The following is a 144,179-nucleotide window of genomic DNA, read 5'->3' as shown; positions in this document are numbered from 1 at the left end:
CACTCATCAGCTCTCTCTTTTTTCTTTGTGAAGAATTTTTTGGTAGGATTCCATGCTTTCTTCTTTGCTCCTTTTCCATATCCCTTGTATTTTTGCTGACCTTGTTATGTTTATTGGTTGATCTGATCATCTACTTTGTCTTCTTCTGACTTATCATGAACCTTCTTTTAATCCGGGTGTATAACTCTGCATTCCTCTTCACTATGATCTTGCAGCTTGCACTTTTTACAATACAAGGGGATAAAATCATATTGAATCTTCACCTTTATAACTCTTTGTGTATTATTCATTTCATCTTCAATTATCATCTGAACAAATTATGGTTTCTCTTTTAACAGGTTTAGTTGAACTTTAACCCTAGCAAGCTCAGACGAGTTTTGATAACAATAGCAAGATCCAAATGCAGCATTTGCCTACTGCAAAGGCCAATAAAAAAGAGCTTCTTTGACATAAAAAGTGGGTAGAAGATCCAAAACGAAAATTCAAGTTGTTGCTGATGAAGTTTCTTCTCCTACTTTAAAATTAGCATCATAGATTAAAGGGCGCATTTGATATGAAAATCTTTTTTTATCTACAGCGTAATAGGTAGATTTAGACATAATATTAAAAAAGTCCTGAACTAGTTCAAACCACATTAAAATATGTCTATTTCTCAAGAAATCAATCTTGCAATCTCCTTTGATGCCACATTGTTTGGGAATAATCTCACGTAATTCTGTTAGTTCAGGCCAACCATATGAAATTTACCAACTATAACATATTGCAAATTTTCAATTATGTTCATCCCGTGAACCTCTTGTTCAGTCTATTTTACCATTGAAATTCAATCCATAAAATTTTCTTTTTTTACTGGAATAGAATCCACTTCTACTTTTATATTCAAAGCTTTTTGTCTAGAGACATTGGGGTTCAAAGCGATGGCATAATTACCAATATGATTAGGGGTTAATATAGGATTCTGTTGCTATATCGATGGATTACCCAAGGGGTTTAAAGGAGGGAATTGTGAAGTAGTATCGAGAGGAAGTACTTGACCAGCCACTAGTGGTGGCTGGCTGGTGGCCGACATCATCTAAAGGGTAAATATTTTAGGGTTTAGGTCGTATATAAAAGAGAGGAGAACTTTTTTCTATCTATGCTCACCTCAACTTAATTTATTTCCCATAATTATTTTAATTAAACTACACATTAACACATTGGTGAATATGCTCTTCATCTTCTCATGTATTCTACCGAAAGGTCATGCCTTACGGTCTCTTAATTAGACTATATTCTCTTAACTCATTCTCTTTTTTATATATTTCTAAAATATAGTTTTACCTGATTAACATTCATTTTCAATATTTAATAGCAAAGTAAGGAACCTTATAGAGGATTAAGAGACATCCAAATAATGCATATTAATTCTATTTATATGTTTTACCTGATTAACATTAATTCTATTTATATGTTTCATGGTATATATGTATACTTGACGAAATACCTTTTCAATTTTCACCAATTATCATATTTTAGTAATTTGTACATTGATTTCTCAATTCTAATCGAAAATAATTATAGGATTTGTGTACATATTATTTTTTTTTATTAGAGATATTGTTTTTCTTTTGTTAACTAGAATTGTTATGAATGGGGTGAATAATTTAGTTGTAGTATTCTAATTATTCTAATTAATTCTCCTGTTATCCCCATTTAGCTATATATCATCAGAACATTTTTATCAGGTATGCAACTAACATCGAATGAATGACAACATCTTTTACTCTTTTTTGTTATGCATATATCCTTTGACCTCTATATATGCTTTCTATTTTATGGATTTTTTTCCTCTACTCTGCATTGGTGCTACAGGTGAGACTAGAGAAGTTATGAATTATTAAGAGTATGTTTGGAAAGTCATACGATAATAAAAATTGATCTAATTACTAAGATAATAATCACAAAACCTACTAAATTAATGTTCAAAACTCAAAATTAGGGGAATGGGTCTGTAGAAAAAAAAAACTATCAAAATGATGTAACATCTCCCTTTGATAAAAAAAAAAATTATTTATTTTTTCTCTTTTTTTGGTTTTACTCTTCAAATTTTCAACTTTTTCTCTTTATTTAGGTGCAAAACTCATTAAATCCACCAAAGTGACTTAAGAATTTAGAAAAGGCGATGAGGGCATCGAGGAAATTTCAGTTATGGAATATTTGCAGAGAGTAATTATTACTAAGTCAGTTACGGAATATATAAAAATATTACTCCCTCCGTCTCAAATTATGTGTCATCATTTTCTTTTTAGTCCGCCTCAAAATAAGTATCTTCTTTCCTTATTAATCAACTTTTTTAAAACACAATTACCCTTTTACCTTTATTGGTTCCACTTAATTTAAAAAAAAGATATTGACACCTTTTTTGATAAAGGATAATTTGGTAAACTTTACCAAGTCTTTTCTTTTTTCTTAAATTTCGTGCCCGGTCAAATGGCGACACATAAAATGGGACCGAGGGAGTAATTGATAATTGAGTAAGGAATCACATTGACAAAAAAACTAATCAGCGTGATGAGTATAAGTGATAAGGGCAATAATTGTTTTGTGATTTACGTAAGGAAACTCGTGTCTTTTTTGCAAGATTTCACCCTCTTATGATAAACAATTCAATATTGTTTCTTCTGTTGATTTTTGTGCTGAACTGTATCAACAAAGGTTGTGTAATTTGTATCTGAGAAAGATAAGATTTTTCCAATTCAATACATTTTATTTGTGATGTATATATTCTATTTTGGTATTTAATTCACACAGTATAAAGATTAGCTCTCACCTACAAATAACAAGATATTCAGTTCATATAACTTTTGCTTGCAGTAAAAGAATTTTTATACTAGATTAACCAAAAATTAAAAGTTGCTTATCCTATTTTTTAAGAATATTCATTTACATTATCGCACAAGAGGTTATAAAGATCTCATAGGAATAAATGATGCTCTCAAAGGGATATAGTCACAGATATGAAGAGATCATTGTAATACTACCATTATATGAAAATTCTATTGCAAACAGATCACAAATTTGAAAGAAAAAAATCAATATTAAGTTAGCACAATTGGATAAGAGTTTGTACTTTTCTAATGTGTGGCCGATTTAATTCGATTTGAACGAGTAAAAATTCATATTAAACAAAAAATGTAAATCAATTAAAATTATTTGAGAGACTGGCCTTGCAGGCAAAGGAGATGGATAGTTGAAAAATAGATATGGATCAAGAAATTTGATAACGTCCCATTCCAATTTCTACGACACATTTTTCTTTTTAGTCAGACTCAAGAAGAATGACATATTTTTATATTTAGTAACAATTTAACTTTAAAATATTTATTTTACCCTTAATGAAATGATTTCATTTTACCCTTAATGAAAAGTCTTAAAATATTTTGAAAAGTCTTTTTTTCTTAAACTCCGTACCGAGTCAAATTACATTACATAAATTGAGACAAAGGAAGTAATTATTCTCTATTTTTTTTCACTAGTGAATTTACTCGCACATCGCGCGATTATAAAATATAAGAAGATTATCAAAAAAAATTATTTTAAATTTACTAATTAAATAAATAACATAAAGGATTAATACATTAAAGACGTATGAGAATTTTTTGGTATTTAGAAATTGAATATTATATACAACAATAATTTAGCAACTTCTAATCTGCAACACGATTCTTTTATTTACATGCTAAAGATTTATATAAACAAAGTCAAGAATGCACCCTTCATATTTTTCGCTTCTTATAGATAAGTCCCCATAATGATAATTCTCCTTCTCACAATAGATAGGGATAGTATATGTTGATCTTCAATCTTTTTTGTTTTGTTTTGCCTCTTTTTATTCTTCAAAATTTTGAATATCTAAATTGCAAATCAAATATCATATTAATATAATACATTAATATTAGATATGTCTACATACAAATATTTAATTGATCACCAATAAATATTTTTTAATGTCTCAACATCAATATAGAGGTAAAATAATTAAATAAATGTGTTATTAAAACTAAAAAGCACACTGATAAACGTTCCATTGTCCTTCATCCATGATTATTCAACTTTAGCTTATTAGCTTAAAATTTAATTGTTTGAATCAAAATTTTAATAATTTTTTTTAATGATGTATCTCTTAAGTGAAGTTATGATCATGAATATAACTTAAGCTTTTACAAATAAAATTAAAAATTAAAAATAAGATAAATACCACCTCAATACTAAGACATAAGCTAGTGTAATTGTTTGTTGCTACATTTTCTCCACGTCCGTACCCATTATTTATTGTAGAAGACATGAACTTTCATTTTTCTTAATACTAGTATGCCCGCGCACGAACACGGACAAAAATACTATATAAGAGCATTTGTTATTACAAAAAGTGTTGTTGATTGATTGTAGAACTGTAAACTTCTTCTCACCTATATTGTTGTTTTATCTTATTATCTTTTAATAAAATTATAGTGTCAGGACCAGCGTGTACTATCTACTAATAAATGTCAAGTCTTTTGTTGTTGGCTTATATATAAAGGAAATATGTATGCTTGTCACGCCATGTTATGGAGCATCATGAAGTAATGGGTAACGAAGCACAAAAATGCTATATTTAAGGCGACATACATACATACATATATTAAACAATATTTACAATAACTATAGGTGTGGCATTCAGTCAAATTGGTCTTCTAGTAGTAATTACAATACAACCCAAAAAAATTACAGTTCTAAAAAATTACAGTTCTTGCATTTTCAGCTACCACACGATCATATTTCAAACGTACAGCGGTAGGATGGGAGAGCTAAGAATCCAGCCATGGTTTTGCATTCCAAAAAACAGTTATGACATGGCTAAATGTGAAGAGGTAAATATTAGTAGTCTGAGGAAAATGAACACCAAACCGTAATAAATTTTAGGGCAAAAGCTATACTGTAATACATGATTAAACTTCCTTTTCATTACTGAGCTGGAAAGGCTGTTAACATACCAACAATGCTTTTACCACAAATCAATTACCGAGAATAACAATAATTTCTAAGAATAATTATGGATGAACAAGTTCAACAGTAAGGAAAAGCTTTGAAGTTTCCACATGGTACGCTTCAAGTTTCAACTACCTTTTCTCCCAACTTTTTTATTTCAAGTTTGAACCTTTCCTTCCACATGGTACATTTGAGATCAGAGGATTAAAAAAATATTTTGGAATATTCTTCCTGTCTTTAGTTTTACTGTGTCAAATCAAAATAAAAAAAAAAAGACAAATTGAACACTTCCTTAAAAGTCCTTGTGAAGACAAAACCAAAACCAGGCAAACTAAAACACTTTCTTGAACTCCATACCATATGACAAATATTACCAGTGGATAACTAATTATCTTTTCACCATGGCATTCATATCACCCACAGATGAACACTGGCACAAAGCACAACAGATACAGAAAGAATAGTCACACAATAGATACAGAGAACAGGCACGACGATGCTAAATTTCTCCAGATGTAGCAGATTTTATGAAAGAATTGGTTCTCAAGAAAATTAGTCGCTACATTGCTACAATAGATATCTTAACCTCAACTCCAACTTAACAATCATGATTTCAAAAGTAATGTGGTGAAACTTAACTGGAAGTAGCACTTTTTGTTCGCGATAAATCTGTAGGAGTGTGATGGCTTCTAAAGCTGCTGAACGTGCTTCATAATGAGTCAAAACATAGCGATTTGGAGCCCAAAAATAAATCCCATCCTTTTCTAGTACGCAAAAGTTACCAAAAAAGAGGACAATAGTTTCTGCGAGCATACCAAAAAGAATTATATTCTTATCCGCATCATCTTCAGTTGTTTGATAGGTTATTAACTTCTATAAACTTATCAATGAAGAACCAAATTAGCTGTTAGTTGGGAGGATTGAAATCAAAGTTGAATAAGGTTGTGAGATTACAATCACCTAGGACTATGATGCAAGCATATAAGTTGACAAGATTGCAGGAAGATGTGTTTGAAGCCCAGGCAAAATCTTGGGGTCTAGGAAGTGGAGGAAGGTTGCAGAGGCCTAAATTACCTACTCCCTCATATGCTAAACCACCAGTGCCAGATTCTATATTTAAAAGAAGTAATGTTTAACCTAACAGGAATTTGTTCAGTGGTAACATCAATGGAAGAAGATTGACATCTGCTGAGATGGATGAGAAGAGAGTAAAGGGCTTATGCTTCTTTTGTGATGAAAAATATATGATGGGATATAAGTGGGATATTCCAATGTCGTACTAAGATCAAAAGGTCACAAGAATCTTAGGGATGGAAGACTATACGATGGGCTAAACCAATCCCAAAGAACAATATAATGAAACTTTCATGCTGATATACTCGCTAAAGAAAATCCTGGGTCACTAAGTAAAGAGCAACAAAATTTGGAGCAAAACATATAGAAAACGTCCTTTAGGAAGGAGTTATCAAATAGGATGTGAAACTTTCCTTTTAAGCTCCAGGAAGCTTGAGTTAGAAACAGATTTCAGTTATTTTGAACAAACTTGTATCTTTAGTTAACAGTTACGGACACAGATGAATTAAAGTTTATAGCTGACTGATTTAAGCATAAAGTTTATACTTGGAGACAAGTATTCAAGGAAAATTAGCTAAAAAGCAGACACATTCATTTCCATGTTAACTAATGACTAAAGAACAAGAAGCCAAGCATCACAGAGGTAGGTGACAGGAAACCCAACACAAAAGGAAATTAATGAATTTTATACCTTATGTAATCAGACCTCAATACTCTAATAATTAACCAATTCATGCCTTAATTCAGCATAACAAAAAACACTACACACACAAGCTATAAATAAGTTAACATGAAGAAATCTATTGAATTGTGTTGCTAACAAAAAGAATAGAGAAGCACCAGATATTCTTAGACAGTCCTAATAGATTATAGAGTAGTAGTTACATGATGTATCCAATATAAAAAGTTGTAGAGAAGAAGTACAAATCATGTCCTAAATAACTGCATGCTATAAAGTTCCCTTGGAGAAAGGAATCTTCCACATTTTTCTAATCTCCATTCTTCACAAGCTAAGCTGTAAATCAAAAAACTGAGCAACAGCTTTGAGAATGCTGACAATCGTGACGTATCATTACCCTATGCAGAGATTCAAGCCTAATTAAGTCACCCATAGAATTAGTCGAGGTGCGTGCAAGGTAGCCCAGAAACGAAGGTTAAAAAAAATGATCCAAGTGTCCATGTTATACTAACAAAGGGAAAAAAAAAAACTCCACTTACATGCAAAATATAGCAAGTGGAAACTCTTGTAAATGGATTACTTCAACTTCTTGCGATTGAGAATATCAACTTAACATACCGCGTAGTTTAGCTATAAAACACCATATCGGGCTACTTCTCAGAAAATCAATGAACCAAACACATGCACACATTTAAACTGTCCGTCGTGCAGGAAATCAATCAAATGAATCACTCAAAATATCTATTATTACTGTGTTTCGCGGAACAAGAAGTTGTATTGGATCCTGATGAATTGATGACCATTTCCATACAACCTTTCACTGGAATCACTAAATATCAAACCATCGGAGTAACTGGTTATCATGAGAAGATGCCTTTACAAGTGCAAAAAGACACTGGGAGTGCACACAACTTCATAGATCAAGAAGTTGCCAAGAGGTCGGGATGCCAAGCTAATAGCATAGATGAGCAGTTTATAAGTTTGGTTGATAAAAAGTGTCACACTTGATTTATATTCACATTTGGTGTTTACGTCAAGTCAATACATGCATGTCCTGCATTTTGAAGTTTCTAGCAAAATAAATGCAATTTTTTTACTGAAAATTTAAGTTCGCTAACCTTTTAGTTTTTTTTGCTGGCGTGAGCGGTTCATGTGCTAGTGCTACACTTGAAGATCCAGATTCAACCATCGTTGGTTCCATTTCCTGCTCGCTCGTGGCAAGTGGCCTGACCTTCTTAGCAATTCTCTGGTCAATAGTCAGTGGCAGCATCTACTCTTTTTCTATGAATGATACAATTGTTAGGCTTGTACAAGTAACATTAGCGCTTACCCGGGATGACTTCTTCAGCTGAATGTTAATAATTTGTTGGACAACATTTGATGGATATGGTCAAGACAAAGGAGTTGTAGCTGTAAACGGGGTAAAAGTAAAATGGTTTAATGTATGGCTGGAAATGGTGGCAGGTGGAAGCGTCTAAAATTAAAGCTAAAAAAATAAACAAATGAGCAATTTATTTTACCTAAAATTCATGGTACTTCAAAGGGGAAATGGTGGTATTCAGCAGAATGAAGATAAGCACTTCTGCTAGTACCCTTGACACCAACATGTTGTTACTTGAATGAAAGATGACACAGGGAAAAGAATAAAATAACTTGAACAAAAATTATAAGAATACTTCATAAGTTGTGAAGTAACTACAAGAAAAAAGCCAAGAAAACAAAGGGTGGCCAACGTAAGTATTTGATTCCTACTCCCTTGTACTAAATTCACCATTCAGAGGCTCTTGAAGGATTTAATTCATCATCAAAATTTTATTTCACCCAATTAAATCCAGCAAGAACGGATGCAAAGAACTGAAAAGAACAACAATTAAAATCGAAAAATATATACATGCAACAGGATTGAATTAAAATTCAAAAATAAATACACGCAATAGGATTAAACCCACATAGAATGAAAAACAACAAGAATTAACAGAAACAACAAAACCAATCAAACAAAAAGTAAACCCAAAAGACAGCCCAAAATAGCATAATCAAAAGAAAAACTAAAATGAAAATTAAACTTACCTCACCGGAAAGCCAAGAGATTGTGGAGCTTCTATTTTAGGCGTGGAGATATTTTTTTTGAGAGGAATAAGTAAAATGGGGAAGGTGAAGTCAATTTGGGAAAGTGAAATGGTTTAATGTATGGCTGAAAATGGTAGCAAGTGAAAGTGTCTAGACCCCATAAATTGTGAATGACAAAAATGCCCTCCTGTGAAATTACGAAATTGACCTTCGTAGTCAGGTAAAACCTAAAAATTAAAAGATCCAAGAATTAACATACAATAAGATGAAAATCTTCATTGTAGACTAAGAATATTCTAAACTTTGTTAAATGTATATACATCAGAAACAAATTACTAAAATCAACAAATATCTTACCTTTTTCAAACCAAAATGCAATGTTGTCTGTCAAGAATTGTTGGATCAATCAATGAGGCACATAAATAAAATATTGAATTGTTACTGAAGAAGTAAAAGTAAAAGTAAATCCTGCAAGTTGCTGCAACACTATATGGTATCTTTATATAGTTATTCCAACAAAACATTGACTTTTGGTTTTTTTTTCTTTTTGGTTTCTCAAGTATCCCAGTCCGATAGGTCAAGGACTAATCCTCAGTGGATCTGAGCTTCATTTAAGAGTTTACCGCTGATCAATTGATTGCTGTATGCATAAAGCGGAAATCGAACCCCAACATTTGCTTAAGCGATTTTATGAGCTAACCACTAAGTCAACCAAACTTGGTTGACTTTTGGTGTTCTTTCATAATCTAAACAATACATGAGTCTCTTGTTCTCCTCTGATATGTGTTCTAAAATATACATTTATTTTCACTTCATGATTATTGCCACTAAATGTCATAATTGCAGCTAAAGAAAATTACATCAAAAGGTTACTTCCCTTTTATCTTCATTTTAGTATTATTTTTTTAAGCATAAAATAAAAAAGAAATGTTCAAAAAAAAAGATTAAAGCGAATGGAGGCGATAGAAAGATGCACCTCACCTTGTCTATGGCTCTCCCTCTCTATATAGAGAGAGAGATTTGTTATCACTTTGAATTTATAAAAAACTATGATGGGTACTTGAGAAGGTAAAATGATCATTGATGGAAATTAAAGGAATCATCGAAATCTAATTTTCATATACATAAAGATCTTTATATATAATAACATTATTTGGTGAAGTCTAAAGATTCTAAATGATGAAAAGAAAATAATAAAATTTAAATCAAGGCTGTTTGGATTTGAAAACTAAAACCTCTTTTATATGTACTTAAAAACAAGAGTGGAAAATTAGTGTTAACTATTTTTCTTTCTGATTGAAAGTACACATAAACTTTGGGTACATAGAAATATGTAAGATTGATGTCTTCAGCATATAAGGAGTATGAAGGGTGTTGAAGCACAAAAATAAAATATTTGTTTTAATGATTTATTCAATTTATAAAATTAATTTTTTTTATGCTTCTATATAAAAATTTATCTTCTATTGAATTAAATTTCATAAAGATTCCTCTTATTTTTTAATGAATTACGATTGCACGACGTGGGGATAAGTTTACTTGTTTATACAATTAAGCAAGGTTATTCACATAATTCAAGATTAAGTTTGACTCTTTTTACTTATAAAAATAAATTACGTAAAACTGCACCTTAAGTTCTTAATATACTTAAAATTCCACCTCTATAAAGTAATTATAAAAATCTCAACTTTCACTTTCTCTCTCCAAAAAGACCAATATATAACATTACTCTTCCATTATCACCTAAATGTCCTAAAAGTGCAACCGAAACACCTCCATCGATGATCAAAAAATTACTCTCTTCCAGCCAATCACCACCTACCGACCAAACACCTCTATCGTCACCCCTCCATCACCATTGAACTCAATTTCTCCTCTCCCAACTTCATTAAAAATGAATTGAAACAGACTCAACACCATTATATCATTACTGTCTAGCCATTGTTACGGTGTCACCACTATCTTTATTGCTCCAACCTATTTTTGATGAAGTTACGTTAAATTCATCGAAAAGTCATTGTCAAATATTTATCAGAATAAAGATACATCACGGGCTCGGCTAAAAAAAGTACAAATAGAGGGAGTTCGGAGATTCATCAATGGAGATTAAAGATGATAATGACACATCTCGAATTTCTACCATCAGATCTCGAATCTATGGCGTCCTCCACTATCACATGTCAAATGCTCCATGAATTACAAGACACTTTAAGCCATGAGAAATATGAAGTTCAAAGATTCGTCAATTGAGGTTGAAGATGACAATGTTAATGAAGATATATAAGAATGATGTGTTTGTTACAAAAGTTCAAAGATATATAATAATAATAATAATAATAATAATAATAATAATAATAATAATAATATATCTGATAGAAAAGGACAAGAAGATATATCACGCGATCCTCCACCAAATATACAAAAGCTATGTATCTTACTAAATAGTAGGTTTCAGATACATAAGAAAGATGTGTTTGATTGAAAATCTACAAATCATGTATGGAAATATTTTTTTGGGTTACTGATACATAAGACATATGTATCTGAATGTATCTCTGTGATTTAAATACGTAAGTGTTATGTATCAACACTTATGTATTGGATGGTGATGTATCGTGAGTCTAGCTATGTATTGCGACACTGAATGAAAAATCAAAATTTTACATAAATCTGAAAACAGTTGAAATTTTTTGTGATTAGGTACTAAACTATTGAAATTTACGAAAATTTTCCCAAAAAATGCTCACAGGTCGATATTATTACATCAAGGGTAACACTGACCCAATGGTTATTAAAGAAAACCTTGGACCATTAGCATAATTTTGAACCTTTTCTCGAATTAAAATACCAAAAAAATAATATTAAGGGCGAATATAAACCTTTTTTTAAAACCGAAAGAATAAACCTTTTATTTTATATTGCACTTTAAAAAAAAAACAATGAGTTTCTTTAGTTTAAAGAGAGACGTATCAACTACCCTCCTGAAGTTGTCTCGTTTTATTTACGATACACCTGAATTTTAAGTCGTCTTAAATACTCCTCCCCCTCCCCCCTCCCCCCCCCTTGAATTTGTTGCTTTAGTAAATTGCGTGCCCCTTTTTGGTCTAAAGATCACAACATGTAAAACACACGCTTACACGTGGAAAAAACTGCTTGTGTTTGTTCACGTGGATAAATATTATTCACTTCCCTCATATTTGTGGTATATCAAAAAATAACCCACTTCTACCCTTAATTCTCCAATTTCTCTCTAAGAAAATTATGCTTTCTGAGGTTTCCTCTGCTCCAAAATAGTGAAAGGTTGAATTTTCGTCGATTAAGTAAGCTATTATCTAAAAAAATTATATTTTTTTTGTGCTAAAAATATGAAATTATTTTTTTCGGTTAGTGGTTCATAGTAGTTTTCAATTACTATTTCAATTAGTATTTTGAGGAGATTCACATGCACAAATATGTTTTCTATTATAATTAATGGAGTAAAAAATTACAATTTAAGCTAGAGGTGTACAAAAATTGAACCGATAATCAATTCAATAAAATTTTTTCTCTCCGTGGCTCTCGGCGCATGTTAGCATAACCTGTGTCGCCGATGGAAACCATAGTTAAAGGAAAAGGTAGAGGTCACGGACAAGGATGGGGACAACCGAAAATGATCTCTATCACCCCTATAACCAAAGAGATTCATTCAAATATAAGCTCGGCATGTTCAGATAAAAAAGCTATACCGAATTTACCTTCTGGACCTGGGCGATCGAAAGCTACTGGCAGCTCTCTGGGGGTCGTAAAATAGCTCCAAATGTTGCAGCAAGTAGTGAATAAGGAGAGTAACGATGTAAAATCCAGTGATTTAGGGACACAGCAAAAGCCTCAAATGAAACCAGACCCACCAACTGGATTAGTGTTTATTGAAGGAATTGATGCGCAACCTCAGGAGAAGGTATGGTAGAGTTTATTTTCTGGTAATCGAGATGCAATGAATGGCTTGAACTTAAATTTTGTGCCTCTGAAAATGATTAACAATAATGTCGTGGTGCAACTGGATAAGAGAGAGGTTGAGCTTGAAGCTGAAAAGTGAAAAAGCTCCCTTATTGCATATGTGATTGAAAACTCACCAGGTTATAGCTATATGAAGAAATTTTGTGCTTAACAATGGTCTTATGTCGCTGCACCAGAGTTATTCTTACATGGGGATGGGTATTTTGTGTTTAAGTTTAAAACAGTAAAAGAAATGAATGAAATCCTATGTGTTAGTCCTTACACAGTCAATAATAGACCAATGGTTTTGAAAATATGGACACCAGATTTTGACTATCAAAAGAAAATACTTCATGAAATTCCCTTATGGGTTAAATTCCCCAAACTCCCTGTAACCTGTTGGAGTGGAGACTCATTATGTCACATTGCCAGTGCTCTAGGGAATCCTTTATTTGCGGATGCTTGTACTGCTAATCGAAGTAGGATCTCTTATGCTAGATTACTTATTGAGATTAATATTACTAAACCACTCCCAAGTACAATTATTGTTAAAGATCCTTTGGAGGAGAATTTTCACAGAAGGTAGATTATGAATGGGCTCCAGAATTTTATGCAAAATATTTACTAGTCGGGCATGACTATAATAAACAGCGGAGAGACATGATGACTCAGGAGCCTAAACACCTAAAGAAACCCCCAAGGATTGTGCAGAAATGGTTCTAAAAGGAAGGGGATCACCCGATAGAGGGAGCCACTAAAGAAGATGGTGTAGTTTCAATCTGTAGAGAAGAGAAACTGAAGAATCCCCAGCCTGTTATAGACTCTGGGAGTGAGATAGTCTTCTTTTAGAAGGATATAACTGAGGATAATTGGATAGTTGCCAGTAAAACAGACACTAAAGGGAAGAAAGTGCAAACAACTAGTCTTATGCTTGATCCAGATGAATTTCTTGAATTGAAAACCACATCGCTTAAGAATTCATTTTGACCTTTGAGAATTGGAGATAACACAGGTGAGTTGCTTCCCTTTGATAGAGGTGGCACCCCTTTGTTTGTATGAAGTGGATAATATGGAACATGAGGGGCCTAAATAAGAGGTATAAGCAACGTGAACTAAAGAACTACCTCAAAATAAATCATGTTAAGCTAGCAGGGCTCCTAGAAACTCGAGTGAAACAACACAAGGTTGCTAGTGTACTAGATAATATTGCTCAAGGATGGTCAATGATTAATAATTATCAATATATTGTTAATGGTCAAATTTGGTTGATCTGGGATGATTCTCTATATAAGGTTACAGTTAGACAAGTTGATGCCCAGCTGATACATTGTCAAATTCAAGGAAGATACAGTGACTTTGATTGCTCCATTACAGTCATTTATGGGTATAACACAGTCGAATTGAGAAAATCGTTATGGAGGGCGCTTCATTAACTAGCTTTATTGACTGCATAACCATGGATTTTAATTGGTGACTTTAATGCGATATTGTATAGTCATGACAGATTATATGGTAATCCAATAACTCTTGCTGAAACCAAAGACTTTGCGACATGTATTCAAAATCACCACCTAACTGAGATACCTTAGAAGGGAAAATACTATACTTAGATAAATAGACAACAAGAGAGTGCTAGAGTTTGTAGTAGGCTTGATAGGGTATTTGGTAATGATGATTAGATGATAAAATAGGGTGTTATTTCGGTGGAATATGGACTACCAGCTTTCTCTAATCACTTACCTATGAAGCTATGTTTCAATCAACTTACTTTGACTACACAGCCGCCATTTAGATACTTTAATATTTGGGCTAGTTACAGTTCTTTCATGGAGATAGTAGCTTCAGTTTAGGGACAAAAGTTCCATCATAAGCCAATGCAGAATTTGTGGAGCAAGCTTAAGCATGTGAGACCAAAATTCAAGATACTTAATAATGAGGAGTTTAAGAGTATTGCTGACAAAGTTGCTAAAGCCAGAAATGAGTTGACTATAGTTCAAAAACAGCTGTAAGTTCAGTATTCAGACTCTCTAAGGGAATTAGAAAGCACAACGCTCCAAAACTTAGAAAAATGGTCTTTGATTGAAGAGAGTGTTATGAGGCAAAAGTCCAGGAGTACATGGTTGAAATTGGGGGACTCAAATAAAAAATATTTTAATGCCGTAATCAAATAAAGAACTCAGCGGAAACAGATCACTCAGCTTAAAGCTCTTAGTGGACAGAGGCTAAGTGATTCGGAAGAAATTAAGTAGGAGATTATTCAATTTTATCAATCTCTAATGGGATCATCTGCTCAATCTCTCCCAACAATTAATAGAATTGTGATGAGACAAGAAAATAGATTGAAACATCAACAACAACTTCTGCTAATAAACACAGTTACAAAAAAGAAAATCAAAGATAGCTTATGAAGCATAGCTGAGGATAAGGCACCAGGTGTGGATGGGTACAATGCCCATTTTTTTAAGCAAGCCTGGACTATAGTTCAAAAAGATATATATGAAGTTGTGTTGAACTTGTTTACTACAGGTAAGCTCTTGAAATCAGTAAACTGTATAATAATTACCTTAATCCCCAAAGTTCCAAACCTTGAAACAGTGAAAGACTTCAGGCCCATTGCCTACTGTACATTCATATATAAGGTCATTTCTAAGACATTAACAACGATATTACAACAAGTAATAGCTAGTTACATTTGTAAGGCTTAGGCAGGTTTTATTCTAGGTAGAAAAATTGCAGATAATGTTACTCTGGCACAAGAATTGGTTAGAGCCTATGGCAGAAAACATTTGTCCCCCAGATGTATGCTTAAATTTGATCTCCGGAAGGCCTATGACATAGTGGAGTGGATGTTTTTATGGCAAACAATAGAGGGGATGGACTTTCCTCAATAATTCATCTTGTGGGTTATGGAGTGCGTCCAAACTGTGAATTACACAATCTTGATAAATGGAGAGCCTACAGTACTATTTAGTGCAGCTAAAGGGTAGAGGCAAGGTGACCCTTTATCTCCTTTTCTCTTTGCTATAGCTATGGAGTACTTGAGTCAAAATTTGAATAGGATGCAATCTAACCTAGGATTTCAGTTCCACCCGAGATATACATGGTTGAATATCACTTATCTTTGTTTTGCGGATGACTTGTTACTTTTTGCTAGAGAGGACCTTGAATCTGTTACTGCAATGCATAGTTGTTTTGAGCACTTCTCAGCAGCTTCAGGACTGCAAGCTAATTTAAAGAAAATCTCATTGTATTTTGGTGGTGTGGCTCAGAGAACTCAAGATCTGATCCTACAAATACTAGGATTTTTACTTGGTAGCCTTTCTTTCAAATACTTAGGGATCCCTCTATCTACTAAGAAAATCAAAATAGCCTAATGTTAACCTCTCTTTGATAAGATAGTGACACGAATCTCCTCTTGGATGGCTAAAAAACTTTTCTATGCAGGAAGATCAGAGTTGGTACAGTCAGTGTTATTGGAATTCATTCTTATTGGTCCTAGCTTTTTTCGTTACTAGTGAAAGTGTTGAAAGTCATTGAGGCCTATTGCAGGAGTTATATCTGGTCAGGGACTAACATAGTCACTAAGAAAACCTTAGTATCATGGGAAAGAATGTGCTTGCCAAGGGCATCTGGTGGACTTAATATGATCAATATACAAATTTGGAATAAAGCTGCCCTGGCTAAGACATGTTGGGACCTTATGCATAAGCAGGCAGACTTTGGATTAGATGGATCCATAGCTACTACATAAAGAACCAGGCTCTTGACACTCTTATAATTCCAGCACAAGCTTGCTGGATGACTAAGAAAATCATAGGAGCTAACACTATTTCAGAGAATTTATGCCAACTAATCCAAGAAACTAAGAAAATCATTAGACAGATCTATCTTCAGTTGATTGACCATGCTCCCAGGGTTAGGTGGAAGTGTCTTATGTTTGATAATCATACCAGACCAAAAGCAAGATTCATAATGTGGTTGCATTTCCAGAACAAGCTGCTCACTATGGACAAGCTAGCTAAATGGAGTGTGAAGGTAAATCCTACCTGTATACTATGTCAAAAGTTTCCTGGAACTAGGGACCAATTGTTCCTATATTGTAAGGCTCATAGTGGTTGTGGAAAAGAATCATATACTGGTTGAATGGCAAATTTATCAAGTCAACAAGTTGGGATCAGTACATGAAATGGAGTATTCTCAATGCAAAAGGCAAATCCAGTAGAGCTCAAGTATTTAAAATGGTATATGCTGAGGGGGTTTATGCCTTATGGATAAAGAGAAATCAGAGAATCTTTGAGAAGATCCACAGAGATTGGGAGGTTGTAGCAAAAGGCATTGCTATCATATGCAATGTAAAAGCAACAAGTACAATCACATGTTACCTGCAACAGTTTAAATTCTAAGATTAGTGCATGATTTTGATTTGAGATTCTGATTAGTTGGTTGTGTCGGTTAGGATTGGAGTTAACCCTTTCTACTTTAGATAGCAAGGTGTGATGCCTATATGCTGTGGCTTTGTCATTGTGCACACTTATGGTGATAAATACAAAATGTTTATTTACCAAGAAAAAAATTGAATCGATAAAAATGTTATTGATTTATCGTTAACGGGTTAACGTTTTTTTAATGATTTTATATATAAAAAAAATTATTGGGTTATTGGTTCGGTTTCAATTCTTTTTATTGGGTTATTGGGTAAACCGATAATCCAATAAGATTATACTAAATTGTTATTTTACACCATATATATATATATATATATATAGTAGGATCTTGGTTGCAACTAAGATTCAATTTTTTTCATGTTAGTGACTACTTTTTTTATTTTATGAGTATTTTCTTATCGGTTAAATCGAAAATCGATTCTTAAGGACTAAAAATCGATAACCAAACATCGATAAGAAAATATCATATTGGTTTGAATATTGATTTAGCGCATTTAAAAATAAAAAACTCATAAACTGAATCGACAAATATAAAAATCAAATCAAATCGATCGATGCACACCCTAATTTAAGTAGGTAAAATAAAAGTAGTTGAATTTTTTTTTTTACACATTTTGAAAGTGAAGGAGGAAGAGGGATAATAAATTGGAAGAGAAGAGAGAGGAGGCTTCGAAGTTTTTGAAAAAATTAAAGAAAAATATTTGTTTTTCATGTTTGACCATTGAGAAATGCTGATTTGGCAAAAGAATTACTCCATCACACGCCTCATGAAGTTTGAAATCACACATCATGCTACGTGGGTCAAAAAGGGGCACGCGACTTACTAAATCAACAAGTTCGGGGGGAGGGGGGAGGATACTTAAGACGACTTAAAATTCACGTGTACTATGAATGAAATGAGACAATTCAGGGGGTGATTGATACTTCTCTCTAGTTTAAGATAAGTAAATTTTTGAGTTATTTTTTAATGTTCAAAATAAATGAATTGTTCATTTTTCAAGAGATACATTGAAAATTTCTTCCCATTTTACTCTTCATGTATTCTGTTTTATGAGTTGCAAATGACTTAATTGACTTTATTTAATGTGAATGAAATTTTAAGAGTAGTTTGATATTATCTAAAAGGATAAAAATAAAACTAAAGTACAATTTATATCTTAATTTTTTTCCTTAATAGTATGCAATGAAACAAACATTCACTTATTTTGAACAAGAGAGAGTGTAAGCTAAGTAGTGTGATGGTTTTTAATACCATCATTAGAATTTAATATGTTATAATGAATTATTTACCATTATGTTAAATTATCAAGCTAGATATTAAATCGAATTATATACGTAGTACATAACATTTGAAGTGATTTAATTGTGTATATCGGCTTTATGTAATTACTTACTAATAAGGAGTAAAGCAGGTAGCAGAGCGTCAACATGCGTCAACAAACCTGCTTTTGTTGTCTACTTAAGCTGTTTGCTTCGTAATTTTATTATATCATCCCTAATTAATTATATGTTTCTTTTGCTTGCTTCTTTGGAATGGATAATGTTGGAATTAAATATTTCATTATGATAGTTGACTTAAAATCCGTGGAAGCAGGGTTGTATATGGGTACGAGAGTGTTCATTTGAATTCGCTCGACGAAAAATTATAAAATATAAGATAATTTTTTTAAATTTTTGTACGTATATAGAGTATAAGTTATTTATGTATTAAAATTAATAATATTTAATATAAAAAGTAAAATATACATTTATGACATGTCTTCTTCAGCTGCTTCAATCATAATTGTACTAAATATCACTCCTAATTAATTATTATAAGTCATCTAAATATTAAAAAATTAATAATATTTAATAAAAAAGTTAAAATAAATATAAAAATGATAAATTAATTTTTGATGTTTTAAATTAACTTGAAGTCTTATATGAGACCCACTTAAATTTTTTTTCACAAGTATTTTTTATAATATTTTGCTATATCACTTCTAATTAGTTGCTGTGAGTCATTTAAGACATGTTTGCTTTGCAGCTTCAATCGTGATTTACTATATCACCCCTAATTAATTATTATGGTCATCTAAGCATTATGTCATTTAAATTGAAATAGAAGAAAAAATATTGGAAGTCACAATAATTAAAAACTTAAATTATTTTAAAAAATGTAATTGATTATCAATGCAACAAAAGTTTGGACAAGAAGAGTAACATATATTATTTGAAAATTACATAAAATATATCATAAATTATAATAGTTAACAAATTATAATATCTAAAAAAATTTATCTGTTATATATCTCAAAAAAATACATAAAAAATATGATAAATTATAATAATTAACAACTTAAAAAATTTAAAATATATAAAATATTTGATTGACTCTCGAAATTGTATCAATGTCACTTAAATTACAGCAGAAGAAAGGTATTATAAATAACAATAATTAAAAATTTAAATTATTATAATTTAAAAATATAATTGGCTATCAACGCTACAAAAATTTGGACAGGAAAAGTAACGTATATTATTTCAAAACTACATAAAAATATTATAAATTACAGTAGTTAACAACTTAAAATATCTAAAAACATATTAAAAGTATGATTGATTATCTAAATTCTATTTGCGTCACATAAATTGAGACCAAAAAAATCATATACTGAGCTCGTGTTATCGAAAAAATAACAATATAGACCTATCAAACTTTGCTTTTCACACTCGTTATTAATCTATATATTTATAGAGTTTAATTTTGATCGTGAACTAAATTTTTGAAAAAAAATTATATATTTAAATAATAAATCACAATAATTGATAATATAAAATATTTTATGAATATAGAGAAAAATTACTTTCAAAAATAAATTATTTAACTTTGAAAATTCAAAAGATATCACATTAATTGATATGATTATTATTATAACATTAATTTCAGATAGATATTGGCCTCACAAGCTTCTCGTAATTAAATAATATATAAAATTTAAACTCTAAAAATAAATAACATATTTTCATATGTTTAATTTCTTTTTAAGTTTAAACTTCTTATTTATAAATATAAGAACATTATAAAATATTTAAAATCACAGAATTTAAATATTTTTAATATGTCAAGAAAATTATACTCTAATTTTCTCAACAATTTCATATTCAATCAACTGCGTATAAATAAAAGGAAATTGAGAAGCTCTTTGTTGGAAGTCCGACAATTCAGTGCTAATTCGATCATCGAAGGCATAGAGCGCTCTTCGTACATTTCATACGTCGTTGGCTACATTTTCTTTCTATTGCTCAACTTATGTTCAAATCCTGGTAATTTTTTCTTTCTCATTTACCAATGTTTCATTTCCATGTTCCATTATAAATCCAATAATCGATTTTCATTGTTGAATATTCATTTTATTTAAAGTTTCACATGTTATTATATATATATATATCTGTATATCTGTATTGTGGTTCTAAAGGTGATTTGTTAAATATTAATCTTGATATTTGAGTGTTATCTGTTCTAACAACAAATGGTTTAGGTAATAAAAATGTAGAAAACTTTCTATTCCTTTTACTACTGCTAGTAATTCTTTTTCGTTAGTTGAGTAGTTTATATATATATATATATATATATCCGTCCTATTTTATTTGTTGTTTTTTAATTATGGGACGGAGAAAGTATATATATATAAGCTATGTCCTCTTTTAATTTTTTCGGTATATATAGATATCAGCATTTTGTTTTTCATTTTTCTTATTATTGTTACTTATATGTGCTAGTTTATGGTTAATTGTGAAGAATCTGAGTTATATTCACACCTAAAATGGATATATTTAGGCAAACTATTACTCATGTTTTCGGGATTTTAGTCAGGAATTGAAGCTCGTGGTTTGGGATTTTAGTCCTTTTGAGTTACTGGATTCTAAATCAATTAATGGTATATTTTACTTTTAGCTCTGTCTTAGGTGGATCCAGGATTGAATGCGGTCAGTAACAGAACTAAAATTTTCACTAAAGGAGTTTAAGGTATGAGGAAATAAACACTCGAAGAAGCCAAGGGAGCTCAATATTAATTATATATATATAAAATATAATTTTAATCATATATATACACAGTGTACTTTCCTGCCAAAGGTGGTTTGGATGAGCCCCTTGAACCCAAGTGGCTCCGCCCATGGACGTGGTTGTTTGAGTAGAGAGTAGGTTCTGTTTTTTTTTCCCAACTCTATTGTACTTGTTTTTCACACACACATGTATATATAGTTGAACCCCAAAGTACTGTGTTCTATCGAACCATTTGTTAGATTCGCCACTGAGATCTATGTAATTTCATTTGGCAGTGTGATTAGCATAGCTTGTTTATATGAAAATGCTATTGTGGTATGATGTACTGTAAAGTAGAATATACAAAATTAACTCCTAATCTGAATTATCTTTAAGACTTTGGCAAACATATCTCAATCAATCAGTAATGCCCCTCAATCACAAATTACTTGGTGTCAGCTACATGAGTCATATACCTATGCTACTTTATGTTTTACATACTTATTTCCTTGAACTTGTCTTTCCTACAGGCGTGCCAAAGAGCAACAGGCTCAGTCAAGTTCTCAAGAAGCTAATAATGCTTCATGGCATTCACAGTATTCACCTTCCGTAATCAGCACACCAAGCTCTTCCCGTCCTGCTACCCCTAGTTCAAGCTCTTCCAGCAGCTTTAATGCGCAGAGTCCAACAAACAGGCCAAGCTCCGTGTCCCATGATTCCCCCGCAGAGACTGCTGGCATCATTGCTGCTTTAAGAAATAAGAGGTAAATTTTAGTTGATATATCCCTGCAGTTATGGTAGTCTTTGTTTCTACCAGAATTAGATTCTGAACTCGCTGGAATTTGTAACAGATTTTTCCTCTTCTTTTTCCTATCTGGTTATGAAGGGTGGTTTCATGTCACCATCATGAACTTTTAACATAGATTTATCATTTTGATAAATTATGTACATAAAACTCCTGAAAAGTCTATACTCTATACTAGTGATACAATTACGTGATAGGAATTAACCTTTTCGAATATTGATGAATTCTGCTTTCTCATCTTATGGACATTACGAAACACCATATAGTGTAATGAACTGAAGTGCATACAGTAGTACAGGTTTTGTTGTTTGAAAGCAGAAACCGTGCAATAGAAGCAGACAGGGGGCTTGTTGGATACAACCAATGAATTTTTTTTTTTTTTTCTTTTTTTGATAATTGTGGTGTCCGGGCCAGCTTTCATGCACCTTGACGAATTCCACGGAACACCTGCCTGCTCCCACCAGCAACAAATACCAGATAACTCTGTCCACCAATGCTAGGACAGATGTGAAGAATCACCTAGTGTTCTTTTGTCTTTACTGGGATTTGAACGTGAGACCTCAGGTCTTCAACCCACTTCATTGACAACCAGGCATAATCACAATATAAGTTTTATATCTGAAATAGATCCTCGTGGTTCGATTCATAATCAGAGGTATCTTTTTGGTACATGATAGAGCTTATATAATTTCTTTTTGATTATTAGTATCCAAGGAAGCATTTAACACCCTTTAAGGTACCATTCGTGCATGTTTTGAGTATGACAACTAAGTCATATCTAAACTATGATTTTGGCTTTATGAAGTATCTTCTGGCAGCAAATGTGTCATGGCTCATGACTTGATGATCTTTTTTTTTTTTTGTGCTTGGGATTGGAAAAAAGAAATAAAAAGAGGCACTTTTTCTGTTGATTAAACAATCAAATGAAGAGCTTAGCCTTTTGAGTCATTCTTCTTTTTGCAATTTTATGTTTCTGATTTTCAATATGCTTTCTTGTTAATTTGTTCAGTGTTAATGAGCTAAAGAAACTTGTTACTGGCAAGGATGTGTATCACAACTTCTTAATTTCACTTGAGGCTGTCAAGACTCAGGATAGTGTAAGTAATAAAATTACTTGTCTTGTTCTGTTCGGCCGGTCTTTCTATACCCTGATTCATTTTATAATCAAGCATACACTATGGATCTGATTATCCTCGTTTTGTTCAAATATGATATTATGCTCCACCAAATTATACATGTTCCAAATTGAATGGAGGATCAAGTGAGATTCTGTTTCTGGTAGTAAGGAATCAAATTATACATGGGGGATGACTGAATTTAGTTGTTCTGTCCGTGTGAGGTTCTGCATTCATGATGGCATAATGTATTGAATCCATTCAAGTGGCTTACAATCTCATGAGACTTCTGCATAACAATGTGCGTCATTGATTTTTGGTGATCTTGTCTCATACAATTCAAAGTTAATAATATTTGCATGTTTGGAGTTGGGTAACCTTGTTCTTACTTCCTTTATTCCTTGCTGAAATGAACTTGAATAATCTTTCTACCTTCTGTATGCTCTGCTCTTCTTCTTACACAATGCATGTAATGAGTTGTGTATCCTCATGTCTTATGCATGTTAGCAAGGCATTTCAACATGAGAGCACAACTTTGATCAGTTATAGTCACCTTGATGTTATCTTTTGTTGTAACAGGTGCACTGTTCTATGTTAATTTCTATGATAGCATCTTACTCTTGCTGTTTTCCCCATATTGATCAGGTCAGGGATGAGCTTTGGAACGAAACTCTGCTGCTTGTTAGTAAGTTTTAGGTTGCTTATTGCCTTATTATAGGTTATGATATGTCAACTAGTATCTACAGATAGATTTGAACAAAATCCTTATGCAGGGGAGAATTTAGAAAAAGAACCCTGGATAATGGAGCTTAGGAATCAGGTCAGCTGGGGCATTTACTTATATGTAAAAGCATTTGTAACATTTTAGCATTGAAGCATTGACTTTGGAAAAAAATTTCTGTGCACCCTCTTTTATTGTTCACAGTGTAGAATCATCTGCACAACTGAATTGGCTGCTGCTCAAGAAAAGATGCATGAGCTGGAAAGGAGGAAAGAAGAGCTTCTGAAGTTGTACTCTCCTGTATCACTTCTCCATCAGCTACAAGGTAAATAGTGGAAGCACATAAAGCTTGTATACTTTTTCCTCTCCCTTTGATTGTTTGTTATTCTTCTTACATCGGATAAAATTATTTGAAGTACAATTACAGATCAATATGATAATAGGAGACTTCCAGGGTACTTGCATCACGACGTTCTAACTTGAACAAGTTGAACTAAGGGTCCAGTAGGAGTTGAGTCAGCACTTAAAGGATATGTCAAAAGAAACTTTTCAGTTCCTAGACATGTAGAGCTTGACACGGATTGCCTTGTTGTCTCGGTCGTGGTGCATGATGGATCTGACATCTGAGTAGTCCAGTGTCTATGTCAAACTCTTGCTATGTTGCCAATGCACAATTACAGCTTTGCATAATGCTCAACTTCCTTTTATAGAGCAATCTTCACTGGTGTCCACTTTGATATACTTTGACAAATATGATTATTTTCCTCAAACTTGCTGAAAAACATTAGTTTCTTTCCATTCTGCTTCACTATTTAATTTCCTTTTTGGGTTAGTACACCCTACCATTTTTGATTATGTCCCAATGAAAAAGTTCCATCCATATGAATGTTTTCATCAGATTGTGTACAAGTCTTCTTCTGATTGTTTTTCAAGCGTGAATTTAATTCTATCCACTTTTAATCAAGGAGCTCAGTGCAGAAACTCTATGTAATGAGGCAACTACATGTAATAGGAAATTTTAACTTTAATTGTTTGTGCTCAATTTTGTATCATATTGCTACTCTCTTTGTGATGTTGTTATGTTGGGAATGGAGGGTGGGGAATATGGGGATTGGTTTGTAAATCAAGAATAATTTTCCAATTTGAAGTGTTAACCATATGCTGCTTTCTACCACAGAAGTTCCTAAATGATTATTCGATAAATCTGGAACTCTAGTTGCTTAGTGATCATAACTTTTATTTTTCCCCGTTTTTGGTAGATGTTGTGATTAATACAATTTTGAGATACCAAATTGAAATGCCCTTAGAATATTGAACGGATGGTTAAAGCATTGATTTTGTTCTTGCTGATGGGATTGGATAACCGAAATGATTATACTTGCCAGCAAAAGAATGTCAGTTTACTGATGTAATGTTGCTATGATACAGATGCCATGAAGAAAACGGAGGAGGAATCTGAAGCCTTGCTCGGCCAGCTCCTTGATCGAGAAATTGATCTTACAACATTCGTGCAGAAGTCCAAAAAACTGGGATGCAGTTACCACAAACGTGCCCTCACACATCTTGCTGCTAAGGCATATTTAGCAGCTTGATCAATGTATGAATGCTGTAATTTTGGCTGCTTGTTACTGAAAGCATCTGTATAAATATTTCCAGGTGTGATTAAGATCATATTCAGGCTGACGACAACTTCCTGAGGGACTTATCGAATTAAATGTTGTAGAAATATCAGTCACTTACCATCCTTCCACTGTAACTTAGACATGCTTTCATACGCACAATGCCTCATCTGGTTTTAGTGTTTGCTACTCAGTTTAGATGCATGGCATTCTTTCTTAGAATTGCACTTCACTATAACTTTTCGACCATTGTTGACTTCTCGTCACACATCTCAAAACTAATAATGGAACATTTCCTGTAGACACTGGGTGTAATTGTACCATATCATGAACTATTTTAATCGCAGTTGCTTCTGATCATGCATATATGGTTCCTTTATGTTTATTTCCTAATGTTCTTGGCAAAAAAAAAATTACATAGGTCTTGGAATATTGTAGATCTTTTGAGGCAACTTATTCCATTTGATTTTATGTTGATCTTATCTTACCTTGCTGCACACGCGTATATACCCTGAATTTATAAGCTTATGTAAAGCTTGACCAAAACATCTCCAAGTGATTTCTCATTTTATTACACCTTCCGACTGATTGATCGTTTCTATGATCCCTTAACTTTATTATGGCCACGAATTTGTTTTATCTTTGGTAAATCTATCTTTACCATTTCGATATTGGCATATTCTGACATTACCAACCACTCCAAGATTGAGGGGAAGACACTTTATTAGGTTTGATCACTGTGCAACTATTTGGTATTTCATGATGCAGTCTTTCTGGTATCCCTCAATATCAAGTATCCCAGATTTCAACGCTGGACCTCTTCAAATGATTATCCACTAATTATAAAGATTTTGATCTTCAACAACAACAACAAACCCAGTATATTCCCCCATAGTGAGGTCTGGGGAGGGTAAGATGTACGCAGTCCATACCTCTACCTCTAAAGAAGTAGAAAGACTGTTTCCGATAGACCCCGGCTCAAGACACGAAATTTTGATCTTCTATACAAGTAAATAATAAACTTTGAGTCAAACTTTTAAGCCAGAGACTTTACATTGGCTGTATAGTAGAGAGGCAACAGATTCAGAAACACAAATTCCCCAAATACTGAGTAGGAAGGAACGTAGAAAACAAGAAGCAAGAATACAAGAAACTAACTAGCTTAATATATCGAAGTTTCTACTTTCAGGGGATAAACTACAACAACAACAAAACCTTGGTCCTAAATATTTGTAACTGACCATTTATCACTTGGTGGAGGAATATATAGTATTTCATTGCTACAAGTATGAGTTATTGAAAACAATACATGGATACGGACATTTCCCTCAACTATTCATGTCAACTAAATGGGGGGATGGAAGGGAATTAGTAACGAGAAAATAGATTACGGGAGTATGTGACTTGAACTATCAATTGGTTTGTGTAGATATATGTGTGCACATGGGAATTCACAGCCAAATGTGTCTTTGTTCCAATCGCTGCACTGTAATGTTCAGCTTCCAGTACTTTCTTCTTTCAGTCGGTCCATTTCCTTCTCCCACTTGAGTCCCAAAATTTGGCGGCCAAAGGGCACAATAAGGTTGTACCGGAAAACCTGAAGCCAAAGCACACATTTTAGCTCTTGCAAGTATCGTGACTTTAATTAACTTTTGCCAATTGTCAACAATTCTAAAATGTGCCAGCCAAACATGTTTCCAGACCAATTTGAAAAACATGTTTCCCAAAACCAACATCAGAATCAAAACCACGAACAAAGAACAGCCAAAAGTCCAGCTTTTGGCTAAGCCACTGTCGGAAGTTGCCAAACAAATGTTTTTGCCTTTATACTGTTTCCATTTTTCCCATTCTTATGAAAATGTTTAGTAGCAAGTAGACAGTTTTGATCTATTAAAGTAGCAAGTAGACAAGTAAACCATTTAGTAGCAAGTAGACAGTTTTGATCTATTAAAGTTTCTCCCATAAGAAAGCGACTAATAAAGTTTTAGCGTTTCAGTGATATTTCCACACTAACTGATTTGCAAGCGTAATTCTTCCCAGCTAAATCCAAATTAGTACGTTGTTCTTAGAAATTAAACCAAATACTTTTTAGAAATCACTAAACCAAAAGTCGCATTGTTTCCCTACCAACCATTTAGAAATATATAGCAGCAGAAAGTTATTTTCGAAATGAAGACATGGCTGTTATGAATCTTTCAAGCGCTTAGTCAGCCAAAGTTCGACAAATTCTTGTCAATAGTCTCCTAGTTCAGCCATCTCTTAGCAGAGCATAAATACTGATATAACATCAAATATGGAAAATCCAGATGCATGTATATGCTCGCAGGAATAGGTAAATTGAAAAGCAAATCAGTTCCTCGCGTTGCTCACCTTGTTATTAATGTCATGAATCTGGAGCTTTAGAGACCCAGATGCCTCGATCCATTTAGAATCATCAACAGAGCCTCTGTGCATCCATGCCTTTTTAAGTGCTGATCTCCACTCAGCTACTTTGGTTCTTATCTCTTTGTTCAATTCAACCCACTCAGGTGCACATTTATTTTTGGAGAGAATCCTATACAAGGTATCTTCAGCTGGATCAGCATGAGGATTAGTATTGAGGTCCAACGGCTTTCCTTTCCCTGGCAAGTTCTCAAATTGCCCTTCTTCCATGGAATGCCATATCCGTTGTTCAACAACATTGATAATGTCAGTTTCTGACCTGAACAATATTCCATGCAAGATTCAAACTAGCATTCCATTAAGAAATTTGCAAAACAACACTGCAACATTGTCAACATCAATCAGAATCCTACCATTCGCAATTAATCGAGAGAAACACACAATAATAACTAAGTGATAGCTAGAGAATCATGCAACACATTTTTCATGAATTTAAAGAACATTCTTCTGACTCTTTACCATTACAATTTCATTTACATGCTAAGAGCATCCTGACTTCTTGGAAAAAAACAAGGACTCTGCTCAATTCATTTGCGGCAAACACCAATGATGGCATTATGACAAGTTGACAACCTAATACAAACTTCCTCCTCTAACAATTAGAGGTGGAAAAGTTTTCTGCAGAGGTACTTACTGTACGAAAAATAAGATGCCTATCACGAAACATCAAATTCTATCTCAAATCACTGAATCAAAAGTAACATTAGTTTTAACTTCAATGTTCCTCCAGTAATTCATACGAATATCCTTGATGACATTTCAAACAGAGCATTGGTCAGAAATATATCAAAGAGATTCAAGTGACTTGGACTAAGAGAAGATTACAGTTAGACACCAGAAGATATACTGCTGGTAGCTCTTCCACACCTAATGCGTTAATAGAATACCGCAATTGGAGCCTAAACTACAGCGAACCTACTACTATATAACCCCAAAATACAGTGAAAACACTTCCAGATTTATAACTATCTGGATTCACGTCAGAACCTACGTTTTTGTTACTCGGAAACACCAAGCTAACTGCCCAGTAGGAGCAATGTGTATCAGTACAACAATTACAAGTTGATGCATGTTGTACTTATTCAAATGCAGAATCCAATAGTTAGTCTTTTTGGGTGTGGAAGACATGCAATATATTTCTAGGACACGTGTTATATTAGCAGATCACAATCAGAAAGCCGCCTTAGCAATCTCATTTTATATAGATTGCTTCAATGGAACAAGTTCACAACTCATTATCCATAAAGAATGCAGTTTGCTAGAGATGGGTCTTTTAACCATACTGTCTATCAGGGGCAGAGCTAGCTCATTGATTGTGAGTTTGGCCAAACCCAAATAGCTTTGGTCCAAACTTTGCATTTGTATTAAAAAATTATTGAATATGTACGAAATTGTAAATTTCTGAGGAAGTGGTATGGACTGTGTACACTTTCCCCTCCCCAGACCCCACTTTGTGGGAATACATTGGGTATGTTGTTGTTGTACAAATTGTAAATTTAGAACCCCGGAACTACAAAGAACTAGAATCCAAAACCAATAAACTCTAAATCTTGGCTTTGCCTCTATTCTGAACCAAACCGACTATGTACAAGCCTATGAGATAGAAGTGGTGAATGAGGCTGGTTCAATTGGGATTGTTGGGCCGAGTAAAAATGAATAGTTTTATTTGGGATCCAGGCCCAGTTAACAGATGGTTTAAAAGGACTAGCATTTAGCAGGAAGAAGTTTATGCATATTGTGAATAAACTATATGTTCATCTCATCTTCTTTCTACAGTATAAGCTTCTCGTCCCATTCTTATATCTATCCTCCTTTTTTTTTTAAAGATAACCGTGGTGTCTGGGCCAGCTTTCCCGCACCTCGACTAAATCCACGAGAGATATGCCACTCCCACCACAGATAACTCTATCCACCAAGGCTAGGACAGATGAGAAGAATTACCTAATGCTTTTTTTAATCTCTATCCTTAGTTACTCCCTCCATTTAAAAAAGAATGACCTATTTTGACTTGACACAAAGTTTAAGAAAATAAAGAAGACTTTTGAATCTTGTGGCCTTAAATTAAAGTTGTGTCAAATATACCAAAATGTCCTTTAATCTTGTGGTCCTAAACGTGTCACGTGAAAAGTTGAAATTAAAGTATTGCCAAAAAAAGAATTTAAACGGACTAAAAAGAAAAGTAGGTCATTCTTTTTAAAACGGAGGGAGTACTTGTTATTTCAATATTTTCCATTGTAATTCAATAGTTTAAACATTGTTATTGTAATTATTTTTTTGATAGCTGTGATGTCCGGGCTAGTTTGCAAGCACCTCTACTAATTCCATGGGATACTTGCCACCTTCCACCAGCAACAGGTAGTAGGTAACTTTGTCCACCAAGGTTAGAATAAATGGGAAGAAATCACCTAGTGTTGTCACTGTAAAGAATTGAACCTGAGACCTCATGGTGCTCAACCTAACTTCATTGAACCACTAGGCCACACCTGGTCATCAGTGATTATATAATACTTGAGTATTTGTGTTGAGAATTCAGGTTTGTTTCAGCCTCTGTCGTCTATCAAACGAAAATACAAGTATTCCTCTCAAATCATGGATAAAGTGGAATTTTCAATAGCGTGAAATATTAATAAAAGACTATTGGCATCACATTTTCATTAAGGTGAAATGAATTAGGAGCCTAAATAAATCATGAATACACTGTGAACTAAGCATTGCTACTATCTACTGAACCAAGTTACCCAATCACAGCAAATTTTTGTACTAATTTAAGCAATTTGTATGCAAACAATAACACATTATCCCAGCAGCTGAATCAACAAATTGTTTCCATTTTTCTCAAATAATAGGTGGAGGAGGATATTAACTATATACGTAAATTCTATATCTAACACTCGCCCATTAACTAATACAAGGAGCTAATAGAAGGGAATTCACTAATTGACTGTGATGACGTCAGAAATTACCTAACGGCGTCACGTTGTCCGCGAAGTTCAGGCGGAAGCTTACGGTCATTCACCACATCGATAACACCAGAAAGACGATCATTCATTTTCTTATTAGTCTTCGGAAATTGACCTTCAGTAAAAGAAGAAGATGACCATCTAGGCTTAAATACGCCATGGCTAACAGTTTCAATCCCCGCGGCCGATTTATGCGTAGCGGAGGACGATAAAGCTCCGATCAATCTCGCGAAACGAGCTGCCATGGCGGTTTGGGATTGTGTGGGCTACTGGACTTCGCCTAATGGGTCCTATTCATTTTCACAATAAGTTCAGCAAATGGGCAGGCATAGAAACTAGAAAAATCAACATAAATCCCACCACTTTACGAGTTAATTACTCCTTATTTTAATTCTTTTTAATATTATTAAAAATTTAAAAATAATTCACCCAAATGCATTAATGTCATCCAAATGCATTATGACTCTGATATAGAGTTAATACATAAAAAAAAAAATCCTAAACTTGATACTAAATTATAATTTTGACCTTAAACTTTGATAGTGCACAAATATGACCTTTAACTATTCAAAATCTGAATAAATATAACCTCCGATTTTGCAACCCCATGTGTGAGTCTCACTCGCGTTTACGTGGAAAGATAATCCAATCATACGGTGCTACGTCGTTAAAAGGGATGACTTGGAGAGAAGTCATATTTGTGCAGTTTTGAATGATTAAAGGTCATATTTGTGCACTGTCAAAGTTTTGCTTTTTTGTGTTAAAACGACGTCGTATTTATTATTATTATTATTATTATTATTATTATTGTTATTATTAGTATTAATAATAATAATAATAATAATAATAATAATTTTTTTATTTATTTCTATAGTAGCAGCACCTAACTTTCTTTTAATTTTAAAAAATTATAATTATTATTATTATTTTATTTATTTCTATAGCAGCAACACCTAAACTTTTTTTTAATTAAAAAAAATCAGCTACTAGCAGGGATCGAACCCGCACAGTAGGCTGAAGGAAGCGCCCAAGAAGAGCAAATAACATCGCTGGGCTATCTAAGTGCCTTGTTTCATGTGGTTCAACATTAATATACGTACATAAATATACATTTTCTATATTATATATATACAACGTAATTTTTTTACCAAGGGGGTTCGGGTGAACCATATGGAAATCGCGTAGTTCCGCCCCTCATTAATTTAATAACGTTTTAATAATGTTAATTTAATAACATTTTAATTACGTTAATTTGATAACGTTAATTTAATATACTACTACTACTATCCTTAATAACATTAATTTAATAACGTTTTATTAAAACTATAATTTTTTTATTATTAGTATAGTTTTATCTTTAATTTAATATTTAAATAAATAATATTTAGATATATTATATAACTTAAATTCGTCCTCTGTTTTATAATATATATACATATCCGCTCGATTTTTTCACATGAGGCTGACCCGCCTAATTAATAAATCTTCAATATTGCTCTTTTTCCGCAATGACAAAAGAAATTAGATGCCATTTTCATCTTTGAGCCGAAAATAATGAAAAATAATAGTGAAGAGTCATTTAAATGTCATATTTGTGCAGTTTTGAATAGTTAAAGGTCATATTTGTGCACTGTCAAAGTTTAAGGTCATAGTTATGTATTATGCCCTTAGATTTTAAGCTGGACGCGCCCAGTTTTGCGTGTTGAACACACGTTTTGCCACGTAAGATTGGAGGTCATATTTGTGCAGTTTTGAATAGTGAAAGGTCATATTTGTGCACTGTCAAAGTTTAAGGTCAAAGTTATAATTTAGTGTCAAGTTTAGGGTCATTTTTATGTATTAACTCTCCGATATATTATCATACTCTAATATATATCATATCTTATTTCACATACAACATGTAATAATAGATAATTTTTTAATTTATCATGACACTAATTAAACCATGATACATAAGTTATTAGTTTGATTGTTTTATATCGTGCTACAAATATATACAAGTAATATAAAATTTCATTACAATATATCATAATCAAATCATCTCTCGCATAATGTATCATGAACAAAATTTATTTGTGTATCAGTAACATTAATATCACAAGTAGATCTACGCCAGGAGAATTAGTTATGTGTCAAGAGAAATTAGTACAAGAAGCCGTGGATACACTTCTTGATGATGGAATCCGGGGACAACCAATGAGGGACGGTCATAATAAAGTTTACAAGTCGTTTTCTGATGTAATTGAAGGCAAAGAGGGAAGATTTTGTGAGACTCTGCATGGCAAACGAGTTGATTATTCAAACCCTAGCTCATTCCCATTTTGGGCGGAACAGACCTACTAATTCTTTGATTCCAGTTAGTAAGAGGGATCTTGAACTAAGAAATAGATCCTAGAAGCTAAAAAAGGCTATCTTGAGCAATTGCAATAATCAGGTTCATTGATATTCCTGGTATAGTAGATGCAATCACACATACAATCATACTTAATTCGATATAATTGTTTGATCTTAAAGGGGATCTTCCATAATTTCGCACGTGAGGGGTTATTTCTTGGTTTCATCCAGTCATTAATAACTTGATTATTTTTAACATAACTTTAGTTAGATATTTAGTTAGATACATTATTTTATGTATCAACAACATGAAAATCCGTCAGATACATAGATTTCATAAAATTCTCTAAATAGAAAAAACAAACGTTTTCGATCAAATCTAGCCGGATCTGTACCTGTATTATCAAAATTCTTCGACATTTGTCGAAAAAGATGATGCTTTGTGAGTTTTTTTTATGGTAGTTCATTAATGATTTTTTTATGGGAGATGATCAGAGATGGGGAAACGTGGAGGTAGAAAGAAAGAGGTGAGTGTGGAGTTAAGGAAAGGGACTAAAGGGATAGGGTGACGGGTTTGCTAGTGGCTGGACAGTGGGTGTCGCAAAGATGAAAGTTTTTTGCTGTCATTGATGGTGATTTTCTGACAAGAGAAAGTGAGAGAAAAAGAGAAGTTGAGAGAAAAATGGAGATGCAATGAAAAAGTGGTAGAGATTTGAGAATAATGAGGTCCGGGGAGATAAAAATAAAAATATATGTATCAAGTACAATAGAGAGAGAAAATTTAAAATATTGGATGGATGTAATGACACGATTCGAGCCCAGGTCCTGATCGTGATGGACATCCCAGATCAACGAAGATCCGAGAAGACCCCTTAACATATCATCATAAGCATAGTTATAATAGAGTGTGGAATTGACCCATAAAATATGATTTTCAACTAAAATAATAATTCAAAACCCAAGTCTTGAGATACGACATAAAAATATTTATTCAAACTCAGTCTACAAAACCTCTAACATTAAGAATGAAATCTCTTAAACCGGAACATGGTCCCAATTATACCATAAAACAAGAGAAAAATCAAAATATGAATGAAAATACCAAATGCCTTCTGAAGGATGAAGGACTCACCACTTGTTACCAACTATCCAAGAGAGAGAATGTGAGAGTCCTAATGCTACACAAAATCATAAAAAAATATCTCTGAACCTACATCATTAAACAGTGTAGCGTCTAGAGACGGTCAATACGACGAGTACTAACATGCAACCTAGGAAAGAAGGACAAAGCAATCTATAAAGTAAATCATAAAATACGTAATACAAATCTCAAAAAAGAAGTCATGAATAGGGAGCTTAAGATATGAATACATAATCACCATTTAATTTTATTCATGGACTAAATAGTTTCATCGGTCTTAGGAAACCTATAGGCTATATGGGTCCGGTATCCACCCAACCAACAGGGTTTCAATCCATATTTGCCGTATGAACTATGATGAATGTCATTTGACCATCATATCATACTGTTCTCATATAGGAAACATGAATAAGGTTGTCCTATTAGGGGGCGAATCACTCCTATGTCGACAAAACATAGGTTTTAGGTGTTTTGGTCACTAGGACTTACAGTGTAACGACCTAAACAAATTTGATAAAATATGTGAAATTTGTGATTTTGTGTGATTTAATTGTTTTACCCCTCTCCGTAGTTGCATTTTGATATTTCTGAGGTGTGGGAGTGATTGGCATGATTTTCGATGTATTTTAGTATCATTTATGCAATATTGTGATTTTTGATGGCTTCGAGAGCCTTATTTTGGACTTATGTGGATATATTTTGATCCGTATAATGAATGACCGAACGAACTATGCCAGCAGCTCTAGAATATCGATTTTAGGTAGACCTTTGGTTCAAGTTCTGGTGAATCGGAGCTCATTTTGACCTATTGGCCGGAAAGTTGAAAAATTAGAAATATGGGTGTGGAACCCACATTTGATCAAAACGACCTCGGATGGAAAATCTGACTCCGCCAGCAGATCCAGAATATCGATTTTAGGGTGTTAGCATGTTTGTTATGATTTTACGTCTTTTAAATCTCATTTTGACCCCCGATTTAGAAAATTATAATTTCGGGTTTCGGAGGTCAAATTTGTGAAAATAGTTTTTTTTTTTTTTTAAATTTGATATCTCCATCGCATTCGAAACGTCGAATTTAGTGTGGTTGCATAGTTCGTTTGCATAAATCGGACTTCAAATGAATTCCGGGCACCCCATCGAAATCCATTTCGACTTGAGAAAAAAAATCTGCACAACTATTGCATAAAATCTGCAATAAATAGCATATTTTTCACTCTTTTTGGCCCATTTTACTCATTTTCATCTTCACTCCTCGGAGTTAAACCTTAAAATAGTGTGAGAACTTAAAAGTATAGTTTGTGAGAGCTTGAGAAGCTAGATTAACACCCTTTTCTTGGTTTTATTACGGATTAAAGGTAAGAATTCATCCTTTTCTTAATAATTTCTTGATTAATTTCTCAAAACCACAAAATTTTAGAGCATGATTTTAAACTCAAATTTCATTCCTTTCACTTGAATAATATTTTTATCTTATAATTACTACTTTTACATCAATTTAACCGTCAAAACAACTCTGATTCTTGATTTTAACCCGGATTTCAAATATTTTATCCGATAAAGCTCAAAATAGCTTTTCTTCGATTTGAACCCTGTTTTTAACTCGATTTAACTTGAGTTTTCAACTGTAGGTTCCTAAAAATATGGGGAACATGTTTTTGAAGTAAAGTTTTGATTTTGCCCTTCTTTTTAGGAAACCCATTTTGGGGTTCCGTTTTGACCCCGAACCAAAAGTAGTCAATATGGGGTCTTTGATTTTTTATTGATGCATAGATTTCATATTTAATGTTTTTAGTAGATTTCGGAATTGTTCGTGAAAAGTAAGGTGGCGGGTTCAAGTGTAGAGGACCAGTTTCGGCTTTCGAGGTTGGTTATGGCTTAACTCTTTCAGACTGGGATGGATAGTAAATGATGGTACAAAATGCATGCTAAGGGTGGGAACTAATCATGAAAAATGTCTATCTATATGTTGTGCCCGTGTGGGGGCTTATATGTGATGTAATTGTCAAAACTGAGATATTATGTGATATGCTTGACCGTGTGGGGTCCTATGTGATATTGATAGCCTTGAATACATATGAATAATTGTATTGTGTTGTTAAAATGCTTAATGTAGTACCATTAGTGTATTGTGATTATATTCATACTTTATTAAAAAATGAGACATGTAAAAATTCATGGACGATATGAAAATAATGAGTGCATATTGGCTCATGTGGTTGTGAAAAAGTATCATTGTGGTTGGTTATGGAAATATATAATGTGGTTTTTTGTGTAAACACTCATTGTAATTGGTTGTGAGCATTACATCTTTATATCATACTGATTCATAAAACATTGGTACCACCGTAGCAACATCTGAGAAACACTGGCAACACCTTTTTAAAAGATTTACACCTTATAAAAACCTTTTCAAGGAATGTGCCAAAAAGGACATATGAGATATGTGGATTGTATATGGGTTGACGAACCCTCATGGATTCTGTGTTGGGAGGCTTACCTCCGTAGGTGTATACGGGGATTGTGTGATGATCCCAAAGGTTGTGCGATGACCTTGTGCATTATTATCATCATCATCATTATCACCATTGCACTTACTTTATTGTGTTTATTTATGTTGTATTGCCTTGTTGACTTGTCATCTATGTATTTGTGTTACCTTCCTTTGCTTGTATTTAATGATCTTGTATCTATATGTTCTCTTTTGTTCTATTTATATGTGACATAATGTATACTTATGTTCTATATCTTGCTGTGTTGTTGTAATATATGTGAGATATATTAGAACTGTTAGTGCAAGCTGTGTGGGCTACCATTGTGGGATATTTTCTGATTGTAGGTGACGTGCCCTTAGTGTATATTTTGTATGCTTTATTTACTACTTTGCTTGGTCGGACTATGATACCTACTGAGTACAAGTGGACTGTACTCATGCCTACTGCGCCCTTTTGGTGCAGGTCCTAGCTCGAGTGCACCTCAACTTGCTTGACTTGGGCGATTGTTGGAGCTTCCAAGGTAGCGGTTGGACATTCATGCATCCAAAGTTCACCTCTATCTTTCTATAGTAGTTATGTCTTTATTAGTATTCGGAGACAGTTATTCCTTTGTGGTTATTTTTCTGATGTATTTGACTATTGGATTGTATTAGTAGTTCTTACACTATTTACACCTAGTTTTGGGCATGATTGGTATTTTGGATAAGTTCTTTCCGCATTGTTATGATTACTTATATGGTTCAGATTCATTCTAGAAGCCTTACCTTGACATATTTCTGTCTTTTCCTCTTTTCATATCAGTTTGGGTGATAGGCTTACTTGTCAAGGTATGCCGCGACAAATACCATCATGACCCTCATTTTTGGGTCATGACAAATTGGTATTAGAGTAGTCAGGTTTCATTGGTGTCAATGGTGTAAGAACGGGATGTCTAATAGAGTCTTGCAGATCGATACGTAGACGTCCGTATCTATCTTCGAGAGGCTATAGGATATCTTTAGAAAACTTCCCTCATTTTATTCTTTATCGTGTGAAGTTCTTGCATACCTTGTGTTCCGAGTTGTGTTTCACTCTTTCTACGTGAAAGGAGTTGCTTATACCTCATAACAGTTGATAGATATTGTGAGAAATTAGTGGATATCATTTGTCGATTATAGGCTTGTTGATGCTCTTGAGTTGTCGTGGGATTAGTTTGTTGGTGCCTTTCTGTAGAGATTTGTGCCTTTCAGTTTGAGAGATCCTATGCGGGACGAGTTTGATCGTTTGGAGCAGGGCTCCATGACAGTTTTTTTTTAGTATAAGGCATGTTTCCATGCCTTGTCCAAATATTCCAATGATAGCATTTTCACCGAGTTTGAGAAGATTTAAAAGTTTGTGAAGGATTTGGTTGTCTCTCTTTAGTTGGCTACGTGTCAGATGGTTGTGCTTGGAGCTACTCTTTAGAATATTGTGGATCACGCTAAGATGACAGAGGGTATTATTCGTGTATCTCATGGAGACGCCAAGTAGGTGTGTCATTTTGGTGAGTTCAAGAGTCTGATATATCGAGGCACAAATTTTAGAGGTTCTCGTAGATATCATGGTTGGCCAGTGCAGGTGATTTTATTGAGTTCATCTGGTGGATCTTCTCTGTCTGCAGTTCAGGGTGGCCGTTTGGGCTCAACTGTACTTTGTCTTATTGAGACTGGTCGTAGAGGTTGTTATGTGTGTAATGAGATTGGCCATGTGGCCAAGGACTGTTCTCACCATATGTTTAGAGCTACTCCTATTTCAGTTGTGAGAGGTAGGGGTTCTACCAAAGGTGCGAGAGATAGAAATAGTAGAGCCCGTATTGGTGGTCGTGGGGCAACTCAGCTAGTTGGTAGTTGTGGATAGTGTTATGCTATACCATCTAGACCTGAGGAAGAGGCTTATGATGTTGTGATCATAGGTATCGTCCCTGTTTGTTTCAGTCCTGTACCTATATTATTTGATCTTAAATTGACTTTCTCCTATGTGTCTGTGTATTTTACTTTGGGTTTTGATTCTGTTAGTGAGCCTTCTGCCATACCTATTTATGTATCTACCCCGGTAGGTGATTCTTTAGTGGTGGATAAGTGTACCGATATTGTGTTGTGACTTTTCTGGGGAATGAGACTTTGGTAGACTTATTTATGTTAGATATGGTCAATTTTGATGTTATTTTGGGTATGGATTGGTTGGCTCCTTATCATGTTGTCTTAGGTTATTTTGCTAAGACTGTGACTTTAGCTTAAGCTGGTGTGACAAGTATAGCTTAGAAGGTTGCACTTCATTCGGGTCCTAAAAGGGTTATATCTTATGTTCAAGCTTGTAAATTGGTTAAGAAGGGATGTTTATCTTACTTGGCCCATATTCGTGACACAAGTGTTATTTTGCCTCCTTCCTTGGATTCTGTTTTTGTTGTTCGTGAGTTTATTGAGGTATTCCCTACGGACTTCCTTAGTATGCCTTCGGATTGAGATATTGATTTTTCCATTGATGTTGAGCCGACCACTAAGTCCATTTCTATTCATCCTTATAGGATGGCCCCAGCAGAGTTGAAAGAACTAAAGAATCAGTTGCAGGAGTTGTTGGATAAAGGATTTATCTGACCTAGTGTTTCACTTTGGGATGCACCTGTCTTGTTGTCAAGAAAAAAGATGGGTCTATACAGACGTGTATTGATTATTGGCAAGTGAATAAGGTGATGATTAAGAATAAGTATCCTCTTCCTCGCATCGATGATTTATTTGATCAGCTTCAGGGTGCTGCGGTATTTTTAAAGATTAATTTGAGGTTCGGTTATCACCACTTGAGGATTAGAGCTTTGAATATTCTGAAGAAAGCTTTTCAAACTCGGTATAGTCATTATGAGTTCTTGGTCATGTCCTTTAGGTTGACCAATGCCCCTGCCGCGTTCAAGGAGTTGATGAATCGGGTGTTTCGATCGTATCTTGACTCCTTTGTTATTGTATTTATAGATGATATCTTGGTGTATTCCAAGAGTGAGGTTGAGCATGGGGACCATTTGCGGATTATGCTTCAGAGATTGAGGGATAAGGAGTTGTATGCTAAGTTCTCTAAGTGCGAGTTTTGTTGGAGTTTATTTTTTTCTTGGGTCATGTGGTGACTATGGAAGGTATTATGGTTGATCCAGCCAAGGTTGCAGTGGTTCGTGATTGGGCTAGACCTACTTCGCCACTGAGATTTAGAGATTTATTGTCTTAGCAAGTTATTACGGTGTTTTATCGAGGGTTTTTCATCCATTGAAGCTACATTGACTAAGTTGACTCATAAGAAGATTTCTTTCCAGTGGTATGATGTTTGTGAGGCGAGTTTTCAAAAGCTCAAGGATCTGTTGACTTCAGCTCCTATATTGGCTTTGCCCATGGAGGACGTGGGCTTTATTGTCTTTTGTGATGCTTCAGATGTTGGGTTAGGTGCCGCGTTGATGCAGGAGGACAAGGTAATTATGTATTTGTCTCGTCAAGATTGGAGCCTCATGAGAGAAATTATCCTACCCATGATTTAGAGTTGCGTGCAGTTGTGTTTGCTTTAAATTTGAGGAGGCACTACTTGTATGGAGTCCGTTGTGAGATATTCTCAGATAGCCTTCAGTACTTCTTTACTAGTGAGATTTCCTATGAGGCAACACCACTGGCTTGAGTTGCTTAAGAATTATGACTTGATTATTATCTACCATCCGGGTAAGACTAATATGGTTGCGGATGCCTTAAGCCGAAAGTCGACTAACATGGGTAGCTTGGTACATTTTTTGACTTAGGAAAGGCTGTTGGCCTTAGAGGTTTAGTATTTGGCTAACCTGATAGTTAGGGTTGATATTTCGTTATCGGGGCGTGTTTTGGCATTTATGGAGGCTAGATCTTCTTTGATAGAGCAGATTTGAGATCATCAGTTTAATGATGTTGGATTGAGGTTAATTCAAGATAAGGTGTTGAGTGGGGGGGCTAAGGAAGCCTTACTTGATTTAGATGGAGTTTTGAGGATTGGGGGCTGAGTTTGTGTGTCAAGAGTGGTGATTGGATTTGGTTGATCTTGGATGACGCCCATTGTTCCAGATATTCCATCCATTCAGGTGTGACTAAGATGTATCGTGATTTGAGACAGCACTACTGGTAGGGTGGTATGAGGCGAGATATAGCAAATTTTATGGCTCGTTGTCGATGTTGTCAACGGGTGAAGGTCGAGCATATGAGACTTGGTGGTTTGCTTTAGAAATTACCCATTCTCGAGTGAAAGTGGGAACAAATCACTATGAACTTCGTGACTGGGTTACCTCGTACTTCTCTTAGTCCTGACAGTGTTTGGATCATCATGGATTGATTGACCAAATCAGTTCATTTTATTCTGGTTCAGGTCTCATTCAGTGCTGAGAGGTTAGCCCATATCTTCATTCGTGAGATTATGCATCGACATAGTGCGTCGGTGTCCATTATTTCAGATCGAGGTTTTGTGTTCATATCTCACTTTTGGAAGACTTTTCAGGATGAGTTGGGTACTCAGGTTAATCTTAGCATAACGTTTCACCCCAGACTGATGGCCAGTCAAAGCGAACTATCTAAGTTTTGGAGGATATGCTTCACGCGTGCACGATGGATTTTGGTGGCCAGTAGGAGCATCATTTGGCTTTAGCAGAGTTTGCATATAGTAATAGCTACCACTCTAGTATTGATATGAATCCTTTTGAGGCGTTATATGGTAGGCATTGTCACTCCCTAGTAGGTTGGTTCGATGTTTCAGAGGTGAGACCTTGAGGTGTGTACTTGCTTCGTGAGTCATTGGATAAAGTTCAGGTCATTCAAGATAGACTTAGAGCGGTTCAGAGTAGGAAGAAGTGTTATGCTGATCGTAGACTTCGTGCCTTGAGATTTGGTATAGGTGATCATATTTTCTTTGAGTTTCACTCATGAAGGGTGTGATGAGGTTTGTGAAGAGGGGCAAGCTTAGCCCCAGGTATATTGGTCCATTAGAGATTCTTTGAACTGTTGGTGATGTGGATTATGAGTTGGCTTTGCCCCTTGATCTATTAGTTGTTCATCCAGTTTTCATATTTCTATGCTTCGTTGCTATATTCTTGATAAGTCTCATGTCATTCGTTAGGAGTCAGTTCAGTTAGATGAGCGGTTGTCCTTTGTTGATGAGTCAGTTTCCATTTTGGCTAGGGATGTTAGGCAGTTGCGCTCTAGAGTGATCCTTGTGGTTTAGATCCAGTGGCAACATCGACCTGTAGATGAGGCTACTCTAGAGGTTGAGTCTGATATGCGTAGTTCCTATCCCCAGCTTTTCATTGATTCTGGTATTTCCTTGCCTTAGTTCGAGGACGAACTAGATTTTTAGTGGTGGATAATGTAACGACCTAAAAAAATTGATGAAATACGTGAAATTTATGATTTTATGTGATTTGACTGTTTTACCCCTCCTCGTAGTTGCATTATAATATTTTCTGGGGTGTGGGAGCGATTGACATGATTTTTGAGGCATTTTGGTATCATTTATGTAATATTGTGGTTTTTGATGGCTTCGAGAGTCTTATTTTTGACTTACATAAATATCTTTTGATCCATGTGATGGATGGCCGAATGGACTGCGCCAGCAACTCCAAAATATCGATTTTAGGCTAGGTAGACCTTTGGTTCGGGTCCTGTGCATTCGAGCTCATTTTGACCTATTGGTCAGAAAGTTGAATAATTGGAAATATGGGTGTGGAACCCACATTTGATCGAAACGACCTCGTATGGAAAATTCGACTTCTCCAGCAGATCTGAAATATCGATATTTGGTATGATTTTACGCCTTTAAATCACATTTCGACCCCCGGTTTAGAAAATTATAATTTCGGATTTAGGGGGTCAACTTTATGAAAACGATATTTTTTTAAAAATCTGATATCGCCATCGCGTTCGAAACGTTGAATTTAGTGTTATTGCATAGTTCGTTTGCATAAATCAGACTCCGAATGAATCCCGAACACCCCGTCGAAATCCATTCCGACTTAATGAAACAAATCTGCATAGCTATTGCAGAAAATCTGCAATAAATTACAGATTTTTCACCCTTTTTGGCCCATTTTACTCATTTTCATCTTGGTTCTTGGGAGTTAAACCTTAAAATAGTCTGAGAGCTTAAAAGTAAAGTTTGTGAGAGCTTGAGAAGCTAGATTAACACTTTTTTCTTGGTTTTACGGATTAAAGGTAAGAATTCACCATTTTCTTAATAATTTCTTGACTAATTTCTCAAAACCCCAAAATCTTAGAGCATGATTTTAAATCCAAATTTCATTCCTTTCACTTGAATAATATTTTTATCTTATAATTACTAGTTTTTCATCAATACCTTCAAAACAACTCTGATTCTTGATTTTAACCCGGATTTCAAATATTTTACCCGGTAAAGCTCAAAAATGGTTTTTCTTCGATTTGAACCCCATTTTTTACTCGATTTAACTTGAATTTTCAGCTGTAGTTTTCTAAAAATATGGGAAATATATTTTTGAAGTAAAGTTTTGATTTTGCCTTTCTTTTTTGAAAACTCATTTTGGGGTTCCGTTTTGACCCCGAACCAAAAGTAGTCAATATGGGTGTCGTTAGTTTTGTATTGATGTATAGATTTCATAGTTGATGTTTTTAGTGGAGTTTGGAATTATTCATGAAAAGTAAGATTGCGGGTTCAAGTATAGCGGATCTATTTCGGCTTTCGAGGTAGGTTATGGATTAACTCTTTCAGATTGGCTTGGGTAGTAAACGATGGTACAAAATGCATGCTAAGGGTGAGAACTAATCATGAAAAATGGCCATCTATGTGTTGTGCCCGTGTGGGGGCTTATATGTGATGTAATTGTCGAAACTGAGATGTTATGTGAAATGTGTGACTCTATGGGGTCCTATGTGATATTGATAGCCTTGAATATACATGAATAATTGTATTGTATTGTTTAAATTCTTAATGTGATACCATTGGTGTATTCTGATTATATTCATACTTTATTGGCAAATGAGACATGTAAAAATTCATGGACGCTATGAAAATAATGAGTGGATATTAGCTCATGTGGTTGTGGAAAAGTATCATTGTGGTTGGTTGTGGAAATATATCATGTGGTTGTTTGTGGAAATACTTATTGTGATTGGTTATGAGCATTACATCTTCTTATCATACTCATTCATGAAATATTGGTACCACAGTAGCAACATCTGAGACACACTGACAATACCTTTTTAAAAGATATTGTAACACCTTATAAAACTCTTTTCGAGGGATGTGCCGGAAAAGAGATATGAGATATATGGATTATATACGGGTTGACGAACCCCCCATGGGTCCTGTGTTGTGAGGCTTGCCTCCGTAGGTGTATACGGGGATTGTACGACGATCCCGGAGGTTTTGCGACGACCTCATGCATCATTATCATCATCATATCACCATTGCACTTACTTTATTGCGTTTATGTTGTGTTGTATTGCCTTTTTGACTTGTCATCTATGAATTTGGGTTACCTTCCTTTGCTTGTATCTGATGATCTTGCATCTACTTGTTCTCTTTTGTTCTATTCATATGTGACATAATGTATACTTGTGTTCTATATCTTGCTGTGTTGTTGTAATATATGTGAGATATATTAGAACTGTTAGTGCGAGCCGTGTGGGCTACCATTGTGGGACATTTTCTTATTACAGGTGACGTGCCCTTAGTGTATATTTTGTATGCTTTATTTACTAATTTTCCTGGTCAGCCTATGATACCTACTGAGTACAAGTGGACCGTACTCATGCCTACTGCGCCCTTTCGGTGCAGGTCCTAGCTCGAGTGCACCTCAACTTGCTTGACTCGGTCGATTGTTGGAGATTCCAAGGTAGTGGTTGGACATTCATACGTCCGAAGTTCACCTCTATCTTTCTATAGTAGTTATGTATTTATTAGTATTCGAAGACAGTTATTATTCCTTTGTGGTTATTTTTTTGATGTATTTGACCCTTAGATTGTATTAGTAGTTCTTACACTATTGACACCTGGTTTTGGGCATGATTGGTATTTTGGATAAGTTCTTTCCGCATTGTTATGATTACTTATATGGTTCAGCTTCGTTCTAGAAGCCTTACCTTGAGATATTTTTGTATTTTCCTCTTTTCGTATCAGTTTGGGTGATAGGCTTACTTGTCAAGGTACGCCGCGACAAGCGCCATCATGACCCTCATTTTTGGGTCGTGACATATACTTTCTCGGCGAACTGAATAATCCTCTTAGCCCAATTAAAGCATTTTTCATTAACATTTATCCATAGTCTTTCGCTAAACTATTCAGATTTAGGTAATGTCATACCAAGACTTGTAAGTCATCCATATCATGGTAAATCATTATCATAAAACATTATAGACTCTTAATCCCGTCTTCAAAATTATAACATAATCATAGTTGAGTTTTTCATAACAGTTTCAAAACATTCTCATAATACCTTACGTTTAATGATACAAAGGATGACAAAAATATTTATATTTCTTATTCAACTCAAAGCTTTCAAGAGACTTCATAACCATGACTTAAATATTTATACATTTAACATTCAAAATTAAGACGTGAAGACTCATCATTTTCAAATACCCATGAAAGAGTTAAAAATCATTCATAAAGAAAAGAAATTTTATATCAAGCTTTTCAAATTAAAATCCCCAACCCTAACTTCAAATCATCTACAAAATATACATAAATAATAATTAAAAATTTACACTTTATAAAAGTAGTTGAAGTAGGGAGTGTTCAACAACAACAACAACAAAAACATACCTAGTATATTCCGACCAAGTGGGGTCTGGTGAGGGTAAGTGTACGTAGTCCATACCACTACCTAAAATATGAGATAGAGAGGTTGTTTCCAGTAGACCCCCAGCTCAGAATAAAATAGTCTACGATAAAGAATAGGAGTATTAGAAATAGTAAAAAAACAAGATACAAGATACAAGATACAAGATAGGGTATAGTAATAGTAGGAACAGGAAAAGAACAAGATACAATAGAAATTAGCATATCCAATAATATCATATGCAAGATACTCCAAGAAACACACCAAAATACATAATATCCTAAACTCGAACTAAACTTCTACCCTAATCCGCCTCCTCCACAATTTTCTATCCAGGGTCATGTCCTCGGTAAGCTGGAGCCGCTCCATATCATGTCTAATCACCCCCTAATATTTCTTCGATCTATCTCTACCTAGCTTAAAACCATCCCTATCCTACCTCTCACACCTCCACACTGGAGCATCAGTGCTCCTCCTCTTTATATGATCGAAATATCTCAACCTCGCTTCCCTCATCTTGTCTTCCACTGAAGTCACTCCCATTTTATCTAGAATAACCTCATTTCTAATCCTATCTTTCTAGTACTCCCACAAATCCACCTAAGCATTCTTATTTCCGCCACCTTCATCTTCTGGATGTGGGCCTTCTTAATAGGCCAACACTCTTCCCCATACAAAAAAGTCGGTCGAACCACCAATCTGTTGAACTTGCCTTTAAGTTTGAGAGGTACCTTTTTATCGCACAATATTCCTGAGGCGAGCCTCCATTTCATCCACCCTACCCTAATCCGATGAGTGACATGTTCGTCAATCTTTCCATTTTCCTGAATCATAGATCCCAGATACTTAAAACTATCTATCTTACTAATAGAATGAGTGTCAAGCTTAACTAACACATCGAACTCATGAGACACCTTGCTGAACTTACACTCCAAATACTCCATCTTGGACCTACTCAACCTAAACCCTTTAGACTCCAGAGTTTGCCTCCAAACCTCTAATTCATCATTAAATCCACTACGAGTCTCATCAATCAATACCACATCATTCGCAAAAAGAAAACAATAAGGTACCCGCCTTAAATATGCCGCGTCAAAACATCCAACACCAAGGCAAAAAGAAATGGACTAAGCATCAAACCTTGATGTAACCCCATCAAGATGGGAAAGTGCTTCGAGTCCCCTCCTCCCATCCTAACCTGCATCTTGGCTCCATCGTACATATCCTTAATCGCCCCTAACATACACAATAAGCACCCCTTTATCCTTCAAACACCTCCCAAGAATCTCCCTAGGAACTCTATCATAGGCTTTCTCTAAGTCGATAAACACCATATGCAAATCCTTTTTCCTATCCCTATACTGCTCCACCAGTCTCCTGACGAGATAAATGGCTTCAGTAGTCGAGCACCCAGGCATAAATCCAAACTAATTATCAGAAATAGTAACAATTCTTTGCAACCTCAACTCTACCACCCTCTCCCAAACTTTCATAGTGTGACTCGACAACTTGATACCCCTATAATTATTGTAATCCTGAATGTCACCCTTATTCTTATACAAAGGAATCATCGTACTCCACCTCCAAGCTTCAGGAATCCTTACCGTCTTGAAAATTATATTAAATAACCGTGTTAACCACTCTATACCAGCCTCTCTTGTACACTTCCAAAAATCTACCAGAATCTTATCTGGCCCCGTCGCTCTACCACTACGCATCCTACGAATAACCCCCTTAACCTCCTCAGCCTTAAAGTGCCTACAATAACCATAATCACGGAACCTCTCAGAATGCTCTAAATCCCCTAACATAATGCTAGTATCCCTTCCTTCATTCAGGAGCTTATAAAAGTAAGACTGCCATCTCTTTTTGATACGACCCTCGTCTATCAGGACTTCATCATCCACATATTTAATACACTTTACCTGATCTAGGTCCTAATCCATCCTCTCACTAACCTTGGCGAGCTTGTACAACTTTTTATTCCCACCTTTACTATCCAATGATGTGTATAAAATCTCGAAGGTAGCATCTTTAGATCTCATGACCGCTAACTTTACTTCTCACCTAGAAATCTTATACTCCTCCTTATTCTTCCATTTATCTTCTTCATCCTTACTCTCAGTCAACTTAGCTTATGCTCTCTTCTTAGTCTCCACCTTCCCCTTCACCTCCTCGTTCCATCACCAATCCCCTTGGTGCTTGCCCGAGCGGCCTCTCGAGATCCCCAATATCTCTCTAACTGTATCCTTGATGAAATTAACAGTCTCATCCCACATACTATCAATATACCCTCCACTCCTCCAAGCCTCTCTTTCCATTAACTTATACCCTATTTTTAATGTACGGGCCAAAGTCAGACTGCCCCATCTAATCCTTGATCGATCCTCCACTTCTTTCATCCTTCTCTCCTTCCTGATCTCCATGTCCATCACCAAAAGCCTATGTTGGGTCAAAAAATTCTCACTCGGTAAGACCTTACAATCCTTACAAATACCTCTATCTCTCTTCCCGAGGAACAAAAAGTCAATCTGAATCTTGGATACCGAACTACAGAAGGTATCCAAATAAACCTCCTTCTTGGGAAAATTTGAATTAACTACCACTAATCCAAAAGTCCACACAAAATCCAGAAGTGCTGCTCCTTCCACATTCCTTATCCCGAACTCATATCCTCTATGTACATCATCATAACCTTTCGAAGAAGATTCTATGTGCCCGTTGAAATCGCCTCATATGAAAAGCTTCTCATTACTGGGTACACCCCTCACCATCTCGTCCAAATCCTCACAAAATATCTTCTTCTCTTCATCATCCAGGCCCACATGCGGTGCATACACACTAATGATATTCCAAGAAGACCCTTCAATAACTAGCTTAATTGACATCATCCTAACATTAGTCGTCTTAACCTCTACCACTTGCTTTCTAAGCTCATCATCAACTAGAATACCTACACGATTTCTGTTCCTCATATTTCTTGAAGGAATTTGAGAAAAATTTGAATCCTTAGCCTTGAAGCTTGAATCCTAATTGCCTTTTTGAAGGAAGAAATTGAGAAAAACTTAAATCCTTAGCCTTAAAGCTTGAATCCTAATTGAAATCGATATGAAGAATTACTTGACTTAGATTCGTCCCACATACCCTTGATGACGAATTAGGTGAGAAAACGTTGAGAAGGACTTTAATCTTTGATCCTTATTAAAACTTTAGGATTGAGAGTTTGGGATTTCGGAAAGAGGAGGAATTAGGGATTTGAGAATGATTCTCATAGTTTAGGATGATTTTGTGGATTAAAAATGAATTGGAAAAGTTACTTGAGGTGAAAGAACTAGTTTGACTTTGTTTTAATAAGAGAAAAACATATTTATAAGTCGGGGAGGAGGCTTTGCTCTGCACATCCCAACACGGAGGCTTTCCAGTGATTTTTCACTCACCAGCTCCGCCCCTCGCTTTCCAATATACACCTCGGCTAGTGCCTCACTAAAATACCCATAACATTTTACTCTGAACTTGGATTGACAAACAATTGATTACATTGAAAAGAAGACTCTAAAACCTTTAAGCTACAAACTTCTAGAAGTAATGCTTGTTTAAAGTTGACCCTGATAGAAACGTTTATGAGGACTTAATCGGTAGCAGGACGTTCAACTCCTCTTTGTTCTTAGGGTTTTCTATATACACTACAACAAAATTGATATATAGCTACAAAATTATTATCTACGAGATGTAATTCGTCACTAATTATTTACTTTTTGTGACAAAAATTATATTTCGTATCTAAATACAGTGATGAAACATAAAATTTCATAGCAATGTTTTGTCCTCTAAAGTTTTCCACCAAAACATATTTTTGCACCATTTATTACGTACCATTAGTGACAAATTTTAAGTATCTAGTGACACTCTTTTTTGTCGCTAATATGTATTCAATTTGTGACAAACTATTATTTGTCTTAAATTAATTATAATTTTTGACACAAAAAAATTTTGTCATAAAAAATAAGTTGTTGCAATGGCGATAAATTAGAGTTCGTAGTTAAATATTGTAAGTTTTAGCTACAAAATTTGATATTTGATTGTGATCTTAATTTTGGTCACTAATACTATTAATAATTAGTGACACTCATTTTATTATCTCTAATCAACCTGTGATTCAATGACAACATAATTTTGTCACAAAATATGTCATCATTAAGTAGTGATGATTTGAGATTTGTAGCTGAATAATTTAATTATTTTCTACATAAATTTTTTTGTAGCTAAATATAAATTAATGTTTGGCTATTTTTATTTATGATTATAAGTTATTGTCATTTAATTAGGATGTAACGGATTTAAGTGTTGAAACAGCTTCTTGCAGAAATATATATATATGTATATATGTATAAAGGAGGGTCATAAAAAAGGTGATGTGGCACTCAATGGCCTCAATTCCTGTTTTTTTTTTTTTTTTTTAAGTTTTTTCCTTTTTTTATTTTTAACCTTTTTTTAATGTGGTAATAATAAATGACTTTATAATTAATACTTCATATACTAATGAAATAGTTTTATTGTTTCAACCACTCAGATTTCTTATTTATGGAGGAAAAATAATTGAAAAAGTCTTTGACAATTTGAAGAATAATAAAACCACAAATAGTTATACACCACTTAATTAAGAGGGATGCAAAATGTTAATCCAATTTCAGCAATTCGTTCACTCCCAAAATATAACGTGCAAATCTTAAACCCATTTACCAACTACAATTAAATCTTTTTAATTTATATTAATCATTCTCATCACATATCAAGTATATGCATATTCTTCGTAAAAACATTCTCATATTCTCAATAAACTAATATCAAAGAAATCCTCCTTCAAACTCATGTCATTTATCAGCACTTGAGTAAGTTTTAGAGTAAATTCACGGAATGGTCATCCATGTTTGAAAAATTACCTATAAATATCACTTTTATTTTATTTAGGACAAAAATAAAAATATCACCCAAATCTTCTTATTTTCCTTAAAATATACTTAGTAACACCTCAAAAATCTTCTCTCTCCTACTTAAAATGCCATGTAATTAAAATTTCTTTTTTTATAAATAGATTTATTTAACTTATCAAACTTATTTAACTAAAGTTTTATCCTAATTTTTTTAAAAAAATAAAAATAATATATTGATCACTATAAATTAATTTAATTACACCAAAAGCTTAAATTATTTTATTTGGTATGTACTTTTCAAAATTTCTTTTACTTACTTATTTATTTCACCACTTAATAATATTTAAAACTCAAGTACTTATATGAATTGGTACTCTTTTAATTTTGTTTGTCATTTATTTTATATACTAAAGATTCTTAAAATGTAAGAAAATAAAAACAACGGATTTTATATTTTAGACATTAAATTTGTTATTTATATGAGAATAAAAGAATAAAATTCACTTTTTTGAAGGAAAGAAAAATTATTTAGTCTTGAAACAAATTAATTTTTGTAAGAAATATTAACAAGATGATCTCTTCTTCAGTACTAGTACAAATGAATTTTTGAATTATGACTCAATCAATTATTATTTGATTTTGAAGTACGAATATAAATTGATGTTTTAGTTAATAATAAAATAAAATATAAATATAATGGTCACAAAAAGTGAAGAAACCAAATTAAAAATAATGATATTTTTTTAAATTTTTTTTGTGTTACCCTACAAGTTTACTTGATTTATTTATAGGCAATTACTTGTGAAAAAAATGCAAGAAAAAATTCATATTTTCACTATACATTTATCAAAAACTATCTTGCATAAAAATTTGCAAGTAATTTACGTCCAAATTAAAACTTTCAGGTAATAATACATATTTTTAAAGTTTTCTCATTGAATTTTGTTTGGCAGCAAAAAAGACCATAGGTTCGCCATCCATTTTTTTGGTAAAATTTTTATAGGAAACTAGATTACCTAAAAATTCTTTTGTTTAATTTTCAGATAAATTTTCACGTTATTTACATTTTTTTGTACTTTATAAGGCATAAGTTTGAATAAATAAAATTGAAGAGCTAAATAGGTCTATTATTAATAAAATAAAATTTAGTGACATGGCATGCCAACTAGGAGTGAAGAATGTTTTGAAGTGTTAAGTATTTTTAAAGAAAATTGGGATAGTTAGGTGATATTCTTGTCTTAAATAAAATAAAAATGATATTTGGAGGCAGTTTCTAAAATCTGGATGACTATTCATGGAAATAACTCATAAGTTTTATCATGTTTTTCATCTTTCTTACTTGGGGGTTTGGGCCACAGGTGACAAAAGAGTTTTAAAATGAGGTGTAGGTGACATAAGTCTTAATTATTAGGTGGAGGTGACAATTATTTTACTATGGATTAAGAAAGTTGGAAAAGTTTGAAAATAAACCACAAGTTTTTAAATTTACAGTTTGATCTAAATGTTAGCCTATATAACGAAAAACGGAGGAAAAAAGGCGTCTTTCTCTCTCTTCTCACCCATTGTTGTTTTCTCTCTCTTAGTGATTTTTATTGTTCATTGTTTCTGTTGCTTCATTCATCATCTTCTGCTTCATTATCATTATTTTCTACTTCGTTATTATCTTCATCTTGTTCTTGTTGACCATTTGTTATTGTTGTTACCTCTACTGTTGCGATTTGACCAATTGTTTACGTCAAATTTTGTTTCGAACATCACTTTCCACTTTGGCATTACTCCATAGGAGACGATGGTAAGTCAAATTATAATTTTTAGTTGAATTTGTCATCTGGGTAACTGCTATTGTGTTGTTATTTTCTAACAATGGATAGAACCCAATTATGAATCCAACATAAAATCCATCTGTTTAAACAGATAAATCATCTGTTATGATAGATGAGATATCTGTTTCAATAAAAGACTGATATGTTGGATTCATATTTAAACAAATGGGTCATCTGTTGCAACATTTGACATATATGTTGCAACAGATTAGTTACCTATTGCAACAGAACCTGAACACGATTCCAACATAGGTTACAATAGATTAATAACCTGTTGCAACAGGTAAGCCATCTGTCGCAATAGGTTAATTATCTGTTGCAACTGTCACTCATCTGTTGGAATCAGCTTCAAAGGTGATTTAGTTATAACATCAATTCCAACAGGCGATTCATCTATTGCAATAGATATTCATACCCGTAACATGAATCCCAATAGGTAAGAATCTGTTGTGACTCATCACTTACCTGTTGCAACAGATAACACATCTGTTGGGATTTATTCACGACACTATGAAATCACTATCAACTTTTTTTAACAAATAACTTTATTTAGGTACCACTAATAGAGGGATTAATAACAATAGGGGTGGATTGTCATGGTCAATGGGTCGAGAAGAGCAATTGATATGTATGGCATTGGAAGGAGGGTGAAATGCTAGAGACGATAGCTATAACAGTCTAAAGTGATGTTTTATATGATGATTTTGTGAACTTAATCATCAGCTTTTGTGGACTGAATTGTCAACCGAAAGAATTCACCATCAGCTACATGCATTGCTCCTTTGAAAATCCGAGGGTACTGCCTTTCAAGATAACTGATCAGGTTCGGTTGCATTCTTATCTAAGTGATTCAACTAGGTCGGTGTTAAGGGTGTACATGGTTGAAAAGACGAGAGAGAATGATAACCAAAACGTAGAAGAAAAAGAAGAAAAATAAGACTTCTTGGATGATAGGTTGGATGATCTAGACATGAATATTTCAGATGATGATCAAACACCTACGCCCATTGATACGACCAATACGATGTACAGTTCTTCTCAATCGACACAATCCGGAAATCTTCATGATGACGAAAACGACTTTTTTTATTGAAATGTCATTCAAGGACAAGAATAAACTATCTAACACTTTGTTTATTTCTTGCTTGAAAAAAGATTTCAGAATAAAGAAGGTGATTAATTCGAGCAGTGTCTTTTGCTTCAAATGTGCTAATTCGAACTGCAAGTGGTGGTTGAGAGTGGTGAAGTACGCAAGTTCTGATAAATTCATCATTCATAAACATGAAAAGCATCACACATGTGGTTCGGAGCACATCTCGGGCCAAAATCCTTACGTCACGACAAAGGTCTTCGGTGAATATTTCAGGAGTAGTTTCCCCGATGGCAAAGGCCCTTCAACAAGGCTTATGGACAATCAACTCCTTATGGATTTGGGTGTCTTGGTCAGTTATTGGAAGGTATATGCATCCATGGGGATTGCCAAGGACCTGGTTCGGGGGACACTCGAGCATGGGTATGAAGTCTTGGGTGCTTACCGTTACATGATTGAGTCCACAAATCCTGAAAGTAAGACGGGATTGCATCTGGATAAAAATGAAAGGTTCAAGTACTTTTTTGTATCCTATGGTGCTTGGATTCAAGGTTTTCGACTTTTGAGAAAAGTCATAGCCGTCGATGGTACCTCTTGAGGAGTAGGTATAATGGAGTTCTGCTAGCGGCGGTGGCGCAGGATATGGAGAATCACATCTTTCCTATCATTTTTTGTGTAGCGGACAAGGAATGTGATGCCTCTTATGATTTTTTTTGAACAACTGTGACGCTGCATCGAAGATATTGAAGAGTTGTGTTTTGTATCGGATAGACATCCAAGTATTCCAAAGATGGGTTCACTTTTCTTCACTTTAGCTTACTTTGGTTGTTGCATCAGGCATTTTGTAGAGAGCATTCGAAACAACTATCACAACGAAAGGGTCGTCACCTTTTTTTATAGAGCAGCTAAAGCATATAGTAGAGAGGAGTTTTTAGACCATTTCAATCAAATCACGGATGTGAATCCAAAGGTAGCAAGATTTCCTGCACGTGTCGGTTTTGAGAGATGGAGTCGGGTATTCTGTCCAGCAAATAGGTACATTTTTATGAATTTAATATCTTGTTAGATTTATAAGTTTAGTTTGATGTCGTACTAAGTGATTCTTTTCTATAGGTACAATATTATGACATCAAACATAGCTGAATCGGTGAATGCATTGTTTGGTGATGAAAGAGAATTTCTCATCAAGGCTATGTTTGAAAAAATAAGCGAGAAATATAGCGATTTTTTTAACGAAAGGCATGTCCAGTTCAAGTGCCCAGAAAAAAGAACTCGATTTGTTCTAGAAATCGAAAAGAAAATATCAATGAACATCAGTTTGAGGAATAGGTATTCTCTCATAAATAGCAGATTACAAATTCTATATCACCGGTCATGGTGATGCTGCCACGGTCGATCTTTAAATAAGATCTTGTACGTGTAAAATTTTTTACTTGGACAAAATACCTTGTCCACATGCTATGGCAGCCCTTCGAGCTCAATACGGCCATAAATATGGACTTGAAGTTTACGAGCACTCCTCTCAATATTATTCGGTGGAAAAATATAAAATGACATATAGTGGGCATATTACTCCGGTGCCTCCCAAAGAATCTTGGGTTGTTCCAGTAGAGCTTATGGGGAGATTAATACCTCCTCCATATATTGACCCGAGTACTATCAAGCTGGGAAGAAAGTCATATAAAAGGAGGTGTGGAGTTGGAGAATCATTTTCATCAAGAACAACTAAGTGCTCCATATGTAAGTGCGCTGGCCACAAAAGAACTACATGCCTGAATCATAATCCACCATAATCCACCATGATCGTTGTGAACCTAATGTTATCATTTATTATATATAAAGTGTATTTTTTAAAATAACTTGTGCATCAATAAAATGAGGCAAAACATGAACTAAATAATACAGCAGACCACAATTATTCTCAACAGTTGCACAAACAACTGGAATGCTGTCCTCCAACAGATGAAAATCTGTTGAAACTGATGGATAATCTGTTGAAACCCAACAAATGATCAATCAGTTCCAACGCATGGTCCATCTGTTGAAACAACTCAAAAGCCATAATTGCTAGTGCTACTGGATTCAACATTGCCTCCAACCGTCGACATGTTAACATGTATTAGATTAGAAGAAATAGACAAAATGTTAATTGAATAAGAATTAAAACGCCAAAGTCTGACTAAAAGTAAATTTTTCATTAAATGAAAAATAAAATACATTAGATATAGATCCGATATAGAAAAATTAAAAAACATACGCTAAAAGAAAAAACACATTCTAATTATTATTATCATATCAGCATCATTAATGACAACCGTCCAATCAAATCGCAGCAGCAGGGCTCTCATCAGCCTCTGCATCTCTCTGAACATTGTCGGTCTCACAATGATCAACTCGCTTTGCAGGTCATTAACCTGCCTTTGAAGTTTTCGCACTGTGTCGCGTAGAATAGCAATGTCCGAAAAAGGATCAGCCATATCTAGAACACGCATGAATTGACAAATATAAATAAAAATATTCACAATGTAATATAACATATACGACCAACTAGTAAATTTACACCAGAAAAAAACTTACCTCAACGAGAAAGGAATATGCTCTTTGAAGAGAAGTGGTTGAAGATGTCACACGAAAGGAAAAAATGCAAGAAATAAATAGAGTTGAATGAAGATTAAGGAGGGACCTATAATATAATCTGGACGTGTCAGACCAAAAGGTAGGACTGTTCAGCTCCATTGTATTAATTACATTCAAACTGGTGGCATTTTATTTTTTGTGAAAAGTCGCGACTTTTTCTTTTATACTAATTACTTCTTACCTTTTCATAGAGGTTTGAGACTCGATAAAAGCCATTATTATTGAGCTGTTGCAACAGATCATCCAACATTTTTAACAGCTTTAGCATCTGTTACAACAGATAGATGGATTGAATGTGCAATAGACTGCTGTCAAAACAGATTTACCATCTGTTGCAAGAGATGGTTTGTATTTGCAATAAATAAGACATCTGATGCAACTTATGTATTATCTGTTGCAACAGATGGACAGTATATGTAAGTTGGAGGAGATATTTTGATATCTTTTGATAGCTGATTCATCAGTTTCAGTTTTAACAGATGGAGTATTCGGTTCATTAGCTATTTTGAATGTGTTAGATAAAAAGTCTCCACCTCTTTTTAATAGTTCCTCCGTTATGTATTAGTTGGGCCCTATGGGCTTGGTTCACTAATTAATAAAAATATAAATTAGGTGATTATTTTACCAAATTGGACTTATTAATTATGATTAGAAATTATAAATATGAATAATATACTTTATGTAGTCATTTAATAATAGGGGTAATCTTGAAAGAATATAATAAAATTCTCTTGATTTTATAAATAGGAAAACTAAATTGAAACAAACATTTTTAGAAAGAAGTAATCACATGAGCGCAGATTAATTAAAAAAAAAGTCAGCTCTATCACAACAGATTTGTCATCTGTTGCAACATATAGATTATCTGTTGCGACAGATGGACCATATATTTGAGGAGATGGTTTGATTTCTTCCAACAGTTGATTCATCAGTTGCAACAGATGGAGATTTCGATTCATTAGCTATTTTGAATGTGTTAAAATAAAAAGTCACAACTCTTCACACCTCCATTTTAATAGTCATCACATTTGTGCAGATGAATAAACAACACTGACATGTCCTGATGGGGTAGGAAGAGTAAGATACGTGCAATGGATCCTACTTTCATGCATGCGAGTTATGTATATTATTGATTAGGATACCGTGAAGACACACATAAAGTGCAATGATTTTGTGAATATAATTTTTTACCGATGATTAGACACTGATCCTTCAAACAAGATCCTGAATTGTACAGTTTAGTTTGATAGGTGTGAACTGATAAGGCCGAAGGGTTCCAAGATGGTGGTGTCCATACCCCGTTAAAATTTAATGACACGATTCATGCACATGTTTTTGTGTCAAGTTTGGGGAATGTTTTAAATTTTTGATGGCAGTGTAAATATCCAATAGTGATTGGACTGGTTTTAATGGCACAATAGACTTCTTGAAAGGCCTCCGAAGCCTCACAATACAGCAAATAATGATAGAACTAATAGAAATTCCCCTGGTCTAAATTTATATGGATGGATTGGTAGAGGAGACTTTTTTACAGCAAAAGGTGCTTCGGAGAGTACCTATGCACAAAGAGAGAGGTGGAGAAGGCCATAAATCATTTTAGACCTTGCTTAAGAGGAAACACAGGGTAGAAATGAAAGTGTAGCGAAATTGGCCAATGAAATTGACATTAGAAACGAAAAAACTGGATGAGCTTCAAATGTGGAAGTGTATCAAAATATAAAAATCCGTCGATCGATGGAAAAAAATAATGGTCAACAGGACTGGAGCTAGACAAAGCACTTTGCTCGAGAATGTAACTAGCGAGCATGGCCTCAATGAAGACTCTTACAAAGTACAGGACAAGAACTCCAAGGAAAAAGCTTCGTGAGCACGGAAGGTGGTAAGATTGTCGATTAAAATTGAAACCTACATGTCAATTTAAACCGATAATCTTACCACCTTCCATGCTCGCGAAGATGCTTTCTTAGAGTTCTAGTCCTGCATTTTGTGGGTCTTCGTTGAGGCCGCACTCGCTAGTTGCAGTCTCTAGCAAAGTGACCAGTTCAATTCCTCTTGACCATTCTTCTTTTTCTTCAACGACTGATGGATTTTCATTTTTGGATACACTTTCATGTTCGCATCTCATCCAGTTTTTTCATTTTTCATGTCAATTTCATAAGCTAATTTCACTACACTTTTCTTCCGACCCTGTGTATCCTCTTAAACTAGTACTAATATGATATATGGCCTTCTCAACCTCCCTCTTCCCGTACAGGGTTTCTCCCAAACACCTTCTACTGTATAATAGTCTCTTCCAATAACCCATCCATATAAATTTGGACCAGGGAAATTTCTATTAGATCCATTATTGTTTGTTGCAGTGCGAGGCTTCGAAGGCCTTTCAACAAGTCCATTGCGCCATTAAAACTGGTCCAATCACTATTGGATATTTACACTACTGCCAAAAACTTGAACCCTTCCCCAAACTTGACACAAAAACATGAGCAAAAATTGTCCTTAAATTGTAACGGAATATCGACGCCACCGTCTTGGTCCCTCAGCCTTACCAGTTCGAACCTAACAATCTTAACTGTAAAATACCATATTTGTTTGAAGAATTAATGCCTAATAGGTGAAGAACAAACATTCACAAAATCATTATACTGGATGCGTGCTTTCATGATAGGTTGATCAGTAATACATACCTCCCACATATGAAGTGGTTCTATCTACAAACAGCTTATTCCTCTGAACCCATCTTTACTCTAGCCTTTAATACTGGCCGGGCAAAAGTGGATCCTATTTCACTTCCTTTTGTCTGCAAATAAGAGAAATACATTTGATGTCAAACAAGAGAAGAACAAAAAGAACATTACAAAAGGGTAACACAAAATTGAGTGAATCAACAGATGACCAATATGATGCAAAATATTACCCATTTGTTCAACCGATGAGGTATCGTTTGGAAAAGATAGATGACATATTCCAACAGATGGGCCATCTGTTGTAATAAATCAAACCAACCTTGCTACTGGTTTGATTTCTTTAAAAAATTGCTCCATCTATTCCAACAGCTAATTCATCAGTGGCAACAGTTGAGGAAACTGATGCAACACCACCACCACCCGCATTAACAATAAAGAAATAAACAAAACAACACCATATGTTCCAACACCATTCACAACACAAACATCACATGTTCCAACACAACCACCACCCCCAACAACAGCACCACCAAAGTACCAAACAAAAGACATAAAAAACTATACTGATAACAAGACTTTTTAAGTTCTCTCAATAGATGACTTTTTTCGTATCTTTTAATAAAAATAACTGTTCGTTCATTCAAGACATAAAAGTCACCTTTCCTTCAATTTTCTCAATAAATAACAAACTGGTAATGGGTAAATCATTAATAGCAACAGATGTAAATATCTAATTTAAATAACATACAAAGAAGAAGATGAGATGAAAAGAGCAACTTTGAACCATACCTGCAATGTCAAAAAAGCAAATGGATCAGAACATCCAGTTCAGTCGAGAAAAGATGTTGATTGGTTAAGATGTCAAAGGATCCTCATTCAAAAGAAGAAAGAAAAGAGAGGAAAAAAGAAAACAAAAAATATAATTGAGAATAAAGAATAAAGGAGAGTTATGAGTTGAGTCTAGACAACTTTATAGATGAAAGAGAGAGTTTTAGATATGGGGGTTTTTAAATATCCATTAATAACTTTTGAGGGGCACGAAGATACGATGACATTAAAAAGACCATATAAGACTACTCACTCAGGAGATTTTTGAGTTATCTAAGTAGTACCGAGTAATATTTTTTATTGTCTTAGTATTTTAACTATTTTATCTCAGACAAAAAATACCTAAATTGCTTTATAAAAAAAGGTCTAAAAATATTTAAGTGTAACTGATGACTTAATCTGTTTGATAGTTTACAATAGATTCATGATCTATTGCAATAAATGACGTAATTTGTTTGATAGTTTACAACAGATGCGTAATATGTTGCAACATATTACCTAATCTGTTTGATTTGATCTAACAAAAAAACCATCTGTTGCAATAAGTTGAACATTTGTTTATATATAATTTCAATTGAGTTCATATGTTAGACTAAAACCTTAGTTGAATGTGAGTTCTCATAGGTTCAAATACAACTTTAATTGAGTCTTTTGGCAAAATTCATGATGAAAAGATACTACGTTCCTCCAACCAGAGTCGTCGATCATCACTCTGGGCTGAGCCAATTCTTACTACCTCATATGTTAGACTAATACCTTAATTGATTAATCTAGGACTACGGTAATAATACCTTGATTGAATAATCTGGGAATAGGGGTGAGTTCTCATAGGGTCAATACAACTTCAATTGAGTCTTTTGGAAATTGCATGATAAGACGGTACTACGTACCTCCCGACTAGAGTCATCGATCGATAACTCTGAGTCAAACCGATTCTTACTACCTCATATGTTAGACTAATACCTTAATTGATTAATCTAGGACTAAGGTACTAATACCCTAATTAAATATAGGGTCAACTACAACTTCAATTGAGTCTTTTATCAATTGCATGATGAGACGGTATTGCGTTCCTCCCGATAAGAGTCATCGATCAATTACTCTAAGCTGAACCGATTATTACTACCTCATATGTTCAACTAATACCTTAATTGATTGATCTAGGATTAGGGGTGAGTTCTCATTATGTCAACTACAATAGATGACAACGTCTATTTGGTAATTTACAATAGATGGATAATCTATTGCAACATATGACTCAATTTATTTGATAATCTGCAACAGATGGGTAGTCTGTTGCAACAGAGGACTTAATATGTTTGATAGTTTACAATAAATTCATGATCTGTCACAACAAATGGCTTAATCTATTTGATTTGATCCAACAGAAAAGATATCTGTTGCAACAGGTTGAACATTTGTTTATATATAATTAAATTGAGTTCATATGTTAGACTAATACCTTAATTGAATGTGAGTTCTCATGGGGTCAACTACAACTTCAATTAAGTCTTTTGTCAATTTCATGATGAAACGGTACTGCGTTCCTCCCGACCAGAGTCGACGATCGATCACTCTGAGCTGAACCGATTCTTACTAACTAATATGTTAGACTAATAGCTTAATTGATTAATCTAGGACTAGGGTACTAATACCTTAATTGAATAATCTAGGACTAGGGGTGAGTTCTCACAGGGTAAACTATAGATTACTCTAGGACTAGGAGTGAGTTCTCATAGGGTCATCCACAACAGATGGCATCGCCAATTTGGTAATTTACAATATATGGGTAATCTTTTGTGACATAAGATAATCTATTTGATAATTTACAACAGATGGGTAATCTGTCGCAACAGATGACGTAATCTATTTGGTAATTTAAATCAGATTCGTAACCAGTTGTTACCTAATCTGATTGATAATTTACAACAGATGAGTAATCTGACGCAACATGTTGAACATTTGTTTTTTACAATTTTAATTGAGTTCATATGTTATACTAATAGTACCTAAATTGATTAATCTAGGACCAGGGGTGAGTTTTCACAGGGTCACCTTCGGTTAACTACAACTTCAATTGTTTTTATACAATTTCAATTGAATTACCCTTTCGGAAATTGCATGATGAGAGGGTTAAAAATCACGCATATATTTTATGATTTTAAAAATAATTAAGATCATTTTGGACCAAATTAATATTTTCAAAACTACTTGTCATTCTTTTCCAAAATACAAATCAACCCATACAAAACGTTTCATCATTTCAAATCTCTAAGTTTGGCTGTTTCTCTCTCATTCTCACTCAACAATATAGTACAGACAACAACTACTCAACAAATTTGCTTAACCCTCCACAACAAATTGCTTTTCTTCTCATTTTGGACCACATAGGTGTTATTTTCGACATCATTCTTGCTTGTATCAATCATTTTCTTTGTCTTCATAGGCAGCAGAGTTAGAGAAGAGCTCTATATTTATTTATTTTTTCTAAAAAATGAAGGATTTTAAGTTAATGATGAAAAATAAAACTTTTAGTTGTATTATCTTCAAGAATGGGTTTACAATTTTGAGTTTTGATGGTAAAATCTTAGGAAGAACTCGAGAAATCCCTAGTTTCCGTCGCAATGTTCCGTTGAATATCGTGGTATAGTTGGATGGTGTTGGTGGTGTTTGTGGTCGTCGTGGTGGCACCGATGGTGGCATTGGTTGGTGGTGTTTGTGGTGGTGTCGGTATTCGGGATGTTTGTAATGTATTTTTTAAAATCTATGCATACATCAACTGTAATATATTTTTTATTTTTCTTTGTCTTTAGGTAAAACATGTCTCTCAAAATAAAAGAAAGTGAAAGTGGATCAACGTCTGACCACTAAAAAAAAGGCTATAGTAGAGGGAGTCGGAGGAGCTTCCTAAACAATCTCAGTCAGGGAAAAGTGAAGCTGAGGAGAGATATGAAAACAACATTGACGGAGGTGGACAAGGGTCCGTAGATGGTGATGAAGAAAATCAAAATAAGAAAGAGGAGAAATTGAAGAGTCAGAAAGAGAAAGAGGATGATCATCAACATGATGATAATGGATCACCGATGGGACATGAGTTAATATCGACATCCCAGTATGATTCTATCAAAACTTTTAGTATTGACAGGTGTCAAGTTGCGATACCGATAAATGACCCAGAAGGAAAACAACTAGCTGGTCAAATTGTACTTAAATGTCAGATGGGGAAATTTTTTGAACATTTTATGAAAATTATGAAGAATGAAAACATAGGTGGACTTTTTAAGAAGAGTTGCTTTTGACGCTTTCTTGAGCTGCCTGAGGACCCCTCTGCCTGTATCCGTTTCCCTATGACGATGGTATATGGTCTTCTCAAGCACAGGATTAAGTACGCAGGGGATGATAAAGATCTGGAGGAGGAGGCAAAAAGAAGATAGATAAAATCTGGATCAACTACTGTGGCATGCTTATTTGTTTTGGCTTGTAAGAGTTTTCCATAGTGACAGGCCTGAGATGCCATCATCCAGAAGGACCACTACCCCGCAAAATATCCAAGGCAAAAAAATGTAAGGGAAAAATAGATGGGTTGTTTGACATTGCTCGACGTGGCTACAAAGCATCAAATTTGTTGACAGATCTCGAGGATAAAACCATAACAGAGCAGTACAGGGAGCAATTGTGCTTAGTTTGGTTTGCCCATTCAGTTATATTGGAAAGATACGTCACTAAGGTCATAGAAGATAATTTATTGGCGTGTGTTAAGGATTTTGATAAATTTAACAATTATCCCTAGGGATATGACAACTTTTACTTGACTGTCCAATATTTACTGACAAATCTATCCTCAGGGATGACTACATTATACGGCTTTCCTTGGGATTTCATGGTAAAATTAATCACTAATTTTACTCATCCATTAATTTATATTGAATATAGTTATTATGATTTTTTTTGCTTGCTTCGTGTTTACATTTTTTTGCCTTGGGCATTTGAAGCCATTTCTCTCCTCCAAAAGTAGTTAATGGATTACCATAATGAGGTTTCTCATCCAAGGATATTTAGGTAGTTGGCTGCAAAGAGCAACATCAATATTAAGGAGGCTAATCTCTTTAACCCTCTGGATGATGCAGTACGTCTTCTTCAAATAAAATAATTATACTTAAAGATAAGAAAGATATTGAACAGATGTTATATCTGGTGCAACAGATATTATATCTAATGCACCAGATGGGACATCTATTGTGATAGGGTATATCTTGCATCAGATTACCCATCTGTTGCTTTGGTTCTCTAAACCCAACTCCTAAAAGATTAACTATCTACTGTAAATTATGCAACAGATGTTTGATCTAATAACATATCGTTCATCTATTGTGACATACAGATCATCTGTTTTATAATAGATTACCTATCTTGTGCAGCTGTTGCAATAGATGATTGATATTTTGCATCAGATTATCCATGTGTTGCTCTGTTTCTCTGAACCAGACTCAAACGGATTTTAACCATATACTGAAACTATGCAATAGATGGTTTTTTTTTTAAAATATAGCCCAACTGTGAAAATTATTATATTATATGATTTAAATGCATCTTTCATTTTTTTCTCTTTTATAGGTTGTGCATCCATGGATCGTGCCTACTGAGGAGGAGTCGGTGATGACTTCTTATATTACTCTAGGTCATGTTGATACTATTACAGACCCAGCGATGAAGTTAATAAAGAAGGAATGGGATGGAGCAACAGCCATAAGAAGAGTAGTTAGGCAAGTTCAGCCTAATGTTGAGGCTTTTCATGACCAACCTTTTACTAAGGCAGATCCGGGTACTTCTTCTGGTGGAGTTGTTGGTGTTGGTGTCAGTCATGCTGATGCTGCTACCACTCATAATGATGAACATATTGATGCTTAAGAAAGAATAAATATGTTTGAAAACACCCCTTTTTGCCCTTACACACGTCCCTCTCACCCCTCTTTACCCTCGTGTTCTCATTGCGAATGCGATGAGTGTAAGGACAGACAGGATAAAATCTTTGAAAAAGTAGAGGCTATATCTAAAGCTATCGAGGAATTCAAATCCAAGAGGTGTGTCATAACATCCAAGAAGGTGAGGAAGCCACACACTCCTACAACATTGGTTAGGAGAAAGAAAAGAGCAATTAAAGACGTACTCTCCACTCGGAAATCAAAAGAAATTATAATTCCTCCCTCTCCAAAAGTTGTAGAAGTTCAGGGCCCAGTCAATAAAGTGGACTTATATGCGGAACTTGGCGCCGAAGAGAAGAGGGATCTGTGACAGGCCAAGAATGCAAAGTCAGGGGCACCAGATTACCCCAGGCCTCCCTTTTTCCCCCAAGACTTCCAGACTATGACTGATATACGTATGCCGCACGAGGACAAGGAAAGTTTACTTTTTTTAACCTAGCCCTTCTAATATACCCCATAAAGAAGAAGATAAGCAACATATTTCACATATGTTACAACAGCTGGGTATACTGGTGCAACTGGTTGTGGTTATGTTACAACTTATTATCCATCTGTTGCATAAGTTGTGTTGGATTATTGATTCAAAGAACCCTATGCAACAGATGGACCATTCGTTGCATCTTTACAATTTCTAACCTATTTAAAATTTAACTTCTTATGTCACAACATGTTAACATAATTCTCTGCCTCATGAGAAAAAGGCAATTAACATATCGGGAAGCTTATGACCCTGCCGATAGAATAATGGACCTCAACTTTTTCAAGAAGCTAAAGGATAGGTACGATTAACTCAATGGAGAGGCATCATCCCTTGGCGCGGGATTTGATTTCCTAGTTCCTACATTGGTCTTGGATGAAGAAGAAATGTTAAGATATGTTAGAGGGGACAGGCTAAATCCATACGGTAAGAGCTGGACCGAGGCAAAAAGGATTCTTGCAGTCATTAGCATGAACGACATGCATTATCGAGCTATTGAGATACTACTCGAGGAGGTAAAGATCAATGTTTATGACTCTAACGTACCTCTCATCGACGATTTCAATTTTTTTCTTCTCGTGGAGCCACTGATGGTGCTGTTGCCCATCTTGTTGAGGAAGAGTAAACTGATGAATCATTTTCCAAAGTGTTGATGAAGAAATCATGGGATTTTGATGGTCAAAATAGGGGAATGAACCTTCCAAAAGATGATGCCGCTAAAGAGAGCGACTCGCATGCTATTGCACACATCGAATGTTTGCTGATCGGCACAGAAATGGCCAAACTAACGACTTTTCTGTGCAACAACGTTGTGGCAAACCTGCAAGAGGTTTGGGCTTATGGGGTACTAACTGGCGCTTGAAGCCTGTGTATATAGACGAGCCTGTGAAATAAAAATTTTTAATTTTAAGTCACCCTTCACTTTATTACATGTACATGTAGTGGCAATAATTTTTACTGATGAAAGTTGATTTTTTTTAATGCAATAGATTAAATTGTTAATCTATTGTAAAATATCTTTAATCCGTTCTGGCAGATAGATTATTTGTTGCAATAGGTTGGTCATCTGTTGCATTACGCCGATGTTATTTCTATGAATAATCTAATAATCTAAGTCTAATCTGTTGCAACAGTGGAAAGACCAGTTTGATAATTTCCAACAGATGACCTAAATTTTTTAACATATGCCTAAATATTTTTGATATTTTCTTACAGTTACGCTTGAATATCCATGTGCTCGTCGACAACAAACCAGTAGCAAATACACACACCACCATGAAAATTTTAGTAATTTGACTTCAATATCCATATGCCCAATAACACCAAACCAGTAGCAATAATAGCAACTATGTAGTATCTTCTTGCTCGATTTTGTTTCTCTTCAGAAGCCTTGAACTTGTTCAACAAATCCCAAATTACACGATTTGCTTGTGAAGGGTGTCATTCTTCATACCAATCAAACTAATTGCATCCACCCAATTTCTATAAAAAAAGAGAACACAATTACAAAATAATTACAAGTCAATAATTAATCAACAAATTAAATAAAAAATATTACCTTTGAATCTTACAAGTAAAAAACCTATGACCCAAATTTTGTTGAGTCCAAGAAGTCTTTAACAGATCTTCATGACCGCACTTACAATATCGAAAATCTTTATCACAAAAAGCAGTGGAAGATGTGCTCGACATTGTCAAGGTCAGTTCAGTTGAAAAAAATGAAAGTCATAATTTGAAGAATTTGGATAGATAAAAGAAGATGACAATGAAGAAGAAGATTTGGGAATTTAGGGTTAAATTTTAGGAGGAAGATAAATATATAAGACAATTGGGGGAAAAAATAACCGTTGGGGGCTAAGTGATGGCAAGTCAGCGAAATGTGTCAGACTGACACTGACACATTTGATGCTTATTTTATTTTACATGTTTAAAATGAACATGTCTACTTGATGTCTATTTTATTTTAGGTGTTTGAATTGTATATTGTCGATGGGTTGTGCCTTTTTTACTTCAATTCAATTCACTTTAACCTTTTTATATGTAGTGGCAATTTTTTATGTCCCAACGAAAGTTGAATTTTTATAATGCAATAGATTCTCCGTCTGTTGTAACAGTTATCCTACCTGTTCTGACATATAGTTTATCTGTTACAATAGGTTGGTCATCTGTTGTATTATTTTAATATTTTTATCTAAAGTCCATCTGTTGCAACAGTTGGAAGACCTATTTGATAAATTCCAACAGATAACCTACCTGTTGCAACATATGTATAAATCTGTTTGATTATTTCAATAGATGTGTCATCTGTTGCAACAGATAAAGTTCATCTGTTGCAATATATGTCTAAATCTGATCTTTTTTTCCAATAGATGTGTCATCTGTTGCATTATCTTGATGTTTTTATCTAAAGTTCATCTGTTGTAATAGTGAGAAGACTTGTTTGATAAATTTCAACAAATTACCTACTTGTTGCAACATCTGTTTAAATCCGTTTGATTTTTTCAATAGATGTGTGGTCTGTTGCAACAGATACATTATCTGTTACAATATTTGAATCTAGTATTCCTTTTTCAATTAATAAGTTCAAATCTAAGGAATAAATAAAATTCGTAGACAAAATAAAATAAATCGAATCCTTCATAAATTAGCTGAAATAAGTCAACGAATAAATGAAATGTAAATAAATTGTTATGGGTACAGATCTCAACAAATACATCAACAACAATTTAAGTATATTGCCAAGGATTGCTTTGACAGGCTCAAGCTATAAAGATCTACTTAGTATGGAAAAGTTGTTCTTCATCTGGTGCTATAGAATTCAGTTTTGCTTGTCGTGGATCTTTATTGTTACTTGCGTATGGCTTCTACGTTTTTTGTTCTCCGTATTTCCATAAAAAGAGTAGCATATTGTCAATGCTGTTCAGCAGTAGCTTCTTCTACATCTACCTGGAAAGCTAGAATTGGTCAATGCTAATCATGGAGATACAACAAAATGGAAAAGAATAACTCATTTCTTCTCGCAAATCAAACAGGTCTTCCTCTTATTTTAAATTGTCCCAAACATATTATATTTTTGTTGCAATAATGAATCAACTGTTGGGATAAATTTCTACATGAGGAAGACCCTGTATGATAATTTCCAATAGATGAACCATCCGTTGTAACCTATGAATCATCTGTTACAGAAGATAGGTCGTCAGTTGGTACAAATAAAAGCTGTATGAAGAGCTGTTTGATTTGATAAAATAGACGAGACATATGCTGCACCAGATAAAGTATCTGGTGCAACAGGTTAGTCAACTGTTGCAACAGATGTATATATCTGTTTGATAATTTTCAGTAGATGTGTCATCTATTGAAACAGATATATGTCTATTTATTTTGTTAGTTGGAAGACATATAATATATTCACCTTCTTCAGCTCGTGCTGCTCTCCTTTGGACATTTTACATTGCTCAGTGCAACACACAGACAGAAGAGTTGCAATTTCACTTTTTTGGATTCCTGATAATGCCCTGGAAATCACTCTCCTTCTCCTCTTAGCCCTAATCTCTAATGGAGCGGATGGAAATAAAATCATCTTTGATGGAATGAGACCCCTCTTAGATGTCAATTCCTTTACAGAAGTAGTTAATGTATTAATAGCATTAATCACTACATCATGTTTCGCCCTGCAGTCTTGACATTTGCATGCAGAACATTTGCTGGGAAAGGCAAAATCTGTATAACCAGTATGATCATACTCATAACGATTTACTTTAAATACTGTAAGAGGAGCATCATTAGCACCAACAGCAGCACCACTACCACCACCAACAGCTCTATCAACAACAATAAGCCCACTATCCAAAATTGATTTTCTTGTAATGGTTATTGCTTTAAACAATTCTATTTTTATTCTGTCGATGACCTTAGGGTCTGATAAAGTTTGCACAAATCGTAAAGTAAGAAAAAATAGCATCTTCAACTCTTGATTGGTCGGAACTAGCGATGGATGCACAGTCTAACATAAATCATTACATATATTAGAATGATGATTAGATCATTCAAAAAAAAATATTAATTAAAAAAAAATTAATTATAATTATACTTACTGCATCCTTTGGAGGGTTGAAGAGTTCAATAAATTTTGTATTTTTATCAGTTTTGGCCGACAAACACCTCAAGATTCTTGGACAGGAAACTCCTTTCTGGTAGTTCACTTGTTGTCTCAAATAAGGAATGGCTTCAAACGCCCAAGCCTATAAAATAACACCAATAAATCAAAACCATTATTGAGCGAAAAAAATGAATGATATCATAATAGAATAAAGAAACTTTTACCATGAAAGTCCATGGGAAGCCATATAAGTTAACTGTCCTTGGCGCTAACGAAGTAAACAAATATTTGACAGTCATTTTAAAGCTTTCATACCCCCATGGATAGATATTAAACGCCTTAAAATCCTCGGAGAGCTTTATTAAACAGAGGCTTATGTTGTTGTTAACGTCTCTCGCCCAAAGAATATTATGTATAAACCAAACCAAGCACAATGACTGCTTGTGCTTCTTTGAAAGTCCTTTACCTTTCAACGCTTCTATCAAATTTTTATTTTTAAAGCTTAGACCAATAATGGACACCAGGTCATCATGATCACTCAACTTGCCTTTGCCTTTTTTGGGTGTGTGGGGTGCTTTTTTAGGGTTAGAATAGGTATAACTTGAGAAGGAGGATAAAATTTTAGTCTAGTAACTATGGCAAACTCCTTCCAACCAAAACAAACAGGCATGCCACAGTAATTTATCCAGACCTCATCCATCTTATCTTTATTTTCATCCATAAATCTACGCTTGAGAAGTTCATATACCATTTTTATTTGGAAACGAGTATTGTTGTCCTCCGACAAATCAAGATATTTTCCAAAGCAGCTGTCCCTAAAATAAGCATCCAATTTTTGTTCTCAAAGTATTTTTCTGAAGGCATCAAAAGATTTTCCCATGACTAACTTAACCACGAAATCACCCGTTAAATCTGCGGCACCATCGCACTGCAATCTCACAGGAAAATAATCAATGCTGAAGGTTTTTGACCAGCTCTTCGGTGAAAGGGTTGTTAGCATCTGCATCATCTCTTTTGAAATATTTCTCCTCCCCATGTTCATCATATTCTGCTCCCAGTTGAGATAACGCTTGTAAAGTAAGCTCATAGAGTGGTGGATGTAGCCTAGCCGCTTTACTTGTTCCTTTACTTGGACTTGATTCGGTTTCTGTTCTTTTGAGAACTATATTATTTAAATTAATAAAAACATAAAATAATATATTATTGTTGATTAATGTATCATTAAAAAAGGATAACAGTAAATCAAACAAGCAAGACAATAAAATAACAGTTGCAACAGATCACCGATCTGTTGCACCAGGTAGTATATTTGTTGCAACATATAACCAAACTATTGCAGCAGATTAGTAATCTATTGCAATAATACAAAACATATCACTTATCTTTTAAGACAGATGAATGGTATGTTCAACAGATCACACAACTGTTATGACATCATCTGTTGCAACATATGAGTGATCTATTGGAACAGTTAGATAATCTGTAAAAATTGATGAGTAATCTATTGCGATAATACAAAATATATCACTCATCTATTAAGAAAGATGAATGGTCTGTGCAACAGGTCACACATCTGTTGCCACACATGAGTGATCTGTTGGAACAGTTATCAATGGTCAATATTATTTAGATTTCTTCCAACATAGGGTCGTCTATCGCGACAGATGAATGATTAGTTGAAAAAATCAAGTCTTGGACTTTTCCTGTAGGAAGAGTTGGTAGGATTTTATCCAACAGGAGGTTCATCTATTGCATCAGATCATTAATCTGATGGTTCTTCCATTGCACCAGATGGTTAATTAGTTTCATTAGATTTTTTATCCGATGCTTAATCTATTACAACATATGGTAAAGTTGTTCATCAGATATTTAATCTGTTGCATCAGATTATTAATCTGTTGCATCAAAATTATAATCTGATGGTTCCTCTGGTGAATCAGATGGTTGATTTGTTGCATCATATGATAAATCTGTTGTATCAGATGGTTAATATGTTGCACCAGATGGGTAATCTGTCGAAGGAAACAGTAGCACAATTTTGTTAAACAAAAAACAGCAATTTCACCATTTTTACCAAGAACAAGAATAGAACAAATCAAATCAAATTATCCTTTTGTTTTTATAAACACAAACAATAAAAATCAAACTTCAAAAAATTACAACAAATAACAAAATATCATAATTCACTTCGAGAAAAGAAGAGAAAAAATACCAAAAATTATGATTTTATTCAGACTGCATTTCAGATTAGTGTAACAAATATTGAAATTGTTAACCAATACTATAAGAGAAGTTGGCTCAAGTTCTCCATTTTCTTCAAAACTAAAAAGGCCATAAATTTTTACCTGTGAAAGAAGAAAAAGAACGATGAAGAATTCGAAGCTGTTGTGGTTGGAGAGAAAGGCTGTCACGTCGATTGAAGTCGAAAAGGAACTCGAAGCCCAACTATTTATAGTCTGATATTGAAGTCTCTGAGGATTGAAATAAGAAATTTGCAGAACAGTTGGTTGGGAAAGAGTTAAGAGAAGCTGTCGAGAGAGGAATGAGAGACAGGTTGATTGAATTGAAGAGGGGAACTTGAAGTCTAACTATTTGTAGTCGGAGGTAGAAGACGTCGGGGGTTGAAGGGAGAAATTTTGCAGAACTGTTGGTTAGGAGAGAGTTGAGAGAAACTGTCGAGAGAGAGGAGAGAGTGGTTAATTTGGATTGAAGAGGGTGTGAGTTGGGTTGATTTGTATTTTTGAAAAGATTAATCAAGTCCATAATTAACTTGATCAAGTTTCCTAATAATGTTTGACCCTATCTGTTGGTCAATGTCATCAATCCTTCATTCAATGCTTAAAAGACACCTTACCTTCAATTTTCTCTTCTTACTTTAGTTTCTCTTTATTTGCTTTAGTGAAAGTCAATGTTGAGTTTTTATAATTTAATGATTGATGAATGAACGGAAGCATGAAGCAGAAAGGCTGTTGAATAATTTAAAAGGTTTTGTAGGCCTTCAACAAAATTAAAAAATGATATTTGAAAATCTAATCTTAATTCTTGTATGTAATCTTTGATTGGATGTGCTCACGCGAGTTAAATTAGGGATCACATATTTGATATAATTCATGCATAATATTTTGAATCTATTTTGGTAATAGTAGGGAAATACTTTACATGTTCTTTATTTAATGAGGAATATGTAGTTATGTAATGCACTTCTTTTATAAAAGTGGTTTGAAATTTTTGGTTAAATAGTTTAAATTTTATTAGAGAATAGTTTTCTAAGTTTTAGATTTTTTTTAGTTTTTTAAAAATTATTTAATAAGAGATTTTTATTTTTATATATAAGAAATTTTCATTGATATATGAGAGATCTAAAAAAAATTATTTTCTTCTATTTAAATGATAAAATTTAAAAAATTTCTTTCCTCAAATTTACTTTTTAATGGAGAATGTAATGTTTTTTTAAGGATGAAATATTTATTGAGTGAAATTTTTATTGCAATGAATATTTTAATTTTCTAATTTGATTTTTTTTCCTATTTCAGTTTTTAATATTATATGTAGATAAACTATATTTCTTACGCTCCTACTCATCATGTAAGTTTGTACAATTTTCTCGAGCATTGTTTTTTTTAACACTAGTACAAATATGTTATTTTATGTTCTTATGTATAGTAATTTTGTTGTATAATATGTATTCAATGATTTTTATTCCATATGAATCTATTCTGTCCTAGAATTTAAGAAAAAGAAATTATGTACAATATTTTTATTGTATAATATACTCTCTCGATTTTATTTTTATATAAAGTTTTTTAGTTGTGTAGAGAATTCAAGAAAAGAAAATTAAGAATATGTGGTCTTAAATATATAAGATTGTGTATAGAGGTGAAAAAATTAGCCCAAATTCATTTGATTGTCCAATTCGCCCATGTTTTAATGGGTTGGGCTTGAGTGATTTTGAAGATGGACTGATTTGAATCAGCCCAAGTAAACTCATCATAAATCATCAACCCAAATGGTTTCACAATGATGCCCAACTTTTACCAATAAAGATGTTTAAACCTAGTAATTATAGTCTCACTTTTAATATTTTTAATTTTTTTTTTAGTTGCTTCAAAAAAAAAAATTCGTCTTGAAAAAATTGTTGTAGTGAATAATTTTTTTATAGAAAAAAATATTTCTGTCTTACGCAATCCCCGACCCCTACCCACCAAGAAAAAGTTAAATATTTTTTAAAATTTATTTTTAAAAAAAATTACCCCACCCGCCTCCCAATATTTTTTAATTTATTTTTTTAAAAAAGTGAATTTTTTGTTACCTCCTCCCCACTAAAAAAAAAGATATTTAATTTTTTCTTACCCCGCTCACCCTCCCCATCCCGACCCACCCAACCCCAGCCCCACCCCCGTTAATTATTTTTTAATTTTCATAAAAGAGGTTTAAAAATAAATTACATAGAAAATACTATGAAAAAAAAGCACAAAGTCAAGTTTAAAAAATAATATAGTCCGAATGTCTAGTTAACTAAGGAGAAAACTAATATCAAGAAGAGAATTATAATTAAATTTGTTGGTATGATGGTTTTAAATGGTGGATCGAAATTAAACATTTAAGATATGAGATAGGTTGAGTTGTGAATAATTTTGGATCATCCATACCACTAATATTGAAAGTTTGGTTCATTTATGTCACTGCCGTCATAGAAAGGTTAATTAGTGTCATTATTTTATAACGGTAATTTTTACAAAATTATTTTTACCACGTGACCTCTTATTAGAGGTCCTCATTACCAAATTCAAATCAACCAGTATTACGTAAAATAAATAATTAAAAATCGAACCATCTAAATAAAATTTGATCTTAAAATAAAAATTAAACTACCTAAAATAAAATTTAAACTAATTAAAAATAAAAGTTAAATTCATTAATTGTGTCAGATTTTATTCTCTTAGAAAATATGAAGTGATTAAGAACTTCATTAAATGAAAGGGTAAATATGAAAAAAAAGTTTCAACAATTTTCTTGGGCTTCGAAAAATTTATTTATTTTGAAATTCAATTATTTTGATATGGAGGAAATATATTAAATTTTCTCTTATATACGATCTTAATAAAAAATTAAATATTATTAATAAATATTAATTTCTTTACAAAAAATATATTTGTAATATTTACTTGGTGTAAATATTACACCTAAGAGAATCACCAAAAGAGGAAAAATGAAGAAAGAAAACTTTTCTGGCGCTTACTTTTTTTTTTTTTAGGTTTTTGGCTCCAAAAGAACTTCAGTAAAACCACCAACATATGAGAAAACAAAGGAGATCTTAATGGATGAAAGCAACGTACAGGTACAATAGTTTTACTGACTGTTTTATCTCTTTTCATTTTCTGTTGTCTTTCATCTTCCTGGCAAGGGAGGAAGGAGGTAAGCGTTGGTTTGGACTTAAAATTCTTCTTTTTGTTTTTGGCTTAAGACTTGAATTATGCTTGTTAATCACTTTGTGTTGAAGTTTTAATCTGTAAGAAATATTGTCTTGATTTGTCTCTGCACGGATATTAGTGGAGCAATTTTATGACCTATTCTCTTAGATATTTGTGTTTTCTTTATTTAAAGAATGTGTTTATTTCATTGACATTAGTATAGACTATAGTTTTTTGGATTCTCCTATAATGTTGCCACAACCTTGCCGGATTCCTAAAAAAATGCTCTACTTTTGAAAGATTTAACACGCACCTAGCGGCCTTTTGAAAGAGCATCATAGATTATAGCAAGAGTGTAGATGGGTGGTCCGGGTTAGATAATTTCTTTATAAACACAGGCATCCTAGTATTCTATGAACTCTTGTTATCTCCTCGAGATTGTTGGAGCTTTAGTCCACAAATATGTAATCGAGGCTTCAGTTTACCTTAATATGAATAACACAGTAGTTGATCTAGTTTATATGAAAATATCTGATACAAGATCATGTTGATGCATAGTATCTGAGATAGAACTTAAAAGATGTAAATTATTACCTGATCAACTAAAGAGACCTCTCTGACTTGTATGTTTAACACGTGTGTCTTATTAAGAAAGATTTAGATATGCATAAGTATTTGTCCATCGGATTGAATTGTCTTAAATTTTCTGTTGCAGCCTGTGAAAAGCCTTGTGACTACATGTGGTGATATTTACGGCCAATTCTATGATCTTGTTGAGCTTTTTTGTATTGGTAGAAAGGTACCTGCAGTTTTTGTCTCTTTCTTTTTGTTTCTCTTTATGGATGTTTGGTCGTCTAATTTTTCATTCCTTGCTTGATAGAAATGCACATGTGAAACCATGTTAGTGATGAACATATGAAAACACACTAGTCATTTGGTTGTAAAAAACTTCTCTCTCTTCCCGACTCTGTCTCTCTGCTAAAGGAGGAAGCTGAAACTGTTCTTAATGCCTGCATGTTATAGCATAGTAATTTTTAAGATGTATCTGCATGGAGTGTTTTTTGAATTTCAGAAACAGTTACTTACCCTGATAAATTCAAAGTTCGGTATGGATTCACACTAGAGTGCTATGTGGAAAATACTACGTATATGAAGCTGCTGGATTGAAATTGGTTCTCCCCCATATTCAATTTGCATGACATTTAAGAAACAAAGTCTGACAAAAATAAAATTTTGAGAAAGCCAGTATGTAGGTTTTTATTCAGGAGCTGTTTAGCAATGTGCTTAAAATATTAGTAAAATTTCAAGGGAGTGGGACAAACGTGTCAAATGTCCCACGATAATAAAATTATTTGAAAGTAGGAGTAGCTTTCCTAGTTAGAATTCTTGGAGAGAGGAAATTTCATGTTCAAGAGTTTTTAGATCTTTGCTATGCAGGACTGTAAAGGGAATTTAAAGGAAAAAAATTCTTAAATGTTACGTTGGCTAATAAATTCCCACACATTTGATGAAACTATCCACCATTCTTAATTACTTATAGGTCAATTCTGCTAGAAGTAACCTATATGCATATAAGATCCTTACGAAATATGCAAATTCTTTTACATCGTTATAGGTGTAGTTGCTTCTTTTTTATGTATGCTTTTCTGAGAGGAGGTAAATCGAGACCACACCATCATATTCCTTTGTCATACTCATCTCAAACTTAAGACTCTGATAGCAGTTGTTGGGATAAATCAGCCTAAAGGTCTTAACAAGGTATGATATTGTTACTTTAAACCAAGCCCACAATAGTTTTGTAATAAGACCTCACACCATTAAGAGATCCTACACCTTGCAATTAGCTTCTCAATCTTTTCAACTACAAATAATGTGACTTTGTTCTCACTCGCAACAATTATGTTGGTATCTTTACTGTAGCCAATCGGCAGTTCTTTTGCATAAGATGAGAAAAAAGAAGATTGTTTTTTTGGTGATGGCTTGCTTTTCTTGGCTTTTGTTTTTCTTATACGTTGTAGCCATTGGAAGGTGGGCCGACTAGAAAACTTTCAGATACCGAAGTACGGCAAATTAAATCCACAGTGTTGTATATTAAAAGGACCCCACATGGATTTTATGAGAATGAAATGAAAGGTTTGCATTTCTCATATTGTGTTTTCTTTGTCCCCGTTCTAAGCCTTTTTAGATTTTATATCTCTTTTGTAAAGTTAAATAACTTTTGTTGTGCCATTTTCTGCTACTGTTGTCTTTAGGTTTCTTTAAGCAATTTGGTACAATTAAGACGCTTAGACTTGCAAGGAATAAAAAGGTGAATACTCGAACTGATTCTTCATCTTTTAATTTATTCAGTGTAGTTTGACATTTTGTCTGGTTTGGATTTGTAAGCTTCGCGTAAAGATATGTTCATCTTCAAAGTATTAAATTGTGGTCCAATTGTTCGAAATTACACAGAAATTCTTGTAACTTGAGGCGTGTAAAAATCTGGCTTCTAGAGCAAAGGGCTTCGCGTTGGATATATTCTTCAATTTTCGAAGTCCATAATACACTTCTGTTTTTCTTATTTTCTCTCTATGTGGTAATCTTTTGATTCTTTTCTTATATTCTATTTTCTTGTGTCTTTTTCTCGTGACAGACAGAAAAATCTAAGCATTTTGTCTTCATATAATTTGAGTCCCCTGAGGTTGTTCCTTTTCCTGAGTAATTAGTTGTGTTATGCATCCATATTTAGAGAATTCACTTGATCATTTTCTTTCTATTAATCTTAGGTTTTTGGACATTTGCAGGTTGCTAAAGTGGTTGCGGACGCTATGCATAACTATCTATTATTTGAACACTTGTTGCAAGTTCGTCTTATTCCTCCTAAACATGTTCATCCTAAATTGTAAGGGTTTCATTTTCTAAACCAATAGTTATGTATTAAATTCATCTTAAAATTTCATATTTCTTGGGTCGCTAGGTTTAAGAGTTATTCAAAACTTCAGAAGTGACCTGATGAAAACCAGCACTATTGTGACTGGGTCAAATATAAAAAAGGATGTGTTTCTAAACTGAGAGTCTCGAGAGTTCTCCTTTCTGACTAATTCCAATGACAGTGTGTTCTGTAAATTTGGGAAGGATTACTTTTAGCTAGCTCTCTAGATCAATATCCATTACTTGGATAAAAGAAGAATTATGTTATGCGTCTAAGAATATGGTCTAGTAGTCATGGACTGAGTTGGAACCATGAAATCAGGTTCAAATCACACCAACTGACAATGAAAAACTCTAGAAAATAATTTTTCCTTTCTTTTAATATGATTTCTTCTGACTATCTGTAACTACAACTAGTGTCTCTTAATATCTATAGTCAATCTAACCAACTCTCATTTCTCATTTTTTTCTTCCTTTAGCGCACTCTACACCTTTGACAATTGACATGATTCGAGATCCTAGTCTTAATTCTTGCTCTGTTTGCAGCTTTTCCTTGAGAATAAGCAAACTGTACTAGTTAGATGAGCACCTTCCATGTCTCCTAATTACACGCTTAGTTCTATGAGTTTGATAGTTATTGGTACACCTCCCTCTTCTGTGTAGATCACACTGAACTTCATAAGAACAATTCACTACAAAAATTAACAAGGAAGAATAACCTTGGTAGGAAGAATTGAACTGAAACAAAGCATAAAGTCCTTATATGTTGGCTAGTGTCTTTGCTTGCAAAGGAGACTCTAGCTTGGGAGATTAGCAGTTGTTTGATTTTGGTCACAACAATCCAGTTGAGGCATATTCTGTATCTGAGCTCTTGCCATAGCTTACCATCTTTTCTCTCTTCATCTACATGTTCATCATCTCTAGTAGAGTATGTAAAAAGATCAATTCAAAATGGACAACTGTAAAGCCAATGAAAGAAGCCATTTGCATCGGGGTTTACACAAAGGACCTTTATCTTTGTATCTTACATCAACAATAGTAACAAAATAGATGGAGAAATAATTTCAAATTCATCCATGTCACCATATTATTCAACTTCAGTCAATTCTTCAGGATACTCTAGGTAAATTAAAGCTTACAGTTGTAGACAATATGAAGAAATAGGATGGAAAGAAAGAAAAAGTACTTTTTTGGAGTCTTCCATTGTCAGTTGGTGTGATTCCTGTTACATGGTTGTGATTCTATTACCTTATATTGGGGGGAGAGTGTCTTCTCTTCTCTTTAATTTTTCCTGTTTTTTTATTGATTCTCTTTTTCTTGCTCATTTGTTCTGTGGATTTTTAGGAGTATCAACAGTGTCCTTTCCATTCTTATGTCTGATTCTGGTAGCCAACTAGAGCTTCAGCAAAAGATGGTGCATCACCATTACCAAGGGCAGGGGGTAGGGGTATAGATTAGCTCTTTTTACTCTACACAGCTTTTTGGTTTTCCATATAATTATTAACTTCATCACTAGTAAAAGTGTCAGGTGTAACCCCTTCCTTCTGTACCTGATTAGTACCAGTGTTCCCCTTCTAAACAATAGGTGTAGTAACATTACAAGAGAAGGGTTAACATGAGAGTTTAGTTCACCAGTGTAAGCATTATGAATTTGCACTTCCTTTCACACTGTCCACCCCCTATAAGACTACATCATAGGCCTTTTTAACTCCCTTCACATAACCATCTAAGCTAATATTAACACTAGCAACACATGTAAGAGGTGAGAGTGGACAATACCTGAGGGATTTTATTGATTCTGCAGCATCTAAGGATCTTGCTGATGAGCCTGAGAAGTAGAATCTTTAGCCTGAGGTGACTCGGGTCTATATACCTTTTGTTGTTATTGTTGATAAAGTTGTTGTTGTTGTTTGTCCTGCACCTACACATTTTCTTTGGTCTGATTTGTACTCTTTAGTTTGGGTATGATTTTGTTCAGTTGAGCTGGTGTCTCATTGTTGTTGTCTCCATTGCCTTGCACTTGATCATTACTGCTTTTTGTTGCTGCTTTCAGTTCCTTTTTTAAAATTTATCATCCCTCATTTTGATGGTATAGTGCATGACATTGTGTTTAATGCCGAAGGTGCTCCAATTTTTCTCCACATATTTTGCGCGGCCTCATTTTCCATAATTATATGTTTAATGGATTATAGTTGTGGCATTGAAGTAATGGTAGCATGTAGAGCCATTTTGTCTGTCAACTCCAAAAATATTGTCATCAATCTTAATTTTCTTCTCTTTTCCACAGGTATAAAAATTAGAGTTGAATGAAGACTAATTGGAACCTCAACACATTATTGGTACTTTGGAAGAAATCTCTACATATCTGTCTTAGTTTAGGATAGGAGTAATATTTAGTACTATATTTCAGTTAGATTTTCTTTATTTTTGAACTTGTTTTACTTTTATTTGCCCTGTAAGGAGATATTACCTTAGTACAATTTTAGTTTTCTTAATTTTACGATTCTGGGTGAATTTTATCATTATTTGGCATATTTTATAAATTTATTTTTAATTTATTCAATTCTAATTTAAAAATAATACCAATATAAAATAATTAACCGTTTTCTTGTAATTAGTGACAAAAGATTTTATTATTAAAGGTAACTTTTAACAAAAATTAAATTAAACTTTTCAAGACAAATATTTTTGTCACAAAATGAACTAGTTCGTCATAAGTTTGACTATATTTAGTGACAGATGTATTTGTCTCAATATCTTTCTTTTTATCTGATACAAATTAATTTTATATTTCATGACAATCGTAATTGTCAGTAGTCATTATAAATTAGTGAAAAATTTATATCGTCGTTAAAAAAAAATATTTTTATGGACAAAATGGTAGATTTAACTACAAAATTATTAACCTTTATTATAATAATAAATTTATCACTAATTCATACATTTAAGAACGAAAGTATTTATTATATACAAAAAGTTGTCATTAGCAATGAAAATACATTTCTTCACCACGAAATATATATAACTCTAGAGGCAATTAGTGTCATCACTGATTGAACTAAATAATTAGAGATGATGAAATTTTGTTAGTATTAATAACTTTTTAGTGACAAGCATATCATCAACTACAAAAAAATTATATTTTTATGACAAATAAATTCTTCATAAATGTTACACATTTGGGGACGATTTTTTTTTTGTAGCTAATTCAATTCTTTTAGCGACGAAGTACTAAATCGTCTTTGTATACTTGTAGCGACCCACTTTTGGAGATGATTGATTGACAGATTTTTTTTCGTCACGCTAAATCTTTTGTGACGAAAAATGACTTATAAGTGAAAAAATCATTCGTCCCTGATAATCAAATTTGTTGTAGTATAACCTTAATTCACATCAAAATACACACTAGATAATTGATTTAAAAACTTATATCTAAATAGAAATTATTTGATTCGGATCTATGCACATATAAAGAACGATTCGAATTCTAGTTCAAAAGTGTGGGGTGTTACACTATCGCCCCTTGGAATCATTCATCCTTGAATGATGGCTAGGAACTTATCAAAGTTCTATAAGCATGGCAAAAGGGCTAAAACATCACTTCAAGAATTCTCTTTGAACTCGCTTTCACCAAGAGAGGTTTCATGAAAACATAAAACAATCGATTAAGCATGAATAATGAGAAGTATGAGTTTTAACATAGGTACGATCTAGGACATAAATTTCTATGAACGTGATCATAACAACGTAAGACAGAAAATTTTCAAAAATTATCAACCTAATTGATACTGATACAATACATGAAATTAGATTATTGCTAGACATAAGAATAGAAGTATTCTCCACATTAAATGATACGTCTAATAGTCCTTAAATTTAGTGACACTTCTTAACTATGATTTTTACTACGAATACCACACTTCGTCATTTCCAACTTACATTCTCCAATGAAATACATAACTACAAGAGCCTGAGTCTAACTGCATAGTGCTTTCATGTTAAGGCCTAACACGGAGTTAAAAGGTGCTAGCCTAAGCTACATGGCTCTATACTTTACATCCATAAAAGGATACTACTATATCTTATCACTATAATCAAATAGCCTCAAATCTTAATCAATGAGTACTATCCCCATAGCACAAAGGTCCATGTATCTAATTACAATATTCAGACCTATCATTTCTTACCCACTTTACAGATCTCCGCACCTAAAATTAGTAACGTTCACCACTTTTACAAGGTTTTCTACTATATGCCTCTTTGTAAATCAACCATGTCATCTAAGCCTACTAATACACGCAGTTTAGGGTCTTTCATACCTAGAATTATTAATCTAATCACTACTAAAGAAGTTATGCCATGTATTACCTATCCAACAATAACATATGCAATAGGTCATTCACAAATTTCTTTGGATGGACAAATTACACCGCTAATTTTCATAATAAAAAATCTACTTTCTCCTAACAAAAATTATTACACAACTACTTTAAACACTACTATCATACCATAATCAAAGTCACCAGAGGACTAAAGAAAAAAATGATCAGGAACGAGAGGGATATTGATTAACCATGCCTAATAAGGCGAGGGTAGTAGACGATTGTAAATTGTGGTACTTAGGAATCATGAGGAATATGAATGGTGTAGGTTTCCTAGTAGATTATGAGCTTAGGGAGCTTTATGTAGTACCTCAAATTTTTGCGCTAGAATTTTAACTGTCGTTCCTACGTGTGTAAGCTCTATTCCAAATATTTACCATGTTATTATAAGTTTCATTATCATTATCCTAGTTTGTGAAGTGATTTTGAGGTTAAAGATGTTCATAGAAATCACTTAGAGTAAACTTGAGCTAAAAACCTTTGATTCGTCTAAAGTTTGGTATTCAATTCAACAAGGATCTACATTGAACATGTATAAATTTTTATATATATAGAATTTTGTAGTTCAAAACCTACCAAATTATATATAATTGAATTAAATTTCCAACGATACCAATTTTGCCTTAATCCGATACCCGAGCAAAAAGTTATAGAATTTTCCGTGTGAGGCAGTAAGCTGGCATGATTGGGATGCGGTGCGATGGTCCTCAATGCGATGAGCGATGCTACCCGATGTCCAATGTGACACGGATCTATTTCACATGCTATTTCAATTCTTTAAGGGTATAGGGGCACTTTGGTCACTTCTCCTCACCCAAATCCGCCCATAGCACTTAATTTCAGCCCCCAAAAGCATTATACACATTTTTATTCACCTTTTTCTCTCCAAGAAAATCCTAGCCCCCTCAAGAACACCAATAACTTCAATAAATTTTCTTCAAGACAATCAATAAATTAAGGTTCATCCATCCAAGAATTCAAAACTCCATTACAATATCTTCAAGATAAACAAGAATTTGAGTTCTTAAGTTCAAGAAAAGTTTTCAAGAACAATCCCAAGGTTTCCAAGTCAAGTTCTCTACATAAAATCAAACCTATAAAGGTATGTGGGGCTATGAACAAGGATACTCCTTTCATCCTTGTGTTCAAAACTAGTTTTAATAGTTAAATTTACATGAATTTACATGATTTGCAACTAGGGATCATACCCAAAGTATCTTGTTTGAGTTTATAGATTGATAAAGTGATTGAAGTTAAAAAGTGCATAGTTATCTTGATTTAAAGAATTCTCTTTCATGATTTGAGCACAATGAGTATGATTTGAGACATTGATTAAAGATTTCCAATTGAGCTTTAAGCATGACATTGTGATTTTGATTTCATTATCTTGACTTGAATTGTTAAAGCGTTTCAAGATTATTATTATTGAGCATGAAGTTTATTGTGATTTGACATGATTTCCAAGTCTGGGTTGTATGTAAGTTTAAGTCTTGATATTTTAAGAAAGATGATATTTGAGCATTCTTTGATAAGCATATATTCAGATTTTTAAGCAAGATTTGATCTTTTGATCCTTAGCTAAGATATGGAATCCACACAAATTAGTTTTGATTACAGTTTAAAAAAGATTGATGCATAACTGGTTTTCATTATAAACTCTTATGCTATTTTAAGGTAAATTTCCTAAATTTTTGAGCAATAAGTATGGGAGTAGTATATAGCACCGAGTTGGGCATAATTCCAAGGTCTCATGCCCCAGAACTACGAGCCACCATAGGTTTAAGCGCACATAGTGGGATAAGTCAGTGATTACTTAAGATAAGTTTCTATTCCGATAGCAAGGGTAGAACAACTCTCCCCAACGTGGGTAAGACGTTGGAATCCATGACATCTCATATAATTTATGTCGGTTAGAAAAAACTCCCACTAGATAGAGTAAAGATAAAACTTTTATATATAAGTGTTATGGCTCATGAGATTTACACAGTATTTTTTGTCATTCATGATATATGATTTTCAGCTTTCAGTTATTCAAGCCAATGTGAGTTATTTACACTTAGCATGCATTTTTTTACAAGTTTATATAAACATTGAGATATTGTTTTTCTTATGCACTCACTCCCACATGTTCAGTATATTCCAAAAGTAATGATCCACATATATGTCTATATGCTACATTATCTCATAATGTAGGTACGATTTGTAGCACACATATTATATTCAGACAGCTTGCAGCTTCCAGTCAGCAGGTGATGAGTCCTTTTGATTCAAGGACTCCAGTCAGTCATAGTTTGAGTAGTATTTTATTTTTTTCTTTATTCAGTCATATTGATTTGGGATAGCTGGGGGTCATGTCCTAGCTAACTATAGTCAGTACTAGTAGAGGCTTCATAGATACTCAGTAGAGTTAATATATTGTATTTCAATTTTGGTTTTGTATAAATTAGAGTTGTAATAATTTTAATAGTTTGTTTTGAAGATTTTCAGCTAAAGATTTATCTTCCACTTATTTCATTTCAAACGTATGTAGTTATTTCAGTTGCTCATGAGTTATGCTAGTACAAGAGTTAGCTTGGGATCACTTGTAATCCTAAGCACCATGTGATGACTAGGGGGTAGTCTCGGGTCGTTACAAACTTGGTATCGGAGCACAGAGTTCAAGTTTCCTAGGGTGTCTATGAATCCATGTCTAGTAGAGTCTTGTGGAATGTTACGAAAACATCTGTACCTTTCTTCAAGAGGCTACAGGGCATTTAAGAAGAGTTTGCTTTCTTTTATACTCTAGATCTGTAGTAAAGTTGCTCTTTTATAAACTTCTATCGATTTGTTTGTTACTCCAAAAGTCTCCATCTATGAATTTCCGAGATAACATGGGTACTAGATTCCAATTTCTCCCAAGATAACGCTTTCAAAATTTACTATCATAAATTTAAGAAGTTATACCAAGGTCTTGAGAGGAGCTTGTTAGTGTGTTATAAGTTCCTCAAGTTGAAAGTTATGTTTGCATCCTTATAGGTTGTTCAATTAAGACAAAGTAAGATATGTATTCAGATTCCTCGTTAATCCTTCAATATGGATAGTGCTTTTACAGTTTGCTCATGAGAGGAGATAGTATGAACCTAGATTGTTAAATAGAGTTTGCATTCAGGGGATAGTATGAACTTCAGTGTTATGATTTATAAGTTGTCGAACCTTCTTATAGTTGGAAGTGTGGGTTTAGAAGTGCAGTGACAAGAAAGTGGGAATGAAGATTGATAGAAAGTATAGAGATAAACTTATGCATACTATAGATTTTTTGTTATGGTGATACATTTTTGTGTGTCATCTTAGGGGTAATGAATGTGGTACAGGTTCCTTGGTTGAAGGAAGAGAAGGATTTATTAGTTAAAGTGAATGGTTTTTTGCTTTAAGTAGAAAATTATAGGTTATTAATGACGTATCCGATGGTTTGGTATTGTGAATATTGGCTTCCCGTGAGGTTGCAAGTTTAGTTGAAACTTATAGAGCTATGAAAGTAATTTAGATGTATAGATGGGTAAATAGTAGAGATGTATAAAAATAGTATGTGCTAATGGACTATAATAATATAGGACATATGATCACATGATCAATTATTGTTATTATGAGGTTCTAGTGGACTAGTATTTCTTGGTGTTTCATTTTATAGCTTTCAATTGAGAATAGTATGTGAGGTTGGTGTTGTAAATCAGGTTTAGCATTAGACGTTAAGTTTGAATACTGGATGATTATCAAGGTGGAAATAATGATTTCTTGGTTAGTAATGCTAGTTACATGGAACTGATCTAGTAGCCTTGAACAATGTATGCAAGAGTTAAAGTTCAGTTATTCGTAATTAAGTATGATTTAGGGGTGTGCCCAAGGTGATATGGGGTTGCATTATTTTCTAAGGTTATTATGTGTTATGTATGGTTAGTAGTACCTTTGAGTTTCTAAGTGGAAGAAAGCTAGTGATATAGTATATAGTGTTCTTAATAGCTAAGTTAAGGAGTTATGATTGATAATTTTAAGCCTTTTGATATGATCTTGATTCTCATGGTTTAGAAATATAAGTTAGAGGTGCGATATTGGTAGGCTATGATGGAAGTAGTATGGTTATTAAAGGTTTGGAGATATCCACGTTAAGTGTTAGAATCTAAGTTTGAGTCTTTGAAGATTGAGCTAATAGAAATAAGAGTTGAAGCACTAGATGGTGTGCTCTTCGGCTATGGGGATACTCATGAAGATTCTAGGTTAGTAAGTGCTCAAGTATTATATGATGACTATTGGGGCTATAGAAAGATAGAGTTGTATCTCAGAAAAAAGTATTAGCAGGGGGCTTTACACTTTCAGGTATAGTCTTCTGGGTTAAGTTTATTATTTACATGTATTGTTATATCATAGACTCTAGAGTTCAGTGATTGTAGTCCAGTTTAGAGTTTAGTAAAAGGGTTCCACAGACTTAGAATGATGGCTTAAAGTTAAGGGGGAGATGATAAGATAAGTAACCAAGTCAGATTCTCAGATTCTAGTAGTGCTGCTAGTGTGGGAGGAAGATGCCCGACTCATTCTTATTTTAGTATTAGTACTTCAGTCATCACGATATCTACTCATGCCTTACGTGTCAGCTCCATGATCATAGTTTTGTTCATGAAAATCATAGAAAATCATGTACGCTTCTCCAGTTGTTAGTATGAGGAGTTCTAGTTCACTCAGCAGTACGAATCATGTTCCATGAAATCATGAACTCCAAACTCAGGTCATGCAACTCATGAGTCATGCACTCATGCTTTACGGTATATTCAATTTTGGGTACTTATGCTATACTCAACGAAATCTAGATTATGTCATGTGTTTCCTCAGTTTAGATCTCTTGATGAATCCATGATATTGATATTCTATTTCTCAGGCCTCAGTTAAGTGTCAAAGTTATCCTTTCATGTTTTAGGTCCTTATGTTTTATCCTTTTAGTGACCTTTCCTTGTATAATGATAGTGGTGATGAGTAATTGTGTAGATGGGATAGAGTAAGTGTTTCTTGTTGACGAAAGATCGTTGTATGCTTGTTTTAGCTAAGGCTATAAGTGTGAAGTAAGATTGAGGACAATTCTTTACTACATGTTATGGTTAGTCAAAATTATGTGTATGTTCTTGGGGTAGTGCGTGGCAGTTGTTAATGATAAAGGTTTGGAGGATGTGAGAAATATACTATTATGGGTGTTTGTTTAGTCTTTCATATGTGGTTATAACAATAGCCTTGAATATTGTATAGGTGTATAAGGGGATGAACACATTGTGCATTAGTTTTTGACCTTCCCAACCTTAAAATGTATATCTTTAAGTTGATTCATGATCGGGGTTATCTATAGCACATCTCAGGTAAGTTTTGGATTTTTTGGGCGAGGTTTAAGATCTGTTTGGAAGGTAAAAATAGTGAGGCAACATGATATGGCTGCGACGCATCGCATATCGCATTGGTAGGGAGCAACATGACGCGTCGCATATCGTCTCAATAAAGCAAAGCAGCGCATCACTTATCTCGTTGGTATTCCAGTTCAGTTATAGTGTTATATATTATACCTTGTGATTTTGAGTAAGGCTTGATCATGGTGAGAGGACTTAGTTCAGTTTAGATATTAGTAGATGGATTTATGAACGGCCATATGAGAATGAAAAGTTGAATCAATGAATATGGTATTTAAAAGGGAATTGTATAGTTGAGGGAATATTTGAGAAGTGTTGCTAAGTTTTAAAGTAAGGAGTTTCATTGCCTAAGGCCTAGTAATTCTATCTTAGCTTATGATTTATATACCTATGTTCCAAGCTATAGAGTTGTATCAATGTTGTGATTCCTTAGTCAGATATCTTGTTCAGATCATGCCCAAAATTCTTTGCTCCCTAATATTATTAGAATTTTGTAGAAGTGTGTTAAATAAATACTTTATTTGAGTATGAGCAGTCACTATGATCCAATCCATATAGCCTGCAATCCAGTTTTGCAATCAAGCATCGCTTTACTAACCAAAGTTTCTCGAGCAAGGCCATTCCATGAGGAAAAATATCCGTACTCATGCAAGTTAGGAATTCAGCTCAGTTCACGCATCATGTTTTAGATTCAGCTATTTAGTCATGACTTAGTTTATAAGTGTTCAGTGCATAATCTCAGTTTTCTAAGTATTTTAGTTCAGACAGTGTAATACCCCTTGTATGATCTAAGTCTTGTTGTTTCATGATTCATGCTTGCATAAGTTATCACTTCCCAGTTCTATATGTATGATTGTATCATGAACACTTCAAGCGAATTCTAAACTCTCAGCATGAATCAACTCCTTAAAGTAAGTAAAGGCAAGTCAGCTCAGAAATTAGTTTCATGATAGAAGTTTAAATATTTCAGCTCAGTTAGATCCTTTCTTAGAGGACATATCATATCTACATTATTCCATACCTCTAAGTCTTCAACAAGTTCCTAGCCATAATTCGAGGATGAATGATTTCAAGGGGGAGATAATGTAACACCCTAAATTTTTGTGCTAGAATTTTAACCATCGTTCCTACATGTGTAAGCTCTAGTCCAAATGTTTTCCATGTTAATATAAGTTTCATTTTCATTATCATTATCCTTGTGTGCGAAGTGATTTTGAGGTGAAAGGTATTCATAGGAATCATTTAGAGTGAACTTGAGCTAAGAATCTTTGATTCATCCAATGTATTTAATTCTACAAAGGTCTAATTTGAACGTGTATAAATTTTATATACATAGAATTTTACAGCTCAAGACCCACCAAATTTTAGATAATTGAATTAGCTTTTCAATGATACCAATTTCGCCTTAATCTGATACCCGAGCAAAAAGTTATGACATTTTCCGTGTGAGGAAGTAAGTCGATGCGATTGGGATGCGGCGCTATGGTCCTCGATGTGAGGCGATGGCCAATGCGATACGGAGCTGTTTCACACGCTATTTCAGTTCCTAAAGGATCTAGGGGCACTTTGGTCACTTTCCCTCACCCATATCTGCCCATAACACTTAATTTCAGCCAGTGGCGGGTCTAGAAATTTTCTTTGGTGGGTTCAAAATTCCATTGTAACAAAAAAACAATGAATTAATTAAAAAATGATAGTCTATGCGCCTCAGTAGGATCGAACCCTTGATGTGGGCCTTAAGCAAGAGGCCCAAGAAGTGCAGCCAATGCCACTAAGCTATTTAACATGCTTATTTTAGGTGGTTCAAATTTAATATATATACATAAATATAGATTTTCTACCTGATATATACAACAGATATTTTTGCTGAGAGGGTTCGGGTAAACCCCCTGGCAACCACGTGGGTCCACCCCTGATTTTAGCCCCCAAAAGCATTATCCACATTCTTATTTATCTTTTTCTCTCCAAGAAAATCCTAGCTCCCTCAAGAACACCAAGAACTTCAATAAATTTTCTTCAAGATAATCAATGAATTAAGGTTCCTCCATCTAAGAAATTTAAAACGCCATTACAATTTCTTTAAGATAAACAGGAATTTGAGTTCTTAAGTTCAAAAATTCCAAGAAAAGCTTTCAAGAACAATCCCAAGGTTTCCAAGTCAAGTTTTCTACATCAAATCAAACCTATTAAGGTATGTGAGATTATAAACAAGGATACTTCTTTCATCCTTGTGCTCCAAACTAATTTTTAAAGTTGAATTTACATGATTTGCCACTAGGGTTCATACCCAAAGTATCTTGTTTTGAGTTTATGGATTTATAAAGTGATTGAAGTATGAAAATGCATAGTTATCTTGATTTAAAGAATTCTCTTTCATGATTTGAACACTAGGAGTATGATTTGAGACATTGATTAAAGATTTCCAATTCAGCTTTAAGCAGGACATTGTGATTTTGATTTCATTTTCTTGACTTGAATTGTTAAAGCATTTCAAGATTATTATTGTTGAGCATGAAGTTTATTGTGATTTGATATGATTTTCAAGTATGGGTTGTAATACCTAAGTTTAAGTCTTGATATTTTAAGAAAGATGATATTTAAGCATTCTTTGATAATCATGTATTCAGATTTTTAAGTAAGATTTGATCTTTTGATCCTCAGCTAAGATATGAAAGCCACACAGATTAGTTTTGATTATAGTTTAAAATAGATTGATGCATAACTGGTTTTCATTATAAACCCTTATGCTATTTTAAGGTGGATTTTCTAAAGTTCTGAGCAATAAGTATGGCAGTAGTATTTAGCACCGAGTTGGGTATAACTCTAAGGTCTCATGCCCCAGAACTACGAGCCACCGTAGGTTTAAGCCCCCATAGTTGGCTAAGTCAGTGATCACTTAAGATCTGATTCTATTTCGATGGCAAAGATAGAACAACTCTCCCCAACATGGGTAAGACTTTGGACTCCATGACAGCTCACATGGTTTATGTCAGTTAAAAGAAACTCCCACTAAAAAGAGTAAAGATATAACTTTTAGAACTAAGTGTTATGGCTCACGAGATTTATACAATATGTTTTATCATTCAAGATTTATGATTTTTAGCTTTCAGTTATTCAAGCCACTATGAGTCATTTACACTTAGCATGCATTCTTTTACAAGTTTATATAAATATTGAGATATTATTTTTCTTATGCATTCACCCCCACATGCTCAGTACATTCCAAAAGTACTGATCCATATATATGTCTATCTTCTATATTGTCTCATAATTTAGGTACGATTTGTAGCGTGTACATCATATTTAGACAGCTTATAGCTTCCAGTCAGCAGGTGATGAGTCTTTTTGATTCAAAGGCTCGAGTCAATCATAGTTTGAGTAGTATTTTATTTGTTTCTTTATTCAGTTGTATTGATTCGGGATAGCTGGGGGTCATGTCTCGATTACCTATAGTCAGTACTAGTAAAGACTTCATAGACAGTCAGTAAAGTTAATGTTTTGGATTTCAGTTTGGTTTTGTATAAATTAGAGCTATAATAATTTGAATAGTTTGTTTTGAAGATGTTGAGCTAAAGATTTATCTTCCGCTTATTTCATTTCGAACTTATGTATTTATTTTAGTTGCTCATGAGTTATACCAGTACAAGGGTTAATTTGGGATCACTTGTGGTCCTAAGCACCGTGTGACGACTAAGGGGTAGTCTTGGATCATTACACTTAAGAAGCAAGAGTGTAGGTTAAGAGGGTCAACGATAGGATAATGTCTATTAAATTAGTTATTAGAGGGACTTCATTGTATATTATTAGTGTGTATGCCCCACATGTAGGCTTGGATGAGGAAGAGAAGAAAAGTTTTTGGGAGGTTTTGGATGAGATGGTGAGGGGCATCCCCAGCAATGAGAAGTTTTTCATAGGAGGGGATTTTAATGGGCACATAGGGTTTTTTTCGAGGGGTTATGATGAGATGCATGGAGGCTTTGGATTTGGTATAAGGAATGAAGGAGGAGTGACACTTTTAGATTTTGCATGGCTTTTGGATTAGTGGTAGTTAATTCAAACTTTTCAAAGAAGGAGGTTTACTTGGTTACCTTTCATAGTTCGATGGTCAAGACACAGATTGACATTTTGCTTCCTAGAAAAGGTGATAAGGATATTTGCAAAGATTGTAGGTTTTATCGAGTGAGAGTCTTTTGACCTAACATATGTTTTTGATGATGGACTTGGAGATCAAAAAAGAGAGGAGGAGGAGATATGTAGATGAACAACCAAGGATTAGATAGGATAGTCTAACTTTTTCCAGTGTGCTCGAGATAGTGGATAAGTTAATAGAAAGAAAGACTTAGAAAAGTGGAAGGGATGCTGACAGTATGTGGGATAAGACTGCCACTTGAATTAGGAAGACATTTAGATTGGTGTTGGGTGTCTTGAGAGGCTGCTCGGGCAAGCACCAAGGGAACTGGTGATGGAATGAAAAAATAAAGGATAAGGTGGAGGCTAAGAAGAGGGCGTGTGCGAAGTTGGCTGAGAGTAAGGATAAAGTGTAAAAATAGAAGAATGGGGAAGAGTATAAGATTTCTAGGAGAGAAGAAAAGTTGGTGGTCACGGTGGCTAAGGATGCAACGTTTGAGACTTTATACACAACGTTAGATAGTAAATATGGGATAAAAAGTTATATAAGCTAGCCAAGATTAGGGAAAGGAGGGCTCGATACCTTGATCAAGTGAAGTGTATTAGGATGCAGATGACAAAGTTTTAGAAGAGGAGGTTCTTATTGGAGGAGATAACAATATTACTTCCATAACCTTCTAAATGAAAAAAGAGATACTAGCATTGTGTTAGGAGATTTGTAGCACTCGCGTTAAGGTTAAGAAGGTTAAGGGGCTATTCATAGGATGCGTAAGAGTAGAGCGACTGGGCCAGATGATATTTTGATGGATTTTTGGAAGTGCACAGGAGGGATTAGTATTGAGTAGTGACTAACTCAATTGTTTCACATAATTTTTAGGATGGTGAAGATGCCTGAAGCTTGGAGGTTGAGTATGGTGATTTCATTGTATAAGAACAAGGATGACATTCAGGATTACAATAATTATAAGAGTATCAAGTTGTTGAGTCACACTATAAAGGTTTAAGAGAGGGTGATAGATTTGAGGTTATGAAGGATTGTTATTATTTTTTAGAATCATCTTAGATTTATTCTAGGGCGCTCGACTACTGAAGTCATCTATCTCGTTAGTAGACTGGTGGAGAAGTATAGGGAGAGAAAGAAGGACTTAAACAAGGTGTTTATCGACTTAGAGAAGGCCTACAATAAAGTTCTCAATGAGGTTCTATAGAGGTGCTTGGAGACTAGAGGTGTACCTATGGTGTATGCTAGGGCGATTAAGGATATGTATGACCGAGCCAAGACTCGGGTTAGGACTTTGGGAAAGGACTCAGAGCACTTTCCCATCTTGATGGGGTTACACTAAGGATCGACTCTTAGCCCATTTCTATTTACCGTTGTGATGGATGTTTTGACATGGCAAATTAAAGGCGAGGTGCCTTAATATTTGCTAGTTGCAAATGATATAGTCTTAATTGGTAAGACCTGTGGTGAAGTTAATGCTAAATTAGAGGTTTGGAGACAAATCCTAGAGTCTAAAGAATTTAGGTTGAGTAGGTCCAAGATGGAATATTTGGAGTATAAGTTTAGTGAGGTGTCACATGAGTCCGATGTGGTTGTAAAACTTGATACTCATTTCATATATAAGAGAGATAGTTTTAAGTATCTGGGATATATGATTTAGGAGAATGGATAGATTGACAAGGATGTCACTCATCAGAGGATGAAATGGAGGCTCACTTTTGAAATCTTGTGTGACAAAATGATACCTCCTAAACTCAAAGTCAAGTTTTGCATAATGGTGGTTAGACTAACTTTGTTATAATGAGGCAGAGTGTTGGCCTGTCAAAAAGTCTCATATCTAAAAGATGAAGGTGGCGGAGATGAGAATGTTATGATGGATGTGTAGATGTACTAGAAAAATAGGATTAGAAAATGAGGTTATTCGAGATAAGGTGGGAGTGACTTTGGTGGAAGTCACGATGAGGAAAGCGAGGTTGAGATGGTTTAGACATTTGACAAGGAGGAGCACGGATGCCTAATGCAGAGGTGTGATAGGTTGGCTAGGGATGTATTTAGGTGAGGTAGAGGGAGTTGATTAGACATGACATGAAGTAACTTCAGCTTACCGAGGACATGACCTTAGATATGAGGGTGAGGAGGAGGTAGATTACGGTAGAAGGATAATAGGAACGAGTGCGTCAGTGCTAGTAGGGGGAGGAATTTGTTATCCATGTTAGTAGTTATAGTACTAGTATAATTTCAAAATGTTGTATTGTTTGTTTTATTACTTGGTGAATCTTCTCTGTAGTATTTTTGGGTGTGATAATTTTTATTGTATCTTGTCCTTTTACTATTTCTTTTCTAAATTGTTTTATCTTGAGCTGGAGGTCTATTGAAAACAACCTCTCTATCTCACCTCTGAGGTAGTGGTATGAACTGCGTACACTTATCCTCCTCAGACCTTACTTAGTGAGAATATACTGAGTATGTTATTATTGTTGTCGTTGTTCAATGATCTCCTACAAAAGTTTAGGATGCCAAACTTAAATTTATAACGTGTTTGCACGTAAATGATCAATGCAAACTGCCAACGTTTTAACCAAAAAAATAGAAAAGAAAAGAAAGGTGCAAAAAATTTCCACGATGTTGTTATAGTACATTATAGAGGAAAGAAGATCAGGTGGAGCTTTTCCTTTTACGAATGTACCACTGATTTTGGAAATTTCTCTTTCCATCCATAGAAAAAATTTAAAAAGCCATAAACTATGATATGTCGTGGAAAAAAAAAACGAAGATTTTGATTTGTCTACTTATATTGTTAAGGAAAAAAAAAAGTTGATTTGTCTCTCTCACACAGTGACGTCCTACAGTTATCATTACAAAAAGAAAAACATAACATGAACGCATACGTAAAAATGTACACGTGAAGGCTATATTAAAATTTCACTTTTATGTCACACAATTATTGTTTGTGAAGTAAATAAATAAAAAGTTCTCAATACCGTCAAATCTTTCTCCATTAATATTGTTTGTCCGAGAATTTTATGACTCATATATAGAGGTGTTATTGAATATGTATATAGATATTTGACATTTAGATCTCATTTAATTATTATATACAAATTAAAAGTATGTAAAATTAGAAAGAACATAGATCTAAAAAAGATAAAAATATAATCTTTTTTAGGTGAAGTTATGAAATAGCTAATGTGCATCATTTAAATATAATTTTTCTTTAAATTAGATATTCGTACTTGAAATTTACCGTGTGCATGACATTAATGATGATTACCGTAAATATTTTGATATTTTATTTTGTACATGATATATTTCTTACAAATTATTATTATTATATAATATTTGAGTATGATGTTATAAAGAGATAATTTTACAAAGAATGTATCACTATAATAAACACCATTGTTATTATAGGTAGAATACCGCTATAGAGAAGTAAAATATAACATGAAAAATCGGCTTTAGAGAAAATTAAATTAAACCACTATAGTTAAATGTTGTTATAACGAGATCACGTTATATAAAGAGATCTGAATATAAATAATTTAAATGCTTTGAATTGTTAGTATTATGATTTATCACCTTCTTAGTAATTTCTAATTATACAAATGTCTTTTTAAACATTGACATTTTATATAAAAAATACATCGAGAATTAAATATTTCGATCTTTATATGTTGAATTATGTCACATCAAGTGAAACAAAAGAAAAAATAAATAGTATGGAAGCATATGTGTATGTGGTTTAGCAAGTAACAAAGTAGATTGATAATTATGAAGTTTCGAATTTAAATTCTTATTAAAACAAAAAATACTAGGTGAATATTTCTAATTTTTAAAAACCTTGATGGATATATGGAATTGTACCTATATCGGTAGAAGGTAATGAGATACTTTATGAAGTTAGTTGAGGTACACAAAAACGTACTGGACCATATATTCGCTACAACTATTAAAAAGAGTAATGGAAATTGGACATGCGTTTGAAGGACAACCATGCTAAAGGTTGCCCACCAATAAGGGGATCTTGAGATCCACCCGTTTAAGAGTTAGTAAATTCATAAAATTTAAATTTTGAATTTATTTTTTATTATTAAAGTTGCACTTATAAAACACCAACTTATCCGAGGCGGATGAAGAGTATTAGTGGGATTATCTTAATCAACTAACATAAATTTATGTATAAAAATTATAGTAATAAGTAATGCATATAAATTCATAGTTTAAAAGGAATAATAGATTCGATATTAAAATAATAAATATTAAATCAATAAAACTTAAATTTTGAATCGAGTCACGCTTGTCCACTATAAAGTGATCACACTTGGCCAATAACGTTCCCACAATAATCACATGATATCCCCAATCGAAAGGTAGAACATATAGTTCCCAAAAACAAGGCCAAAAAAAAGTGTAAAAAACATGGAGAAAGCAAGTGGGAAAACAAGCAACAATAATAATGCAAGGTTAGCTATAATGGAATTAGCTAACATGATAAGTGTACCTATGTCTCTTAATGCCGTTGTTAAACTCAAGGTAGCTGACGCTATTTGGGAAGTTGGATCAAATACCCCACTCTCTCCCGCTGAAATCCTCGCTAAAATCCGCGGCCCTCAGGGCGGCGGTGACTCTGAGAACCTTCAGCGAATCTTACGCATGCTCATGAGCTATGGTGTATTCGAGGAGCACGTAGTTGATGACGTCTCTCAAAGAAGGTACTTATAACACTAATTAAACATGGAGTTGATCCTTTTTATTTTCATTGACAGTTTATCAGTGATGAATTCAAAATCTAAAATGGATGAATATAGTTTTGTTTTTTTTTACATATATCTTTTTTTAATATTTTGATCGACCTATTATGTTTATTCTAGATCCGTCACTACTAAATGTGTTCTCTTACTATTGCTTGGAGAGAGAAAATTTTTATTTCTTAAATTATGGAGCAAATATATGTGTTAAAGTTATGCATCGTCAGTTAATAAACAAGAATCTAAGAAAAGTTATATATTATAAGCTTGATATAACACTAAAAAAATTAATTTATCTTAGCTTTTTAGGCGTATTCTTCTTCTATCTTCTTAACCAATGATGAAAATCAAGGCAGACTTCTAATATGAAGTACAAGTCTACAACACGTGTGGTGTTTCTAGTCAACACGCGAAATATCTACGTATGTTGCGGCAATAACAATGAAATCCAAAAGTTGTTGCGGCAACAACAAGTGGAATCCAAAAATAGAAACATGTTTGGTAGGACATAATAAGTCACTTCTTATCCCTCCCTCCACTCCAAAAAATAAAAAAATCCAAAAAAGTTTTCGCAATAGTTAGTGTGAGTAAATTTCATCACTAGTCACTTAGCTTTGTGTTTATTACACAAAAGTCATTTTTCTTTCATTCTTTATGCAAAAGTTATTTACTTTACTCCGATCATTATAAAAGTCACTATAATCAGATTTTACAATAATTTCACCAAAAAAATAATATGACAACTTTAATTAGTACTTAATTTTAATTTAAGAGAATATAATATATTAATCATATCTTGATCCTTTTTGTATGTGCCAACCTAATTTTTCTTAGGAATTATTTAAATAAAAAATACCAATTTCCTAATAGATTAGGTTAGTGGAAACTATTTTCATAAAAAAAAATTAATTGATATTTTTATGAAATAAAATTATATTTTTTATACTTACTTATATATAACGGAGGATTCCAAAATTTGGTAGTCCTCACAATGACACTATAGTAGTTTTAATTTTCTTAAAATCCTCTAAAATTGAGACATGTATTGGTAAATTATTTTTCTCCTTTAAAATAATGACATGTAGTTGATAATATTATGATAATTTTAATTTTTTAAAAATTCTTTACAATTGTGATATGTAGTTGATAAAATTATGTTTCTCCTTTTAAAATTGTGACATGTTGTTGATAAAATTACATTTTTCCTCTAAAATTGTGACATGTTGATAATTTTTTTTTATATATTTATTTTCTTGCCACTTGGGCCTTTGCATTCGATATATCATAATAATATGATAAACTACTCTATTTATTGAGTTTGCATTATGCTTTTAATTGTTTGACTAATCGGTTAATTCTCTTAAAAGTTTTTATTATAATATTCAGTTTCTGATAAATTACATATTGTTTAGTTAATTCAATTGATAAATATAAAAATTAAATAGCTAATAGTTTATTTTATCTATTAAATTACTTATATTTTATGACTTTTATTAGCACAACTATCAATAACATTATTTGTATAAATTTTGACAATACTTATTCGAGGATAAAATTAAAAAGGTTTTATTTGAAAACTATTTTTAGTATGTTATTATCCTCAAAAAATTAAAATAATCTTTTAAAAAATAATATTATACACATATTTCTATTTTATGTGTTTTGAAGAATTTATCTTGTTTATTACTCTTTTTTGATACATTTTTTTGGAAGATTAATGCAATATTATGAAATGTTTCATAAAAATACCAATAATTTTTTTTATGAAAATAGTCTTTATTAGATAGCCCAATCTATTAAGGAATTGATATCCTTCCGTTAAATAGTCTATAAGATAATATATTATATTCTCTTAAATTAAAATTAAGAACTAATTAAGATCGCCACATTATTTTTTCAATGAAATTATTCTAAAATTCAGCCTTAGTGACTTTTGTGATGGCCGGAGCAAAGCTAAATAACTTTTGTGTAATGAATGAAAGAAAAGTAATTTTTGCATAATAAACACAAAACTAAGTGATCATGAATGAAATTTAAGTTAGTATTTTGTGCAAGAGAAAATGACAAAAATAACACCTAAAACTAAAATAATTTCACAAAACTAGTACCTAAATTTAAAAACTCAGTAAATAGTCATTAAACATCATAATTCGGCCATTAAGCATCACAATTCGGCTGTGTACTGACCGACTTTTCATCTTTAATGGGCCCATGATTTTTTGGCTCCTTTTCCTTTTTAATAATGCAAAGTTTAGTCCAATTCACTTTCAAAAGTCAAAGTAGACGTTGAACAATTCAACTTTATAAGTTCCATTCTAAATCATTTACATGACAATAAATGACAATCTTTTTTAAGTGATATAACATTATTAAAATAATATACTATTTGTTTTGTTTAGTTTTACTTATTTATTTAATAAAATACAATATCATATACTTTTAATATAATACAATTGATACAGTTTTTATACATATACATATTCTATATAATAATTATAGTATTTTTATACATATTCTATATAATTTTTAACTACAATTATTATTTATATACATATTTTATACTACTCTATATAGTTTCTACATGCATCCTAAAAATGTATCAATCTAGTATGAATATATGGACACTGTAAGTGTATCAATATAGTATAAAAGTGTATCAATATGGTATAAAAGAGTATCAATTGGGTATAGAAACTGCACGTACCTGCATAAAATTTTGTTTTTTTTTTTAAAAAGTGTATCAATATAATATAAAAGTGTATCAATATAGTATAAAAGTGTATCAATTAAGTATAGAGACTGTATGTGCTCAATTGGATCAAATGGCTAAAAAGGAAAATTAATTTAGCTGAACGGCTACAGCATATCCACCTTTTTTAAATATGGGCCAGTTTTTTTAAAATTACCATCTCATGTCCTTTCCCCTTTGCGTAATTCAATACTACCTAGCAAATATTCAAGATCTTACAATTTTTTTCACCAAACTTCTATAATCCAGTGGGTTTCAATTCAGCAATGTAATTTATCTTATATTACCATGAGTATCCCAAATTAATATAGTCGGTCCTACTAAATTATTTAGAATTGTGATTTAGTTATTGTTTGTTGTATACAGATATTCATTGGCTGAGGTAGGAAAATCCCTAGTCACGGACGTGGACAGCTTATCCCATGGCTCGTACGTGCTCCAACATCATCAGGACGCATTAATGAGGGCGTGGACTATGGTTCATGAGGCTGTCAATGATTCGTCCACAGAGCCATTTGTGAAGGCAAATGGCGAGCCAGCCTACAATTACTATGGGAAAAATCCAGAGATGAATAGCATTATGTTAAATGCAATGTCTGGTGTTTCTGTGCCATTTATGAAGGCAATTTTAGAAGGATATGATGGTTTTCAAGGTGTGAAAACACTTGTTGATGTTGGGGGGAGTGGCGGAGATTGCTTGAAGATGATTTTAGAAAAACATTCAAGTATTCAACTTGGAATCAATTTTGATTTGCCCGAGGTTGTTGAAAAAGCACCCCAAATTCCTCGTAAGTTTCGGTCATTCTATTTCTTTCTTTCTTTCTTTCATATATTGAGATGCAACAACAACGACAACAACCTCCAGCATACCCAGTCTAGTTTCACCAGAGGGGTTTTAAAAGAACAGTATGGATATATAATTTCACGCTTATCTTAGGGAGACTGTTTTTGACAAATCCACGTCCCAAATAACGGTTTCATATATTTGAGATGAGTATGAACAACGAAGTATATGATTGAATCATCGAATTTCGCAGGACTAAAACAATTACTCCTCGTAGGTACACTACAAAAAATGAGTCAAATTATGAAGGTTAATTTTAAGATTTACAGGGGTTTTGAACCCCGTAAATTGTGATTTCAACGGTTCCCAAAATCCCCATAATACGAGCCGTCACAAACAATTTGCGACAATTTTTTCAGACCTTCATAATTAATTTGTGAGGGTTATTTTGGGGCTGTCGAGACCTCCGTTACTCTAAATTTAATTCTTTTATAATAAATTTTTATTAAAAAATTGCGAAGGTTACTCTAAATTTAATTCTTTTATAATAAATTTTTATTTAAAAATTGCGGTGGTTTAAAACCTCCGCAATTTTTTTTAAAGAAAAATTAGTGGGACCATCAATTTTCAATAACAAATTATAAATTCTAATTTTAGCTCAAATTTAATTGTTCCTTTAGGCATAACCTACAATCAAATATTTATTTAATTCATATATCATTAACACAACATGACTAATTAAACATTGTAATTCACAAGCATCTCAAAAATACATTGAACATTAAACTTCAAAATTAAATTTTCAACATTAGAATCTTCAAACTCCAAATTTTCAACATTAACTAGTATCTTCAAATTCCAAACTCAAAATTAAACACAAAAGTTTCAATATTCGAAGATTTGCTCCAACCACACAATTACATCATCATAATTGAATATTCAAGACAATTTGCAACAAAATCGACGACTGTCATTAGGATCACTATCACTACGTAATCTTCTTGCATCCATGGGCGAAATAGGTCCACTAGTCGCATCACTTGGCTACATAAAAATGCAAAGTATAAAAGCCAATCAGATAAACTTTTAGTCCTTATTATATTTATATTTGCGTACAACTAAAAAACATCATGATAAATATGAATAGATCAATCACAAGTTCGCAATTTCAAGTAACTACAGTTAATTATTTTCAAGTCAATACACCTAATAATTTTCAAATAACTTATTCACTAGTACACATTTCAAGTCACTACACTCAAACCATTTTCAAATAGCTAATTGACATTTCAAGTCACTATACTTAAACCATTTTGAAGTAACTACACTTAACTATTTTCAAGTCACTAGTACATATTTCAAGTAACTGCACTTAACTATTTTTAAATAACTAGTAGACATTTCAAGTCACTACACTTAACTATTTTCAAATAACTAATTCACATTGCAAGTAACTACACTTAACCATTTTCAAATAATTAATTCAAATTTCAAGTTACTATGCTCAACCATTTTCAAGTAACTACTTTACATTTCAAATAACTATACTTAATCATTTTTAAGTCACTACACTTAATCATTCACTTCAAGTCACTATACTTAACCACTTTCAAGTAATTAAGTCACATTTCAAGTAACTACACTTAACTATTTTCAAGTCACTAGTTCACAATTTCAAATAACTTATTCACATTTCAAGTCACTACACTCAAACCATGTTCAAATAGCTAATTGACATTTCAAGTCACCATACTTAACCAATTTCAGAACACTACACTTAACCATTTTCAACTCTCTAATTCATATTTCAAGTGACTAAACCTAACCATGTTCAAGACATGAATTCACATTTCAAGTGTCAACACTAAATCAATTTCAAGTCATGAATTCACATTTTCAAGTGATTACACTTTACTACTCCCTTCGTTTCAAATTAGTTGACCCCTATGGATTTGGCACATCCATTAAGAAAATATTAATTAGGTGTTTATTTTACCAAATTAGCCTTATTAATTATGTTTTGAAAATATAAATTTGAATAAATACACTTTGTTTAGTCATTTAATATTAAGGGTAGTATTGAAAAAACATAATAAAATGCTCTTGATTTTATCAAAGACAACTAAATTGAAACAAATATTTTTAGAAAGAGAGTCAACTAAAACGAAACGAAGGGAATAATTTCAAAACACAAGTTCACCTTTCAAGTCGTTAATCCACTTCTCAAGTGACTACACTTGATTATTTTGAAGTTACTAGTACACATTTCAAAACACTACACTTACAATTTTTAACTCTTAGTCGTTAATCCACTTCTCAAGTGACTACACTTGATTATTTTGAAGTCATTAGTACACATTTCAAAACACTACACTTAAAATTTTTAACTCTCTAATTCACATTTCAAGTGACTACATAGTTCAAAACACTACACTTAGAATTTTTAACTCTCTAATTCAAGTCACTTAATCAATGTTATAGCTACTTGACCCCAGATTTAAGACTCAAAAACTGGACGAGCAACTCCAAGCAAAGAAGATTGAAATTCTTTTATCTAGCATGGTATATGTCCAAAGACTGCATCTTTACAACATATGCATGATAATCAGTTGAACCTTTGATTAATCAACTTCTTTTTTCTTTCTTTATTGACTGACCTCCTCCTTTCTTGCTCCATGTTACTTCCAAAGTTATAAAAGTAATCAATTTCCTTTAATATCCTTAAATATTAGATTTTATTAACATAATTCTGCAAAAATCTTTGAACCTGTAATTTTCTTAGTAGTATTCTGCCGTATAAGGAACAAATCGACAATTGCTTAGACTGCCTAGCCATTCTTCGTATTCCTTCAACATCAGCCGCTGAACTGTACCAAGACATACACATAACCCAGGCAATTGACACATGCAATGCTATGTTTTGGAAACTGATAACCTAAGTACTATGATGATATACTATGATAATCATCATCGTGCGATGAAGTCCATTCAACTCTTAACACCCATTTGTCACAAATTTGGAAATACCTGAGGATGAGATCCTTTCAAAGTGTAAGACATACCACTACCTTACGGCATGCTAATTCTCTATAATTGGCAATTATGGTCTAAATTAACAGAAAACCTGCTCGCCCCCCTTGTTTAAGGTACAGAAAATTAACCAACAATTCTTCATAAAATCAAAATCCTACTCCCCCAAAGGGAAAAAAGTACACAACTTTAGGAATAATCAGATCCCAAATAATCCATAGCTAAATTTTACTACCAACAAGTTTTTTGCTTACTTATAAAACAAAACAGTACCAATTAAATTTAATTAATTTAAATAATTGTCAAACGAACTAAACAAGGTGAAATTGATGTCCACATTGAAGCTTAACCCAGGATCTATCCCCATTGTCGGTTACAGCTTCAAGACAAATCGAACACGAAACCGCCGATGCCTTATCTTCTCCACCAACACCATCTCCTCCTCCATCGCCATCATCCGTAAGATCCACATCGTTCAATCCCATGATTTGCTGTGGCGGTAGTTGAAGAGCTATTCCAGATGGTGGTCTCGTCGGTGACAAGCGGCACCGGCATTTGATTGTCCACCGCGGCGGTCATATTATGGGGGAGCGAGAAAGAAAGAGAAAGATGAAGCTGTAGAGTGTGGTGGAATGGCTAATTCTTTGGCCAAAAGTGAGGGATTAGGATTTTATTTTTGGTTTAAAAGGAAAGAGGGATGGGGTTTGATCCAGACATTAGATCAATTTATCTACGGTTGAGATCTAAAGATTAAAAATTTGGTCTAAAATTGAATGAAAATTGAAATTGAGTCCAATTAAATATAATTTGAACTAAAATTATAATAAATTAAATAAAATTAGGTTTAAATTGTTATAAATGGACAAAATCAGGTTAGAAATAAATAGTTGAAAAAAATTAAATAGAATAAAATCATTGATGTGACACATCGTTATTTATTTGATATTAAAATAATACATAAAAATATTATTGTTAAAAATTAATAATATTTAATAAAATAGCAACCTAAGAAGAGCATCGAGAGGTCAAAATTGGGTATCAACAGTCAAAATAAGCATACACTGTAAAATTGTTGTTGTTCAGTGTTATGAATTCACTTCAGAGTTTTATACGTATAAACTGCTACTTCATGAATAAAATACCAAGAAAAATAGTCTGAAATTGTCCAATTTCAAGAAAAAAAATAGTGAAAATTGATTTAATATTGATCTTTGATCAAATATGATGAACGGTTGAGATTAGAATTGAGGAGATGAGTTAATTTGGGATTAAAAATTAATTAAAAAATTGAATTGGGATTTCGATTGAGTCAAATTAAACTCAATTAACACAAATTGAGTATAAAATGGCTAGAATTTAAATAAATTAGGAAAATTGAATTGAATTGGGTTGATATTTAATAAATATAGTAACTATGTAAAATTAATATTAAAAAATAAATAAAAATATTATTTTTATATTAATTATAAATAAATTATGTAAACAAAATTAATGATGTCAATCACATAATAATGTCAATGCATTTCGTATACTACAAATAATTTTTGATTAATTAATTTATGAATACAATATTATATATATAGTAATACATATTGATCTGATTAATTAATTTATGAATACAATATTATATATATAGTAATACATATTGATCTGATGAATTATTGGTTAATTAGCTTCATTATTATAACTTCAATAGTGTATTAATACCTCGATCATACGATGTTAACGTATTATTCAAAATATTTGGATATATAGATTCACTACACGCGAGATACGTATACATACATACATACACATATATATACATACATATATTTATACATACATACATAGATACATACATATATACATATATACATATTTAATAGTAAATTAAAAATATCAAATGTCGACGAATAGCGTCGTTTTTATAAAGTTAATTTTTATTTATTTCTAACAAAAGTGACATTGTCCGTCGCTTTTTGTAGAAATACAGAAAAAATAAAAATAATTAAAAATTATGTCGGATAGCGTCTCTTTTCTATAATTAATATTTTAAAAATAAAAAATTATCGGAACGTTGTCCGTCGATTTTAATAAAAATAAAATTAAAAAATCGACGGACAACGTCGCTTTTTATCATAAAGTTAATTTTTATTTATTTTTAACAAAAGCAACATTGTCCGTTGCTTTTTGTAAAAATAAATAAAAATTAAAATTAAACTAAAAAAGCAACGGACAATGTCTCTTTTTAAAAGCGACACAATTCGTCTTTTTTATGCGTCGCTTTTTGGCATTTTTTTAGTAGTGATTTTGGAAAAAAATAGCGAAGCATATTTTGGTGGCAAAAAATATTACTCCCTCCGTTTAAAAAAGAATGACCTACTTTGACTTGGCACAAAGTTTAAGAAAATAAAGAAGATTTTTGAATCTTGTGGCCTTAATTAAAGTTGTGTCAAATATACCAAAATGCGCTTTAATCTTGTGGTCCTAAACATGCCCTGTGAAAAGTTGAAATTAAAGTATTGCCAAAAAAGGAAAGCAGTTATTCTTTTTTAAACAGACTAAAAAGAAAAGTAGGTCATTCTTTTTTAAACAGAGGAAATAAATATTTTTTTAAGTAAAAAGGAGCCAAGTTTAGTGTAATGCCCCGAATCTGGTACTCGGAATGCTACACGGTGCTCATGACCCCGAAGAACCACAAGCTAACCTATGACTGATATCTGTACCTGAACACTGCATAATATACTATATAAATACGAAAAATAGTAGGCTGAAACATGCCATAAGGTTCAAAACTGATAAACATCTGAGTGGGGTATCAATACCCAAAACAACTAAAATAACTGTCTAATCATGATAGTCTGAATAGCCTCTAACTGTCTGAATAAGGAGTTGATGGGACATGTCCCCAACTAACTTCAACTACTGAAATAAACTAAGTAATGGAGAAATAAAGTAATGATCGTGTCCTCGAAGGATGAGGACTCACTGCTGAATCTAACTGCTGAGTACTGGAATGCTACTGATGCTTTGGATCTCGTGCTTCTGAACCTATGGTATAAAACATCATAGCGCAAATGCGTCAGTACGTTTGAATGTACTGGTATGCATGTGAGGCAGGTTGAATGCAAAAGGGTTCACATGCATGAACTACACTCACTGACTGGATAACATGAACGTGAGAATACATGCATGAATACATAAGAACTGTAACTGAGTTCGTGATAACATGATTACTGAGTTTGAGTACTGATAACATGAGATACTGATAACTGTGTAACTGAAATAACTGATACTGAGCGACTGTATCTGACAGTTTAGGTTTTGATAGAACTAGCTGAGTTTCATACTGTTCTGAGTTGACTGTATCTGACAGTCCTAAATTCTGTAGAACTATCTGAGTTCTATTACTGAGACTGAATGACTGTATCTGACAGTCCTGATTCTATAACTAAAACTGTGGGAAGTAGTCATATAACTGAAATGCCCCAAATAACACATTATAGCTGAGTTGGGGTCCAATCTGTAACCCCAATTGAAAGAGAGTCAATACTGCACCACTGGTAAGGATAATCTGTGAGTCACCCTCATATAACAGATAAATCTAGTGAGAACGGTGTGAACCCTCATATAACAGGTTAAGCCACCTCATCTACCCCCATATAACAGGCTATGATGTCTTAACCTACTCTGGCTACGTAGTTCTGGAACGCAAGGATTTGCTTCTAAGAATCACACCCTCATATAACAGGTGGGTTTCCATCCTTGGGTTCACTTGGTGCTAATTTCTACTCCCATCTGAATAGACAGTGACTATCGTTAGCTGAACTAACTGGACCGAGTTAGCTGAATTTTCGTGGGCGGACGAAATACTACTGAGATATGATAACTGTCTGAGAGTACTGAGATTACTGAGTTTTCCTGAGTCCTGTGACTGACTGAATTCTACTGATCATGGCTTGACTGAGAGTGTCGTGAAAACTGACACTAGCTCTAAGCATATAACTAAATTGTCGGGTACAAGTACCCCAAGGACTCGATAGCATGAAACTAATAAGACTTGACACTTCTTGAACACAAGACTAATATCAACAATTCATAATACAATAAGTTGGGGATTTTATGAAGTACTTGGTTATCATAATCTTGGACATGAAAGGAATGCATATAATCAATGTCATAATTCCATATCCAGCATCACGAGCATTTCAACAAACATCTACATTGTACATCAATAGCATGAGAGTAATTTGAACATAAGGGTAAAATATGAATCCATCACTTAAGTCAAAATTGGACTATATTATATGATTTCTAGTCTTCTAGGCATTTTATCAAACACCTTACATGCACCACTTAAGGCATAGGTATAATCATCAATTAACACCTCATAAACCACTCAATTCATGGATTTAAACTCATATACTAACGTAATTCCATAAAAACACATTGAGATTCCAACTTGGGAAGCATACAACAACAATCACATAAATATAATCAACCCACAACATAATATTCATAATACATGATTTAAAACTTGATTCTTGGGCTTCATGGACGAAAGGAATCCATTAATGAACATTATGCATACCTGAGTTAATGAATTTGAAAGGATTGATGGAGAGTTCTTGCGATTTGACCCTTGAATTTGAGATTTAGGATTTCTTGGCTTGAGAGAGAGCAACTCAATTTGAAAAAAATAGAGTGAATAATGATATCCTTAGGTCATATAGGGTTAAATTTGGTATTTTAAGGCTGAACTAAAATCATGGGAAAAGACCCAATTAACCCTGAACGCGTTTTTTGATTTTTGTGAAAATTTCCCGACCTGAACCCCTGGCGCAACGCGGCGCTATTGCGCTGTGTCACTGGAATTTGACAACTGGGAAATTGGACGATGACGAGACACGGGGACATCGCGGAGCTTCACTGGAATTTGACAATTGGGATTTGGGAGCCCTCCGCAACGCGGTGAAATCGCGGAGTCTTACTGAAAATTGACTAATGTCATTTTGGCTTATGGCGCGACGCGCCACTAACTGAGATGACATGTTTTACGACTGAAACTTGAAATAGTCATAACTTCTTACCCGGTTATCGGATTTAGGCGAACCTTATATCGATGGAAAGCTTATTGAATTTCCCACATGACAAAATGTGAAAATCTTGAAAATACCACATGTATAAAGTGGATTCATCTTTAAAACAAGTCTTTGATATTTTTGGGACGAATTTAAGGTAGGTAGAAGTATGGGGTATTACATTTAGGCGCTATTTTTTTCGATGGAGGGGGGTTTTAACCCCAGAAATATATTCGTTGGATATCGGGAGTTTTGGGGTTAAAACCCCCCGCAAATATATTCGATGGATATCGGGAGTTAAAAACCCCCGCAAATATATTCGATGGATATCGGGGGTTAAACCTTCCCGTAATTTATAAATTTTCGCGGCAAGTTTTTAACCCCGCAATTCATATAATTTTACAGGAGTTAAAATAACCCCGCAAAAAAACCCGGCAATTAAATCCCTTTTCCGTAGTGATATGAACATGGAAGTGTGATTTCTCTCTCTTATCTTAATTAGGCTGGACAAAGCTTAGTAGAGGGACTAAAAAGATTTTTTGAAGAAAGGAATTAAAAACAAAGTTAGACATGAAATGGAGATAAAAGGAAAAAAACTGTAGACGAAAAATATCATGAGGTTAACGGAAAATAGAATAAGTCCTGACTGGCCTTACTAATATATATAGGTCTTCACCATTGATCTATCTTTTCCACAATTTGAATTTACGTCAAATATCCTGCTTTGGTTACATTTTGTTTGTGTAGAGGTATATAAAAAATAACTTCTCTATCTTATAAAAATAGAAATAATGTGTGCATACATTGAATACCGATTAGTGAAATTATGCTGAATTTATTATTGTTGTCGCTGCTGATCAATTTCAGTCAAATCGTACTCCATATTCTTATATGTATGTATTGTCACCTTAAATTGACAGATAGGGAAATTGGGACAAGAACGTGACTGCTAATGGAGTTGTACTGTTTTGTTAGGTTTAAATCTTTCATGTCTTGAATATTATTGCTTCCTCCTCCCAACTTATGTGAGGTATTTTGACTTGTCCCAATATTTAAGAGAGAAAAAAAGACTTGTATCTAAAATAAGTCATAGATATTTATGTGATTATAAATTATTTCATTAAAGTAAAATGAGCATTTTAATATTAAATTATTATTAAATATAGAAATATGTGTTCTTTTTAAAATTAACTAAAAAGAAAAATATGTCATATAAATTGATAAAAATAGAGTAATATATATGTGGCTAAAAATAGTGATAGGTTCAATTTAGAATAAGTTTTTGGCGTGTACATGCAGGTGTAAAACACATTGGTGGTGACATGTTCAATTCTATACCAAAGGGGGATGCTATTTTCATGAAGGTATTTTTTTCTTTCTTTCTTTCCCTCAAAGATGTCCTTTTTTCTTCTTCTAAGGCAATTGTCAAATATATTTTGTTTCAACTTACAATTATTGAATTATACAAGATGAGTTGTTGCTTTCATTCAAGTAGAGCATTTACCTGTTCAAATAGTAGTATGCATTTTGTTTGTCCCTACAGATTTGTCAGCTTTCTTTATTTTGAACATGAATAGATAGACGTACAATTTTGGCAATTAGTTTTTGAATTATAGACCACATCTTTCTAATCTTCAATTTCGCAAAGTTTCCATACGATAGATTTGAGGGAAACTTACAATAAAAAAGGATTTAACTAGAAGCGTTAGGACTGTCCACCTTATTATAAAATTCATAACACAAAACGCTTTATAAGGCATTAAAGCATTAAATTCTATAAAATACACAAAAAGATTACACCTCTAAACGACAGTTTCAAGCTAATTAGATCTTTTTTTTTCATAATTCTAGTTAAATCGAAACTTATAGTAGAGGCGTACCTTGGAATTGAAAATGTCGAGGGCGCACCACTTTTTTTAATATAGACATTTTTTTTCAAATAACATAAACATGATAACTACTTACTACAATATTCGAGGTTGAACTCACTAAAAACTAAAAACAAAAACTACAAAAAAGAAAAACTAGGATGTAACTTGTAGCTACAAAAATATCAAAAAACTAAAATTAAAAAAATGCTATAGAGGAAATCAAACCAAAGGCATCCCACGAATGTCCACTCGTGCACCCCAAATCAATCAGTTGCTAAGGGTGTCAATATAAAAATATATACACTATTTAAGATATTTACTCATATCTACATACATTTTTCCAAGGTTACTAGGTGCCCCTAAGCCCTTATCCTAAGGTAGATACGACTCTGACTTATACAAGGTTGTTAGATATTTAATAGAGTTCAAAACTTAAAGGGCTGAAGCTGCTCAGAAGTAAGGTTAAGAGACTATTCTAACTTACCCCGAACATAAATGACTATCTTGGCAAAATCAACAAAAAGGAAATGTAAAATATGCTAGTATTATACTCCCTCTCTTTCTCCCTCTCTTTCACAATAAGTGAATTGTTGAAGAAATTTTAGTGTTTCAAAATAAGTGAATGGTTCACAATTCAAGGTAAATGTTGAAAACTTTTTCCAAATTTATCCTCCATTAAATATGCATTGAGAGTGATGTATCATGTGTCTTTGCTTTTTGAAGAAGGTAAAAATGAAAAAACATGATAAATTTATGTCTTTACTTTTCTTTTCTTTAACATGTGTGCGAAAATCCAACAATTAACTTATTGTGGAACGGAGGGAGTATATAGTAAAATGTCATTACATATTTATAATTACTAGTTTAGCCGTATGTGTCTCGCACGTGTAACGTTTGATTATATAAACTTAAATAATTTTATTTATTACGAAAATTTTTAATGAAGTGTAAAAATTTAAATTATTTTTCAAAGATTCTTCACACTTTAATATAATAATGTAAACATAAATATATTTTTTAGTGTTAGCACATATATATTTTACAGCATCACTTTTGCTTTTGTCATGCAGTATAAAATCATTAATTACAATCATATTACCTACAAATTGATATGTAGAATTTCACACAACTAAAAAGATGAATAATTCATAGATAAAAGAAAATTTTGATTTCTGGTATATACTCCCTCCGTTTCGGAATAAGTGAATTTTTAGGATATTTATTGGTGTTTCAAAATAAGTAAATCATTGATTTTTTTTTTCAAATTTATCCTTATGATTTGACAATGAATTAAATTTTGAAAAGGTATTACAAGGTCAGCTTTTTATTTTTTAGGGGTAAAAATAAAAAATTGTGTTAAATTTATGTCTTTAATGCTTTTTCCTTAATCTGTGTGTCAAAATTCAACAATTCATTTATTATGAAACGGAGGAAGTATTACATAACATAATTCTATAGATTAAACAAATAAATTAATAGTGCATAGTGAAATTGGTAAGAGCTACACTCTTTTATCTTTTGTTCACCTCCTCTTCTTTTTTAGTACACCCTCATTCATCTTTTTTGAGTCTCAAAAAGAAGCATTATGATATTCACATGAACTGCATCATATAGTAAGTCCAAACTCTTGATATATCCTTATAATACGATTTTTTTAACTTAAAACTCCATTTAGCCGTCATTAGAAACAAAAAATTAGTCACTAAAAATAGAAAAAAACTTAAAGCCTGTTATACACAACAAAGATACATAAAAAATTATAATCGAATAGCCTTTTAAAAAGAAAAAGAGCAATAACTATGATAATAATGCTATATAGTGTTGCCTTTAAAATTTGTGTAAAAACTATCAAATACATTTAAAAGGAGTAAAACTTGTAGCAATAAAAAAAGAATCACCACACATGTAATATAAATCTTGATTTTTTTGGTGAGATAAACCTTTAATTTTTTTGGCCACTTCCTTCGACGACAACACGCTTGTTTCGTTCAATTTTTCTATCAAAAATTTACAACTGAAAGCGAAATACAAGAAATTGTTAAAAGAGGACAATACATGTCAATTGTTGATTATACATAATTGAGTTAATACATAAAAATGACCCTAAACTTAACACCAAATTATAACTTTGACCTTAAACTTTGATAGTGCACAAATATCACCTTTAACTATTCAAAACTGCACAAATATGACCTCCAATCCTGCGTGGCAAAATGCGTGTTCAACACACAAAACTGGGCGCGTCCAACTTAAAATCTAAGGGCATAATACATAAATATGATCTTAAACTTTGACAGTGCACAAATATGACCTTTAACTATTCAAAACTGCACAAATATGACCTTTAAATGACTCTTCACTATTATTTTTTCATTATTTCGGTTCAAAGATGAAAATGACATTTAATTTCTTTTGTCATTGCGGAAAAAGAGTAATATTGAAGATTTATTAATTAGATGGGTCAGCCTCATATGAAAAAATCGAGCGGGTATGTATATATATTATAAAGCAGAGGACGAATTTAAGTTATATAATATATCTAAATATTATTTATTTAAATATTAAATTAAAGATGAAACTATACTAATAATATAAAAAATTATAGTTTTAATAAAACGTTAGTAAATTAATGTTATTAAATTAATGTCATTAAGGATAGTATTAGTAGTATATTAAATTAACGTTATCAAATTAACGTAATTAAAATGTTATTAAATTAACGTTATTAAATTAACGAGGGGCGGACCTACGTGGTTTCCATGGGGTTCACCCGAACCCCCTCGGTAAAAAAATTATGTTGTATATATATAAGATAGAAAATGTACATTTATGTACGTATATTAATGTTGAACCACATGAAATAAGGTACTTAGATAGCCCAACAACAACAACAACAGTGCACAAATATGACCTTTAACTATTCAAAACTACACAAATATGACCTCTCTCTAAGTCAGCCATTTTAACGACGTGGCACCGTGTGATTGAATTACCTTTCCACGTAGGCGCGAGTGAGACTCACGCATGGGGTTGCAAAATCGGAGGTCATATGTTCAGGTTTTGAATAGTTAAAGGTCCTATTTGTGCACTATCAAAATTTAAGGTCAAAGTTATAATTTAGTGTCAAGTTTAGGGTCATTTTTATGTATTAACTCTACATAATTCATATATAATCTTTAAATTCATTAACTAAAAAGAATAAAGAAAATAGAAGGATGATGATAATGAATGTAAGAAGACAACTTGAATTAAAATTAAAATCAATAAAACTCAAAATAAGGAGAGGAAAGTAGAAGTAGAAGACAGGTTGTATTTTTGTAGTAAAGAATTGTAGAGTTTTTTTTATATAAGGTAAAATTCTAATTGATTTAGGAGTGTTAAATATTATGATTTGTTACTTAGATAAAATAAGGACTTTAACGAATTTGTTAGTGTTTATGTATAATTAGAATTTTAGGAAAAGTCCATTGAATTTGGAACTAAAAAAAGTAAAGAAAGTAATTTCTGTTTTTTTAAAAAAGGTATGTTTTTGTCTTTTTAGGTTTGCACCTTTTTTTTTTTTTTTTTGGGTATTATAAGTTTGTAATATATATTAGTGTTTATGTTTAATTAAAATTTTATTTGAGCAATATAGGAAAAGACAATGACAAATCTTCTTAAAATTAAATTTAGTTGTTCTAATTCTTATACTAATGAAAAAAGTATTAGTTGTCATTATTTCTGATGTATTCTAATAAGGAAAGATTTTATCATAAATATATCTAATTAATTTTCAACTTTTAAATATTAGGACAAAACAGTGAAAAGATGATTTTGTCTAAAGCAAAGACTTTTAATGGAGGATAAAAAGTTCAAGTAACATTTCTTATAAGGTCGTTCACACTTTTAATATATTACTAGTTTAACCGCACGTGCTTTGCACGTGTAACGTTTGATTATTTAAAATTAAATGATTTAGCCTATTGCAAAGTTTTTTAATAAAGTGTAAAAGTTTAAATCACTTTTCAAAAATCTTTCACACTTTAATATAATAATGTAAAAATAAACATACACACATATATATTTTACCACTAGAAGTTTCAGGTGGTTGATGGATCATTACTTTTGCGTTTTCCATGCATCAATTTGAACCATACTTGTGTTACAATTTTTTTTTTTTTTTTTATATATTTAAAATCTTTCGTTATTTTTAAAGTCAAATCTTTACAAAATCATTGATTACATTCTTAATATGTACTTGAAACTTTTAAAAATCTGACGCTTCTTAAGTTTTTCTTATTCTAATAGTTTTATATTTATTCCTAGATTTTTCAAATCTTTTTAAAATCAAATTTAGTTGATTTAGAATTATTAAACTAATGAAAATAGTATCAGTTGTCATTAATTTTGATAACTTCTAATAAGGATATGTTTTACCATAAATATATTTAATTAATTTTCAACTCTTAATTAGAAAAAATATTTAAATTCTGATGATTTCTAATAAGGAAAGGTTTTAGCATAAATATATTTAATTAATTTTTAACTCCTAAATAATAGGAAAAATATTGAATAGATGATTTTGTCTAAAACAAGGATCTTTTAATGAAGGACAAAAAGTTCAAACAATATTTCTAAGGCCTTTCACACTTTTAATATACTAGAGAAGTGTACGTGCTTTGCACGTGTGTCACGTTAATTAATAATAAAGTTATGAAATAAAAATTAAAATAGTGTAAAATTATACTGCATAAACGTAATATCAAACTACTTACGTATAAATCAATAATAAATTCTTTGACTATATGAACATTTTCATATCGTATATAAAATTGAGCAATTTTTTATTGGTTAATTGAAAAATAGAACTGTTAAAGACCCAATTCGATAAGAAATTGACTTGGTTATTAATTTAGCATGTTTAGAAATCAAAAACTAATATATCTAATCGATAGTACATAAAATCGAACTATAAACCAACCGATGAGCACCCTTTAATTGTTATCGTAGAAGTCTTTGTATTCATAATTCAAAATAGAAAAGAATGCAAGAAAAATTTATTTGTAGCTCAAATAGAAAATAAGAAAATAAAGACTTCAAAACCAAATGGAGCTCAAAGTGTTCTTTTCTTTTCAACTCAATATATACCCTATTATCTTAAAAAATTGCATAAAAACTATGAAATTCTTTTGAAAAGAGCAAACTTGTGGCAACAAAAAAGAGAATCACCATTCTTATAATATAAACCTTAATTTTTAGGCAAGATAAACATTTCATTTTTCCAGCTACTTCATTCGGTAGCAACACACTTGTCTTCTCCAATTTTTCAATCAAAAATTTTTAATTGAAAGAGAAACACAAGAAATTATTGAAAAGGAATAAACCATTATCAATTGTTGATTGCGTATAATTCAAAAACAACCTTTAAATTTATCACTGATGGTCATGAATGAAAGAATACAAATTCAATCATAATCAAAATAAGAAGCAAAGTATAGCCGAAGAAGTGGCGGCTAGTCTGTGTTAAAATTTGACCAAAATATTATTTAAATAAAATTATAGAAATTATTTTCATATATATAAGGTAAGAATCTAATTGGTTTAGAAGTTCAAAACCTTTTTCTTAAAGAAAGAAATTATCTAAATATGATAAAATTTTATTTTTATTTCATAAATTATTTATCAATATTAAAATAATATGAATTTCAAATATAAGATTACAATTTTTTATCTTTTTTTTTTTTCAAGACGTGTATATTTTGCCTTTTTTGATTTAACTTTGTATGTTTTCTTTTATTTAAATAAAGTGGCCTTCTTGGCTTTTTTTCTAAAATAAAAAGAAGAAAAAAACTCATATATATGATTCCTAAAAGTTAGGAAAAATCCCACTTACATTGCAACATCAATTTTATCAACTTAAAAATCCTATATTTTTAGAGTTAGCTTGCATTTACCCTATATTTTTCTCTTGTCATATATTTTAAAACTTCTTAATGTTTAAAATAATTTTTTTCACCGTATATTTTAGGACTCCTTAATTTTTAAAATATCTAACCTAAAAAAGGTTTCATATATTATAAATAAAAAACACAAATACGTTTTGTCTATATATGTGTGTGTTTGTGTTTGTACGTACTAATGCATAGATGACTTTAGATAATTTTAAAAATAACATTAGATAATATATTTAAATAATAAGTATTTAAATATTTATAGATTTTGTGAATGAAATATTAGCCTATAATGGCTACAAAATTTGAGATGTGACATAAATTGTTGAAAAAAAAATAAAGTTAAGTTAACATTATGAGAAAAAAATTAATATACAAAAAAATAGTAATAGTTATCAATTTTTTAATTAATGCAAGAATAAAAAATAACTAAAATTAACTATATTTAAAAGGGTTAATTATGAGTAGCTATATTTGCATGTATTTACTATTTATATTTTAAAAGGTATTACTTCTCAAAAATATATATTTACTTTCTATAAACAATAAATATAAAGATTTAGTATATTTAAGCCCTAAATATTAGTGTGATAATTAAATATTTGTTTTAAATGCTAGGAATGTGTTCTACACGTACGTCTCAAATCAATCATAAAAGTGTATATATATATGTAAAATTATTAGAAAGTTTCAATTAACTTTAAAATAAATGGAATCCTTTGGATTACTCTAATTTTGGCTTATATACAAAAGAAAAAACGAAAAATAGATAACAGACAAGAGGTTTGGGAATCCCAATTTTGAACTATTATTTTGAATGAAAAAACATGCTTTTAAGTTGCAAAACATCATCTATTAGAGAAAGATATTTAAATTGATAATAGAAATTAAAATTACATCTGAAAAGATTGTTTGATCATTATTTTGTATGTGTGATAATCATTAGAGCCTGTACCAAAAAAAGAAAAAAGACAATCATTATTAATAAACATAATGATATGCTAAATCTCATGATTTATTCACAACTAAAATAATTGCATATAAGCAAAAATCTAAAAGAGAATTCAGATAACGAAGAAGATTAGAAAATCCTAAAGAATCCAAGGAGAAAACTTTAATTAATCATCAACTAAAAAAAAAAAAAAAAGAAGAATAAGAAGAAAACATAGAAGTAGAAGAATTACATCTATTTTTCTCATAAAAATTGATAATATAACTACTTAAATAGAATTATAGATATTCTCTTTTTATCTAAGGTAAAATTCTAATTGATTTAGAAGTATTAAATAATATTATTTTTTATCGAAATAAAATATAAATTTTTTTCTTTCAATGCATATGATTCAAAAAATAAATAAATATTTTAATTCCTAAAAATCTTTCCTTAAAAACTTCCGTAGCAATTAATGTTTTCTTTCCGATGCGTTTTTTCTTAACCTTAAATTTTCGTACTTAATTTTTTTTTCCCCTTTCCATGAATAGGTTTTACCCTAAATATTTATATAGTTTCCATGAATTTTTATTTCCGTGAATAGTTTATTTCCATGAATATTTTTTTACCCTAAATATCTATAACTTTTTTTTTTGTTTTAGTACCCTATGAATTTTGTTTTTTTTTCTTTTATCCTAAATATTTGAGCAATAATTTAATGTTAATTATTGAAAAAAAAGAGTGAAAGATATAGATTATAGTTAAGTTTCAAAAGAGCGTACATATAATTAAAAGTAAATCTCTTAAGAAATAAATTGACTCTATATTTTGGTTTGTGACATGGATGCATGCAGTGGGTGCTAACAACATGGACAGATGACGAATGCAAGCAAATAATGAAGAGTTGTTACAATGCACTTCCAGAGAAAGGAAAATTTATTGCTTGTGAGCCTGTATTGCCTCACCATACTGATGATAGCAAGAGAACTCGAGCCCTTCTTGAAGGAGACATCTTTGTCATGACAATTTACCGTGCCAAGGGCAAACACCGGACTGAGGAGGAATACCGACAGCTTGGCCGATCAGCCGGTTTTGCCGACTGTCGTGGTTTCTACATTGATCACTTCTTCACCACTCTTGAATTTCAAAAGTTATGAATAGAATTGTAACGTCCAATTGCGAGTAGCATGAAGGTAGTTCTACATGCTAAAATGTCTTAACATTAATAATAAACATAAGTGTGTAATGGGAAAAATAAATAAATAGCATTCCTTAGATAGAAAATTGCTAGTTATAGCAATACTTTCAACTTTGCAAGTTATAGCAATACTTTCAACTATGCAAGTTATAGCAAAAAATCACTTATAAAAGAAAAAAATATTTTTTTAATCATTTAAAATAAGAAAAAAATAATTTTAATATATGGAAAATTTATTACATATCCATAAAAAGGGGATTACGGTTATGACAGGTACCAATCATCCCTTAATCCTCTTTGTAACAGTTTTGTTCCAAATTGATTAACATAAAAACGGTTCTACAACTATGTTAAGTCACGTCTCTCCTCTAATCCCTCTTCTTCTTCTTTACATCTTCTTCTCTGTTTCTCTATTTTCTTTATTAATGTTCATCAAGTACATATAGAATTCACAGATTATAACAATTAGATAACAAAATTTTGGTGTATCAACTTTTGTAATTATAAATACTGAATGTGAGCATTTTGAAGATTCAATTTCTAATTAGGAGTGCATAATTTTGTAATACACATATTGCAAATCATTAGCAAGCCATTGAATTTGGTTAACTGATTTGAGGGCTCTAGGATTGAAAAAAAGAAGAAGATTTTTTTTTACTTAGAGATGCAAAATTAGAGCCTTAATTATTCGATTTAAAGAAATAATAAAACTTTCAAAAACCTAGCAATAGTGTTTTAACAAACTATATATAATTACAGTAAACACACCAGTCACATACAGAAAACATACAATTACCTTGTCGCATATGTACAGTAAAAATATAAGAATGATATTTACAACATATATAATTATGTTTACATGCATTTTGCATGTGTATGTTATTGAATATCTAGTGATACATTGAATATACAAATAACATACATTCGACATACAATTATTCCACCACCGACAATGAAAGAGACGAGTGCTTGTTTGACGTATGTTAACTGTATATCTTATGTAACGCTGTACATACACTTACTTACATATCACTATCTTTAGTGTATGAAATTAGTATAGTACACAATATAATATTCATGAATTATTTAATAAATTTAGTTGAAACCAGTTTATATACTCATTTCATACTTAAGTAATTTTTTTTGAGTTCTCAATGTATAAAATTGATATTAAAATTGATATCGTTGAAGTTTCGCATATGTCACATACATTTGTATTGAGTAAGTTTTATGAATGTGACAATCGATAAAAAAAATGTTTTATGTTACATAACCTTTATAGTGTATGTAATGGATAATTGAAAAACTATGTAATGGATATTGCATGAAAAACTATAACTGTACATGTTGAAAATAAATTAATTGATAATTGTTTGATGTCAAATAATTTTTTGTTGCAATAAAAAATAATCAGTATTAGCCATGATTGATATTGGTGTTTGCTTTCTGTAGAAGAAGATGAAGAATATTATATAAATACTATGTTAAATATCAAAACTAAACTTTGTTCATACCAACAATCTTAGAAAGACAAAGAGTAATGAGCACAAATAAACATCAAAATACAATACTCATGTCAAATGTTACTAATTGCGGAATCGAAAAATCTATAATTTGATGTAGTTGATATTAAATTTAATACCATATGATGCAACTTAGTTCATACCAATTTCATTCAACGCTGTAAAATGCGAAACAAATGTTAAAATAACATAACATTATATTAATACTACTTAAATACAGAAACTAAACTTTGTTCATAACAACAATCTTAGAAAAAACAAACAGTAATAACTAAATAATTAAACATCAAAATATAATATCTATGTCTATGTATGCCTCCACACTTGAGTTTTTTGGTTTGAGTAATAGAATCCCATCCTCAAAATCAAAGTCCGACACTTGCTCACTAACCGTATTCTTTCTCTTATAATTCCTCTTATCTTGAGGAATAACAACCTTTTTTTTGGAGATTTTTTCCCAATATGTATGTTCAAATTGAGCTTCTTGGATGGTTCATCAACAAATGAAACTTCAATTTTATCGGTCATGCACTGATGTTGCTTCTTGATGTAAGACTCACTTTCAACAATCTTTTTTTTTATACTTCGATAGAGGAGATGGAGTGAAACAACCTAAATCAAATAAAAGTCTAGAAAGATGAATGGGGCTACTATTTTTGATTATTCTAGGAATTCTACTAGAAGTAGTAGAATCAAATTTTTGTTTAGATATGATTCATAATGGAGAATGAAAAACTCAAATATATCAATTTTGTGTTTTTACAGGAAGAAAAAGAATATTATCTGAAACCCAATTTTTATCTTGAGTATGCTAATAGAGAATCGATTTTCAATAAAGTTTTGAAGGTTGAGTATTAGAATGGAGAACAAGAATAAAATTTTGAAGGTTAGAGTATTTGAATGGAGAAAGAGAGAGGTGCTTCAGAAACTTTTTTGAATAATTAAATAGGTTTTAACGTGATCTTCCTTCAATAATTTATCTGATAAAAGTCTGCAATCTATTAAATAAAAATATAATATATATTTACCATAATTATCAATACACAATTTAAGGAGAATATTTATTACAACCCTGTAAATATGAAATTGATTTTAAATTATATAATTAAAAATAAATTTTAAAAATACAATTAAAATAATATATATTTTAATAAGTTGCTATAACTTGCAATGAAATTGCTATTAATGCAATTATCTAAAAATATTGCTAAAATTTGTCATTTTGAATCTAATAATACTATATGAGATAATTTTTTCGTGTGTAATTGTATTATAGAACTTTGTTTCTGACCCCATATGAGAATGAAATATTGGAGCATTTTATCTATTGACGAAAAAATTTTTGAGAAAGGAGGAGCACAGTTTGTTGTGAATTTTGTAAAAAATTGCTAGGTATATCTCAAAAGGAAGTGTCCCTTACTTTCTTTTTGTGATTATTTATTGTATATGTCTTTATTGTTTTACCATAACTTGAAATAGCCAAATTAACTTGGAGCAATAAGGAAACACCAATGTACTTAGGTACTACCTGATTTGGAAACTGATGATACATAGTTACTATGATACAATTCTTTATTTTAATGATTTGACAAACCTGTAGAGTGACCAGATGAAGAACCAGTACCCACACCAGGCCAATCTATAAGAAATAAGGGAATCAGGTTCTCAGGGGAAACAAGTTGTAACTATTCCTTAAATGGGTCTTATTTCATAAGGACCAGGTCCCTCGGTCGTTGAACTTTTTGGCAGTCAACAGTACATCTAGCAGCTGTACTTTTTGCAGAAAAGTTGGTGCACAACAATAGAGGAACAATAACTTTTATCTCAATCAATGAGAAACTTTCTAGGTTTTCCCTCCCATTTGCTCCATAGATATAGATCATTATGTCGGAGGAAAACCTAGCTTTTGCATAATCAAAGTTTCTCATCTTCTTGCAAATCCATCACAAAGTTCCAGCAAGACAAATCTCCAACAACCAAAGGACCAGTTTGCTAGAACGGAATATCTTTAGGTCTAGGTTGTTGAGTTTTTATATTTTGATCTAACATTGTAAACCTACTCCTCTTTTGAGAAGCTTGTGTAGGTATTTTATTTTCTCTCTTCTCTTGTAGATCTGAGTTGTGGGATAGAGTTAGCCATTGTAGTGTTGGGGGTTAGAGTTAGCCATGGCAGTACTTTTGTGGGTTAGAGTTAGCCTTGGTTGTCTTTACAATAGAGTTATTGTAAAGAGTGCATACAATAAAGTTATTGTAAGGGTTAGGGATTAAGAGTTTAATTCTTATGTTGCAAGAGGTTGTAATATGAAAGATGCTTTTACTATAGTAAAGTGGTTGCGGAATCCTACTGGGATAGGTCGTGGTTTTACTCTCTTGAGAAAGGAGGTTTTCACGTAAAATATCTTGTCTTTATTACTTTTGTTCTTCAGTTTTTTGTTCTTAGTCATACAACTTGGCAAGGGACCAGGTTCTCATTACTGCAGTGAACTCGTATAGAACTTTTTCTATTATTTACTGAAGAAACTGGTAAGGGACATGGTCCTTAGTATCATGGTGGACGTACACAAGCCAACAATTAGTATCAGAGAGAGGTTCCTCCTATAAGGTTAATACCTAGGAGAGATCCTTCTAAAATAGTTGTTCCACCAAATCTCAAAGAAGTTCAGTCAATTACTAAAAGATTTCAAAAGGTGTTTAGACAAAATGGTGGTTTTCCTAGAAAAGGAAACATGGGCAAGTGTCCAATGGGAATGACTGCTGCTATAAGTGTAGGAAGCCTAGTCATTTCATCAAAGACCGTCCATTCCATAATATTGACTATAAGTACTACATAAAAAAACAATCCACAAAAAAAAATAAAGAAGAACCTGATCCTTGGCGAATGCAAAAGAAGTAAAAGAGAAGCAAGTGGAGACTTCTATGATAGTGGTTGAGGATGGATCTTCAACTTTTGATTCTCTATTTTCGTTTATGGATACCTCCGAAGATGAAGATGAGGAGAGTCTTCTTTATATCCAAAAGAACCTAAAAGATTACTCCAAAAATGAGCTGAGAGCTCTTAAAAATGTTTTAATTGATGAATCTCATAGTCTGATTAATGAAAAGGAGTCTCTAGTTGGTTCTACAGTGTTGATTCTTATTGCCACCTAGAAATGATGTTATATTGAAATGGAAAAGATGACAGTCCTGATAGCTGAAAAAGACTCTTAAATTACAGTTTTAGAGACCTAATTTGCACAATCTTTGTAGGGAACTAGTAAGGGACCAGGTACCTTAGACTCTCTCCTAATAGAAAATACTTAGCTCAAAGCTAAAAATTTTGATCAAAAAAAAGTTATTAATTTGACTCAACAAATAGTTGATAAACTTTTTGTTAAAGTTGAAGCTGAAAAATTCAACCGATCAAACAAAATGTTTGAGCTAGAAGAAAAGGTCACTTTCTTATATTTTGAAAATATCACTTTTAATGAGAAATTGAAGGTTATGTCTTGAACTAGTCCTAAAGGAAGGAGACATGGCAGTGACCTTCAATTTGAACTTGAAGCCAAATTAAACAAGTCTAAACTACATCTCACAGCCTCATCAGAGAGGAATACAGAACTTGAGAGGGACCTAGTTCGAATCAAAATTGACCTTGAAAAATTACTTTGTTGGGCAACCTCTTCAGACACCGTTGCTCATCTTGCTAAAATAAGGCCAAACACTAAAATCTCATCTATAGAGAGATGTTAAAAATCTATTAAGACATAAGAAAACTCAAGGGGACTTGTTTCCTCATCCAAAGAAAAAACTTAACGTCTAACAAAGAAATAACTTAACGTCCTGCTAGAGTATTTGGTGTTAAGAGGTGTAGGAAGCATGCTGAGACTGAAGAGAACTTAAGAGAACCTGGTACCCAGTCTAAAAAGATCAAGTTTCTAGCTTGGATAGAGAAAATTTGATTCTTCTTCTTTCCCTTCTTTAGGAACCTAAGTTGAAATAGGTTCTCAAATCTAATATTTGAATTGCTAAGGAAGGGGGAATAAGAGAAAATAGCTAAAACATGTTCATAGATAGTGTCTACTCAAGGCATAAGAATGAAATAAAAAATATTTTCTCTTACTCAAAGTATTTTAAGGGAGAAGGGAGAAGTGTCTCCTTTAAAAATAGAAAGAAATGACATAATATTAGTGTTAAAAGATTTGGAAACACCCTTTGTTATGAAATTAAAAAATATGTACTATGTAAATAAGTTGACGTTCAATTTCTCAAATGAGTCCCATATATATGCCAAAGAAAATGAAGTGGTTTAGATGATGATGCTGATTTGAGGCTCAGGAACATAGGGTATGCCTGCCTGTCTCTTCTACAGATATGATCTCAATGGACCTGGTCCTTGAAGTTACCTAAGTTAAAGTCTGAAAACAACTAGACTTGTGGCTCTTGTAATAAGTGTAAGTAAACTAGGCCCTACATCAAGAAAAAGAAGCCTTATTTGTATCCTCAACCAACTAAACATTTAATTTACAACAATAGGGAACATGCTGTGTTAGCCGAGTGCACATGAGCTATGTCTCACTTAGTATCATTCTCCTCAAGTCCGTTTCTAAGTCCTCTTATTAATCCTTGTTTCCTTGTTCTAATGCCCCAATCCTATTCTCCTCTAAAGATCTTCTGTTTTATGGATTGTACTTTGTTATATTTTATTATTTGTTCTGTAATGTCTAACTAACTTCACTTATAAATTCATGGATTTGATTTAGTGTTTTGTTTACTTCTTACTCTTGTGCTTCTACTTTTACTTTCACTCACTCAAAACTTTACAAGAGGATATTGACTCCATTTTGAGAGTGATTTGATATGTCTAAGTAGATATGTCAGTTCTTCTATTATGAACTTGTAGATGTTTGGTTTTGAAGAAGTTGATTATCCTCACTATGTGTTTAAACTTGATAAATCATTTTACAGATAGAAGCATGATCCAAGGGACATAGTCCTCTAGTAAATGAAGTAGGATCTTTTCTCTTCTTGACAAAAAATAGACTTGGCATCATATTAAGTATGGGAGATAATTCTGATTTGGTTGAGCATATAACTATGTTAGGTACTTGGTAGATAAAGAGAGCAGGCTAATGGTTCCTTTTCTTAAATCTTCTGGGATCTCATAGGGGACAAGGTACCTGACAGTTTTACAAATACATTAAGCAGGAAACAATTTTGGAAAGAATCATTTTCTTCATCCAAATCTCTCTCTAGTGGATATGATCAGACTATAGGTATCCAGGTAAGAGTTTATTGACTGTGTCTAACGTAACTCTATACTATTGTAGGTATACATACATGGAAAGATGGGAGAAAGTAAGAAGTCAAAATAATATTCGTAGCTCAAAGTTTTCGCACAAAAGTTCAGAAGAGGGACTAGGTTCCTCTTCATAGGTTAGTATCACTAATTGCACTCATAAAAGTTTTGAATTGTTTTGAAATGCCACATAGATTTCCTTTTTCTTCTCCAAACTTTTGTAATATTTTTATGTCGTTTGAAATTTTATTTTTATATCCTTTTCTTGACACGACACTTTGATTCTTCTCCTTTTAAGGTATAATTCTAACAGGTTTATTATTTTACCACCTCTTCAAAAGGACAACTGAAAATTTCTTGAAACCCTTGGTCTGATAGTTTCTTCTGAACTCCCTTTTTGAGCCTCACTCTTTGCCTAATATACTTTCTAAAAACTTTAGACCCTACTTAGATTTATCCATAATTTTACTTCAAGTAAAGGTTCTAATAAACAGATTAGGTCACCCAACAAAATGCAGTGGATGTTGGTAAGAATGTACAAGAAAGTTAGAAAGTAAATATCATGCAGAAAATTACACACAGTCACGGACCTGGTCCTTATACTGTGTCCAACAAATGGAGGGAGGGGGTAAATCTGATATTGATATCTGAGAGCCCTAATGAGCAATTATTTGAGAAAAGTTTGCTGAGGAAAAGAAATGAAGTTGAGATTTTTTTTTTAAAAAAAGAGAAGAGGGATATTGTTGTTTCAGTAGGGACTGTGTACCCTTACTGAGTTATCAATGCAGAAAGTGCATGCAAAGGAGTTCACTCAAATAAAATAAATATAATATTTTCAAAAATAAGGGTGCTTCATGATAAAGTGTTTAATCCTGAGATGGCTGAATTGCATGCAAGTTTACTTCAATTCCAACAATTTTATTCTTGATTCTTATGACTAGAAACTCATAAATGGATCAAAATAGATTAAAATATTGTTATCTAGAAATACTGATGATAAGGAAAACAGATAAAAGAGATATTGTGATAAAGGGTCCTTAACTATGGATTTATGCTCAATAAAGGTTCCACTTAAATAAGGGGTCCTAGTGACCAAAAGGTAGATGTTCACCGTCACCACCTTGGAGGAATGCGAGATCATCAAGAAGAAAAATAGAGTGACAAATTTTTTTGTGGTATCTAATCTTATGTTGTCTTAAAAATGAGCCAATGCTGAAGTTGATTGAGTGACTGAATTGCTTGCACAAAAGAACGATGGGATTTCTATACTAAAATCATCCTTGCAATAAGCTTCTAAGGGAACAAATGTGGACCTGGTCTCCTAAATGATCTTTGAATAGAAAAATGCTAAACTTGCCAAGAAAGTTTCTTAAAAGCTCATACATATGTTTATGATCATTTATCCTGATCCTCAAGTCCGTTTCTAAGTCCTATTATTAATCCTTGTTTCCTTGTTCTAATGCGCTAATCCTATTCTCCTCTAAAGATCTTCTGTTTCATGGCTTGTACTTTGTTACATTTTATTATTTGTTCTATAATGTCTAACTAACTTCACTTATAAATACATGGATTTGCTTTAGTGTTTTGTCTACTTCTTACTCTTGTGCTTCTACTTTTACTTTCACTCACTCAAAACTTTACAAGAGGATATTGACTTCATTTTGAGAGTGATTTGATATGTCTAAGTAGATACGTCAGTTCTTCTATTCTGAACTTGTAGATGTTTGGTTTGGAAGAGGTTGATTATCCTCACTATGTATTCAAACTTGATAAATCATTTTACGGATAGAAGCATGATCCAAGGGACATAGTCCTCTAGTAAATGAAGTAATGACTATAGGAATTATTGGATCTTTTCTCTTCTTGACAAAAAATAGACTTGGCATCATATTAAGTATGGGAAATAATTCTGATTTGGTTGAGCATATAACTATGTTGGGTACTTGGTAGATAAAGAGAGCAGGCTAATGGTTACTTTTCTTAAATCTTCTGGGATCTCATAGAGGATAAGGTACCTGACAGTTTTACAAATATATTAAGCAGGGAACAATTTTGGAAAGAATCATTCTCTTCATCCAAATCTCTCTCTAGTGGCTCTGATTAGACTATAGGTATCCAGGTAAGAGTTTGTTGACTGTGTCTAACGTAATTCTATACTATTGTAGGTATACATACATGGAAATATGGGAGAAAGTAAGATGTCAAAATTATATTCGTAGCTCAAAGCGTGCGCACAAAAGCTCAGAAGAGGGACTAGGTTCCTTTTCATAGGTTAGTACCACTAATTGCACTCATAAAAGTTTTGAATTGTCTTGAAATGCCACATAGATTTCCTTTTTCTTCTCCAAACTTCTGTAATATTTTTATGTCGTTTGAAACTTTATTTTTATATCCTTTTCTTGACACGACACTTTGATTCTTCTCCTTTTAAGGTATAATTCTAACAGGTTTATTATTTTACCACCTCTTCAAAAGGACAACTAAAAATTTCTTGAAACCCTTGGTCTGATATTTCCTTCTGAACTCTCTTTTTGAGCCTCACTCTTTGCCTAATATACTTTCTAAAAACTTTATACCCTACTTAGACTTATCCATAATTTTGCTTTAAGTAAAGGTTCTAATAAACAGATTAGGTCACCCAACAAAATGCAGTGGATGTTGGTAAGAATGTACAAGAAAGTTAGAAAGTAAATATCATGCAGAAAATTACACACAGTCACGGACCTGGTCCTTATACTGTGTCCAACAAATGGAGGGAGGGGGTAAATCTGATATTGATATCTGAGAGCCCTAATGAGCAATTATTTGAGAAAAGTTTGCTGAGGAAAAGAAATGAAGTTGAGATTTTTTTTTTAAAAAAAGAGAAGAGGGATATTGTTGTTTCAGTAGGGACTGTGTACCCTTACTGAGTTATCAATGCAGAAAGTGCATGCAAAGGAGTTCACTCAAATAAAATAAATATAATATTTTCAAAAATAAGGGTGCTTCATGATAAAGTGTTTAATCCTGAGATGGCTGAATTGCATGCAAGTTTACTTCAATTCCAACAATTTTGTTCTTAATTCTTATGACTAAAAACTCATAAATGGATCAAAATAGATTAAACTATTATTATCTAGAGATACTGATGATAGGGAAAGCGGATAAAAGAGATATTGTGATAAAGGGTCCTGACAGGTGAATAAAAGAGAAATAAATATACATGTAATTTTGGTGAATGAAAAACCTCACAGGGGGCTAGGTAACTGAGATGAATGAGTACATGGTCAACTATTATTTATCAGCATTTTATTAAGGAAATAGAACTGGTTCATGAAGTCGAGTATGTGCAAATATTTTTGGGTAAATTTTGTCCCAAGAGGGAAATTCTTTCATGTGTTTGTCAATATCAAAAAGGTAAAAATTCATTATGAATAGTTACTATGATACTATTCTTTCTTTTGATGATTTAACAAATCCATTAAGGGACCTGATGAAAAATCAGGTACCCACACTTGGCCAATCTCAGAAGGATAAGGGAATCAGGTTGTCAGGGGGAGCAAGTTGTAACTATTCCTTAGATGAGTCTTATTTTATAAGGACCAGGTCCCTTGGTCGTTGAACTTTTTGACAGTCTATAGTACAACTGGCAGTTGTACTTTTTGTAGAAAAGTTGGTGCACAACAACAGAGGAGCAACAACAACTTTTATCTTGACTAATGAGAAAGTTTCTAGATTTTTTCCTCCCATTTTCTCCATATGTATAGATTATTATGTAGGAGGAAAACCTAGCTTTTGAACAACCAAAATTTCTCATCTTTTTGAAAAGCTATCACAAAGTTCCTTTAAGACAAAGCTCCAACAACAAAGGACCAGTCTTTGTATTTTGCTCTAAAATTATAAACCTACTTCTCTTTTGAGAATCTTATGTAGGTATTTTATTTTCTCTCTTCTTTTGTAGATCTGAGTTGTAGGATTGAGTTAGACATTGTAGTGTTAGGGGCTAGAGTTAGCCATGGTAGTACATTTGTGGGCTAGAATTCGCCTTGGTGTCTTTACAATAGATTTATTATAGAGAGTTCTTACAGTAGATTTATTATGGAGTGTGACAATAATGGTAAACTCCATTATATTCATGATGAGTACACTAACAGTGAGCGTGGTTTATTCCTTGAGGGAAGGTAACACTCTTGCTGATTTTTTTTATATAACTTAGCATTTGATTTTGTAGGTGAAATTTTAATTTAACAATTTTACTAAAGTTTTAACTTGGGCCAAAAGCATCATTAATCTAGATAAGGCAGGAATACCACAAATCAGAAGGACAATATAATACACATGAAAACAAGCTACATGTCACAGGATATCACAAAAATCATAACAAGATAGAGGTCTACTAGTGTTAGTAGTAAAAAATACCATTATTTTAATTTTAAGGTTGGTGGTGGTATTATTTTGTTAAAAACTCATTCCACTAATTTGAGATATAAGCTAAAGAGGGTGATTGGATCAAGAAATTAACTCACAAGGTTTTAGTCACTAGCAGACATAGAGAATGGAAGCGGAGCAGTCATCCATATAAGCAGTTGCAGACATAATGCTTAATGTGAATTGGGGGAGTAAATAACTTTATTGATTGGAAATAAGCAAGGATTTGAGATTGCCTCTTTGTTAGAAGTAATTTTCATAAATACTATAACCTACACCCTATGGGATGTGGGGTGTCGATGATTTGTATATTTAAACAAAGTTGCGCTCAGATGTAAGTGATAATCCAATCATGTTGTTATACATCTCTGGTACACAAAAGCTAGCATTAGATTGATAAATCTGTCTCTTAATCAAGTAGATTTCTTAGATAAAGTGGTGGTATTAGCATTGTTGAAATCTCAACCCACTGATGTGAGGAAAAGTTGAGAGAAAGAAAAGGTTTAACACTTAGCCATATTAGATTAGCCATAACCTTGAGCAGGAACGTCTAATGGCCATGAACAGTGCATTGATGGACCATCCCGATGAGAAGAGGTGAAGATGATAACTTTCAACTTCCAACAATGAGTTTCTTAGGTTTTGTTGTCGATTATGTTTGATTTTTTTGTTGGGACGGGCTACTTTTGGGCCTGGTCTTTGTATATATACCTTTTATTAATAAAAAGGGGCTACAAGCCTTTTTTTGATTTAAAAAAGATCATATGGTTCTTGTGCTCTAAAAAAACACGAAATTCTGTTTTCATCCATTAACTAAGGCCTTTGACTTTTTTCTTTTACCTTTTACTTGATAAGGACTTTTTCTTTTAAACTAAAAAATAATAGATTAACTAGGACATTGAACAAAGCCTTGTTCTTTTAACTCTCGACTTCTCTAGCCCTTCACCTTCTTTGTTTCTTTGTTAAAAAAAATTAAAATTCTTTACCACTCTTGCTATTTTTGATACTAATTAATCAACAATTTGGTGACAAGACCTTCAAGTTTCAACGAGCTACCATTATAATTTTTCTTTGACAATTATTGAAGTGTGAATTGTAAAAAGGTATTTTTGATTCCTCTTACCCTTTAGTTTTGTTCCCCCCCTGTACTTGCTTTTCTGCATTTTTTTGCTTTGGATAAAGTAAATTTAATTTTCTAGTTTCATCTAGTAGATAACTTGCTAATTAATATTATTTGGGGGAATCAGACAGTGTTTCAAGTATTCATGATTTTTTTTATTTTTTGGAATTGAATAAGTATGATGCGCATGACTTTTATTTTAGTTTGAGGTTTCAAAGAGCTTGGAAAAGTATTTTCGTAAAATTTCAAAAACAAATTCGATGTCTCAAAATCAAAATTAGTAATGCCTAGATGAAGATGCTGATAAAATAGAAATACCATCCCACTCTTTTTAGAGACAAAAATTTGATGTAAATGATATAAAGGTTGATCGCTGAAAGACCTTTAATTTTGAGTTATCCTCCGAACGTTCGTTATGAGATAAGAAGGAAATATATTCTAAAATGTCTTAGCCAATCTCGAGATCATGAATTTTCTCAAGCAGAATTTTTTTGAACTCCATGCCATTTTATTTCTAAATGGTTTGAAGAATATTCTGATTGGTTGGAATATAGTGTAAGTGCAGATGCAGCTTATTGTTTTCATTGTTATTTATTTCAATGCGAAAACATTCATCAAGGTGGTGGTAGTACATTTTCAAATAAGGGATTTAAAAATTGGCACAAAAAGGATAGCTTTGCAACACACATTGGTCCTCCTAATAACATTCATAATCAATCAAAAAGAAAGTGTGAAGATCTTACACGTAAACAACAATCTACTGAGACTGCGTTATACAAGTTGGATAATAAAAATAAAAATAAATATTGGGTTCGATTAAATGCATCAATCGATGTGGTATGATTTCTTCTAAATCAAGGTTTAGCACTCCACAGACATGATGAAAGTGAATCGTCATTGAACAAAGGTAATATATTGAAGCACTCTTTTGGCTTGCAGATAGATATGATGAAATTAAACCTTATGTGTTATAAAAATCTATATAAAATAATAAAATAATTTTTTATGATATTCAGAAAGATATTGTGATTGCTTGTAAGATTGAAACAATCAAGGCAATAATAAAGGATTTAGATGGTGACTATTTTTCTTTGTTGGTTGATGAATCAAGAGACGTATCACATAAAGAGCAAATGACTATTTGTTTACAATATGTTGATAAAGGGATTTGTGATGGAAGCATTCATTGGACTTGTTCATGTTAAAGATACTAGTGCCTTATTGTAACACCTCGGGAATACACCCTGGACGCCACACTGTGCTTGCAATCACAAATGACCACAAGCTAACCTATAAGCTGGTACCTACTGTGAGCACTGAATGAAACTTCTAATAAAAGCTACACATATGCGGAATAACTAAATATGCCATAAGGTTTTATAATACTAAGACATTACTGAATTAAATCTAAGACAATTGTCTGAAAGTAATAACGTAAAGAATGACAGTCAACTAAAAACTGGATAACTGTCTGAAAGTGTCTGAAAGCCTCTAACTGAATGTCTATGGAGTTGATGGGACATGTCCCTAACTAAATCTGACTGACTACTAGACTGAAGTACTAAAATAAACATAACTAGTCCTCAAAATATGAGGACTCACCACTACTGCTGTTGCTGATACGCTGGAATGTCTAAGTGTGGTCGGGAACTTGAGCGTCCGAACCTATGATATGATACATCATAGCATAATAAATGAGTATGCGGTCAGTACTTTGAATATACTGGTATGCTAGATGAGGTTAGGCTAATATGCATGGGCTCATGTGTATGAATAACCAATGATTGAATGAATAGCATGAGATAACTAGATATGAATGTGTAAATGCTGTAAAATCTAAGAATGCATGGCCAACCATATAACATGATTCTGAAATAGTCTGTAAGCTGAAATACTGAAATTTGATAACTGAATAACTCATAAACTGTATGCTATGGTCAAGCAAAACTAAACTGAGTTCTGAACTGAATATTAAAACTGAAACTGTGGGAGGTATTATCTAACCGACATACCCCAATCTAAGCTATCTGGGGTTCAACCTCTAACCCAGTTATAAGGGTGTTAGTACCATGCCACGAGTACTAACAAGTGGAAGAGTCACCCTCATATGCCAGGTGCCCTAATGAATATGTATTACCTCCATCTGGCAGGTAAATACTTTATCAACCCTCAACTGGAAGGTTGATATCTCAACCTATGTTGGCTACATAGTTCTGGAACCTAGGGACTGCTACTAAGGGTCACACCCTTTACTGAAAGGTGAGCCCCAATCCCTGGGTTTGCTTGGTGATAAATCCTACTCCCAACTGAACTGACTCATATTACTGAACGGATCTAAGTTTGACTAACATGATAACTGACTGAACTAATAATACTCATACGTGTTTGAAACCATTCTGAGAATACCGAGTCTAAGTAAACAACTAAATTTCGGGTATTCATAACCCCCAGAACTCGATAACAATAACCACAAGGACACATGAAAGCTTTGAAATCATGGAAGGAAATCATTTTTTATAATTATTCACTTAAGCATTTCATCAATCACATGGGGGTCAAGACTTTAACATGGGGGTGCTTTTAAGCATGATAAGATAGCACGATCATATGACTAAATCATAAACTGAGGGTTTATTCTGAATTCGTGTTTACATGATATGGAGACCACAAAAATTTAAAATATGCTATAATGCATTCCATATGAAAATAATTGAAATCATGACTTGAAATTAAATTACCAAGGTATAGGTAAACATATTTTAACTTCATAACGTGTAAGGGCTTTTTCTATCAAAACTCTTGGAAAACACTTGAAATTCATGGGTTTAAGCATGGGAATGAGTGAAACATGTGGAAATAGCATAATGCAATATTAAAATCATACTTAGGGATTTAACAATGAAATATCATGCTTGAAATATGTAAGGGTTGCTTTCAATGAAAATAGATTGTAAACATCATGTATAATTAAAATTCATAAAAGCTTCATGGAGATAAATCATTATAAACATGTAATTTCATAATTTAAAACATAAAAGATGGATTCTTGGACTCCATGGGTGAAAAGGGGCCCATGGATGAATATCTAATGTACCTGGGTTGAAGAATTTGTGATGGTTCTTGGAGGATTTCTTGAGAATTAAACTTGAATGTTGAAGGGGCTAGAGTTTTTTCTTGAGAGAGAATTTGTTTCTTGGAGAGAAATTATGGCTAATGAGGCATATCATACTTCTTTGGGGCTTTAATTCTATGTTTTAGACAAATTTGGGTGATGGAAAAAGACCGAACTGTCTCTTAGGGATTTAATCCCGTAATTGGAATGCGGATTAGAGCTTCACTGCAATGCGATGACCACCGCTATACCCACCGTGACATGATGCAATCATGGTGGGTTGCTAGAATTGACAATTGCAGATTAGGCCTCCACCGCAATGCGGTGTGGCTTCCATCGATATTTCCACCGCGATGTGGTGGAATTGTAGTGACTTGCTGGAATGAAAATCCAAATACTTTCCAAAACACATTTGAAAAATTTGAAACTTACCCAAGACATGCTACCTACACCCTTGAACATGAATTAACTCAAAACCCATCGTCTCGAAGTTCGAAAGGTCAACTTAAAATCCTCGAAGTTATAGGGAGTCAAAAGTGACTAAGTCCCTCAAACTTAGTCTTATTTTCTAGTTCTAAGTGTCTTAAGAAAGAACAGGGGACTGCACTGGACGTAGAAACGTATGGGGTATTACACTTATCTCTAAAGAAAGCAATTATAGATGTACTTGCTCTCCATTCTTTAGCTTTATCTTATGTATGAGGAAATGTTATGATTGGGAAAGAAATATGCAAGGTGAGTTAGGTGGCCTTTAAATATTAATTAGAGAAGAAAGTAGATTGGCTCACTCATTTCATTATTTTGCTCATTAACTTCAATTGACTCTTGTTGTGGTTTCTAAAAAGTGTGTTCAAGTAGGAGAACTTGTATTATTGATTTAAAATATTATGAATGTATTCGGGTCTTATTTTAAACGTGTGAATAAGTTTTGAGAATTTTAAAAAGAAAAATTCAAAGAGGCATTAGATATGGGTGAACTAGAAATGGGTAGAGGCTTGAATCAAGAACTTGGTCTTATTAAAGCTGGTGACACTTTTAGGGATGTCAGTAGAGGCTTGAATCAAGAACTTGGTCTTATTAAAGTTAGTGACACTTTTGGGGGTGTCACTACAAGTTGTTTGGAGACTTTATTAGTAACTTTGATTCCTTTGTTGATGTACTTTATTCTCTTGTTGAAAATGAAAGTACTTTGGAAGAAAAAGCTAGCACATGGGGATTTCTCAGAAGTTGTCAAACTTCCGAGACTATTTTCTTGTTGCATTTGATGACTGATGTTTTAGGTATCACAAATGATCTTAATATGTCATTACAGAAGATGGAATAGGATATTGCTAATGCCATGATTCTTGTAAAGGTAGAAAATAAAAGATTGTAAGCTTTACGAGATAATGAATGGGATCCTCTCTTAAAAAAGAATGTTGGATGGGATTCGTTCAAAGAAAAGGTCGATGTATTTTATATCAAGAATAATATTCCATTACCCAATTATGATGATCCATATTCTAACTCTGGGAGATCACGATGTAAAGTAGTTGTTTATACTACTTTGCACCATTATCGTGTGGGTGTGTTTTATACAATTATTGATTAACAGCTACAAGAACTTAATGACCATTTCAATAAGGTGACAAGTGATTTGCTTAATAGTGTAGCTTGCTTGTATCCAATTGATTCATTTTCTAGTTTTGATATAAAAAAGATATTGGTGATGGCTAAATTATATCCTGATAACTTTGATGTGTTCAACATGAGGGCTCTTGAGAATCAACTTATTAATTATATTATTGATGTTCGTGATATTGATAAAAGGTTCTCCAATTTAAGGGGACTTGGGAAACTTTCAAGAAAGTTGGTTGAAACAAAGAAGCATTTAAGTTATTCTCTTGTATTTCTTTTAGTAAAGTTTGCTTTGCTTCTACCCATTTCCATTGCATCAGTTAAAAGAGCTTTTTCGTCAGTGAAGCATATCAAGAATGATTTGCAATATCGAATGGATAATGAATTCTTAGATGGTTGCATAGTGCCCTATGTAGAAAAATGAGTGTAAGAATATTTCTAATGACTTTGTTATAAAAACATTTCAGGGGATGAGATGTCGTCGAGTGTACTTATAATTATATCGTCTAATTAAGCTTTTATTAATAGAATTTGCTTTGTTGACTTTTTTATATTATATGCTTCAGCTTGCTATTTTACATGTTTTTGAGATAGTAGTTATTTGTTATGATTAGTTTGGTTCAAAGAGTCTTCCTCTTCATTAATTTATGGTTTATGATATTCTTTTGTGACCCACTCCTTTTCATAAAAATATGAACACCCTTAATCAAAATCCTTGCTCCGACATTAAGTTAAACCTCTTAATATAGTTTTAAATTCCTCTGAGCTAAGTGGATATGAGATTAGAGGTATGATTCCGATAGACTAAGAAGAGGAGAATGGATTGTTAAGTGTTAGATGGAGTAGATATGTATGACAATAAGAGCGTAGGTTATAGGGTGATGAGTACAGATATAGAGAAAGTTGAGAGTAGTATCCCTGAAGGAGATGTCCTAGAAAGAAGCTAGTACCTTCTATTATGGTGTATTAGGGTGAGTTTAACTTTCAAGTGTATAGTGATAACCATCGTAGCGATGCAAGTGTTGTGTATATATCTTTGTTTAGAGAATAAATTTATAGACCTTGGAGGGTGACCTTTAAGCTACGGGGGAGATGATGAGATGTTGAATCAAGGCAGGTCTTGAGTTTCTAGAGGTGATGAGTTCAAAAAAGAAAAAAAAAGATTATGATGTGTGCCATAGCAAACCACTCCTATTATGGCATATTCCTTATACTTCAGCATAAAAGGACACTCTATTTTTTTTTATCCCTTTTTAGAATTCATTTAAAAGAAAATGACTTTGACTTTTCAAAATATTTCAAAATTAAAGAAAATTTTAAAATAATTTAAAAAAAATTACAGAGTCGCCACTTGATTTTTCTAGAGAATATCGTGAAAATTTAAACAAATTTCAAAGAGTCAAAAGCAGAAATAACTCTTTGAAATGAGATAAACTGAGTAAGGGTTCAATTAACGCCCTAAGAAGGTTTTTAAGGCACTTATGAGCGTCTGTTTAAAAGGATTTACCAAAACATAATTTGACTAACTAACAGGGTGGCTAACTTCACTAAGATGTCAATTTTTATGAAAATATCAAGCTTGATCGAGTGATTTTGGAAAATAGATTTATTTCGTTCAAGTTAAAATACTCTAATTTTTAGCTAAAAGGAATTGACTTTGAGCGAAGAAATTTAAGAAAAATTTCATTTTTTTAGTAATATAATTTGAAGGAAAATCCATTTCTTTTTAAGGGAAAGGGTTATTTTTTTAAAAAGAAATACTAAATCAAAATAAATAAGGAACACTCAATAAATCATGGGAAAATTTATTTTTTTGAAGAAACTAATTTAAGAAAATATATTTCTTTTTATGTTTAGAAAAAAATCTATTTAGCCTATGTGAGATTAATTAATACATGAAAAAATAAGAGAGTAAACTTAATGTGAGAGGCTTGTGTTCAAAAAAGATTAATACAAAGTCCATTTTTCATTCTTTATTTATTTATTTAAAAAAGATACCACGGATCGGAAGATTCAAATAAGCGAAGAAAGAAAAATGAAGATAAAAATAAAAATAGCAACATCTTAAGAAATTTATCTAGGTTAATTAATTAAAGTGTTCAAGCAAATACAAATAAATAAGTTAAAATGAGAAATAAGGAGAGAAGAGTTAAGATTGGACCCTTTTGGCCCATTTAAGGGTTGTTTAGCTTTGGGACAAAATTTCAAAGATTTTTAGTTCATTTTTTCGTGTATATCAGTTGTATACTACAATCCTTCCCCCTTGCATTTTTCTATATGCCGTTGCATATCTAGTGTACATCAGTTACTTTTGGACAAATATTCGTGGGCAGCTCCAGATTTTGACCTGTTTCCTTCTTTTTATACCCTATATATCAGTGTTTTGGTTGTATACCCTCTGTATACCACTGCAAAGGCATGGGGTCTTGACTCGAGATAGCGTGGACCTCTTTGGCCCATCAGAAGATTCAAAGAAAGAGTCTAAAGCCAACTCAAACAAGTTCATGCATAAGAGATAAAATGATAAGGATTAGTATTCACATAAATACATGATAAGGATCAGAATTAACTAAAAAAAATGATGTATTTTTTGTTCACAATGGGACACAATTCTTCTTTAGATCAAACAAACTTAAATTTGCACTAATCTTTTTGCCACAAGCTGGAACAAAAGAAATTCCCAGACAATAATTTCAATAAGAAGGCATATATTCATAAAGAAAACCTTTATTTTTCAATAAACTAAAACACTTCAGAACACCCCAATGTCATATTCATGTTTCGAGCAAGATCAATGAATCAGTTTAGAGAAAAATACACAAAATAGTAGCTCTTCATTTATTCAAAGATTGCTCCAAAAATCAGATTCTTTTACTTTGAAATTACATAGTAATAAGTATTTAACTCATTCCCTTTAACTAAGATTCACACCCCTAAAGTTAATGACAACCCACACATCGATTAAAGAAGATGAAAAATAAATCTAAGAATGTTAAACAGATTCTTCCCATATTAGTTAGATAACAAAATATCATATAATCAATGCTTTAATTAGAATCTACTTTAAAACAAACTCGGAAAAAATAAAACATACACACACAAAAAGACATTATCAGTTTTTTCACGAGCATGACATAATGTTGAATGATGCATCATTCATAAAACTCAAAATAATCCACATAACAACATAGTGTCAAAAGTTTGAATCTTTCAACAATTTACATATGATTGAATAAGCTCTCAATTCCAATAAATTCTATCATCATTACCACACAATAATGCAACCTGACCAATCCACTCTCATAATTATTGCAAGATTTTATATTTATAATATTCAAACGTGAAGAGGAAAAATGCAAAAGGGATGTAGCATTCATCTATTTTCGGGCAGAAAATAGGGACAAATGAGTTTACAACGATGCGACTTCCACACACTTGACTCGATTATGTTTGATGGAGTTCTATCAAGTTAATTAAAAATTGATTTTCTTGGGTCATGTTCTTCGAGAATTTTGATTACGTGAGGTTAGAAGCATGCGCCTCCAGAACCTCCAAATTTATCCCCAAAATCCTCCCTTTCCCCTATCCCTCAAATGTCTATTTATAGGAAAAATTGGAGGGAGAAATTAGGGTTTTGAATTTTGAAAAAATGGTTTCAAATATGAAATTTCAAAATCATACCTTAATAAATTTGACATCCACAATGAGACAAAGGCCATCAACGGCCTTTGTACCAAAAAATCAGTGGTGGGAAGCTCACACGCAGAGAGAGATATGTATACATTATAATAGTGTTGAAAATAGGCGAGCATAAACTGAATGTGAGGAGAAATCGATGAACTTTTATCCATTTTTAGTTGTATGCGAGGGCAAAATCATATAAAGGGAGGCGACTAGGGTTTTTTCATTGACATTTTTGTGGTTGTACACTATTTTGCGGTTATTGAGTTGTTGTTGAATGCGTTATTGAAGGGTAAAGGGGAAAAGATTGGGTCAAGTCAATGTTGTGGGCCGCTAGGCCGGTTTAAGGGAAAAGGTGGACTGGTTTGGGTAATTTAGAATTTTGGGATTTGAGAATCTAGGCTATTCATTAAATAGCCAATAAATTAGGGTCTTAGTCAAATTTATTCAAATTTTAATCAAATTTTAATCAAATTGATAATCAATTGGCCAATTGTGTTGCAATCATAGTCAATTCAATTTTAATTACAGTCAAATTTAATAAATTGACTAAATTTAATTACAATTCAATACAAATTAACAAGCGATTTAATTCTGAGATTCTTGGTTTCACAAAATCGAAATAACTATTTTTCGAATAACTCATTTTGAAGACAAAAATGTATTAAGATTTACCCTTTAAAATTTTTTCCAGATAGTTCTTCATTAAAAATTGATTTTTTGAAATGATAATTATTTAAGAAATCCAAATTGTATGATCTCGTATGTGTGAGTGCATTCTTCGTTACTTAAATGACAAAATTTACCCGAATGAATATTTTAGAAAATATTTATCTGGATAAAATAAATATTTCAATTTTATTTAAAGTTGAAGGAACCCAAAATCAAACCTAGTCGTGGAGGAAAAAAATTAAGTATCAACAATATCCACTTCTTGTGCTTTTAAGTCGTGCTTATGTCTGAGGACCAAATCTTCTAAGTAATTCATATTCATGTTCTTGTAAGACCATAAATATTTCAATGGATTTATTTTGGACCCTCCCTCATGTTTAATGAAAGTTTTTGACTTGAATCATGATATTGGATGTTAACGGGATCATCAGGGGAAGTTTCAGAATTTTTGAAAAGTGTTTGGGGTCATTTTGGGACCCAAAACCAGTAAGGGTCCGTGATAGCAGCGTACCATGCTATGTGCACACCACGATAAGGAAATGGCACACCCTGTGCATTCTTCAATATAGGAGTGCCATGCCACTAGGTACGAATTGCCCACTTTTATTTTTTAGTCAAGCGTGGGGATGTTTTGGTACTTTTCTATATCAAACGACTTGCGACATTATAAAAAAACCCAGTTACTCATCATTTATGGTATTTTGCTCATAAATTCCCCTCTTCATTCCCAAGATAATAAAAAAATAAGGTTGTTCTCAAGGATTCAACTCTCCAGGTTCAAAATTCAAGCTTTTCTCAAAGTTCTTTCATCATTAAGGCATGTTCGACATTGGCGTATTTTAATTATCTTTAAATTATAAATTTTCTTTACATTCTTGTGTTTTCAATGTTTGTTTAAAAAGCTAGGTTTGAGGGTTTTCGATTGCTATACACTTGCATTATTTTTCCTTTGTTTTAATGGTTTTCTTCATGGTTTAAATGGTGAATTATGAACTGAAATTATCCCTTATGATAATGGTGGAATTTTGGTAATTGGGTTTCCAAATGTTTATGGATTTAGGCATGAAAATGGCATGAACCTCAACCAATATCATAATTTGGTCATTAAACATGGATTTCATAGTGTATAAACTATTTATTGAAAAAACATGCATAACATTAATTGGTAAAAAGGTGAAAAGGTTTTGGAAATACCTTTGGGGTATGATTATGGATTTTAAATAGAAATTGAAGTCTAAATGGTTAATTGAATACGGTATGACATAATTGGAATGACTTTCAAATCTATTGGTCTAAATGGTTAATCGAATACGGTATGACATAATTAGAATGGTTTTCAAGTCTATTGGTATGACAATGCCAATTTGGAAATGCATTAATAAAATTCTCCTTGATTAATGGTATGTAAAAATATTGTAATTGGGCTTAAAGGGAATTGTAGCTTTACCAAATAAGTGTAGTCTCGGGGGAGACCAACACTGAAAACCATATTTGCCAACATTGGAAGGTCTTGTCCTGAAATATGGATGACCTCTATGTATCGACATTGAGTAGTGGTATGCAGTTATATTTTTAGAAGGTTATTGTCTCGATGACTTTAGCCTATTCCTCGGTCCATGCGATTAACATGGACTGGGCCATTCCAACAGGGAAAGCCGAAACCATATAGCCTGTGAGTGCCTGAAGGTTGGTATAAACTACATAGTTCAGGATTAAATTTTTAAATGGTCATGTTTCATGTTCCTTGCCTCTAACCCGACATCTTATTACATTTATAATTGTGATGGATGTGATTTATGTCTAGCTTTTTCTAAATATAAGTATTTTATCCCTTTTCTTAGGTTGCATGCCAGTACTCACCGTATTGACAGTCCCCAAATGCTACATCATTTCATGATGTAGGTTTAGAGGGTTTTTTTTGTGATCCTATGCAGCTTTAGGTGGTTTGATATTCTGATTGGTTAGTTGTGAAGTGGTGAGCCCTACATCCTTTGAAAGGCCTGGTTTCTCTTAGTTTTTATTTACTATTCCCGTACTTTTGGTTTCCTTTGTTATAGTCAGGGTCATGTTTCAACTTGGTCGGTATTCTTTGGTTAGAAGCTTTGTAGGCAATGTTGGGATATTATTATGGATTTGATTTTTGACTCTCAAATAGTCTCCTTGATTTTGATAATTCTCTTATATATTGGTTATATTTCACAGTTTATTATTATATTATTATGCTCTTGAGGTAAGGCTAAGGGGTTATATCAGGCCTTAGCTAGTTTAGGATTTCTGTCACGTCCAGGGCCTCGATTCAAATCATGAAAAGATTTGTATCAGAGCACGGGAGATGCCTGGTGTCCACAAGTCGTGTTGATTAAGTTCATTTTATGGGTGTGTAGTGCACCACACTTACTAAGGGAAAGGCTATGAAACATTTAGAAATATTTTCCTTTTCTTGTATTCTATTTCGTGTTAGAGAGTCTAGTTTCCATGAATCTTTTCTAACTCTTGGCTTACTCCCATTTCAGATCATTCCTCCACAAATATTTGACGGTCGTGGGAACTCAACTGGAATCTCTGTCCTAACTGAGGGAAACGCGAAGGGATTTTACCCTACTCAAGGGATGAAAACTCAGTATTGGGCCCGTACTCTTGACTTCACTACTCCACTTGGTATTCTACCGATCCCTGCTCATCTACCTCAGGCTTTTTGAGATGGTATTTCTCTTACCCAGTTCCCTAAAGAGATATCTTAAATACAGAGTTCCATCAGTCCATCCACATGCTTGATCATATTGTGGCATTGCAACTTCGTCGTCCTGATTATGTTGGTTCTGTCACTGATGCCTGAGGTCACTCGGGTTGGCTAATTCATGAGGCTGAATCCCCCAATCTTTGCAGGTTCTAAGGTTGAGGAGGATCCTTAAGAGATTATTAATGATATGGAAAAGATTCAGAGTTATGCATGCTAGTAATTTAGAGTGGTCGAGTTTATAGCTTATCAGTTGAAGGGAGTGGCTTGTCAAAGTTATTCATGTCCATATTCTTGTAAGACAATAAATATTTCAACGGATTTATTTTGGACCCTCCCTCATCATTAATGAAACTTTTTGACTTGAATCATGATATTGGATGTCAAAGGGATCATTGGGGAAAGTATTAGAATTTTTGAAATATGTTTGGGGCTATTTTGGGACCCAAAACCATTAAGGGTCCGCGATAGAAGTGTACCATGCTATGTGCACACTACGATAAGGCCATGGCACACCCTGTGCATGCCTCAATAGTGGCGTGCCATGCCACTGGGTACGAATCGCCCACTTTTATTTTTTAGTCTAGGGTGGGGATTTTTTAGTATTTTTCTATATCAAACGACTTACGGCACTATAAAAACCCACTTACTCATCAATTATGTGATTTTGCACATACATTCCACTCTCTATTCCTAAGATAATGAAGAATAAGGTTATTATCGAGGATTCAAACCTTTGGGTTCAAAACTCAAGCTTTTCTCAAAGTTTTTTCATCGTTAAGGCATGTTGGACACTCTCTTACTTTACTTGTCTTTAAATTGTGAAATTTCTTTGCATTCTTGTGTTTTAAATAATTTTTTAAAATGCCAGGGTTGAGGGTTTTTGGTTGCGATACACTTGCATTGTGTTTCCTTTGTTTCAATGGTTTTCTTCATGATTTAAATGGTGAATTATGAATTGAAATTATGCCATATGATAATGGTGGAATTTTGGTAATTTGGTTTCATAATGTTTATTGATTTATGCATGATAATGGCATGAACCTCAACCCACATCATAATTTGGTCATTAAACATGGATTTCATAGTGTCTAAACTATTTGTTGAAAAAACTTCCATAACATTAATTGGTACAAAGGTGAGAAGGTTTTGGAAATGCCTTGGGGATATGATTATGGATTTTGAATGTAAATTGGAATCTAAATGTTTAATTGGATATGGTATGACATAATTGGAATGGCTTGCAAGTCTATTGGTATGACGATACCAATTTTAGAATGCCTTGATAAAAGACTCCTTGGTTAATGGTATGTGAAAATGTTTTAGTTGGGCTTAATGGAAATTGTGTAGCTTTATTGAGAAATTGTAGTCTAGGGGAGACCAATAATGGAAATTGCATTTACCAATGTGGGAGGTTTTGCATTGAAATATGGATGACCATTATGTTCCAACTTTGAGCAATGATATGCAGTTATGCTTTTAGGAGGTTATTGTCTCGATGGCTTTAACCTATTCCTCGGTCCATGTGGCTAACATGGACAGGGACCTTCTAGCAGGGGAAACCGAACCCATATAGTTCATGGGTACCTGAAGGTCGGTATAAAATACATAGTTTAGGATTAAATTTTTAAACGGACATGTTTTATATTCCTTGCCCCTACCCCGACATCTTATTACTTTTATAATTATGGAGAATATGACTTATGTCTAGATTTTGGTAAATATAAGTACTTTATCCCTTTTCTTGGTTTGCATGCCAGTACTCGCCGTATTGACCATCCCTAGATACTACATCTGAGGGATTTTCTGGTGACCCTTTGCAATGTTAGGTGGCTCAATATTCTGATTAGTCAGCCGTGAAGTGGTGAGTCCTCCATCCTGTGAATGGCTTGATTTATCTTATTTTCATTTACTATTCCAGTACTTTTGGTTTCTTTTAATATAGTCGGGGTCGTGTCCTGACTAGGTTGGTATTCTTTGGTTAGAAGCTTTGTAGGTAATGTTGGGATATTATTATGGATTTAGTTTTTGACTCTTAAACTTTTTCATTGATTTTTATAGTTCTCTTATATATTGGTTAGTTTCTGCAGTTTATTATTATTATTATTATTATTATGCTTTGAGGTAAGGCTAAGGGGTCATCTAAGGCCTTAGCTAGTTTAGGATTGTTGTCACATCCAGGGCCCCGGTTTGGGTAATGACAAGC

General features: G+C 32.8%; 3 protein-coding genes, 1 long non-coding RNA gene and 2 pseudogenes across 13 annotated transcripts; 3 read left to right on the top strand and 3 right to left on the bottom strand.

Moving 5' to 3' along the window:
• Positions 1 to 4,628: 4,628 nt before the first annotated feature.
• On the bottom strand, positions 4,629 to 8,981 carry LOC107843387. 6 transcript variants are annotated; one of them, XR_001666343.2, is made up of 4 exons: positions 8,831 to 8,976; positions 8,281 to 8,374; positions 7,879 to 8,170; positions 4,629 to 4,875 (listed from the first exon to the last, which is right to left on the bottom strand). It is a non-coding gene; the product is annotated as an uncharacterized LOC107843387 (long non-coding RNA). The 6 variants fall into 6 exon arrangements; XR_001666340.2 differs by adding an exon at positions 5,647 to 5,810 and having other exon boundaries at positions 8,281 to 8,947; XR_007045990.1 differs by lacking the exon at positions 8,281 to 8,374 and having other exon boundaries at positions 8,831 to 8,981.
• Positions 8,982 to 12,272: 3,291 nt separating this feature from the next.
• LOC107843386 (vacuolar protein-sorting-associated protein 37 homolog 1) lies at positions 12,273 to 25,692 on the top strand. 5 transcript variants are annotated; one of them, XM_016687652.2, is made up of 7 exons: positions 12,273 to 12,767; positions 21,808 to 22,041; positions 23,092 to 23,179; positions 23,843 to 23,882; positions 23,971 to 24,017; positions 24,123 to 24,243; positions 25,347 to 25,692. In XM_016687652.2, exons 1-7 carry the CDS (start codon positions 12,748 to 12,750, stop codon positions 25,508 to 25,510), a joined length of 714 nt encoding a protein of 237 aa, XP_016543138.1. In that variant the 5' UTR covers positions 12,273 to 12,747; the 3' UTR covers positions 25,511 to 25,692. The 5 variants fall into 5 exon arrangements, with proteins under 5 accessions (XP_016543138.1, XP_016543140.1, XP_047254230.1 ...); XM_016687654.2 differs by lacking the exon at positions 12,273 to 12,767 and adding an exon at positions 20,401 to 20,556; XM_047398274.1 differs by lacking the exon at positions 12,273 to 12,767 and adding an exon at positions 21,001 to 21,219.
• Positions 25,693 to 26,681: 989 nt separating this feature from the next.
• On the bottom strand, positions 26,682 to 31,302 carry LOC107843385 (dnaJ homolog subfamily C member 28). Its single transcript, XM_016687650.2, has 3 exons — positions 30,943 to 31,302; positions 27,908 to 28,238; positions 26,682 to 27,134 (listed from the first exon to the last, which is right to left on the bottom strand). The coding sequence occupies exons 1-3, from the start codon at positions 31,182 to 31,184 to the stop codon at positions 27,033 to 27,035; spliced, it is 675 nt and encodes a 224-aa protein (XP_016543136.1). The 5' UTR covers positions 31,185 to 31,302; the 3' UTR covers positions 26,682 to 27,032.
• A 34,524-nt stretch (positions 31,303 to 65,826) lies between these two features.
• LOC124887840 lies at positions 65,827 to 77,569 on the top strand (annotated as a pseudogene).
• Positions 77,570 to 77,991: 422 nt separating this feature from the next.
• LOC107844463 lies at positions 77,992 to 81,552 on the bottom strand (annotated as a pseudogene).
• Positions 81,553 to 95,857: 14,305 nt separating this feature from the next.
• On the top strand, positions 95,858 to 117,927 carry LOC107843384 (nicotinate N-methyltransferase 1). The gene is made up of 4 exons (XM_016687649.2): positions 95,858 to 96,237; positions 99,389 to 99,810; positions 109,199 to 109,263; positions 117,486 to 117,927. Exons 1-4 carry the CDS (start codon positions 95,945 to 95,947, stop codon positions 117,786 to 117,788), a joined length of 1,083 nt encoding a protein of 360 aa, XP_016543135.1. The 5' UTR covers positions 95,858 to 95,944; the 3' UTR covers positions 117,789 to 117,927.
• Positions 117,928 to 144,179: the final 26,252 nt, after the last annotated feature.

This window comes from Capsicum annuum, chromosome 10 (genome assembly GCF_002878395.1).
Source record: "Capsicum annuum cultivar UCD-10X-F1 chromosome 10, UCD10Xv1.1, whole genome shotgun sequence".
In the NCBI taxonomy this organism is placed as follows: domain Eukaryota; kingdom Viridiplantae; phylum Streptophyta; class Magnoliopsida; order Solanales; family Solanaceae; genus Capsicum; species Capsicum annuum.
The sequence above is the reverse complement of the archived record's forward strand: the minus strand, read 5'-3'. Positions and strand labels throughout refer to the sequence as shown.

Excerpts from the sequence above, each read along its gene's own strand:
- LOC107843384 (XM_016687649.2), top strand. The coding sequence starts at position 95,945 with ATGGAGAAAGCAAGTGGGAAAACAAGCAACAATAATAATGCAAGGTTA. Across the intron at positions 96,238-99,388 it reads GATGACGTCTCTCAAAGAAG|ATATTCATTGGCTGAGGTAG; the intron begins GTACTTATAACA and ends TGTTGTATACAG. Across the intron at positions 109,264-117,485 it reads GGGATGCTATTTTCATGAAG|TGGGTGCTAACAACATGGAC; the intron begins GTATTTTTTTCT and ends GGATGCATGCAG.
- LOC107843385 (XM_016687650.2), bottom strand. The coding sequence starts at position 31,184 with ATGGCAGCTCGTTTCGCGAGATTGATCGGAGCTTTATCGTCCTCCGCT. Across the intron at positions 28,239-30,942 it reads GGACAACGTGACGCCGTTAG|GTCAGAAACTGACATTATCA; the intron begins GTAATTTCTGAC and ends AATATTGTTCAG. Across the intron at positions 27,135-27,907 it reads TTCATGACATTAATAACAAG|GTTTTCCGGTACAACCTTAT; the intron begins GTGAGCAACGCG and ends CTTTGGCTTCAG.
- LOC107843386 (XM_016687651.2), top strand. The coding sequence starts at position 21,377 with ATGAGCCCCTTGAACCCAAGTGGCTCCGCCCATGGACGTGGTTGTTTG. Across the intron at positions 24,018-24,122 it reads TAATGGAGCTTAGGAATCAG|TGTAGAATCATCTGCACAAC; the intron begins GTCAGCTGGGGC and ends TATTGTTCACAG. Across the intron at positions 24,244-25,346 it reads ACTTCTCCATCAGCTACAAG|ATGCCATGAAGAAAACGGAG; the intron begins GTAAATAGTGGA and ends GCTATGATACAG.